The sequence below is a fragment of the Haemorhous mexicanus genome, chromosome 3, assembly GCF_027477595.1.
Source record: "Haemorhous mexicanus isolate bHaeMex1 chromosome 3, bHaeMex1.pri, whole genome shotgun sequence".
Taxonomy (NCBI): Eukaryota; Metazoa; Chordata; class Aves; order Passeriformes; family Fringillidae; genus Haemorhous; species Haemorhous mexicanus.
Window position 1 is genome coordinate 62,519,212 of NC_082343.1, and position 144,179 is coordinate 62,663,390.

Consider the following 144,179-nt stretch of genomic DNA (forward strand, 5'->3'; position numbering starts at 1 on the left):
CACTGTTGAATTTCACCCATTCTGTGAAAATCAGAGGACTATGAAAATCACCACCTGCCGTGCTGCATACAGAATGACACAGACTTTATTTGGACTCCCAGATGTTCCATTACCCTACTTAAGAAATTCTCTACGTCCTTCTTCTCTTAGGACGTGTTTGTCCTGCAATAAAAATTCAGGAAAAGCACACACCAAAACATGTATTACATTTCGTGTTGTTTAAAGAAAAGCAACATAGATTTTTAATTTAAAGAAACTGCCAGGCTATTTACTCTTCCAAAACTGTAGATCAGAGAAGCAATGCTTGTCATAAGGTGGCAGATTTCTCCAGAAACAAATGGCCTATAATCAATGTGAGAAGAAATACGAGTGTAATGAAGCTCTGGGAGGTACCTCTAACTGGGATTCTGAGCAGAACTGTCCAAGTCTTGCTGAGGAAAGAGGAAAAATGAAGCAGTTCCTTTGAAGTCTTCCTGATTTTTCTAATCTAGGGAAAGTTCACTGCAGGCATTTCCAGCGGTTTTAGCAACATTGGAAACCTTAATGAAAACAAGATTGTTGCAGGGGCAGTTGGTTTTAGTAATGTGTCAATTACATTTGCTCAGGCCAATGGTATTAAAGACTGGCAGCCATACAAGTACTGGCAATGACAGACAGCAGCTGGGATGGTGCAAACTTAGGAAGCCTCTGAAAGCAGCAGAGACCAAGTGTCTTCTGTTGCACCCATAAGTTCAGTCTTTTACAGTAGTGATTACTGTTTTTAGACATGCATGGGAAGCTGCTGTATTATTTTCTTGAGAAACTGGCACATATTCTATCATTCTTCGTGCTTAGTGACATTAGAGCATCTGAGGAATGAACTGGAAAAGATCAGAGTTTTAGAGTCTGTTCTGCATATAGAAAGCATCTAGAGGTAAAACCCTAACCCAATAGTGCTGTGGTAATTGTAGCATCTGCTGTATCAAATTAAAAAATGCAGCGACTGGTTTTCCTGAAAAAGAAAAATGATACTCCATCTCCTCTTTGAAAGAGTCAAAAGGCTTTTTTTAATGCTGTTTTTAATGTGGAGCAAGAGATACTAAAAATAATTCATCAGCTTTATTTAAATTATGCAGTGTAATACATAAAACATGCAGATTACAACATCAAGCAATATAGCTGGAACAAACTAAAACTGCTTGTGCATATGCATTATAATTCCTTCTTTAATTACTGGTCCCTAACCTCTTTCAGTGAGTGCAGAATGTACATGTGGAATTAAGCATAGATACCTAATAGTGCCTGCTCACTATTCATTGCCAACTCATTGCTTCTCTCTACTTACATTAATTTCCTTTAAGAGCTCTCCTATGAGCTGCATGGTTGCTTTTGCTTCTGAGGCACTAAGATTTAAGAAAAAAATATTAATTGGTGTCAAATAGGACTTGATTTCTTGACATTGCTCATTATGAAACATGTAGAATGTATATCTTAATATCTGTTGACTTAATTTGCACTAGCAGGCTAAATGAAACCCCAGCATCTTAAGATTGCCATTGTGAAAACACATCCCTCAACCTCTTCACAAAAAAATCAGATTAAAGCTATGTGTTACATGGCATCACACAGAGATTTTTGAGAAAGAAAACTTGGTGTCTTATAATTTTTTCAGAATTCTGTAAAGAACAGTCAGCAACCTCAGACATGATCCTGTTCCCTGCCTTCTAATTTTTCTAGAAATTTCCAGGGATTACATATAAAATGCCTCATTTTACTACACAGCTCTGCTCCAAAGTAGAAAAATCTATTCTGTGTAATACAAAAAAAGGCACGGCCTGGTACACATGAAGGCTAGGCAAGAAATTTGTCGTTAACTTTAGGTTATAATGCACGAAAGGGATGAACTTGTACACACATCATCTATTATGTGCTGGATTATGTGCAGTATGACTGCACACAATGTAAATAATTTTCTGTATAATGCACAAAAGGGATGAACTTGTACACACAACATCTATTATGTGCTGGATTATGTGCAGTATGACTGCACACAATGTAAATAATTTTCTGTTTCCATAGCACTCCCAGGGCCTGCAGTCTGTGCAGCACAGCGGTTGCCATGAGTTTTTCATATCCAGGCCTTTTAGCACTCAGAATGCATACACATATCCAAACACCTCAGGCAAGCGAAAGTCAACCCTCGTTAGAAAATGCAGGTTGTAAGGAAGCCTCTCCCTTAACCTCCAGCTCAACAGCAAGGCCAGCTGCGTAGTCAGTCCAGGTTGCTCAGGACTGCATCTGCTTGGGAGTGGAAATCCCTGAGGAACCCACTCCCATGGCCCAGCTGTCCGTAGCACGAGTAACTTTTTCCTTACACCCTTCCTGACGCTCTCATTTCACCTCACTCCCGTTGTCCCTCAGCAGGACACTGAAGCCCCTGGCTGCCTCTTCTCGACCAGGTCCCCACAAGTGCTGATGCTATCCGCAGGCCGGGCCAGTTCCGACCCTCCATCTCCCCGCACGGGAGGGTCGCTCCGGCCCCGCCACCGCGGGGATCCCGCGGGCTCTCGGTGGCGTGTCCGTTTCACCCACGAGCGGGGGCCCGGCTGGAGGCGGCACCTGCCAAGGGCTGCGGAGAGCCGGGAGGGGTCACCGCCTCCGCTCCGCGCCCGCGCAGCCCGCGGTGCCGCAGGAGCTCATTCCACTTGGAGACACCGCGGGACAGCGGCACCGCATCGCGCGCACGGCCGGCGTCCTGCCCGGACTCGCCCGGGGCCATGGCCCGCCAGTGGCGCTGCCGGACCGTGTCTCTCCGGTGCGATGCCCACGCTGCGACGACGCTCCCGAAGCCGGTCCCGGCCCCAAGCTAGAACCGCACCGCCGACGGGCAGCGGCTGCTGGAAATGGCCCAGGAAGAGCGGGCGGGGGCGAAGCGCTGCCCGCGGAGATGGACGACTGCGCCAGCCAATGGCGACGCGGAGAGTATGGGGGGCGTGGTCAGTGCCGCCAGACCGGGAAGGGACTGGGGCGGGGCGCGGGGGCGGGCGGGGTGCGGATTGGCCGGGAGGCGGGGCCGGCGGGGTTTTCTCCCGGGCTGGGCTGACGGCCGCGGCCGGGAACTTCGGGAGCGTGCGGGCGCCAGCGGCTGTTCGAGCAGCAGGTACCAGCGGGAGTGGTCCCGAGGGAGCGCGACTTACGCTGGCAGTGGAGAGTGGGGGAGCGCGGGGAGGAGGGGGTCGGGCAACCGTAGCGCTGCGGGCGCTGCGCTGGCGGTGCGCTGGGGGCCGCTTTGCCGCGTATCCGTCGCCGTTTTCACTAGTCCGCTCCGCTTGGCGCGGGATGCGGAGGCTGCGGGCGGGGCCGGCCCGGCTGATCGGGTAGAGCTGCCCCCTCCCTTCTTCCTTCCCTCCTTCTGTGCCGGCCCCGAGCGGCGGCGGGGCGGCCGGATGGGGGCTGTCAGCGCCGCGTCCGGCAGGGGGCGGCAGCGGCCCCGAGGACGCGCGTCCGGGGGCGGCGGGGGCGAGCGGCTCCGAGCCGCAGCCCCTCCGCCCCGGGCGGCAGCGGAGCGGCTGGCGGGGCTGGCTCCTCCTTCCCTCCTTTTCCCGCAGCCTTGGGCACTGGTCCCGGCGACGCGAGCCGTGCGGGGCCGCTCCTCGCCGCTCGGTTCCAAGCCTCCCTGGCGGGGCTGCCGGCGCGGACAGTGCCGCGGCCGCCGCCTCCGGCCGCAGCTCGGGGCACCCCGGCCGGCGCTGTGCGGGCTCCCGCGGTCGCTGCCGTGACCGCATCCACCGCGCTCTTGGCTCGCCCGCCTCTGCTCTGGGGCCAGAAGAAAAGGGGTGTTTTTTCCCGGAAAAATCTCTCCCGATGGCTGTTGGTGCCTTTCCCGCACCCGTCGCGTGAATGCTGCTTGAAGAGAAGCGGTTGGTTTCCTAATTTCCTTCCTCCCGGAGCACCACTCCTCCTGATAACTTCATCTGTTTGCATCTTGGGCTGTTCCTTTCTTTCGTCTCTAAGTTAGCAACTGCAGAAAAATGAGCTAAATAGGCCCCCGCACTGAGGCTGTTTGCCAAGAATCAGATAGGGGGTGAAATCGAGGAAGACTTCACATCACTAATTTCCCTCCTCTTCAGAATTAGGGTAAAAATAATACATAGTTTGTGTCTACTGTTTTAAAATAAGGCCCCCTTTCAAGATGTGAGGACCTAGCCTCTGAGCATTATGCATGGAGATACTTAAAAAAAAATTGTTATTTATAAATTTAGGTCTAAAGTTCTTTTCCTATTATTGTTCTTTTGTAAGGCTTTGATTACAGTACTCTGAAATATGAATACACTCAAAAGAGCTATTAAGACTGTGGTAACATTTTTTTAGCGTGCAGCGTTCTTCCTTAGGTAAAGATCCCACTGAGTTGAACTTAATCCCTTTTCATGGTAATAGTGTTGTCCCCACATGTGTGTGGCTAGAAGGATTGCTGATTGACATGAAGGGAGTTGCTTTGAGGGTTTGTCAGCTTAATGATTATGATTTCCACCTTCCAAAAAAAAATCACTGCCAGAGAGAAAGTAATAGCCAGCTCAAGTAAACTTAAGGTGCTTTGATACCAGTAATAACTGGCAAGCAGTTGATTTGGTGTTTATTTTACTTCTTGTAAAGCTCTCCAAGCCCAGTTTTTATTTAAAGTTATATATTCTATATTTGCTTTAAAGCACATGTATTAATTTTCTTAGCTTTATAGCCTTCTTTTCTGTCTGCTGTCATGGGTGCTTCCAGAGCACTAGTGAAATACAACAAGCATGGTTCTCCAGAACTTAGCCTTCAGCAAATTCTCATCAACTTGTGTGTATCCAGTCCTACAGAGGCTGAAATGAGAAAATGCTTCTTTGAGAGACTATCTGAAAGAAAAGCTGTGTCCTTTAGCATCATGTTTTGAACAGCAGAAAAACGGAGTCCCTAAGCTACAGCGCCAACCAGTTACAGAACAGAAGCAGTTTGGTGGTGCCCTGGGTTACGCAGCAGTGGCCCTGGAAGGCCATTCAGCAGAACCACTCTGCTTCAGCTGCTGCTCTCCTCCCTTCCAAGTTTCCATTTCTGCTGGCCATGCTGCTTTCTGTCTGCTGTTGACCTCTTGGTGGGAAGTTGAGCTGCTTTCTTTTGCCTAAATTGCAACATCCTGCTGAGTTTCATTACCTTTGGGCTTAGAAAATGACCTTCCCTTCAGTGTTTTCTGAAGTTATTGATCTCAAAAATTTCCATCAACAGTTTGTACCTGTGGCAGATGAGCTTGCATTGTAAAATATAATTTAAATGGCCTAGACAAGGCTTTCAAAAATGTGTATTCTCTCTGCACATTTGTTGATAGTGGAGAAGAGGGGGAGTTCAAACTTTTTAACATCCAGGGCTGTGTGGAATAAACTTCCAGGCTTCATTTATGTGGAAATAGACCCTTTGTTCCACTTCTACTTGGATAATTTTCCAGTAACTGCAGTCAATTCGTAAATTTTTTTTAGATTCAAGGGCCAACACAGGTAACATTCTGAAGCTAGTTTGGTTTCCTGATGTCTTACTGGGGATTCAGTGGCAGCACTGAAGAGCTCTCACTTAGAGAAGGTAACCTGAAGAATAACTATATTGCTTCTAGTCGCCAATATGATCTAAATCAGTTTGTGAGTATGGATATAGGCAGAACATTCATTTTTCATGGGACCAGGTCCCAAGACGTGCCTTTAAAGATGAAGAATGTGGGTCATAGGTGGAGAATGGAAAAGTGTTCTGGGAAGTACAGACATGTCAAGAAGGCATTGTGGGCTGTGATAAATAATTTGGACATATGTTCAATAATTTGGACATATGTTCTCTTTAAGCTGATGTTGAAAAAAATCAAACTAAGTTTATATGACAAAGTAAGTTTATATGACAAAGTAAAAAAAATCTGTAGTTGGTGTTTGTGGGGTTCATTTTTGAACTGGCATTTCCTTTTGGCATTAATCTGGGAAATGTGTTTTAGTACTAAAGATTGATTTATTTTAGGATTAAAAAGGCAGGGAGCAAAAGAACATGATGGTGGGTATACCTGTTACATGGATGACAGCTATGAAAGCATTCACTGGTAGAAAAAGGATGTGAATGGTTTACATTTTTAATGGTTGTGTCTGTAATGTATAGCTCTATTCTAATTTTTGAAAGAGGAAGTTTTCTTCATTTTAGTTTACTGTAAATTTCAGTAGGTTAAAAGTCATTTTACTGAAGATTGTAGTGTGTAACATATTAGCCACTAGATATTTCTAAAGCAAGGTTGAATGCTGTCCTGGGGAGGATGTACTAAGTCAAACTAGTTTCATTCTGGAACTGGTCTTAAGTAGGGTGGAGTGAGAAAAGGGAGGGTGGGCTGTGTTTCTCATTGCAAGCAAAATTAACCCAAGAAAAGCAGAGTTGGAAAACTGTTCATTGTGTACTCACACAATGGGTGGACACAAGGAGGAGGAGGGGAGCAAGAAAAGGGGATGTGGAAGCATCTGATTTTTGTAGTCTTGACTAGACAAGATGTCAAACTGCATTGTAAGGGGTTATTTCTGGCCTTCTATTTTGGAAGCAGACTACTTTAAACTTTAAGGGTGTTAGACTTTAAAATAAACTGCCACACTTCTATTTTGTTAAGAGAGGAAAATCAAAGTGCAAGTTAAATGATTGGGTGTGGGGCTTCTTTCTCTTCCTCTTTGTCAGGGTGTTCACATTTTCAAAATATTTATAATTTCAGCACTGTTCAATTTCGCTTATCTGGTTTTCTAATTTATTTGGTGGGTTAATTTTTTGATGTAATGTGGCTCTGAATTATTCCCTTACAGGCAAGCAAGATATTGTGCTGCTATCCAGTTGTCATAGTTGATTTCACTCTGCAAATCTTCAAGATTCCTACTGGAGTGAAAGGTAATTTGTGATTTATTTTTTTTGGATCAGAAGATTCATTGTATGAATTTACTAAATAGGCAACATATTGTGCTCTGTTTCAACTTCTCATTTACTTTAGTTATTGATGTGATAAATTTATATGGCTTGAGTTGTCAGTTTTGTGATATTATATAGAAAAGAACATCTAGATGATACAGTAAATATTTTGACTTCTGCTTAGGAACTTTGTGATGTGCACTCTTCTGTGAAGGTAATTTTACTGGTAACTTATTTCCTCCATAGACTTCACCTTGTGAGAACTTTGTAGAGATTTACAGATGAAGTGAAGGCCATATCAACAGAATATTGGTTAATTGCTGTTGGATAATCCGAAAACATTTGTTTGGCTAGTGAAATGAGGAAATGATGTTCAATGTATAGTATGAGATTGTAGACTTGTGTGTACTGCAGGTGGGAGAGCTCAGCAAGAATGCAGGTTTATTTATTTTAATAGACTTGGGGGAAAGGTTTTTTTGCTGTAGTGTCTGATGTCTTAGAGGTACTACACAAACACTGCGTTACAACAACTCTGAGTTGGTGTTGTAAAAGAGAATGTCAGATGCCAACCCTTTGCTGTGCACATCACAGCTGCCTTTGATGGCATAATGTTTCGTGACTGCAGTAAAGTATGGGATGCTTTCAAGGCCTGACTTCAGTGAAGTTGGCCTCTTTTGTAAAAACAGATTGTCTCTCGATTCTCAGATGCAGGTAGTAGTATTTTGCTTATGTGTTTCTTTGATTGGATTTTTTTTCTAAAGGAGATAAGGTACTACTGTTCATCTCTTTAGTGCTTTTATTAATAGTAGCATAGCTCATCAGAGAGTTCTTGTAAAGAATTGCAGGAAGAGCCTCTCTTTTAAAACTGCTGACTTGTCAGTGTCTAGAGGGTTAACTGGGTGTTTTACTTGATATTGTATCTACCATGGGGCTCATATTTGTCTGTATCTTGGTTTTCCCTCCCTGTATTCTTTCTGAGGCATGTGATAAAGCCTGTCTTTTAGCTTACCTTACTCTTACTAAGTCATGCAGCCTGTGTGCTCTGTAAGGTCACTGTTAGAAGAACTTGCCATTGAGTAGTAAAATAGGGTTAGCTAAGGACATTTTAAAGAGAACCGTGGATTGCCATGGTCCTCTAGGCTTGAATCTTCCCTTTTGCTTCTAACATTGTCTGTGTGGTTTTCTGTTTGCTAAGCAGTAGCTCTGGAAAACTGTTTCATAAGAAAAGATGCTCACTAACCAGAAAATAAAAATAGAGTTAAAAAAAACCAACCCACAGACTCTGAAAGATCAGTTTCATCTTAAATTGCTTGCACTGATGACAAAGCAGAGTTTAACCAAATATTTATTGTTGAAATTACTCTCTAATTAGTAGTGTTGTACAGCTAAATGTAACACCACATTTTACTGTAATTTGCTGCTATCCCCTTACTGTGGGTAGAGAAGTATAGACTATAACTGTGGTATTCTTTATAGTGGCCTGGATAAGAATTTGACTACAACATTTTAAGAACACAGAATGTTATTAGGAGTATGAAGAGCTTCAGTATGTATTTAAAATGCATGATGTGCTTTTACCGCAATGGAAAATTAGAACAGCTTTTTCTAATTTGAAATACTCAGTTATCCTCTATATGGGATTTAAAATATATATTCTTAATTCAAGTTTTTGAATTCATATTAGGCAGACCTTTGAATTCTAACTGATTCAGCATGTATCCTCCTACTTCTGAAAATCAAACCAAAATGAATATCTGGTGATAAAAATGTGCTTGGGTTTCACATTCGTTGAAACATTTATTGCTTCCAGTTACTCACTTATATTCTGACATATTTTAATTGACGAATCCCTGCTTTCATATGTCCTGCAAGCTTCTTTGAACGTTTCAGTTTTGGGTCTGAAACTTTCAATTTCCAAACACAGTATTTTGTACTTTGTAGGTATTATTTGTAAACAATCGATTTGCTGTTTCCTTAGTTGAAAGAAACTGGTTTATCCCATTTGGCTTCTCCTTTTTAAGTTGTACTTAAAAGCTGTGTTTAAATAATACTATAACTGCTGCTGTTTTATCATCAAGCAATTAAAGAAGTATGCCCTCTATATCATTGATCTTCTCTTAGAAGACTGAATCTTTTTTCCTTGTATGACTTTTTTGGTACTTTTCTGGTAGGGTATTTCATTATTTGACCACGAGTCTGAATTAAACCCAGTGTCTGGGAGGGAACAAGGTGGAGGGACGGTGAACAGAGTGGGGAACCTGCAACTAGAACCAAAGAATGCTGTAGCATTAGATTAATTTTTAAGTCTGTGTTTTGTCTTATGGCTGCCTTGTCTCCTCTGTAGACAGCATTTGTCAAAGATTATCCTAATTAGAGGTTAGAGGCAGCTTGAAACAAAGCTGGGATTGCTACATACCAGTGTTACTGTTCCTTCTTTACAAACCCCAATTGTGATTTTAGTATTAAACCTGTTTTGGACCTCTAATTATCTCATTACTTAAGCTGTTGTATTTGGCCTCACTTTCCCAGTGTGCTTTCTTGACTCTGTGTGTGCTTGAGAATATATTACAGGGAGCAATTAATGCTTAATGAAATTTGTGCAGTTACAGATTTTTTCATTCCCCACCCTTCCCTGCTACCCTTGTATTTGCTTATACCAAAACCATTGTATTTCCAAGCACGTTGAATTTTTTTTCATTCTGAAAGGTAAGTTTCTGAAGGCTGAAATTTCATAGTTTCCAGATTTTTTACTGTGTTGAATTGGTGAAACATGCAGCATATTAGAATATTATAGGTTTTTGTCACTTCTGGATTTAGTCCCGGTGACATTTCAGAAAGTAAGGATGCTATTTAAGTGTCATGGCATAAATGCAGAATAATGACTTAGTGTTGAGGCTGAATGGTTGAGGGTTTTTGGAGGAAAAGTTTACACTGTCACCAGCACATTGTTCTTGTACTGTAGAAGAAATTAAACTATGTAAAAGTGAAGTTAGGAATACTGCAACCCTGTGTTGTAGGTGAGAAGATTCTTGGAGGAAAGGTGCCTTTTCCATAGACATGCTCTGTAAAATGAGCTCTGTTGTGAGAGTTCTATGTTTAAAAACTTAATCCAAAGCAAAAATAAAATTATGCTACAGAACACAGTAATAAATGACAGTGTTCTGACTTGGAGAGAGTGACGGGGTCATGTGGTCAATCTAGTTTTTAAAAACACACACACTAACATTGCTGCCCCCTTCATATTCCCTCATATGCCTGCTGGTTTTAGCAAATTTAGTAAAAGGTACATGACCATACATTCTACTTTCATCCTTAGACCATTACAAGGTCAGCAACCCAAACAGAATATTTGCAGTCTTAACTAAAGACCAGGTATTTATTGTGAGACTGTTACCACTGAAGGAGGAGTTTGTTCCATATCAGGGCTAAAATTGTACAATGACTAGAAGCTGCTGTAGTTCTTGTTTCTCATGTATTCTGGACTTCTGTTCTTTTTGTTTCAAAAAGCATAATGAAGCTCTATAAAAACACCCACACATTAGCTGCAGTATATTTTGCCTGAGCTGATTTGTATGAAAAAATCTAAGAAATCCAACTCTGTATCTTGAGGAATCATGAGATTTTATATACTGGGCTATAAATTAAGAGTTTTATTTACTGCTTGCAATTGGATTTTTAAAGGCTAGCATGAGAAAGGCAAAATATGTTCCCAGTATATTGGGAGCAAGTTTGCTTCAACCATTTTTTCACCTTGATAAAAGTGCAGCTTCTTTGCATTTTTCAGATCTTCTGCTCAGTTTCCCTGGTTTTTGATTCTAAAAAAACCCACATTTTCTTTAATTGTATTCCAAGGCAACACCTAGTATGAAACTGGTTGGCTTACAGTACAATTACTCAGTGGTGGTACATTGTGCCTTGGATAAAGGGCAAGACATGTGCTATGCATAGCATGTTAACACTTTGGAATGGGACCAGATGAAAACAGTTTTTATTGGGTGAACTGTTAGTCACTGACATGAGCCCTGATCTTTCTGTCTTGAAACATCTTGTCTCCATAAACTGTTGAATGATGTGGGAAGATTAATTTGCCTGGTGGAGTCACTTGCAAAAAAAGAGAGGCAAAAAGGCTGGAGTGTTGTGGGCCACATGTTAAGTCTATCGAAGTCACAATCAGCCTGCTTCATTCTTTTACTGCTGAGTGACCTTTGCTTGCTCATAAAAAATACTAATTTAGAAAAAAGTCTGTGGATCCTTCCTGTTCAGGAGCTCACAAGGATCTTTTTCACAATGATCTTTTCTGTTTTACTCATATTTAAAACAAGTCAGATTTTCTTTAATGATTTTGGTTAGATGTTTTAAAACTTGAAGTAGTTGCGCTACAGCGATTTTTCTGCAAGGGTTATTTTTAAAATTCTGAGAGGGTTTTCATGTTGAATTATTCCCAAGGTTAACAGCAGTACATGACTCTTGCTAGAAGGCTCAGTATGTAAGCAGTTAAAGTAACAGCTCAAGACAAAACAAATGATTTTATGTTCTGTGACTATTTTTAGATTTTTGGTTATATCAAGAAGGTGAAAGCATAAGTGCTTATTTTGGGAAAAATGTGGTTTTTCTCTGCTAGTTCATTTTGGGTGTTTGGTAATTTTTTTTTTTTTTTTTTACCAGCCTGTCTAATGCTTTGTTTCAGGTAACTCAGGCAATATGTTTGTGTGTGTGCCCTGGTGAACTGCTCATGAAGGTAGCAACCTAAATTAAAGGAAAATAAAGTTAATATTATCAGAGATCTTATTTATTGTAACATTATTAATTGATTAATTAAAATTAATTAAAAGTGGTTTCTGCAGCTTGTCAAATCTTGCTTGTTCCTTCATCATACTCCAGTTTTTCAGTAAAAAATGGAATAAAGATGATCCCTCTGTTTTTGAGAAACAAAGTTGGTTTGTGTGGTTTTTTTATATGGGTATGGAATTTTTGATTTCTTTCAGAGAAGAGCAGCTTCTGCTGACTGGTTTCAGGTTATGCCTCCCACCAGTTTGTTGTAACCAGTCACTTAGCTCCAGTTATCGGCAATATATGTGATTGTGGGCAGATTCTGGTATAGCAGTGAGGCATCCTAAAGAAGGTCTAGGAAGGAAATTCCCCAATTTAGTGGTCCCATTAGAAAACTCCAAACCATGTGCTGCTCACTTACTTCCCTGCCCGCCCCCTTCTCCCCTTTGGTTGGATAGAGAGGAGAATTGGAAGCACAAAAGTTAGAGATTGTGGGTTGAAATAAGAGCAATTTGCTGGAAATAGCAATGAAATAAGAAAAGGAGCAGTAAGAGGAAGAATATTAATAACAGTGTACGAGGGAGGTGAACGAGTCACATGTGAGTGCTCCCAGTGCAGGGCCTGGTGAACGCCTGACTGCACTATCACACTACACGATGCAGAAGGGACTCCTTCCCCTGTGGCCAGAAAATGATGTGAGGTGATATAGAATAATCTTTGACTCCTGGCCTTAGCCAGGCCCCCTCTTGGATACTGTAAAAATTAACCCTGTCCTTGCTTAAGCCAGGACATTATCCTCCCCATAGTCTATACCATTCATGTCATGCACAAATCCTACACCTACTAGCTATATATGTACGTATATATGCACACATAAGCGAAGGTATAATTTCAGTAGTCAATACCTCTCCCTCCAAGGTGTCCATTGAGTTAATTTGGCCCATGACTTTGGGCTCTGTCATCCTAGATGTCTTCCTGGGCAGGAGTGCTGCCAGGTGGTTGGGAGCTAAATCAGGAGCCTCATGTATCTGGAGCAGACCATATTCATTGCCTGTGGTAGTTATGGCATACAGTGGCAGTGCCATTCAGCAGCCAGTATTATAAAAGTCAGAATTACAGACTGTTCTCACCCAAAAATAGAATCCCTTTGAGGTATGCATTGTGTTTCCCCATCCCTGTGCATTACCCAGCAACTACTTGAGCAAAAACAGTCACACAGATGGGTTTGCCTTTGCTTTAGGCAGGACCTATCCAAACTGATATTCCTCAAATGCACCGCGGAGACTTCATCCCCTTCTATGGTAGGTGGGGGTTTTGATTGGGCAGGACCAGCTTGATTGCTGGAGCCTCTGGAGTTAACTAAACCAAGCAGCCTTTGCTAGTGTAGATTCCAGTGTTGGAAGGCCCCATCATCCACTGCTTTCAATGTGCTTTCTAACAGTCAATTGTTCTGTTCAGTTTCCCCAGAGGCTGGCACATGATTGGGAATAGGGTGCATCACTCAGTCCTGTGCTCCCTGGCCAGGTGTCTGTGAGACCAGCTCTGAAATGAGTCCTGTTGTCCGACTTATATTGCTCAGGGGTGCCATGGTGCCACAGGGTGAGGCCCAAGATGGTGTTCTGGGCAGTAGCATCAGGCACAGGGTATGTATCCAACCTTCCAGGGCTTGTTTCCACCATTGTAAGCATGTAGCACTTGCCTTGGTGTGTCTGCAGCAGTGTGATGTAGTCCATATGCAGGGCCTCCCCATATTTGTGTTTCAGCCACAGTCCACCACACCATAGAGGCCTCACCTGCTTGGCCTGCTTGATTGCAGCCCATGTTTCACAGTTATGGATAACTTGGGACATAGTGTCCATGGTTAAGTCCACTCCTCAGTCACAAACCCGTCTGTGTGTTGCGTTGCTTCCCTGGTGGGCCCACTGAGCCAGAAATTACTCACCTTTATGTTGCCAGTCCATACCCACCTAAAGCACTTTAATCTTGGCAGCTTCATCTACCTGTCTGCTGTTGTAGTGTTCTTTGGTAGCCCAGCTCTTGGGTACGTGTGAATCTACAGGACATAGTTTTATGGCCAGCTTCTTCACCTAGGCACTGATGTCTTGCCATGTTCCAGCAGCCCGGGTGGGTTTCCCTCTGTGCTGCCAGCTGACCTTTTTCCATCATTTGCTGCCATCTGTGAGTCAGTGTGGAGGTAGAGCACTGGCCAGTTCTCTTTCAGCAATATCTAAAGCCTGCTGGTTGGCTTTCAGCTCTGCTCTCTGGCTTGATCCGCCTTGTCTCTCAATAGCTTCTACAGCTTGTTGTGTAGGATTTCATATGGCAGCTTTCTATCTTCAGTGTGTGGCAGGAACTGTCAATAAAGAGTGTATTGCTTTTCATTTTCTGGTGGCTGGTTGTATGATAGGGCCTCTTCAACATGGAGTACCTTCTCCTTTGATTATGGTAGTTGAAATTTTTACCTTCTTGCCAGTTCTTGCTGACTTCCAAGATCCCCTGGGTGATTGGGGTTTCCTATTTGAGCTTGCTGTGTGATCAGCACAAGCTACCTCGTCCATGTAGTGTCAGTGATGTGATGTGGGGCTGGGACTTTCCCTTTGAACATCCAGCCCAGTATTGGCAGTTGGGGTGCCAGGAGAAGCTGTGCTTCATGCCAGTCACTTCTGAGACAGCTTGAGCTCCTTCATAAGCTGCTGGTATCTCAGCTGGGGTGTAACATGCTGGGGATCCCTCGCCTCCCTGACTGCAGAAATCACAGGCTTATCTTTGAGTCTCCCTGGGTGCTTTTTGCCAGACACTTAAGGAAGGACCTTCCTGGCTGCAGTCAAAAGTACATTTTTCACATCTTGTCCTTTCCTGGCTACTGCATGAACAATCTCCTGTTTAATTTGTTCAAAAGCTTGTTGTTGGACAGGACCCCACTTGAAATAATTCTTTTTCTGAGTCACTTAGTTGAGAGGATTTACAATCTGACTATAATCTGGAATACGCATCCTCCAAAACCCACAGTGCCTAGGAAACCTTGTGTTTCCTTCTTGCTTCTTGGTGGGGACATGGCTACTATTTTGTTGACCACATCCACTGGAATCTGACAATGTCCATCTTGCTGTTTTACTCTTAAAAAATACTTTCTCGGATGCTTCAGGTATAATACTATTTTAGGTAAAGTATTAGTTCAAATACCTAACTAGTACTTGAAAAGCTGTGTGGAAATTCTCTTAGTGAGTTTTTTGGGTGTTGCAAAGGCTCAAGTAACTCTCTTTCGTGACAGAACAGTTAGCTTGATTTTAATCCAGAAACAAAGTTTGAAAGTTTTGCAGTGTATGTGTCTTTAATAAAGCTAAAGAGAAACAAAAAGCATAGAATAGTAAATTTGTCATTTGTCAAAGCAAAGCTTCATGAATTTCAAATATTCTTATTAGAACAGCAAGATTCTGCTATAATGAGAATTCCACCTGTACCATTTTCCTAGTTGCTTGCTATTACTAGGGTATTAGCACTTTTTTATACAAGACAATTCTGCCATTAGATTTTTTGCAAGCCTAAAGTTACAATTATTTCCATTTTTTTCCAAAGTCAAATTACAGATTTTTTTCTTTAACACATATTTGCAGAGCATTCTTAGCCTGAAATCATATGTAAATTTTGATAGCATAGAGGGAAAATGTACCACTGTGTAGGAGTGAATTGGAATTGGGGATACTTGGGATGTTTCTGACTATGATTCATTATTTCTTTGTCTGGTTTGGAGAGCTTTGAGTGTGGTTTTTGTACCTTTGATCATGTCTATCTTATATGTGCAAACATTTGAACAGCAAATTCGGTCACTATCTAGATAGTAATTCTTTTTTCTTCAATACTAATTATGAGCTAATTGAAGTAGTGATGTCAGTAGGCAGCTCTGTGTCCATGGATCATACTTTTGAACTATTTGCTCCTATTGTGGGACCTTTAAAAAGAAGAATGCACCTCAGAGGCTGAGTATCTCTAGTCTGTATGGAGGTTGTGTTAAGCAACAGAAGTTGGGTTTTTATTTTCAGCAGTAGATGTACTGTTGCATGGTTTTTTCCCCTCTCCTCCAGTTTATGCTCTAAAGGTCCGGTTCGTGGTATTTTCTCCCCTTCATCCTTTCAGCTCCAAACAAGCCCTTTGTAACCTCTTCTCCCCACTTGATTTTCTTCTGTTCTTTTTTTGTTTCCCCTTGACTTAAAGTAAACACTGCTGTTGTTTACAAAGTTCTGTGCTGCTGAAGAATTGAAGATGGCTTTCACTCTGCTAGTCATCACTGAAGAAACATTTGTAGTGAGTTGAGAGTGGTCTGATGGTTACATGCTGTGAAGTTATGCAAAACTTTTTGTCTCTGATGTGAGCAGTAAAATGTTACTTGATCCACAGCTGTATTTTTAAAATGCAACACTATTTTAGTATGGAAGGCTTCTTGTTGCTTTATGTGAAAGTGATCACATTCAGCGCTCTAGCTGGAGTTGAAGCAGTCACCTCAGAATACTGTCATTAAAAATAGGCAACATAACTATTGCTACAATGAGATAATCTAATACAGGCCTTACATCAACATGAGTGTAACATAAAGACTCTTATGTAGAATCAAGCTAAGTTTAATATGCTCCCATATTCAGCCAGCTCTTCTGACCTTTTCTTCTGAAAACAGCTGTTGCTTCTTTCACCCCCCTAGACTAAAGGAGATGCCTGGTAGGCTATTAAGGTGTATCTTACTTTGCATGAAAAACCTCTCAGTTTTCTGACCTGTCTTTGTACTTGAAAAGCACTGCCATAGGCTACACTTACTTATCAATAGTACACATCATTTCACATGACAGAACTGTCTTTGCTGGTACCCTGAAGGCTGGTAATTCTGCAAAGGGCTTGAATAGTCTGCAAGAGTTTTACCAGAAATTCAGTGCTTTTCAGCCAAGAGAGTGTACTACTGTATTCAGTTTTGAAATTTTTTTCCATTGATTTGTTTGTAGTTACTGTTTGGAATTATTTTTACACTTTGTTGTATTGCTGCTCTTCTTCAAAACACACTTGCCAATTTTAGCATGGAAGTTTTGAAGAACTGAAAAGAAAGATCAAACTCTCCAAACTCTTAGCTTGCTGTTACCCAGAGAGAAGTGGTAACAAAGGAAAAGTCACTGCGTGTAGAGTGCATAGTTACAGGGATCCTGGGCTTTGACTTCTACTAACTTTCCATTTCTGATTGCTGAAGGGAGCTTAACTTTTGTTGTGAGAACTAGGAGAAAAGGAGGAATCTAAAGTAGCCTTTTTTTTTTCCCTTGGGTCACTTACATTTTTTCTTCTGCAGCCTTTTGTACCCTGGTAGGATAAGCTGTACTATTTTGCCTAATGGGTTAATGCCTGTAGTCTTTTTCTCTCAGAGCTGGTGGTGCTTTGTGGTTGTTTTTCCAGCTTCCTAGTGCAAGTGGTGATACTTAAAGGTCTGACTCCGAGCTAGTTACTGAATAGCATAAAGTAGAGAAAGTGAGAAGTAATCGGACTTGAAGTCTGAAGTAAAGCAGCATTGCTGCAGGTTTGTGCTTGCAAGATGTTTGAGGCAGCCTAGCAATGTGTGATCAGTAAAATATTGATTTGTTTCCTGTAAATGGTTTTTATTTCCTCTCAATATTGGGACATTTTGATTTAAACATTTACCTTGGTCTGTGAAGCTAAAATATTTCTAAAACATCTTCACTGATTGTTCATGTTGACTTAATACTCCTGTTTTCTTATACAGTATTTAATTAGAGGAATTAATCTCTTCTGATTATGACACTGTCATTGCCTACAGTAATACCATATTTTTTAACTGACCTCTCAGTTAAATAACTTCTCACATCGTAATGGTTAGTTATAGTGATTTTCTAGAATCATTACTAGCAGTTCACACAAGGGAGCATGCTGAAATAAAGCAGTAGATAACCATCTGGAAAATAACTTTTTGAGAGAAATGTAATGTGATGAAAATTATGATTCCTACATCTGCATTAAGAGATTTCTGAATGTTTTATAATTATTTTCTTTTTGGTGGTCTTGTGACTTTATTATCTATGTTTGCTCTGTAGCTTACATAAGCTCAGGAGACCAGAGTGTCGTTAAGTGAGGAATCTCCTGACCTTTCAGAAGAGTTTGAGATGCCATTGAGAGTTCTAAATCAGATCTGGTAAATTCTTGTAGTGAGATGTCACAGACCCCTGATTTATTTCCTCTTCCCCATAGAGTCTAAAAAATATTGTGACTTGATTTTTATTTTTATTTTCTACCATGTTAAGAAAATTAAGCAGCTTAAGTTCTACAAAGCCAGCAAGTGAACTTGTCTGACGTATTTTGTGTTAGATACTTCTAACATAGCCTACTGAACTTGGTATGATCTTCAAAAGAATATATATGGAATTTGGCATAGCCAGTTCCCCGGGTGACACCATAGTGCTTTATATATTGTTTATATCTGAAGGTGTTTCTGTCTAAGCCATCATTGCATTTTGAAAGTGTCCCTTAGTACACAGATTGGAAGTAGAGGGACTACCCAGCTGTTAGTAAAGGTTATCATTTAATTAAGGACATAATACTTCTGTTCCCATGCACAACTGATGTGTTCTTTGCTTCCAGGCTTAAGAGGTGACTATGCCCAGTAAACTGCCACAAATCCTCTGTGACAGGACTACAGAAATGATGTTATGAGTTATTTGTAATCTGAGGAATTGTTGCAGCCCAAATTTCAGGGTGACTCTCTTAAGTTTTGTGTTAGGGTACATTCATAACCAGTGTAAGCAGACTCAGTTTGAATACTTGCAAAACCAGCATGAATATTTGACCAAAATTGTCAAACTAGCAATTCAGGAGACAGAGTTGTGTTTTTTCAATCTACATCATCCTCTTTGCATTATTAGTTCATACACCTGCAGCAGGCACAGCTTTGCAGCTCTATCTCTGCTTTTATGGTCAGCTAACTATTGACATGTTTGGGTTGGAGATTCTTTGGGTTAAAAGCACAAATTAGTTTACTTTCTGAACATGTAATGGTGGTGGATAGGGAGGAGATGGAAGAAACCCAGAACGCAAACTCATAAGTTCTGCAAGATGAATAAACTGGATTTAGAGATCCCATCTATCTAATATCCACTGAAATTGTCTTACTTTGCTAGATTTTATTCTCCTAGCTTATTTCAAAAGATTTTTAATAATGATAATACTGTGGTAAAAGCAAGAGACGGGCAGTAGAATTTTTAGATAATAACAACTTTTTCATGTATTTGAAATATTATTCCACTCATGTTCTTTCTCATTTTTCCTCTTTTCATGCTCTTATGCTCCACTATACAATATTCAGTAATAGTTAGAAGTAGTAATATGGGAATAATGGCTTTAAATTTAAAGAGGATAGGCATAGCTTAGATGTTAGGAAGAAGTTTTTACTGTGAGTATGATGGGGCACTGGAACTGGTGGCTGTTGTCCAAGGATTTTATGCATGTCCCATCCCTAGAAGTGTTCAGGGCCAGGTTTGATGGGGCCCTGAATGACCTGGTCTAGTGGGAGGTATCCTCGCCCATGGCAGGGGTTTGAAACTACCTTTTAGGTCCCTTCCAACCCAAATAATTCTGTGAATACTGGAATACTAGCCTCTCAAAGCTAGTGATAACAAATATGTTGTTGACCTTCTTGTAATCCTCCTCAGCATTCATTTCAGGTTTACCTGAAAGCATCTTATCTTCCAATATTTGAAACTGAGTTGCAGTGGAAGAACTTATGAGGCATGATCTTCCATGACTTTTTCATGCTCTCCTTTATAACAAAATATCAGCTTTTTTCCCCTGCCACTTATAAGTGTTTGTTCTGTCAGTACCTCTTTTCTTTGTTTTCTTATATTATTCCCTGAGTATACTTGATGCTGAAACATCCAAATTATCACTAGGTATGTATTTATTTTGTATGGCTGGTAGGTTCTGACAGTAAAGCTAGTAAGGCCAATAAAATAAGTTTACTTATGGGTTTATACTAGACACTCTTCACTAATTGGGATTTCTTTCCTTCCAAACTGGCTTTACATGTCCTGTATAAATTAAGTATTATTGAGACCTCTGGACCATTGCTAAATTTAGTTCAAATTGACCATTGAACTTAAACATTACTAAAGAAGAATGACAAACAGATGAACAGGCAGTATGATTGCATATTGCTTATTTCTGTAGGAAACCAGGCCAACAACTGTAATGTTTCAAACAGCATTCTTGCTGGAGTTCAATATAATCTTTTCCAACCTGTTCCTAACACATGGTGATGGTTGATATTTCTTGTTCTCAGTTTGATTAGGTTAATAGCTGGTTTTCTGATATCTTTGGCCCTTTTGCCTGTTTTTTTACTTTTAAGAGTGCTTAATACTTCTGGTAAAAGTGAGTGTTTGTAGACTGCCTTTTGCTGTCAGGCAAAGTTTTGCTGCTATATAAGCTCTGTTGTTCATTGGATCATATAATTGTTCGGGTTGGAAAAGACCTTTCAGATTATTAAATCCAACTGTTAGGTTAACACTGCCAAATCCACCACTGAACCATGTCCCCAAGCACCACATCTCCAAGTCTTTTAAATACTTCCAGAGATGGTGACAACCACGTCCCTGGGCAGCCTGTTTCAGTGCCTGGCCATCCTTTCAGCGAAGAGATTATCCTTTCTATCCAATCTAAACCTCCCCTGGTGGAACCTATTTTCTTTGTTGTTACTTAAAGATGAGGCAAACACTCATCTTGCTTGCAACCGCTGTTCCAAAAACCACATCAACTGTTTTCCTATATCCTCTCTAAGATTTTATGTTCACACTGCTGAATATAATTTAGCAACTGAAGTCTCTGACAGCTTGTTATGAGTGAAAGGTCTTATTTCCTCTTTTTTTGCAAATAGGAAAAGATGCTAACTAGCAGAAGGATGTTGCAAGTTAGGGAAAATACAGTTGTGATTGTTACCTTAGCAACACTTAAGTAATTTGTTGGGTATCTTTCAGTACTTGGAAACTCAACTCAGACCTAAATGACAACTGTTTCTTCTTTGAAATCCTTATTATGAAAGTAAGAGTTTTCTTAAGTGTATTAAGATTATTTTTGACACAGTGTTTTAATGCTGTATCAGTATTATCAGTATCTCCTTCACATTGTTTTTGCAACAGATCTATTGAATGTATTGTTAGCTACCTCTAGGTTTTCCTTAATGAGGAGTCTTTCGAAATTCTAGCCTTGGTTTCTGTAGTATTTTACAAGTATCATTCATAGTAGTATACTAAATAAATTATTGAACATTGCCATGCTACAGTAATGAAGTAAGCTTGAGAGTCCCTGTGCCATTGTGTGTTATTTGATACCCTGATACACAGATTTGCTTTTCTACTGCTTTGGTCTTTGTAAGCAACAGAAGCTATCCCTCAACTTACATATGTCCAGCTTTCTAATTAAACTTTCTGACTGAAAAGTTTGTAGCAAATTTCCCTACTCCTCATTTTAACCAAGGGCATGCCATGATTCAAGTGTAAAACCCCTAATCCTTCACAGGTATTCCCTTGCTGTTTCTGCCCAGGAGAGGGGCTACTAGTACAACACGCTATGGAGTGAGCCCAGCAACAACTGGGAACCATGTCCACCAACAAATCCAGTCCTTCCACGTGCTTTGAAGTGTTTCATGGGGCTAACATGAGGCAGAGACTCTCTTAGATTCCAAAACTTGTCCTGGTGATTGTCATCTGAGTTACTAAGAAAATACAGAATATGCTCGATCAAATGAACCTGAGTATTCCAGTCAGAGAATTAACTGAGCTTCTTGTAAATGTGAAAGGCGGGCTGTTTCTTTTTCTCTGGCCTTAAGCATGTGGGAAAGAAGATCATTTCTAAGCAAAGGGAAAAGGAAATTGTCTCATATTTATTAAATCCTTTTCCTATCAGGAAGTATGCATCAGGATTATATGCTTGGCAAGCTAGAGTACATATTTTGGCACATTTTTCTCTTTGTAACTTTAACAGCCTGCCAGCATTGCAGGCAGCACTAGCAGCAGTCTGTGTCCCAGACAGTTTTGATTATAAATCCCAGTCTCTGCAGCGGGGCAGAAAGCTCTATGGGATGGGTTCTTGGCTCCTTTTCTTTCCCAAGTGCACTGGGGAAAGAGAGGATGGGGGATAGATGGAGAAGGCAAGATGATGGTCGTGCTTCTGCTAACTCCCTCTGCATCCTAGTGAAGTATCCCATGAATAAATATCCTGTGTAAATTTGAGGAGAGCCCAGACTTGTTGTGATGGAACCGATGGTCTGCAATCTAATTGTATCTGAAAGATCTCTAATAAACCATTGTTTGAGTGCACCAACCCCCAGAATTACAAATGGCATTGCCCACACAGGCATTCCAGAAATTGTGGACACAGTCTTTTCTTGGTTATCAAATGAAATGTTAAAGGGTAAATATCTTTTAAAGTTCTGTTGGGACCAAACATAATGTTGTGAACTTTAGTCCTCTGTCACTGCTCAGACCTGTATTGCTAATTGTGCCATTTGAGGTGGCAGTGGCTTCCCCATTTACACAAGAACGAGGGAAAACTAGCTGAGCATCGTGTGTTTGCTGTGAAGATTTTCTGTGAGAATGATGGCCATGCTGCTGAAATAATGTACATTTTTAAAATAAATAAAACTGAATTGTGAAGGGAGGCAAATGCGGAAGAGTAGATGTCCTTGTATGGGAAAGATTCTGAGGAAGAGGCTGGACGTCCAACTACCCTTTGGTTTTCAAGAAGAATTCAGTACCTTTAGTGCTTGTTTCTTTCAGCTACTCAAAGTGATTACATAAGCATGCTTAATAAGGTAGCTAAAGTGTTACGTTAATGCAGTTTGAGTGTTACGTCAACTTCTTGTTCTTCCAAGTCATTTGAATAGAATTCAGTTCTGAAATTTTATGGGAACATTCCATCTACAAATCCATTTTAGCATCATTATCTGGAATGAGTATGGAGAGTAGCAAATCATGGAATTTCATATGTCTTTCCAACTTATGTCTTCAAGCAACTTTTATTGCATTTAAAACTTGTTTTAAAATGTGTAAAACTTACATATTAAAATCTAGGATATTCCCTTTAATATTGAAGTTAATGTTTTTTGTGGATGGGAGAGAAATGTATAAGGAATATTTTGACTAACTTTTGGATTGTAAACTGATTTCATGAAGCAATTAAGTTACATATTTGGGTTTTGGTTAAGATGGGCTTTTTTCTGGAAATATTTTTTTTAAAGCCAGCCAGTTTCTTCTAACACTAAAGAGATTTAAAGTTAGTATCTTAATAAAAAATGGAAGCTTATCTACTGACATTCTTTTTAACCTCATGTAAGCTATATATTGGGGTCTGTTTTTATGGCATGTAAATTTCCTGTCTAGCTATTTGGTTGTGTGAAATGCGTGACACAAATTGTTGGTGCTCCTAGCTTAGTTTTATTATATCTCTTGGTCTGTGGTTTGATCTCAAATGTAGCTTTTTAAGTCTGGAACAAGGAAAGCTGAAGTTACAAAGAGTGAAAAGTCTTGTTACCTTGCATATAGAAGCTACTCTTTGTAATGCAAAGGACTTAGTTTAACAAAACAAATTATTTCTTTTTCCTCAAGGGCAAACTGAAGTGCTGCCAATAGAAGGACTCTTGAAATAACTTCAGTCTTCCACAGGTTCCTTGTATCTGCCACGTGTGAAGTGTTTTGTATCTTTTTCTAATCAAGGTATTGAAGGAGACTTTGTCATGAAGATAAGGGAGGGTTGGTTTGTTTTTTTTTAAATCTAGTATGGAATCTGAAATTGATTTCATAACATCACAAACATGTCAAAGCTATTTCCTGAAGATATTTTACAAGACTAGATTTCTCTGCACAGAGATTCAGGAAGTGGATTCCCAAAGGCAGTACCACAACCTGTTGAGATTGGTCTTTACCTCTAGGTATCTACCTTGAGTCAAGAATTCTGATCTCATTTCTGAGGACTTGGTATTTCACCAGAGATTGTAACCATAGGCAAGGAAAGAAAATTACTTAAATTTAGTTGTATCATGTAGATCATTCAATGAGTTGATGTTAATTAGCAGAAAAGTGTTATTGTGATTTCCCAGACTGTCTCCACTGTGTGTGTAGCATGAAAACAAACAGAAAGGTTTGTTTGATTACTTGTTGTAAGTCCTTTGGCAGCAGCTCTTCATTCAGGAAGCTTCTGCCACTGTACCCAGTTCTGTATTCTGTCTTTTCCTTACCACATTAACAGACTGCTGCTTCAACTTTCTTCACACATCCTACAGAAAGACTGTCTCTTGTTTATTTCCGTTTGCTGTTTAGGTTCTTCTCCTTAAACAACATACCTGAAATCGTTCATTCTAGATATTAGCTGGGGAGTCACATATTAAACCAAAATTGTGTTGAGCAGTTGTAGCCTTACTAGGTGGTACCTAGTAGAAGAAGAGGGAATATCCTTCTTCCAGGTAGGGAATTGCTGTTCATTCAGTTAGTTAAAAATTAGCTTGGTTAGGAATGGGCACACTTGATGTACACTGCAATGAAAAATTTAATGAAAGAGCATTTTAGGCAATTTTTTTTTTGGGAGGGGGGCACCAATTGAGGCTAGATTTAACCGGATGGATACCATAGTTTAAAAAAGGTAGAATCCTTTTTACCAATTCAATCATGCACTTGTTTAGTATTCCTGAATGCAAGTAACAATACTTACTGCTATGATAATGCACAGAAATAACTCTTTGAGATTATTACTGAAAATACTTTATGCCTATGACATTATTCTGGCTAAGCTGCAAAGCTCTTAATGACTGACAGATTGTGGAGAATAGTGGAGTACAATTTTTAAACACTTAAAGAATGAGCCTATGGCTGAGAAGTACTGGCAAGTTGTAGATACTGCAGATACCAAGAAGAGTGTTGAAGGGAAATGCAGATGTTATTACAGTAGTTTTTATAATATATGTGTATGCCCTGAGTCTCTGTAAAATGCAGGTAGCTGATGGCAGCAGTTCAGTTAAGTATAGCTGTAAGCAGAGGGACAGCTGTAAAGGGATGAAGAATTTATAGTATAGCTTTGTAGAGTAATTGCAAGCTTAATGCAGAAGAATGTCTCCTGAGGCGCTTCAGGAGGTTCAAGTGAAATAATTCAGAGTGAATTTAGCAGTAGCTGGAAACAAACTAACTTCTTGTTTTGTTTCAGTAGTAGTAGTAGCAGCCTGCTTTCCTCCTTCTCACCCCCCCCAAATAATGGAGTTTTACTGAAATGCTTCGTTTAAACCCCTGTGCGGGCTCACAGGAATGATCATACAAAAGTTTGCCAAACAGCTGGGGTTTTATAACCAAAAGTTAGTGTTGAGGGCAAAGTCCTAGTTTTGATGTTATTGGAAGGAGGAGGTAGAAACAAAATTTGCCTTTGTTTTACGCTTTGCTTAACAGTTTTTGTCACTGAATTATCTATAGGTGGGGCTGATAAGGGCAGCAAAACCTCAGTCTAAAACTAAAGGCTAAGATTCTCTGGGTGGAGGCTGTGTTTTGTCTGCTTTGGCACAAAGGCTGCAGGAATGGCTGAGGGTGCTAATGCTGAGTGTGGTCTGCAGCCCACTCTGCCTCTGCATCCTGCTCTGTCCTGTCCCTGGATTTATGATGGTGAGGGAGGGTAAGACAACCGTGTGTTGTTGCAATAGCTATCTGTTGCAAAAGGCAGAGGAAAGCTAGAGCAAAGCTTAATTCCTGCAGTATCCATAGCTCTGTTTCTTTTCTGGTTGAAGGTGGTCAGGTTCCTGGGAAGCTGTCAAAGGTTGGTAATTTGGATAGAGAGAAGTCAGGAGCACAATAACAGTAGTGAGGGTGGGGTTATCACTTAACTATGGAAGAAAGGATGGAAGGTGGTACTGGTGCTGCAGCAAAAATGAATTTAACTGGAAAAAGCTAGTTTTCTTAGCACTCCTGGGAGTACTAATTTGTGCTGCCTTGTCCCCAGACTTTCAAAGGAATGGTGTTACTCAGACATGTGACTGATGCCTCTTAACAAAATAGACAAAAACTAAATATCAGCTATGCTTAAAAGTATCTTTGTGATTTACTTTTGAAAATGCATTCATAATAAGTGATATACATTTCTCTGATAGCTTTTCTTAAAATAAGCTTCCTTTTTATTCTTTGGCTTATCAGGATGTTAGGATAAAGGGTTGAAGGAACCTTGAAAAGCTTTAGTTTTTCAATAATGTGTACCACACTTAAAGCTAAGGTAATTTGAGAAATGTGGTGCTTGACCTATGATACTGCTCTAGTTTGCTGTTAGAATTGGAGGAACTAGCCAAACCAGTAAATCCACTGTGTAGAAAACAGTATTCTGGAAAAAAAAACCTTCAACAAATCCTTTATAAATCAAATAAATATGTTACCTACCGTGAAAGTCTTCAGTTTCTCAAAAAAGGGTCAGTGCAGAGTCTTATACTGGAATTTATTCCAGTCTTATAGTGGAATAAAGATGGTTGTGTCATGGCAATAGAAAACTTTTTACTACTAAAGATTTCACTTCTCAGATTTGCTTCTTTCTAATATTTCTGGAGGTATGAAATGTTTACCTTTAAGACTGTTTCCTACTTATAGTGCAATCATTTAAAAATCATAAATATTTATCGTACCTGATATATTACTTGGATGCCAGTCTCGGAGTTGCCCTGATAATGAGTTCTGAGACAATCAAATGTATCTCCTATAACTTCTAATGCATGTAGTGCCATAGAAAGATACTTCTCAGTTTCTGCAATACACTATGCTCAAACTGGAACTGGTTATATATTTATGTTGTATTCCAAAGGCAGCCATGTGTTAGAGATATTGACAAGTCAGTTATTGCAAAGTAACATGCTGTGTGTCCCCGGATGAAATAAGTTTTCCTTGAAAAGTTTATTTCTGTGGAATAACTCTCTCATTGTTGTGTGTAGTCAGATGCGAACCATTGCATTATGTCAGTCTATGCAAATTTTGGAAAGGAGATTAGGAGAGTCTCTCTTGGGTACGGATTTAGTCACTTCATTTCTTTCCTTATAGCAAGTATCCTTTCTATTATATTGAAATTTTCAGAAATAGCCATCATTTTAAATGGACATTGACATGGGTGTGGTTTAACAGTCAGTAGGAAACTAAATTGTTTGTAGTTGTTTAGTGCCATCCTAAAGCAGCGCTGCTGTTTAGTAAACTTCATTGCTCCATGGTTTCACGCCAAGATTTTTGTTTACTGAGAATTCAGGAGTTGCAGACTCTTTCTAGAGAGGGCAAGCATTGTCAGTAATTCATAAGTGGGACTGCTGAGTGCAGTGTGTCCACATGGATTCACTGTTACCTCCAGATGATCCTGTGATGTCCCTAGGGCTACTGGTGATTTAGGTGACCCTGTCTGCCATTGTGATAGCCTGATACTGATAATTAATTTGGAAGGGGACTCTCTTCTAGGCTGCCAGAAGATACATTACCTGTAGTTGTGGACTGTCCGGGACCACACTGTTGCTCAAGGGTAAAAGTTAGTTCGCTTCTCTAAGTCTTATTTATATAAATACATTTGACTTATGCTAAAGTCCATAGAGAATATTTGAAAAACACATTACAGTTCAGACCTAATTCTGAAACTGAAGACTTCTATGAAAGTGACAACTGACAGTTTCTGGGAGTTTATAGATAGCCTGTATTAAATATCTGTATAAGGGTATATATAGTGAGGGACATTGCAGTCAGTGCTTTCTCATAGGAAACAGCTTGTAGTTGGGGAGGTAGCAGAGGCACAAAGTTTAACAGTTAACAAACTAATCATCAAACCACCTTTTTTTTGAAGAGAAGCCTGATAGCCTAATTTTGTGGATGAGATTGCTGGAGTGGACTTTTGTCTTGCTTTGTTTTGTACAGAATTTATATCTATTAATTGAAAAGTGGCAGAATTACATTTTCAGTGTGGTGTGTGAGTCCCAAATGTGAACATTGCTGAGTTAGATGTTCTAACTGTGGCAGGCTTGGTGTATTTGCTTATAGAGGCACTGGTGTGTCTGACCTAATTGGGTCATAAATTCCAGCTTTTGTTCTCAGCCTTTTTTTGAGGGCTCATCAGACTTTAATACTGATTGCTGCATGAAAAATTGGTTCTCACCGAGTACTCTGGAAAAGTCAACAATGGTAACCTTTGGAGCTTGAAAAGATCTTGAAAGGTATTGGCTCGAGTTAGTTACATCATTTTTTTGGGTAATTGCAGTGCTGCTCTATTGCTTTACTATTTTACCTACAAGTTGAATGGTATAGTGATTTGTAGTTTAGTGAAAGTAACCAGAAGTATTGCAATACTAATATTTTTGTGCTTATAAAGAAATAGCTCAAAATTTGTAATTTTCATTTAACTGGAAAAAGTCATATTTCATGATACAAAATATTTCCAGAAGCTAAATTAAATTTTAAAATTTTAATTAAAATTTTAATTAAATTTAATTGGGGAATAGGCATGATGCTCTTCATACCAGTTTTTATGTGTATATATACTTTCTTAAACAACTCTAATATACTGTGGGTTTCTTATGGAAGTCACTTACTAACTTCAATTGTAAAAGCAGTTGCATTCAAAGCACATTTGCTTCTGGCAGCCAAAAACTCACTTAAAGACAAGGAATACTTTAGTAACTGCCTAATACATTGGCTCTGTTAATTAGCTGGAGTACCTTGTATTACATGATTGAGTGTCCGTTGGAGAATTAAATATACTCTGACTCATAGCAAATCTTGCTGTAATAGAAGAGAAATTATCTATGATTTGTCTGGAAATCTTTTCTGTCAGAGAAAGAAATACCTAATCTCTGTATGTTGTGAGAATTGCAATGCTGGCTTGGTCAGGTGAATTGCAAAACACAATGTAATGCAAATCAGAGCATTCCAAATTGTCAGCATATGCAGTACTTCCACAATTTTTCTCCAGATAAATGTGTGAGGCTTTGGCAGGCTGTACAGTGATGTCTGCCATGTCTCCCACATAGGTTGCCCTGTAGCATCCTACTGCTGCCAAAAGGATGGGTGGGTGAGGCTTCTGCACCTTGCCAAGGAACTTAATGGCTGATTGCTTGAAGCAATACTTCTTTAGTTGAGTCTCTTTGTAAACTTAGTTGTAGATCTTTTCTAGGTTTATCTGCATGTCCTGACTGAAAATGTTAACACTGGAAATCTGGGCTTTTTTAACCACAACATTTTTAATTATATCCTGCTTTTAAAATTAAAGAGATGAGAGAACTGTAAGGCTGGATATTGTGCAAGTGTTCTGCACATGGCACACAAAAAGGCAGGATTCAATGAGTTTCTCTGATTAAAACTTTTTTTTCCATGTTTAGTTTCAGCAATTACCAGTTGAAATTTCTTAAAAGGCTGTAGCATTTATGATAATCTGAATAATTTTCTGAACAATCTTTATTATAACAGAAATTTAAATGATGTCACATCTAGGAGGATATTTCCTGAGGAATCCTGGGCAGGATGGCAGATGAGACTATAGTATACAGAATTAGAGAATGGCTGGGGTTGAAAGGGACCCCTGGTGATTGCATAGTCCTACTCCCCTGCTAAAGCAGGTTCACCTACAGCAGGTTGTACAGGATCATGGACAGACAGGTTTTGAATATCTCCAGATCAGGAGAATTCACAGCCTTTCTGGGTAGCCTGTTGCAGTGCTCTGTCACCCTCACAGTAAAGTTTTTCCTCATACTCGGCTGGAACTTCTGTGTTTGAGTTTGTGTTCCTTGTTGTATTATTGGAAACAACTGAAGAGTCTGACCCCATCTTCTTGACACCTGTCCTTAAGATATTTGTGCACATTGATAAGATCATTTAGGTTGTCTCTAGGCCAAACAGTCGCAGCTCTGAGAGAGATGCTTCTGTCCCCTGATCACCTTTGTGGTCCTCACTTTAACTCTCTCCAGTGGCTCCTTGTCTTCTTTGAACTGGGAAGCTCAGAACTGGACACAGAACTCCAGGTGCAGCCTCATTAAGGATGAGTAGAGGGGCAGGATCACTTCCCTCCACCTGCTGGCAATGCTCTTTCTAATACATCCCAGGATAGCATTGGCCTTGTTTGCCACAAGGGCACACTGCTGGTTCATGGACAGCTTGCTGTCCACCTGAATACCCAGGTCCTTGTCGGCAGACCTGCTGCAGGTCAGCTCTTAACTTTTAATGGTGCACAGGGTTATTCCTTTCTGGTCTTTGTTGAACTTCATTGGGCTCCCCTCTGCCCAGCTCTCAAGCCTGTCCAGGTCTTGCTGAGTGGCTTGTATACATTTGTGTGCAAGCATTAAAAAAATGTGTGTACTCACACCTAACTCCTCCATTCTGTTGTAACTGCTAATGCGTAGTGACAATTCTTGGATTAGCAATGTCTGGATCTCTTAGAGCTCATAGATGTTACTTTCATGACTTCATTAACCTGGCACTGTGGGCAGGGCTTGTTAAATGCTTGCAGGTGTATTGGTCTCACTGCTATTTGGCAATTCCTGATTGTCCTACAGCCTGGTAGTTCCCAAGCCTTTTAGCATTTCTTCTGCAGCTTTCAATGGCAGCTGTGCTTTTGGTCACTCAGCACAAGGAGCTGCTTCTGTCAGATGTCCTGTGAGCTACTGTGATGGGATTAAAATGACATTTTCTTCCATAAGCACCTGATTTGGATGAGATATTATTAGTGTAATTTATTAATAAAATTTAAAGTTTTAATTAGCCGGCTGTGTGAGCATGTTTTGAGGTGAATACTAGCCCTACTGCTTGAAGACTTTCTTTTGTTTCTCCTGTGAGACTGGGATGATGAAAGACTGTGAGACTTCTAGACTTAGCCTGTGGATAATCAGAGGTAAGCAATTTGTTTGTTCACAAACTTTCCAGCAGCTCTGTAATGGATCTCTCGTGGCTGATGCATGTGACTATGTTGCTTGTAAATTGACCATGCTTGAGTGCACTGATGATAAAATAAATGAGTGGATTATTTTTCTCAATAGGCTGTTATGACTGACAGTGATTAAATTATGAGAGAGTGCAGAACACATTCCTTGAGTGGCTAAAAAGAGAATTGTCTGTTCAAAGCAGCAGAGAAAGGACATTGGGTTTCTGTGTTCCTATTCTGAAAAACTAAAGTGGTGCATAAAGGAGATGCTGAGTGCTGTCATAGCAATGTAAATTGACAAAGTCATACTTTCAGTTTTGATAAGTGTTAGGAGGTTTGAATTGTTAGATACTAAAGACTTGGAATAGGTCTCCTGCATCATCAAGAATTGAAAATAACACCTTTTTCAAGACTTTGCAAGTACCATTTGGCTTGTTAATCCTGTTGACTTTTAGGGAAACTGGCCCCAAATTCTCTTTTGTTTATTGTATGAAAAAAGCCCAAACCACATAACTTGTATTTAATATAGTTAGTCCAGAAATTTATAACCATTCATTTTTAGTTAATTTTTCTCAATTTAATTGTTTACAATTTCTTTCCACTGTACTGTTACTATATAGTTCAGATTTCCTCATCCAGTGGTAAAGGAACTCTGAAAGCTATTGTAGCTTTTGCATTGCAACAAACAAATGAGCATAATATGTGTGCTTACAACATGCTTTCCTTGCTCTTACATAATATCAGTTTTATTCATAAGTAATGTGATACAGCATATTCGGTAAGTCAAGCATATTTAGAGACTTCATTAAGAATTGCTACTAATCACCTTAAACTTCTTGAGCTCTTTTGATCTGTGCTGCCCAGCATCTTGCCTTTCTTATGTTCCTGAGAAGTGGGAATTGTGTGGCTCTCCAGCAGAGTGCTTGGAGCAGAGAGGCTGCCAGCCTTGTGTAGGGCTGTGTTGGAGTCGGTGTCGTACCATACTGAGGTATCATGAATGGAGGAAGGGATTACAGTAAGGAGAGGAACACTCACCTAGCTCTTTTCTCCTAAAATATTTAATGTTATTGATAGGTCTGATGGTTTAAAAATCTAGTTTAGATATTAATGTTAGGAAAAATTCAAATTGTATTGCACATTGCCAGTTAAGGTGGATTAATCTGTGTGGTCCCTCTGCACTGTGCAGAGAACTAAGCCAGCTAGATTGTTGATTCATTTAGCTGTAGCTATTTCATCTGCAAAAACCACCAAAAAATCTTAAGGGTAGTGAGCAGTCAAGAAAATACAAGCTTAAAATAAAGGGTTGCTAGTGTTCAGTCTTAAATTTATCGAGTAGTTATACACCTCCAATACAAAGGGAGTAATTTGTTTGAAGTGTTTTGGCAAGATGGAACTACCATACATGGTTGTGGACAAAGTTGTTCATTTTGGTTTTATGTGATTCAGCTGCAGTGTTTGTATGAAAAGTTTCCTTGGAGGACTCCTGATCCTGAAGTAGCAAAATACATTAGATATTCATGTGGCACTTGAATGAAGGGCCTGGACTGGGAAATCAGTTTGCGGTTGTTTTGAAATTCAATTCTGTTTATTGAGACACTTTAAGAATGGAAAGTTTGATTCTATAATAATTTAGCCATTATTTTTTCTTTAAAGTTTCATTCACCATGAGTACATACATGATTTCAAGCATGAGAAGAAATCCATGTGTTTAGGGGAAAATTATAGTGCTGTTCAAGTTATTAAACTTACCTAAGATATGAATAGAATAATGAATATTAGTGAATATTATTGTTCTGGTAAATTTTGGGTTACAGCAATATGGATATTTGCTAATATATCCTCTGGGGATCAGAACTTCTTGTATCTTTTTTGGCACTGGTGATATCTAGGTTAAAGCTAGGGAGGGTGTGTTATTTATGTGGAAGACATGCTTCTTAGTCATACTGGAAATAAATCTGTTGGCTCACCAAAACCACCTTTGAGTCAAGATTTCAGTCAAAATTCTCTTACTTCTGCCGAGAATTACTTTCTTTGTCTGCTTGCTGATTACATATTTTTAGTTTCACAAAGGTAAGGAACGGAGTTTAATAAGGGAAATTAAATTTGACAGACTTTCTTTCCAATGGCTTTGTTTACACTCTTTTTTGTATGTTTTCAGAGTGTGTTTATCCTTACGTCAGAAATGGGACTGCAGCTACTCTTAATGTAGTTAAGGATGAGGTACAAAAAATGCTGCAGCTTGGGGTACCAGCCCCAAAATGTAATGGGTATGTGCCAAACCAATACTCTGAGTATTACAGTGACTCCTTTTGAACTGCTGTTAATTGCTGAAGTAGTTTGGGTGGATACAGGCACATCCTTGCTGCTTTGAGATACTGGAGAAAAGCAGCTATAAGAACGTACATTTTCTAGAGATTTGTGATTTTAAAAAGGGAAATGTTGGATAAGAAGTCCATGGTTTTCAGCAGTACCATATTTTGTGATACAGTTAGATCAGCAGAAGAAGTATGGCAAGTACTGATGCTCTTTAGCAGTTACCAATCTAACAACAAGTTTATGTACTGAGGGATGTGACAAGAATAGAGCATCTTCTGTCCTAAGCTGTATGTAGTTTTGTTTGGAAATTAAATGCTGCCTGTTAAGAATTGCTGTGAACATAGATATTTGGATACCAAACTTAAATTCAAAAGAGGGATAGCCCAAGCATCAGTTGGGTACATTTGTACTATTATAGTAACACATTGCAAGCTTCTATCACGCCTGGAAGAATTTATGATGCATCTTCTTACTCTTCAAAATATAGTGACAGACTGTTAGTGCCATGGCAGAGCTGTAAAGGATCCCTGGAATTTCCTGATAGGTGTACCAAGAGATTAGGGAGTAGGATTTGGGAAAAGACCTTGCTGCTTTGTACACTGTAAGTGACCTTATGGGTTGACCACGTGTGCAATTGAGTATCATGACAGCAATGCCAAATGTACCATTACATTACTGCTGAAAAAGACAATCCATTTTAACAACTATGGAACAAAAAGAAATAGAGGCTTTTTGAGAAAAGTCCTGAAAATACCTATGTGCAGGCATATGCACTTAGTTTGACAGAACAGTAAGTACTGCCAACCAATTGAAATCAGACGTTGTATTCTTTAAGATAGTTTTGCCATTGAATCAGTAAAACCTTGTGTTTAGAAATCCTCAGAAATAATACCCTTCTGCAGACTGTGCTGACCTTTTGACATAAAAGGTTTTTCAACCCCTTATTGATGGATTTGGTCAATGAATACAGACTACAGGGCAACTGATACAAGAGTAGGATATGTAACACAGTGGGATACCTGTTCTAGTTGTTTAAGCAATACAACTTCTCTATTTCTGTACGTGGTCAGTTCTAGCTCTATTTAGAACGTGCCTTAAAGTTAGCATCTAACTTGGGGGCTTTTGTTGCTTTGCCATATACAGAACTTAGAATTCCTTGTTATTCTTTTTAGAAAAAAAAACTCTCTTTATTTTTGAAAGATTAAACTGAATACTTTAGAAGGGCTTCACTGATGTCTCACATAAAAACTTGGAACTCTTTAGAAAGTGGCTTTATGGAGTATTGCAGTCACTTCATTAATGAACTTGAAGGTTTTAACATTTTCAAACTAGCTGTCAGATCTGTTTGACCATCTGTAATTAAAGCAGCCTGAAAGAATTTTTAAAACACAGGAATACAAATTTCTATACAAAACAGCCTATTTTTTTTCTCTAAAAATCTTTAATAAATGTTAGCTTTTTTTAATGAACTTAGTTTATAAATGTTAAAAACCTCTCTTGGATCATTCTCAAAGTGCTCAGAGCTAGAAGAAGAAAAACTTGCTGTAACAGAGCTTGTTAAAATTTGTTTGCATTCCTTTTATTCTTGCTGTGTTTCCTGTAGGGATTAAACACTAAGTAGAAGAAATATTGCACAGCTTCCAAGAAACTTCAGTATTCTTTCTTTTTCGGCAGGACCGTAATGCTAGGAATTAATGAAAAGACAAATGGCATCTTTCCCTCTTACAGTTTTTCTTTTGATAATTGATTTTTGTTCCTGCTGGGTTTATTTTCATTTACTTGAGGATGTATTTATTTTCATATACCAAAGGATTACTATGGATTAGTTAGAGCCAATTCTCAAAGTAGTGTCATGGTCAAAATTGAGAGAAGAAAAAGACTGTTCTGTTTCTACCACCTCTGCAGGAGGTCTGCAAGCAGTAAAACCCGCTCCAAGTTGAGTAATGAAGAATATATTTTTTTGCTAAAACTTTATATTTATTCTTTGAACTGGAAAATTTACTCCTCAAATAACCACAGTCCTCCTTTAGAGCGAAGATGAGGGCTATTCTTTGTCTGCCGCGCAGATTGCAGCTCTCCGTGTATTTTAACATGTGCCGAGATTAACGTAGGCTGTGCAGCACAGCATGCACCTAAACCCTGGCTCAGATTGAGCAGTCACAAAATGGATTGCTGACTTAGGCTATTCATCCCAGCCATGACAGTTTAAAGGAGGTCGCTGACAACGTCAACAGAGCATGCAATCCTTTTCTTCTACACGGGCTTTGCCCTGTGGTTTTTGTCAGGCAGAATCAGAGCTATTTAGGTCTGCCACTTTCATCTCCATTACTCAGGGGCTGTTCTGGAAGAGATTCCATATGAAGGGAAGTTTGGTGTTCGTTTTTGATACCTGTAATCCCTTCAGCTAGGGAACACGAAGGTCTTAATAGGCTATAGATCAAGAACATAAATCAATCCATGCTTTTCAAAACAAGATACTTTGGGAGATGTGAGCAGAAAAATCTGGTGATTTGTAATGTTCTCAGATGTTATTACCACTTTGTTTAAAGAGTATTTCTGTCACTTCCCCAGTTATTTGGGATGGTGAAAATGCTCACTGGAATGTATCTTGTGTTGCTCAGAAGAAGAAAAACTGAATCTCTTCAGCTTCCCAGGACATCTTTGTGATATGTTGGCTGAACTGGTTTCCAGTTGCTTCAGGAAGAAAGAAAATCCCAATACTAGATTGTAGTATAGTTCTCATTAAAAAATTAGCTGCAGAAAGCATTCTTTATTTCTGAAGCTGTTTCATTCATATTATGTATTTGCCTGTGGCTTAATTTGTCATTATTTGAATGGCTTTTAAGTACTACATTTGACATGTTTTTTGTTTTGATCAGTTGGCAAATAAGGAGATTCACATAATTTTTGAACAACTTATTTTGCTTGTTCTTCTGTGGATAAGATTTGAAAGAAAAATCCAGCTTGCATATTAAATTGTTTATATTATTTTTGTTCAGGTGAGGTCCTAAACTGCCTGGATGTAAGCCAGGCTCTTGACACAGTTTGGCACTCTGGCTTTCTAGCAATGGAATGGTGATGGAATTAAGAGTGGAAGACATAGTACTTAATTGATAATCAGGAAGGTACTATAAAAAGCAAGTAAGATTAAGTGAAGGTACTAGAGGGGAGGGAGAAGAAAAGAGGATGAAAGAGATGCTTATATGTGAAACTAATATGAAGTAAGAAGGGTTTCAGCATGTCACTAATGGTGAAACCCACACATCATATCTGAAAACAGCCTTGTTTCTATGTCTTGGGAGTTTTAGGGGATCCGTTTCCAATTACAGGATTATGTGCTCCAACATGGTTCTTTCTTTACTGCTTTTGTCTAAATGTCCCTTGATCATATGACTGTAAATAAATTTAAAAGGCCTAAATATTCATTTTACAGTTGAGTAACACAAGCTGGTAATACATTTTCAGAATAAGAATTACATAAATAACTTGAAACCTTTTTGGATAGTTTAGCATATTTTCCATTTTATGTGGAGTATTGTACGATATTTTGTATATTTCACATAATCTTTGTGGGACAAAAAAAATTTTTTTTCTTTAAAAATTTAAAACTCTTACTTGGAAGTCACACCAAGTATGCTGTATTACTTATCTGTATGTCTTGAATGAAACTGAAGGCATTTCTTTTTCTGTTTCCCTTTTCCAGCAAGTTTAATATTTTAAATTATTATCTCAAGTGTTACAGTATACTCTGTAGACATGTGCAGTGTAAAATTCATTCTCCTTTGTTAAAGAAGACAATGAAACACTGTTTTAATTGGCATGAGAAATGCTGCAGTTACTCTGTGCGGAAAGAAGACTGCATATTCATTTTGCTTCAAGTATTGAATTGTTTCTGAGCAAATGTGGTCATGGTGATTAATGAAGTTGCCGGGAATCACGTGATGACAGCAGTACCTCATAGGAGGAATCAGCCAACACAGAATTCTTCACCTGATGAGCATTTGGTTCATTTTGTACATAAATGGGGTGAAATTTATTTCTGTTGAATTGGAATGTATAGTTAATATTTTCTGTTTCCTCCAGACTTGAACTGGACTTCAGATTTTCAGTGATGTCCTACAACATGAATTAGCTTGGAATATTCAACATGAAAATGTATCTCTTGATGTGCACAAACTTTTAGCTTGTGTGGTAGCTTTCAGTAGAAATTGAGCTGGGAATACTTCTGTTCTTGTTTCTAATTTTAAAAGTAAAGAAGCTCATTTCATAACTTTTTGTAGCTTTCATAACTCCTACGTAAACCGTTCTGACACTCTGTACATGTAATGCAATTTTGGAGTATGTTTAGATGACCTCATGGTGTGTAAACAGGTCAAAAAGACTTGTCTCCCCTTTTTCTCTTCTATGTGAAGTTAGGAAGATTGCTATTGTCTAAAGAAAACTAAGCTTCTCCTGTGGACTATCACCCTTATATTTTAGGAGAGAAGTGACCTCTGAGTTTCTGCTGAAAATAAGTTAAAGGCTATGGCTTTGTCCTTAAATGGAACAATTAGAAGTACTTGATGTCAGTGTTTGAGAACAGAGGCCTTGAGAACTATTTTTGTTTTAGTTTTGCTACTGTCCTAGTGAGCATGCCTCAAGTATCACTTTCTCCTCCTAGAGCTCAAGTTTGTCTAGCTCTAAATTTTTTTTGCTAAAATCAGAAATATTTGTTTAGATGGGTCAATTTTATAAGTGCTGCAAAGCACTTAGCTCATCTTCAGATTGATATTTTACACAGGTATTTGGTCGTGGAGCTCTTCAACAGAAAGTAAATCAGATATAATTAGTGATCTGTTTTTAAACCAGAACAAAGCTTACTCTGTAGGAACTGGTGAGCGAAAGATGTAGTTGAATTTTTGAGGTAGCGTGCCTCTAATCTTGATGTTAAATGGAACTTACAGACGTTTAGATAAGCCAGAAAAACAGAAGTGAACTAATCAGAATTCTGTCATTTTATGGAGATACAGTAACACAGTTTTTCCAGGAAGTACGACTTTTCACTTAGTTCAGTAGGCAAAAGCAAGCATTTCCTGCTTAAAAATAAACACATGAAATACTTGCAAGTGCAAAGGAAGGAGTATTCTTGTTTAAAGCTTCCAGCAGAGGAGCAAGTCTTGAGACTTGTCACAAAATTGATGTAAAAGAGTGAAGAAGCTACTCTGGAAGAGCCTTAGAAGTGAGGTGTATGTAGATGCTGGAGCTCCTATGGCCTCGCACTTGAAGGACCCACACTTGGAGATCTTGTGGGCTGACCAGTAGCATCTGTGATATAACATAGCCTGTACTGGAATTATGGTGTCTTCCCACCCTTCCCCCTCTGTGGCCTCACTGCAGCTTTTTGGCTATTAGACAAATCATGACCTCCTTTCCTGTTTTGTCTTCAGCGTCTGTTTCCTGTTTTTTGCTTCCCTCCCTCACCCCACTTTTTTTTTTTTTTTTTACTCCTGACTTTCTGTCCAGTGATGGTGGTGTCTACTTTGTTTCATTGCTAGCTTGCTTTTTCCAAGTTCTGTCTTTATAAAAGAAAGAGAGCAAGAAAGAGTTGAAAGCTATAGCATCAGTCCTTCCCTTCTAGTCAGTTTTTCTATCCAGTTTTTAGTGAATTTATTGAATGTTAACTTGCATGGTATTCATAGTCTCTTCCAAAACTCAAGTCTGTCACATGGATGCATTTCTCCCAGCCAGACAGACACATTTTCTAAGTCCTAGAAACTTTCACACAGTTTTGTTGAAGTTCTTATGTTTTGGCAGAATTCTGAGAGTAGCATGCCTCAGACTTCATCCAGACCCGAGCTCCAGTTCTTCATCTCTGACATCTCACTTGGAGAAATAATTAGGTACTCCTGATTTGTGAAAGAACATGATGTCATTTTAAAGAGTCACAGGACTGTGACTCTTGTCCTTTCAGCTGACACATGCTCTCTATTGCTTCCCCACACAGGAGTATGGTCTTGCAAAAAAACCCAGTTGTTAACCAGTATACCATGGTCAAAAAAAATCTTGAATTAAATTTTGTCTTCACACTTCACCAATTTTGATTTTCTCATTGCTTCATATTTCAAAGTACTTCAGATTTTAAAAATCTAGATGGGACAAGGGACATCAATGACTGTGAGCTCAAACATGATTTTGGATTTAACATCAAATGCATGAGAAGCATACCCATAATACCCGTAAAGAACAGCTGGGTAAATATGCTTTCAGGCATTTCTTCATCAGCACGTGAAATTATGAGGCCAAAAGGAAGCAAGAAACCCCTCAGCCAATGCAGACTGGGAGTGTCACTCAAAGGCTTTTCATTGCAGAGTTCATAGTATTGTGCTGTATGTGTTTGTGATAATAAAATTGTAAGATGATAAATTACTGTCATCTTAAAGCTGTGTTTGCTTAGGACTCTTTCAAAGCTTTGAAACTTTTCATCATGAGAATGAGAGCTGAAAGTACAGCCCAAGAAGGCAGAATAAAGCCTCTGCTTGGCCTGGAAGCTTACTGTGACAGCACACCACCCCCATTTGTATGTGGTCATTAAAGGGCTTTTCTGCAATGGGGGAGGCTGCTTTGGTAAACTGCAGTTTGTGATGCGTATTCTTATATTTATATGGGAATGTAATTAAATTTGTGGTTTGGCAGGACAGCATTCCTTTTTCCTTGTCTACAGGACAGTTCTAAATACTCCTCCCCACCTTGTGCTTGTGGTTCACAAATGAATTATTCTTTTAAATCTTTCTTATCTATTGTCATTCCCTAACTCTCCAAAGAAAAGTTTGTTTAAATAGTTACTCCCTTGGGACTTTCATGCATATCCTGTTATCTGTTTTATATTACAGTCTTTCATGCTGAGAATGTCCTTCCAAAAAGCACAAAACAGCTAAAGCACTTAGATGACTAATAAACATGTTAAGTGCTGAAGTCTAGGCACAAAACCAGCATTATTAGCATTGGGTTTTGCCTTTTTTTTCCATTAAACTTGTTTCTGACCTCTTGATTCAGACATGAACTAGGCTCCTTTCACTTTGTCTCACCTAGGGATGTTGCAGTGGTTGCAGTGTTGTAAGTTGAGAAGCCACTGCCATGAAATGTAGGAAACTTTCAGAAAGTTGCTCGTGTTTTCACTCTTCTGATCAAATACCAGCATTCAGAAGAGCCCACGGGAGTGATGAAGTTTTGGCTGCCAGTTTTATTTGCTCAGCTAAGAGGCATCTCCACTGCTTTTTTGTTGCTTAGGATTGGCAGAACTAACTCCCACAGGAGCAATAGATGCATACTTTTTAGAAGAGCAGTGTTATCTCTGGTTTCAGTACTTCTTATATATTCAGTAAACATAAGTATGTAGGAAATAGTTCGCAGTGTTGGCTTTACATATATTATTTGATGTGCATTATAGTTATTTTGGGTGGGTGGGAAACACTCAGCAAATTGGTTCTGCTTTTTCAAGGGACTGCTTCTGTTCCAGCAGCACATGAAAGACTCAGTTAGCTTGTGCTAGCTGCAAACATGAAAACTAAAATACCGAAACACGACCTCTCAGGTGGCTAACCTCTGAGGTTTGGGGACTGTGGGAGAGCAGTCAGGGAATATTGGATGGATTTTATTCATTGCAGCAGGAGGTGAGAATTATCCTGTTTTTAACTATTGTACTTTTAATTTGTGGTAGCTGTTTTTGGTTTGGTTTGGGATTCTTTTTCGTAAATTGTGTTATACAATTAATAACCTGGTGCTTACTTGCCTGTGCATTGACAGGTTCTTCAACAGATGATTCACATACTGGTAACAACTTACCCAGCAAAGATACAGCTGCAACTTTCCAGCAGAAGTCCAAATATACTTAAGCATATATCTTGAGACATTGTACTTACTTGGAATTTGGACTAAGCTTCTTTAAGATTAATTGCCAGGGGTGTCATATAATCAAGTACTTGAAACTGAATTTATTATTGGTGGAAAGTGTGGCAGTATCAATTTCTGTATTACAACTTGAATCCTGATTCAGGAACAGACACTAAAAAAAGAATTGTGGCAGGAGATGAGTCTCCTGACATCTGCATAAAAAACTTTATAATTTTATTGTCACTTTTTCCAACTCTGTTTCCCTCAGTAATGGCAAACATCTACCAGTATTGTTCAAGTGGCTTGACTAAGAGAACTATGCCCTCTGTGGTGCTTATATTTGACAATAGCAAAAATGAAATGCCCTTTAAAGTGGAACTACAGAGCTGATGTTGCTGCCAAAGTAGTAACTTTTGTGGTTATGTTTAGACCCTAATGCTTTGTAAATATTTGTTGATTGAACTCTGGTCTTGCACATGCCAGAGCAAACTGTCTTACTGCATTTGTCAGTTGTGTTTTGGCTATGGTTCCTGAGTTGGATGAGCTGAAATAAAAAGCTAGCAGGCATTTTGAATGTGATCTCAGTAGCATCCACATCTGTATGACATTCAGCTTCAATGTGCTTGTAAAAAAAAATTTAATGGTTGCATCTGCTTATGAAAATTACTTTTAAACGTGTGTGTGCTGGTCTCTCTCTCTACTGAAAGCACAGACTAGTTGCTTCTCTTTTTTCCCTGACATTGAATCCTGGTATTGCAGAGATTTCTCTTTTTGCATGCTGTTGTGCACTTCCTGAACATGTGAGAGGCTAATAATTCTCTATATGACTTCCACTGAAGAGGAAATGGATACTTGTCAAAACAATGATTTGCATCTGGAATTCCTCCATTCAGGAACTTCATTACACTGGGGCCTTCCAGTTTGCAGTACAAAAAATTCTCAGGTACTCGTACATTATTTTTCACCAGTTGGCAAGTGTTTTGATGAACTATGTTATTGTAAGTGCCTTGTAAGCATACTGCCTGCAAGAGTGAGCATAATGTTGTCAGTATAAAAAGAAGCTGGTTTTAATCTTGCCAATACATTGCAAATAGAAAGAGTGATAGTTGGAAATGGAATTTTTTATTGTGGCATCTAAAAATCAATCACCTCCAAATCAGAATTATGCTGGTCATTTACAGAACCCAAATGGGGTGTTCATTGTCCACCCCCCACAGCTTCTTTATTAAGAATTGGAAAAAAGTAAATGTTTGCCTGTGCTTCAGTGAAATTGTGTGACCATTTGGCAAGGTGGGATAGAGTGGAGGGATAGGAAGGGAGATAGGAGGGACAGCATTGCTCAGAGCAAACGAACGCTCACTGCTGGTTTTAATCTCTAAAACTGTGGTTATCATGAGGGTTTAATGTGAACAGCCAAAACCCACTGAGAACTTGCAGAGTTGATTTTAGAAACAGGGCAGGGATTTTTCTCGAAATCTGTGTTGTTCTTAGTTTGTTGGACAGATAACAGGAAAACAGAGCTGTCTCTTGACCCATGTTCATTTTCTGTCTGCTGGAATGAATTTGGAACTAAATCCCATTTTTCCACTTGAGCATGTCCTTCTCTAGCAGTGTCAGGGCCTGGGTGGGGTCACTTGTTCAATACAGCTTTTCAAAAGGACTGTTGGATTCTCATCAGATTGCAGCACTTTTTTCAGTGCTGGGGAAGAGCACAAAGCTATCTTGATAAACAGATTGTATTTGTGCATAGGTACTCTGGCCAGGACAAATTTCTTGATTTAAATTAATTTGCTGTTTGAGACCCTTTCTTTGCCTTGATATAGCAGTGTATTTGTGGATTGAAAATACAGAAGGAACAGATTTCTATTATCTCTGGGTATGGCAGAGATAGCACAAAGAGAGCTGCAGGGTGTATGTTTGCTTATATGTGACCTCAATTTCCAATCTGGGCATTGCCACTTGGCTACTTATAGTATTTATGTTCTGATTTTCTTGAAGGCCTTGGGGTTGAGTTTTTCATGTTCTATAGGTGCTGTTACAAACATGATGCAGTTTTCACTGAATTTCTTTAGGTTTGGAAAACAGCACTTTGTAACATTATTTTCTTTGTTTTATTACACATTTTTAGACTGCTGCACAGTGTCAGAAGATAAATTTTAACAAAAATAGCTTTTAAAGAATTCTCATGGGTTTTCATGTCTTGTAGTGTTATTTTTCCTTTCTGGAGTTTTCCTTCAACTGACTTACCCATTAAAACTAAACCTTAAAATTGTATATGGATTTCAGTAACCAAGTTATTCACCAGGCAAAATGGAGATGGTCCGTGGCAGGTTTTCTATGGAAAGTCGAGACACTTGGGTGATAAGTATGTGTTGTGCTGCTTTAACAGGAAAAAGGATTTTGAGAAATGGTAATGTTCCAGGACGTAATTTGAGTTTACAGAGAGTAGAGGTGACTTCCTCAGAGTTGCTTTACAGAAATTTGTCAGCATAATAGTTTTATTGTGAAAATATTCTATCTAAACTACAGATACTCACTTTGCAATTTTAGACAGAAGTAGTTTTGTCTGTCACATTCCATTTACTGTCTATATCCTTGATTTTTTTCTTTGCCTTCACAGCAATCTTCAGAATTACACTAGCATTTGTCTTACGTCGTTGTTTCAGAGCTACCTTATAAATTCTCATCATCCTATGTAGGAGCTTGCCAGTCTTTTTATGATGTGTTTTCTGTGTTCTGTGCATTGCAAGGAATGGTTACACAACTACAATAATTTTCTCACAGTATAAAAATGAGTTCTAGAAACTTCAATATTTAAATAAGGACAAGAATGTGTTTGGGAGGGAAATATTACATATTTGCAAGTTATCAAGTGTATGATGGCATGGATATAAACATGAAGGCTCATAAAATACCTGTTCAGTAGTGATAATTTTCATTATCTAGATAAAAGGTTGCTTATGAATGTAGTTTCTGTTAGCTTAGGGGCTGCTAGCCACTGTGACATGCCTGTAATTCCCTGGAAACTAGATTTGATGGGCATAGGATTCTTTGGGAGGACACCACTGTGTGCCATTTCTACTCTTGGAGATAAGCATAGACATTATGTGAATATGTGAATGTATTTAGACACACGTGTTCATGTACACGTGTAACTAATTTTTATTGTCATGGAGTCATGGTTCTCTGTCTGGCTCTGAAGTTATAATTTTTAAAATATGTTATGCTAATGCTTCTGTGAAAACATTCCATCACTTGTCATACTCTGGGAATTACGCTTGAAATTGAAGTATTGTTGCTGTTTAAAGTTTGGCCTTTGAAATGTGCTGCTGACTTTCAGAACTATTATGGCACCATCTGCTGACCAATCCACAGACTGGCAGTGTCAGTTTGCTCACCTGGTTACCTCCTTGAGAATGAGCTCCCAGTTTAGGAGGAAGCCAAAGCAGAATCATGAGGAGAAAGGGCAATTTTTATAAGGACTTACATTTGGGAAAAACTTTTCCTAGGAGACATTATTACAAAGGCAAATGTCTGAATCAATACAGATTTAGTTGTCTACTCACCTGAATTATTGCTTAAACTTCCTCCATGAACTGTGAAGCTTTAAAAGAAGGAATTTGGGGTTTTTTTGGCTATATATGGCACAGGATTGTTTTTGGTAGTCTGTTTTTCAGTGTGTTACCTTCTGAGCCTGCAATGAGGAGCCATGACAGCAAGAGAGACCTGTCCAGGGCCCAGCTCTGGTGGTCTGTCACAGCCTGGGGAGCCAATGGACTGTGACAGGCTTCTGCCCTGGGGCTACTGCAGGGACTCACAAAAAAAGCTGAGTCTGCAGTCTGTCTCTTCAGCCTCTGCAGTTACCCTTGATTTTTGTGCACAGTGATCATCAGGGAAGGAGCAGACTGGAGCAGGGCTTGTCATGTTCAGTGTGTGCAAATAGCTAGGTTTGGGTTCAATTGCAAGATCTCATCATTGATTAATCATTTAAAAATAGGGGATTGGATTTTATGTGTATAAAGGTATTGGATTATGTATATACTTTATATGGTCTTTGACTTTTGTATGATCTATTTTGTTTTAGGATAAATGTGCTTAAAAATTAATGTAATCCAAATTATTAGATTCAGCTTTCAAAGTATGTTTGTAGGTATAAACACTTCTGTGTACTTATACATACAGAGAAGGATGCAAGTCCTTATGGGAGAACTGGGGTGGTTTTGGGTTGACATTTGACTGCAGAACAATATTTAATTGGGAACTCTATGATGTGAATGTTGTAAATTGATCTAAGCCAACTTTAGAGATGTTTTTGCTTTCTTAAGGATCTTAAAATTGAAAACTTCATTCTTTAGTAAAATTTATTCCTTGGTGTTCAGAGCACTCCATGTCTTTTCAATTGTAGCAATACATTTAAATAGTGACTAAAAAGAGAAATTTTATTTATTTTTTGCTTTGTCTGATAAGAGAATGTGTGCAGGTTATATTGACACCTTTAGCAAAATGATGCTAAACAGAATCATGGTATACCATGAGTTTTGTTGTTTATACAGCAATGATAAAATACAAGTTTTAAAATTAGCAAAAATCTAGAATAAAGTTATTTAGTTACTACTTTCAGCCAATTTTGAAATATAAATTATTGTACTCTACAGAAAAGAATTGATTTATGTTTTTGAAAAAATACAGTTGTAGTACCAAGTTCCTCAGATATTACCTACTGTTTAAACCAGATTCTTCTACACTCTAAAATATGAATAACTGTTCCAGCTAGGATTTTACTTCTTTATAGCTTTTATATCAACAAATCTTACATATTGAAAGCAGCAAGCATGAATGATGTGTCCTAACCAACTGTGAAATGCAGATCAGGCTTCTGCTGAGCTTCAGATCAATAATATGACAAGAAATAAACAACTTTATTTGGGAGCATTTTTGCTTTGTTTTAGGCAGTTGAAATACACATGGCCTTGTTTCAGGTTTTCTTGTATATTTTTTCAGATATTAGAAATTTTCTTTGATATATTTTTGGATTTTTTTATGTGTAGCCCATGTGAGACAAATATTTGGAATATTTATGAAGGTAGTGATTTAAAAAATAAATTATTAATACTATGGTGATCCAGAAAATTACCTGACTTGCACAGACATTGGATTTTAGTGCACTGAGCTGTAATTTATTTCTGTAGAAGTAGGTTGATTTTTTTTTCCTTTTGTTTCTATGACATGATGGTTTCTCTGTGAATCCTTACAGACTGATGGAGATAAAACTATCAAAGTGATTTTTATTTCTTTAGTTTGCTGTGAATTTCAGTGACAAACTGAAAAAGGAAGAAACAAGTTTAGGGCTGTGTTTTCTACTTTTATGTACTCAGAAAATAAGTTAAATGAGATCCAGAAATGTATGGTAAAAGGATCTGGATTTGTTCCTCTGTGCTGATAAATAAGAAATACAGAAGCAGTGAATTAAAGCATGCATTATCAAAAAAAACTTGATTTTATTGCAGTTGGTTTTAGTATTGTCTGTGATCTTTGAGCTACACTACTTTTTCCTTTCACTCTCTTTTTTCCTTTTTTTTTAAAACTTCATATTATATTTGATATGTCTTCTATTTCTAGTTTATCTATGGTGCCAGGAATCCTTTTGGTCAGAAAACTAATTTATGCTAGAAGCTGGAAGAAAAGTATCAACCAGCTGACCAGTCTATACACCTGAGAGGAAAGAGTGTAAGGAAAGAATGTAACATGCTTTTCTGCTTTCAGTTGTGAGCTTGGGCCAGCACTAAGTTTCTTCTCAGTGCAATAAAAAGAGAGAGGAAGGGATGAATGGAGAGGAGTGAGAATATCTGTTGTCTTCAGTTGCTTCCTGGTCAGCACCCTTGCTTGGGGAAGTTGATAGAGTTATAAATGGGGCAGATTGTTTGCTTCCTGTAAAAGTAGGATCAGTTTTAACAAACTTACCTTCTCTTCAGAAAGTGCAAAGTGTTTTGCAGTATTGTTTGCCATCCCACCCCCATCTTCATCCTTGCAGTTTAGGTAGTCATTCAGTTGGCATGAGCCAAGTTTTCAGGTGGATTATAAAAGATACAGCTGACAAGTTGTCACTTGTGGTTTAATGTGTATAGGTTTAATGTCAATTGCAAAATCTACCAAGATTATTCTTTTCCCTGTTCAGACATTGGTAGTCCTTTATTTGAGCATCACCCTAAGGTTCCTTCTCTTTAGTCTACTCTTGCTGCAGGATTGTTATTCTCCTTTCTTAATCCCAAATGAAACACAGATTTAATGTTACCTTAATATAAAAAAGATGAGATAAGGAGAACCCTGTCAACCCTATCCTGCTGCAGTTGTCTCAGAGCTTACAAAAGATTATAGGGGTAAAAATATTTAGTGTGCTCATGCTACGTAGTAAGAATAAATGAGAGTTTCCTTGAAGACAGGAAAGCAAGAAAACATGCAGCTGAAGTTGAGAGTTTCAAATTTGCAATCTGATTTGATTTATTTCTAGCCTGTATCACTTCTGAGACAAATGCTGTCTGTTGCTGGTTTCCATTTGCTTTCTGGTGCACTGTTGGCTGTTACACCACAGCTGTGTGAGATCATGTGAGCTTTTCCCTATCAGGGCAGGAGGGAATCAGGAAAAAGCCACTTTCAGAAAACCTGGATTCTTGATTGCTTGACTGTAGCATCAGTCAAGGTAGCATCAGAGGCTTTACAAACTGGAATAATACAGAACTCCAGTGTTTTGTCCCTCCCTATTTCTGTTTTTTCTGTGAACTACAAAACTGGAGGATCTGACAGAGCATTGAGATAGGGAATGTGAGACCCAGTTTTGTGTTTCTCAAGGGATAATTCTGATACTAACACGCAACCCTGGAAAAAAGAAATGTATCAAGCTAGTGTGGTACAGAAGGTAGGTGTTTGGGAAGACTATAGCTTACACTCTTGGTCAGTGCCCTTGTGTAGGTAACTCTTCCACCTCGTCACAGTTAATTCAGAGTCTACTGGAAATATACAGGCTCAGCAGAGAGGTGTGCTTCCTTTTGTCAGGTTCTCCTGTCTATTCCTCTTCTCTCCCTCTCCCCTCCCTGCCCTGAAAAGCACTAACATTACAAGCTTATAGGAAATTAACCTCATTAAAGAAATCCCTCCTGCTGTGGGCATCAAATAAAAGCATTAAGTGAACATGGACCGACCTCTTCAGTCAGAGGCTGTAACAAGTTTCCCTTGCTTCTGCAATATAAAGCCAAGTTCTCCTTATAACTTTGATTATGAAAACCTGGACCTTTGAAGACGCAAAACCTTTTTGTTTTCCATTGAGCAAGTTTGTACCACCCACTGCTATTCTGTCTAAACTTAATCAGTTGTGTGACTTGATATTCTCAGTTTCTTTTATTGTTAGAGTAATATCATAGGGATGTGTTTCTAGGGTAACTGATTTTGCTTAGCTCTAAGGAATTTTCTGGAGATGTCTCCTTTTTGGCTGTATAATCAAATTGTGATATTAATTTTGAGAGTGGTAGATAATGATTTTTTTATTAGTTTGCTCATGTATTTCATGCATTTCTGCATATTTTGAAAAGTAAAACAAAAAAGTGCATGAAATATAGTGGCTTCCCTATAACTTCTTTAAGATTTGTATATCAAGTATTATAAAGTTGTTTTAGCTACTTTCTGAGAAAAAAATTCGTTCTTTCGTAGAGGTGTATGGAAAAAAAAATCAACCCCATCTCTGTTACTTACGAAACCTCCCTTATGAATTCATTAAGCAGTGTGGATTTTTTCTCAGGGAAAGTTGAGTTTGGTTTTCTAGATATTGTCCATTTTTCATTTTGATAATAAAGTTTTACATTATTATGTTAATAAGATACCTACCATTTGGAAACAACGGGAGCATTTCTGTGAAAGATGCAAAGGTGATAGCAAAATGTAATTTGATTTGTAGCAGCTTGAAAACTAGCATACTAATATGTGGCTTTAAATAGCAAATTCTTTAATCTCAACAGTCAAACGAAAACCTGCCTTTCAGAGGCCTGTTACCTCTGAGATAAATAGTACTTACATAATGTGTAATACTCTATCAGAAGCTTTAATAGTAGTATTGAAACTTGAAGGGTTTTATAAGAAGTGGTAGAAGTTATTACATAGTAATGTAGTGTAATGTACATAACCGTAATATTTAAGCTTGGAATGTATTCAGAAGTCTCTAGTGTAGCAGTAAAGATACTAACTTTTCATTTAATTCCCCATTGGGGAATGCTTTGATTTTAGATAGTGAAGTGGTAAGTGATGAACCAAAAACCCCCACACACCATTGTAGCTCCTCTGGTCTCAAGATGCTTGATGTGAATTTGTAGATAGTTCAAGGCTCCTACTTCTAGGCTTCTTAGTAAGATAACTGTCAAGATGGTGTTTCCTTTGGCTCAGTATTGCTCATCTCTTTGGCCAGAATGGCTTCTCTTGTATACTTAGGTCACTATTAGCTTCCTTTTTTTTTTTCTTTCATATTAGGGATTGGTTTATCTTAACTATTTCTGACTGCCTATGGATGTGCTTTGGAAACCTGGAGGCAAAGTGTTGCTGCTGCCTTGTGATCTAAACTAGTTCTCAGTTGGCTTCAAATGCAGTTTAAAGAGCTGTGCAAGTTAATTGTATCAAGCCTGAGTTCAATAACCTTCTTGACTCTTTTTGGGCACGGGTGGGAGCAGTGGAGTTCAGCAAGAGTCTTGAACCTAAGAGCCCCCTGCCTCTAATGCTGCACATTGAAAATAATCATAATGGAGAGGATTCCCATGTTACAAAGATATAAATGGGATTGCAACTAACTTGCTAAACTTTAGGCCAGAAAAACAGACCATCAATTTAAAATTAATTGTTTTCAGAAGATTGTAAGTAAATACCCATGATGAATAATGAAATCTAACCATTATAAACTTTTGTTGGACCCTTGTAAGCTTATTTTTGTTGGCTCACTTCAATAAATTGGAAAAAAGTAGTTATACTACATTTTAGAGCAATGTAGCATAGTACAGTGCCACACAGATAACAACATTTGTTTATTCTAGTTAATTGTTTTTTTCAACAAATACCAATAATGTTAAGTTGAAAGGTTGTTATTGCATATCCTGTTGTTAGTATTGTGATTTATTTTTAATTTCACTGAAGGAAGAATAAACAAAAGTGATGAGAATATAAGAGTTACATACGATTTTGATATGATTTTGATGATTTTTGATGATGTTGATTGGTTTGAAGTTCTTATTAAGAAACCAATCTTACCTTAATTAAAAATGTATGCTCCCCAGCACTATTAGTAATTTCAACAATATCACTAACTTACAATTTCACAATTTTTTATACTCACTGTCATGCTCACCTTCCTTTTGTACCTATTCTTTGGTAACCTTGCTCTTTTCATTTCTTCCAAGAATTTATTTTAAGTTCATAAATGTCACTGAATAGTAGGGGGGTTGTACCTACCAGTTTTACTAGAGAAGGTGGTTGCTCTTCTGGAAATTCATTTTCTGGGTCTGCTAAGGAGCTCAGTAAAAAGAAAACTGAAGTTACTTCTGAAATAATCTTGGCCAATAAATTAGGAATACCTTAAAATAAAACAAATGCATTTCAGTGAGCACACTTGAAATTTTATCAAGGAGAAGGAAACCATAGATCTTTTAACTGCATAACACTATGTTTTAGCTTACTGGTCTTACTTGTGAACTCAAAATGTGAAAAAAAGTATTTCTTTACTCCTACTAAGTTTAATAATCTACAAGAGTTTATGAATTGCTACAAATTACTGCAACTAATTAGTCACTAAAAGCAGTGATGCTGCATATCAAAACTATTTTTATTGTTGCTTCTTTTAGTGTCAGTTGTGATAATGACAACTGAAGTTGGTTCAGAGACCGAAGTAAAGAAGGATTCTGAGCAGCTGGGACCAGACAAAGCCAAGGACAAGCCTGAAGAAACATCAGAGACTCCAGGAGATCAAAAGTCCAGGGAAACATCTTCTGGAGAAGCTCAAGATTCTTCTGTCCCTGCACCAACCAGCCAAAGTAGTCCAAGCAGCCAGAAAAAGGAAAAATCTTTGCCTGAAAGCAAGGGTATTTCTCGTTTCCTTCCCCCTTGGCTTAAGAAACAAAAGTCATACACCTTGGCAGAGCCCAAAGATGAGCCCAAGAAGAGGGCCACAGGGGAAGAGCAAGTAGTTGAAGAAAGTGAAAGCCAGGCACCCGAGGGGGTGGCTCAGCCAAGAAAGAGCTTGGAAGAAGCAACTGAAAACCGGCAGAATGCTAAAGCAGGTGACAAAGAAAAACACTCTGTTAGCAGTGCTGAAATACAGGTATGTGTGGGAGGGCTCAGAGGTACTTTGGAGTAATTTTAATGAAACCTGATTAATGAATTATGTAATTCATGTAAAGCTTTGTTAAGATCACACTGGGGAAAAAGTGACAGCTATTCCAGTTGCTAGGTTCCAGTCCTGCTTTTTGAGAAGCTGCATGTCACTTCTTAACATTCATATTCTAGGGTGGCAAAGGCACATAGAGAATGTTTTAAATGAGTAGGGGCTGGGACAGTTGACACTGGTCAGCCTGAGGAAGTGAAGGAGGAAGGGGAATCTTATCAGTATGCATTAATACCTGAATAGAAGGAATGCAGAATAGCCAGACCCTTCTCAGTGGTATGCAGTTAGATGATCAAAGGCAAAGGACCCAAATTAAACCCATGAAATTACATCTCAAATGGCAAGAAAATGTTTTTTACTCTGATGGTGACAGGACCTTTCCTTGGCAAGGGATGTGGCCAGGTGGTGGTGGTGTAGATTATAGGCCTCCTAGAGTGGTGAAGGGGTAAGTCAGACATTGAAACAGATCAACCAGAGATACTGTGGAGTCTTCCCCTATGAAAATACCCAAAACCCAACTGGATATAGTCCTGGGCAAATTGCCCTCTGTGGCTCTAGGGGCATTGGATTAGATCTCAAGAGATCCCTTCCAACCTCAACCATTCTGTGATTCTCTATCACTTGGCTTTCATAAGCACTGGGGTTTAGTTTAGTATAATTCCTGGAGCTTCTTAATAAATTTGTTTCTTTTTGGAAGAAAGCCAATAACTCATATAAAAAAAAAAAAATCTCATTTCAAGGAAAGGGGAAAAAAGGCACCTCCTCTGGTTTGAGAGCAAGAATTTCTGGTCCCTAAAAGAAGACCTTAATGCTTATGCTTTTTTTTTTGTGTTTCCAGTATATGCATCACTTTAATGAATGGTTACTGACTTATTTGTTAGTAGCTTATAAAGGGAATGAACAAGTTTAAAATATCCTCCTTCCTGAGTTTGTTTACTGTATTTTATATAGCCTTCCAAAGAAGATGGCAAAGAAACAGAAGTAGAGGAAGTTGCAGAGAAAAATGAAGAAAAACAAGAAGAAAAAGAAAAAAGGGAGACAAAAGAAGTGCAGACAGCTGAAATTAAGATAGATACCATTCCTCAGAAGTCTCCAAAGAAAATCAAAACTGTGCAGTGTAAGGTGATGCTTCTGGATGGCACGGAATACAGCTGTGACCTAGAGGTAAGGCATCAAGTCCTTATTTTTCTGCAGGGAAAAGAAAACTTGCTTTCATTGTCCCAAGTGTTTAATGCTGTCACTAGGAGTAAGTTAACATTTCAGTCCAAAATTCCATCTTTAAAACCATATCAGTTTATTCTTAAAAATGCCCTCTGCAGTACACTAGCTGATTATTTCACAGCTCAAACTTGATTATTTTTCTAAAATATTAAGGTTTTCCTGAAGGTAGTGGGACATGTGCTAATAAAGTTTTCTTGAGTTCATTAATTTTTTTTAAAGCTATCTCAGCTGGAGATACATTTAAACTTTTTAAACTTTAAAGTTTAAAAGAAATTTTCTTCAGAAAGAAAAATTCCATTACAGCTATAAAACACGTATTTATATTCAAAGTTCTGTTCTAGTTCCACATTTTCACAAAAATTGATTGCAGGGTAGTAACCCTGGAGTAGTTGTTGGTTTGAGATTTTTTCCACATAAATCAGGATGTTTAAATCTGAATGGCATCTCTGTTTTAATTAAAGGCTATGTGAGTTTTATCTTCCTGGGCTTTTTCCCCATCCTAAAATGAGACTTAAATGAAGTGGTGGCTTACCACAGATCTAAGAATATACCATTTTGTATTTATACCTGCAGTATTTTAAGTCTGTTACGATCCAGTTAAGTCATTTGGCAAGGAATAAGTTTTCCCATTATTTGCAGTAAGAGTTTCCTGTAAGAACAATAGTAAAAGTCATTTAAGAGGGGAAAAAAGTCGTGAAGAAACAATTTGTTTTATATGGTTATTTGAATTATTTATAGGACATGAGCAGTGATGACTGCAATTTTATGGATGAATTCATGTTCTTAAATGCATGTAGAATTTTTTATGCTTTACTACCATATCAAAATACTTAAAGTCTCAGAAAGCTACATCAACTGATAACTGAAATTTCAGTTTGCACTTTCTACAAAGATCCTAGTAGATTTCTGTTACTCTTTTTTAGTCTTCCGTCAATATTTAGTGTTTGGGTAAATGTTGGTTTATTTCTGCTTTTGCAAAGTTACTGAAATGATACAAGAGTTAAAAAGCAAAGAAACAAAATTTTTGCAGTCAAATCCCAGGTTATCTTGGTTGACTTTCAAGTAAATCAGGTTTTTGTTTGAGGCAATTGTCATGATTTTCACATTCCTGATGCCTCCTCCAGTTTACTATGGACTGTAGACCAGCTTCTTTATATTTAAAATATATATACTTGCTAATGGCAAAGTAAAACTGAAAAATACCTTGTTTTCATTACTGTCATTTAACAACTTTTGGTAGAATCCTGTCTTTTTCTAATACTCATTCTAAACCTTCATGATAGTCAGTAATAAAATCTGAGCTAATACACTATTGGGGATTTTTCTGTTTGACTTGCAATCCTATTCCTTTCTTCTTTTAGAAGTGCACCAGTTTGTAGTCACATAAACTAAAAGGAGTGTAAAAGAAAACAAAATATGAAAACAAAACCTCATTAATTGAGTCTCTGGTAAATTTTGCCAATTGTTTGTTCCTACTGTATGTGTCTTTATATAAGGCAATAGCTGGGAACAGGCATAAGAGGAAAGAACGCCATGATGCTGTAGCTTCAGTGTCAGCACACAGATCAAGGCTGATCAGGATTCGCATCAGTAACTAAATACTGGGCATTCTGTGGCCACTTAGTAGATATAATATTATACAATTAATTAGTAACAGTGATGAATCATGATATGAGGCCTTAATACTTGAGTTCAGCTATTGCATACCTTCGATTCACTAAAATCTAAATAGAAAATCTTGAATTAATGGTAATGCTTTGTTTCTAAAAAAATAAGTGTTCATGCATTATTCTTATAACATAAGCTGTTTCAGTCAGAAAAACTTTACTCTTCCAGCTTGAGTATGTTCTAATCAGTATATGGTTAATGGCAAAAGCTTGGAGATATGATTTGGAAACTAATGGAAAAAGGGAGGGTTATGGTTACATGTGAGAGCATTTGAGTTGGAGAGACAAGTCCCATGGGACCTTATAGAATACATCCACCAGTACTCAGTGAGCTGGCTGATGTTCCTTCAAGGCCAAACTTGACCAGATTGGAGATGTCCCAGCAGTTAGGGGAACTTCCTGCGATTTTTTTTTTTGGAGAAGGAAGAAAATGTCATTCCTATTTTCAAGAAACTTTTTTTTAATGACACCTTAGGTTCTTAAAATTCAGTTTTGTGTATGGCCCTTTCAGCAATATAGTTAGATCTCACTTATTTTTGCTTGTAGGAAAAAGCAGTTCCATAAAATCTGACCTCTTCATCATGGTTGCCAAGTACCTGTTTTTCTCTAGTTTTTCGGTGGGTTTTTTTTTTCTTTTAAGTAAGATAAATCCCTAAGTAATTGGGAACTCTTAGGCTTGTTCTGCACTTGTACAATTACAAGCCTGCACTTTAAGACTTCATACTCTCTGGAAGGGCAGATGAGTTCAGGTATAATATCCCCAGCATTTCCTATTAACAGCTTCTAAAAGAGCAGCTCTCTTGTTACTGCTCATTGAATTCCATAGCTGCCAGTTGTTTAGTCTGACACCTCTCTTCATTTCCTTCTGTTTTCCCTTATTTTAGAAAGCACTCTTAGTATAGATTGAGATGCTAGATGAAGAGTTCTGACAGGTTTTTTTATTTTATTTCCATTTTGTTTTCTGTCCATCCTGTTCATAACTTTTCCTGAGAGAACAGAATATCCATTGACAATAGTCTGTGTGCTTTGGAAGAAATGCTGTTTCACTAGACCAGAAACTGCTCTCTAAACTCCTGTCCACGTGACAGTTAGATTTCTATCCTGCTTATATTCCCCTTTGCTTTGTGAGCTTAATTTAGTTTCAGACGTTTTTGTGGTTATGTTTCTTCAGCTCCAGTGAATTAAAACATTTCAACATACTTAATTTTTTATAACACAATTTTGAATTTTGGATAGGGAAAGACAGAAACATTGTTTCATAGAGTGCTTTGTACAAAACACAGTTTTTACACATACACAACCACCCCCTCCCCCACTTTTCATGCCACTCCAACACTGAAGATGCTTTTGTTTCTTATTTTGCAAAGTAACATTTGGTACATATTAAATTAGAATAATTTCTCAAAGATGACTGAAAAAAATTTTTTTTCAAGCTTAAAAAAATTGATATTTCAATTCAGGAAAGTATTGGTGAGCTTTTACAGAATATGTATAACAGTTGTATTAGAAAAGAGGCTACAGTTTTTGCTTAAGGTTGATGTTTAATGACAGTTCATCTGGAATTAGTTTTTTAAAAAATGTATCATCTCTGAGACTTAGACTAGGCAGCAAAAGCTCTGTAGAAGTTGTTCTGAACCAGGCTCTCCATGCTTCACTAAACATTTCTAGAAATTTAATATTTACCAAGTGACAAGTGGATATCCTAACTTGCTGTAACTTGAGTTCAGCTATATTCTTAAACATTTAAGTTCTGTAGTGTGGAGCTAAGTTAGGCAAAGGGATTAATTTAAGTGAATTGGTGAAGTCCTGTAATTGTAATGTGGCTGAAACAAATCTGTGTCTGTTGACATACTTGTTTTCTGTCCTGGCTACTGAAGATTTGTTTTTGTAATAATAATCTTTATATTCTTAAGGATCCTCTTGTCTTGGTATGGCAAGATCCCCTGTAAGTAAGAGGATAATGCTACATTATTGTCAGCTGAAAAGGACACAGGTGGAAGTAGGTTTTGGATAAAGAAATCGTATATCATGTCACCTTTTTTTTTTTTTTTTGTACTCTGGAATTTTCAGATGGGAGTTTTTGGAGCAAATATATCTAAGAAATGGAATATATATGTACTATTTAAGAAAAAAATCCAGTTAAAAACTTAATTACAGTACTGAAATTTTGCATGTATGTGCATTTTTTTCTAACTGGAACTAGATCAGTTTCTTTGGGATGGATTAGGTGCATCTGCAAAATTAGCATAGATTATGTTGATTAAAAAGCGATTTATTACAATTTAAAGTCTAGTTAATATGAAACTTCTGCCTAATGAGGTATTTTCTTGGAATCTGTATTGAGTTAAAGCACAGTTTGGAAAAAAGAAGTATATGTGACATACAAGCTGCTTTGAGAAATATATGAGAGTGAACAAAAACTGGTTTGTGTGACAAAGTATTCTGAAAGTGAATTCCTGTGGTGAGTGGTACAGAATAGAAATGGGTGGGAGGTGATCACTTGGAAAGAATATAGCTTTAAGATGTTGAGAGAGTATACGTTTATATGAAATTGTGGGGAAAAAAGAAAAGTGCACTCCTGGTGAATTAGCATGTTTTTAATGGGATATTAAAACATCTTTGCAAATGACTGTAGTTTGATGCTGTTCTTCCATAGTTCAGAATTTGTCATTAAATGTTGCTGTAGGAGTACAGGTGCATTTGAACCTTCCTTGTTTCTTTGCCACTGGGGTTTTATGTATTGATAATTACTTTCAGTTCTTTTTTGCAGCCACCTAGTGTTATTTGACAGTGGAGTTATTTCTTCTGGCTTGTTTTTGCGTGTCTTTCACATTGCCCCAGGCATGCCTGACATGGTTGATCTTTAGATTTCAGTATAAAGCAAATCTCAGATATTTGTCTTTTTGATGTTACTTTGTAAATTAATTTATCACCTCTGAGAGTCATCGACTCTTTCCCTGAGAATTCTTTATTTTGCCTTAGTAGATCTTTGAGTGACGTGAACTTGACAGTTTGAACTTAAAGTCAGTAATTCTTTATCTGGAACTATTTGAACAGATACTTCAGTTTCTTTTGTGATTATTTCTTTTTACTTCTCACCTGTCTTTGTACTTTCATTACTTTTGAAGATGCAGATTTGAAGGACCTGGTTTGTAATCTTTCTGGAGTATAGCTTCTCCAAATATCCTTGTCTGAATGCCAGTGTAGATACAACACCCAGGGTACTCCACTGTTGCCTAGAGAAGTCCATGACATGAGAGCTAAACCTTGTGCTAGGTGAAACCTGTTCTTCAGTTCTTTGTAGTTTGAAATTCTCACTGTAGTGTTTTGTGGTTTTTGATCTTTCCCAGAAATGAGCTGCATTCAGTTCAATGCAGAGATGCTGATTGTAATCTTGCATAGTTGATAAAATGTGGTCTGCATCTTGGCTGCTTGCTCTGGGGAATTAAAATTTGAGTGGGAATAGTGTTACAAACATTTATACCAGCCACTCTCCGAACTTGCTTTATATTGTTATTTTGGAACCTGTAAAGTTATATAAGGTAGCAAAATATCCTCCATTACAATGTTATATTAAATTCCTTTAACTTTAGTATTTTAGTTCCTGAAGTCCATAGGTTCCATATTAATGAAATAGATTGATTTTCTGTGTTCTGTTGCTTTAAAAGAATCTTCTGAAATAAATCACAAAATAATATTGCATGCAAGTACTTCACTAAATAACAGGAGTTATATATACACATTATGTGCATTCATAGAGCATGAGCAATTAATTTAATCATTTTATGCTTAAAACTATTGTAACTCTTAAAGATAACACTTGCTTAGCCTCAGAATCTTCAGAGTGATATGTGAATACCTGGAGAGATGGAAAGAGGAGGAAGCTATTGTTGAATAGTTCTGGGGGAGCATGACTTAAGCCAACTTTCACAGGTTGTGAATTGCTAAAAAACTTTCAGTTACCTTTCATTACTTTAAAGAGAGTTAAAGGAATAACAACCTGTAAGTTTATCACAGGCAGTTCTCAAGATACTGAGGATGAAAGCTAATGAGGGGTATTTGCCAAAGACTGTGACTGAACATTTGTGCTTGCTTGAAATGACAGAACCATATTAAAGGATAAAATAACCTTGGTTCATGATTCAGTAGTGTAATATTTGAGATGTAATGGCAGTTGAGTTTTAAAAGCTTGAATGTGTAGACTATTGGAATATTTAAGACTTAATTTTTAGGAGCAATTTTAATTTTTTTAACACAGTGCAAATGATGTAATTTTTACCTACTCCTTTCCTGATAATTGATCTCTGTGGGAGGTATAAATTACTCATATGTTACTGTGAACTACACGTATCTCTTGCTTTTGAGGAGGAAATAAACTTGCTTTTTCCCCTCATTCTGTGGTTTTGTAGAGAGTTGTGAAGAAATTCTGTCACTGAATTTGGGCTCTGCAGTAAAGACTAGTTTAGATTTTCTGTTTGAAATATAAACTGTGTTTTAGTAGAGAATAACACAGTTCAAAGAAACAAAAAGAGGTGCTAAGTGCATAATGATTGCTAGTTAGAAGCAAATGAAGATCCTGTTGGGTTTGTTTATTGCATTCAGTCAGTGGTCTAATTAAATATTTATGACAAAAGGCATTTAAAGGATGCCAGCACTGACCATATTTTATGCACGTATGAACAAGTGAAATATATCAGAGTTGACACAGACTCTATGGTTACTTACAGTTTGCTAATACAAAGTAAAAATATGTTTGCTCAATGTACAATTAAGATCAGTCTTTAACCCTGAATTAAGAAAACTGAATGAAGCTGATATGGAACAGATGTTTAACTGTAGTTGAGTTTTGATTTGCAAATCTTTTTTCTGACTGCTCAGATGTCTAGTCTAGGTTTATTCAAGCACTAAGTGGTCTGTTTAAAGTATGACATCTTTTGTTTGGAAAAAGGAAAATAGGGATGATGTTAAATTTGGCACATTCTTAAAATATTTCTCTAGATTCAACAGACACCACTGAAAGTAATGTTTATGAGTGAAGTCATCTCAGTCCCTGGGGATTTTTTTGCCTTCCTTTGCACCATTGAGCACGGCTCCTTGCCAGGGGCTCCTTCAGGCCATTCTGCCTATGTTCTCTCCTGCTGCTTTTGTGCCTCCAAGGCACCACTCATGCCCTTCCTCTCTGCCTTTCTTTGCCACTCCAAGTTTGTAGCAGGAGTGAACTCCTCTATTCCCTTGGTTTGGTTTTCCCCAGGGTTCTTGTTTGTACAAGGCACTGTGGTTTGCTGTAGCATCAGGAACTGGCACCTTTCAGCTCTCCCTGCATGAAATACAAGTGCAGGCCAGGCATGAGAGCACTTTTCATGCATCACTGGCCAAGAAGCACAGCAAAGCAATTTTTTGCAGCCAAAAAAATGTGCTTGTCATTGATATGCATCATACTTTTGAAAACAACCCAGGCTGTTGCACATCTCCTCTTCTCTTACGTGTGACCAGTCCTTATTCTTCAAGTTTCGGGAAACAGGGACTGCCTGGTTCATATTCTGTGGCCTTGCCTTTGCCAGACTGCAAGGGATGTTTTGATTGTTTTTTAAACAAAACTGAGGAATGCTTTAGCCTGGGCCTGGCTACAGAATTGCATTGTGTTAATGCCTGTGAGCACTTAAAGCGATTCAGAAAAATAAAATGAAATTCAATCTTTTTTCCTCCTGTAAATATGTGTGTTTGAAAATGTTTTCAGAGCTGGAAAACTCCTGGCATTTCAGGCAAATACCAGTGTCACAGTTAGTCAGCTTCTGGATACTGCTCCTGTGCTTGCCTGCAGACACTTGTGGTTAGCCACTTTGGACATGGACCCTTGCTGTCATGGGGTGCTGTTGTTCTCAAATGTAATAAAATGTTCTATTACATTTCTCCAAGGGAAATGGCTCAATCATTTCTAAAAATGAGTACAAGAAGAAAAAAAAAATTCTCTGGGGAAATAATAGGTATTGCACACTCCAAAAAGTCACTCAGTTTGGAAGCATGTCCTTCATTCTTCTAAGGGTTTGATCTCTGAAGAGATCTGTGGAATTCTGTCATTCTGTGGAAACACAGATTAACTGAATGAACACAGGAGACTTAAAAACTGTACTTGCTTTTGTTGTTTGTTTTTTTTTTTTCCCCAGATTTCTTCAAATGGTTAAATTAGTTTGAGATAATCCACATCTCTCAGACCCATCAGATGGTACATGCCTCTTTCCCACACAGAGACATTCAATGCCTAGGCTGGGACATGATTGCTCATTCAATCCTTTCTGCTAGTGCAGGGCTGGGAAGAAACGCTGAGATTTCCCTGCCTGTACTGCAACAGAAACGAGAAGGAAGGAATAAGAATAGGATGGATTGTTTCAGGTGGAAAGGACCTCCAATGGTCCTCGAGTTCAGCTGTCTGATGACCAACCCTTTAAGGGTAAGGAAGCACCCATGCCAAAAGGGCCGACCTAAAGATCATGTCCAAATGACTTTTAAACACTGACATGCCTAGGGCATCAGTCACCTCCCAGGAAGCTATTACACTGGTGATCACTCCTGTGGTAAAGAAATGCTTCCTAATGAAACATCTAAACCTTCCATGCTGCAGGTTTGAACTGTTCCCACGTGTCCTATCACTGATCCCAGGGAGAAGAGCTCAGCTCCTGCTTCTTCACCTCCCTCAGGAAGCTGTAGGGAGCAATGAGGCCACCCCTCAGCCTCCTTTTCTCTAACATAGACAAGCCCAAAGTCCTAAGCCAGTCCTCATAGGACATTCCTTCCAGCCCTTTCCCCAGCTTTTTTGTTGCCTTCTGGACACATTCAGGGACCTTCACATCCTTCTTAATTTGTGGGCCCCAGAACTGCTCACAGTACTCGAGGTGTGGCTGCACCAAAGCTGAGTGCAGCAGGATAATCACCTCTTTTGTCTGAATGGTTGAACACAGGGTTAGGTGCATCCCGGGAAGGGGTTTGCCCTCCTGGCTGCCTGGGCTCACACTGAGCTGCTGCTGACCAGCACTCCCAGATCCATTTCTGCAGGGCTGGTCTGCAGCCACTCCTCTCCCAGTTGATACTTGTACCCAGCATTACTCTGTCCCAGGTACAGAATCTGGCATTTGCTGAATTTCATGCCCCTGACTGCCCAATGCTCTGATCTATCCACATTCCGCTGCAGGGTTTCTCATCCCTTAAGGGAGTGAGTAGCACCTCCCACTTGAGTATCACCAGCAAACTTCCTAACGGTGCATTCAACTCCTGCATCCCTATCATAGATAAATGTATTGAACAGAACTGGTTGCTGTGAATGTTTGTATTGCATCAGTAGTTGGCAGCTCTTATATAGCCAAACAGATCCATGATATCCTAATTCCCAGTTGCATAGAAATTTCCATTGTGTATGTCAGCTGCAATTGCTTTGCTCTGGTTTGCTCTTTCTTTGAGAAGGACATAAAGGACAGAAAAATACTACCTCTGGTTTTACGAGGTGGTTGCATTATGAGGTGGCATCTGCAGAGTCTAAATACAGGCTTGAAATTGGTACTAGAATAACCTTGGTTACATGTGTTCTTTCCATGCTCTCACTAAAAAGAAAGCATAACATGGCAGCAATACAGAATACTGCTGATCTGAGTACTCTTGTGTTTTAAACTGCTGACTCTGTGAGCATCTCCTCACTTTCTCATTCTCTTGGTATAGCTAGGTTGAATGTGCTCCCTTTTTGTGGAAGCAAGTATGGACTTACACTTCTACTATATTTCTGCATTATAATTTGGAACAGGAATATTTGTTGTGCTATAAACACATATGTGTGTGTATGTGGATGCATAACTATATAAGTATGCATAGGTATAATAAGAATAGTGATTATAATTTACACATTGGTTGTTACTATCAGTTGACATCTCAAACACGTGGTAGAAAATTAAATGCAATCCATTTTATAAAGTCACAAACTGTGCAAACCATGATGCTGCTTCTTATGAGTGCCCTGCTCTATTAAAATATTTCTAGCTTCTGAACTGACTGGATCACAACAGTTATCTTCAGTTCATGTTTAGAGACATTTTACTAGGAACATGAGATTTCCCAGAAAAGTTATGTTATCCTATAATTGAAACTGTGTAGTTAGTAATGCACAAATAGCTTAGTAATCCCCAAATAGCTTACAAAGAAATTGCACTTGAAAAGTTTGGTTTTGCAAATTCAATATTCTTTTAGAACACGCACACACATATATATGAAATAACTCAGAGTCTTTCAATTCTGCAAGTAGGATCTTATAATGAAAACCATTGCTGGTACTGAGAGACTTCTTATGCTTTTGAATCCATAACAGAGCTCTATAAATGCTAGTTGCTGATGGTATAATGTCTTTTCATTTTGCTGCTGTCTAGAATGTAGACTCACACACTTGGGCTTTGTGACATGGTAGTGTTTTTCATTATGTGGAAGAACCATGAACTGACAAAAAGATGTTTAAAGATACACTACTGTATCTTTAAACTGCTTAGTGTATCCAAATTCTTTGTTTATTATGAATTTCTAAAAGGAAGCTGTGCAATATTTTGCAGTTGTACTTGCAATATATTTCCTGTAGATTTGCCTGCTTTATGTTTCTAGATGTCAAAGACTTGATATTAACAGTGGGTTTTAGTATTTAAACTTTATAAAAAAGCATCTGATTCTAGATGTGGTCTTGATATGATAGCATATATTATTTTGCACTAATCTATAGATTTCCTTTACTGAAATTTGTGTAACTGAAACTTGCATTTGCAAGATATGATCACTGACCTGCACATCAACTTTGGAAAAAAAGTGGTATCTATTACATGCATCTAAGATTCTTTGAACTCTCTCTTGCTTATATTTTTTCTGCTTTCAATTTACCACTTTTCTGTGTTGGTGATTTTTCTTACTAAGCTGAAGGTGAAGCTGTCAAGAAAATTGAGTGGTTACTTCCGATGCCTAGAGGAAGTAGTCAGCTTTCTTAAGATTTTTTGAAAGTACCAAACAGACTTAAAATTCCCTGCTCCCCATTTCAGGAGTCACTCTGACTCCTGAAATGGGGAGCAGGGAATTTTCTTGATTTAGCCTTGCTACTTGAGCTACTAAATATGGTAGTTTTATAATTTTGCTTCTGTGAAAGCTTTCTGATCTTCCTGAGTAGATTGGCTGCTGGACAATGCAATTTGGAATAAAGCTCTGGATTCTTGGGGAATAAATCAACAATGCCTTCACTCTTTGCTCAGTGCATACCTTCATTTCTCCTCTCCCTCTGCTCTTGGCCTTTGCCGAGCTGCGGGAGTGCCGGAATGGGACCCGTGGAGTGCTCCGCCACTGTCTGCAGGGACAATGGCCACAGTGTCACCCAGGCCTACACAGGGGCTGCCAATGGCGTTTCTATGGAATGGCATCTACTGAAATCTGTAGGATAAGCAAATGCAAAAATTCCTATAAGCTGGCAGACCTTTGAAAAGGCCATGTTGTGGCCTCTATGATAAATGCCACAAATAGCAGAGCTGTCATGAAGGAGTTGGTTCAAACTGGAGGCTGCATGCCAGTCATGGTCAGATTTGAACTGTGGAAAGAACTTCTCATCTTCCCACCCCTGAGCATGTGGTGTGAACCATCTGCTCTAAATCCTTGTCTTCTGTCAGCAGGAGACAAAGATTTTCCTTAAAACCTGGTGCACAGAAGTAGAGCCTGGACCTGTTTTCATTACTGGCACTACAGACTTATGGAATGTTTACATTCCCAGTTTCAGGTACAAGAATCACAGAATGATAGAATGGTTTGGGTTGGGAGGTACCTTGAAGAACTTCTAGTTTTTAAACCCCTGCTTAGGTTGGGACAGCTTCCACCCGACCAGGTTGCTCAGAGCCCCATTCAGCCTGGCCTTGAACACTTCCAGGGATGGGACACCCACAGCTTCACTGAGCAACCTCTTCCAGTGCCTCACCACTCTCACAGTAAAGGATTTCTTCCTAATACCTAATCTGCACCTACTCTCCTTAAAGCCATTACCCCTTGTCCTGTCACTACATGTCCTTTCCTTCCCTACTCTCTTAAGCCCCCTTTGGATACTGGAAGGCTGCTGGAAAGGGTCACAAGAAGAACAGGTCAAACTTCAGGACTGACTGCCATTTGCTTCAGCTCTAGTAATACTGAGCTCACCAAGTGAGCTTGAAAGTTGCCATTTTAAAATGCTTTTAAAGAACATGGTGAAATGATGATCAGTCTTCAATTACTATATATGTAAAGCAGCAGACTATGATACGTAAACTAACCTCAAATAAAAACTTCAGGTTTTTTTCCTTTGTTACTGACTTCCAAAAATAATATTTTTAGGAAAAATAAACTTCTTGAAGATTTCTTGTTATTCATCTAATGAATGTTTTGGGTACCGAGATTCCAGAAATACACGGATAGAAAGCAGCCGTCTTATTTTCTGCCCCTCAAAACAAACCACTGCAGTATATAGACAGCTAGACCTGTTGCATTATGTTCAGCTTCTGCTTGCATGCTGCTTCTGCTGGTCTGAGCATCAGCTCTTAGTGGTCTGCTTGTTCTTTTTGTCTTTTGAAGATTACACACTTTATTTTTCAGTACATTCATATAATGGGATCCCTAAGTCACTGAGATGTATACCAAAATGATAAAACTGCTAAAGTTTACATTGCAGAAATGATATTAATTTTTAGAAGATAATACAGAAAAAGTTGGCTCAGATAAAGAAGCCTTCTGCTATTTAAAAAATAAAGATCCAGAAAAACCAAGACTATTTAGTGACACTTAAAAGTGCAAAATATTTAAATTTTTCAGGTGCTGAATTTTCCTTGTGTACTTATGTTGTTGTTGTTGTTTTGGGTTTTTTGATGTATTGAAAAAACATTGAAATTTCTCTGGTTTTTTTTTTTCAACTATATGTATAGATTTGAAATATGGTGAACAGTCTTTGGAAGAAAGCTTATAGTTTTATAATTTGCTGTATGTATATTGTAATTAAGAACCTTACTGATTTACTTATCTTAATTTTCTGGTTTTTCTTATTTTTCCTTATTTTTTTCCTTCTTTTCCTACCCTCCCACCTCTCAGAAAAGAGCAAGAGGACAAGTGCTGTTTGATAAAGTATGTGAACACCTCAATTTACTGGAAAAGGACTATTTTGGGCTGTTGTTTTATGAGAATTCAGAGCAGAAGGTAAGCCTGTATGAGGGTTTTGTTTGTTCTTCATCACTGCCACTCACTTAATAGTTCAGTGGGGTATATTCTATTAAATGTTTACCATTTCAAACACTTGAGTAGATGTTGCTGCCTTTTCTCATAGATGTGTAAGAATGCTTTGTTTGTGAACATGAAAGGAATCTAGCCCATAAGCCTGTTACAACTAGGCCTTTCAGTTCCTTTATTTTAATTTTAAGTTAAAAGAAAATTTTTGGCCTTTGTAAAGCAGCTGAAGCTGGTCCATCACTGGTATTGGATGCTAATTATACAAATGAATGGCATTCGAGAGGACTGCATTTGAAAGGATTTCTTAAATACCATTTGATAACTTCCATCTTCTTTTGCACTTGCTTTTTTGTTGGATGGTTGAGAATGTCTAGATTGCTCAGCTGAGGAAAATCTTAAATCAGTCAGTGGCGAGTGCTCCATTAATTACCAACACCCAATTTATCTTTTTAACACCTTAACATTGCAGGTTTGGGCTGGGCTGCCTGTTGCTTCCTCCATAAACTAAAGATTTATGTGTTGTCATCTTTTTCTCCAGAAAAAATCAGATGAATAATTACAACGTTAAGCTGGAAAAATTGTATTTCTTTTTGATCTGTATTTGTAGTAAAAGCATCATTACATCATACTGCATCTAAAAGTTTTTGCTTTTTTTCTGTCATCTTCCTCTTACCAGTATTTTAAAAAAAATTTAGTGTAATTTCCTGATCTGAATAGATCTGAATTTCTGGCAACTTCCATTCTGATAAAGCAGTTTTCTAGAGTTAGTTGCTTTGGTGCAAAGCTCTCTGTGCAGTATTGAGCAAAATACTAAATTCCTCTATATTAAAAATCCCCATATACAAAATGAGCTTGTTATAGTATTACTTAGATATTTAATTTTTGTTCTTGATTTCCAAACCATTTCCAGACATAAGAATTTCTTTGGTGAAATGATGAAGAACATCTCTGTTGATCTTCTAACTAATATCACAATCTTACCTGCTATTTTCACTTGTTGCTTTATTTGTGATTCTCACTATTGAAAAACTCTACTGTATATGCACAACAAAATAACATAAAACAGCAGTCTGATCTCTGGCAAGAGAGAAGAGTTCTAATACTAGACCTGGGATCCTTGACCTGTACCAGAAAATAGCCCATTGAGTAGATCACAGGAGATGAAATAAGGAGCTTCAGGTTTTTTGAAAGTTGAGAAAAATAGTCTGAATTGGTGTAGGGTCATGTCTTTTTTTTTTTTTTTCCTCCTCTTTTTTTTTTTTTTTTTCCGTTCCTCTAGTTAGACTAAGACTTTCTTGGTATTCTTCAGTCATTGGAATAGAGAAACTGAAATCCACTCTTTAAAAAGACCCCATCTGTTTTTTCATATGTCTTTCTCCTTGGAGATACTAAAAACTTGGCTGGATATGAACCTGGGCAACCTAATTCAAAACTGGCCTAATTCAAAACTGGCTCTTGAATCTCAGCTGGACCAGTTATGTCCAGAGGTCTCTTTCAGTGTGAATGAGTCCTTGAATTCCTTATCCATTTACTGTGAAGGTGGTACTGTAGCAACACTCATACATAGTTACATAAATTAAGAGATAAATTGAGAAATATCTGATAATGGGGTCCTTATTTAAAAGTAGAATAGATCACTTCTCACCTGAGTTATGGGCAGCAGCAGGCTTTTATTTAAAAACTTCTGGAAAAATCGGGTTCTTTTTGTTATGAAGACTAAACAACCTGAATTGCTGGATTTTGTCTTCTTCATACAAATACATTCCTAGTGTTATTTAAGAAACTTAAAAAAACCCTCTTTCCTAGCAAATTTATGTTTCACATCTCCTACTTTCTCAGAAATTTTGCTGGGTTTAGGGCCCTCTTTTTTGTTCACCTCTGTATTGAGTTAGTTTTGGTACCAGATCTTTTTTTTTTTTTCTAATTGCTGCCTTTTTAGATTAAAATGCCACAAATCCCTGACCTTCCAGGCCAGTCAGTATAAATGCTGAATGATGTGTTTTTCCCATTCTTGTGCGCTCATCACAGCCACCCATTTATGAGCCAGCTGTTGAATGCAAGGGCAGCTGTGGCATGTGGCAAGTGAATGAATTCAATGAATCTTGAATTAGAGCTGCTCCCCAACGCACCATCGGGGTACCATTGGAGGAGGAGTCCCATTAACTCTTCTCCATGGGTGTTCTGTGCAGCTGGGAGAGAGGTTATGGCTTCCAATCAGACTGAGTTTTGTTAGCTTTAATACACATTTTGAAACTATTTAGGACAAATTAATAATTAATGATTTCTTTCATTTTTTTGCAAACGTTAAATTTATTAGCCTGAAGTTTAGTTAGAGATTTCATTGCATTGCACCCTCAGAAGTCCATGAATGCTCCATTCACACTGTAATTGGTCTGCAGAAGTGTTAGAAAGCTTCTGCTCTTATGTTTTGGGTGCCAGCTGGAAATGCTGCTTTTCTGGATTTGTACAAAATACTTTTGTACTGGTAGAGAACATTTTGTTCTTTGACAATACATTACTTTGTCTCATCTATAACCTTACCATTCACATTAAATTAAACAAATAGATTTCTGCCTACTGGAGCAAAGTAGTGTGCATTCACTTCGTCTTTTGTTTTGAAAGACAGACCTGTCTTCTCTTCATTAAGAGCTCTAATTTAGGGTAGATTCTTTTGTGGTGTTTGTTTTTATCCATGACAGAAGACACAGATGCGGAAAAAACCCCACCCCTGTAATTGTGCCTATAAATGGAATATAAGCATCTGAGTTTATTTGACAGAGCAGTAATGAAAGTTGGTGGCTACGTGTGCTTCCAATAAGCTTATTTCAGGCTTGGAAAAGTCAGAAAATGAACTGTATAACTTGTGTAAAGAAGAGATTATTCTTATCATCTTGCAGCATAGTCTGTATTGTATGTTCTTTTCTCCTGCTTTGTAGTGATAAAAGATGAAGCACTGAAAGTATTATGTACTCAGAAATCCTATTTTTTCTTGTAGTTATTCCATGCTGTATTCTTTATTTATTTAGTTGATGCTATGTCTAAAATGTAAGGATTTAAGGTACTTCTAGTTATTGTAGTTGAAAGAACATGGTTGTGGGTAATTTCAGAATGGAATTCTTGCCAAAACTGAAAACCCAGGATGATAGCTGTAGCTGAAGTGCATCTCAGTTAAAATTATTTGAAGACTTACGTTGTCTTCCAGGGCCTTTCCATGTCAATGTTCTTATAACAGAAAGAAATTTTTCTGACTTAAGCATTATAAATGGTATCCAGGATTTTGGAGAAGTGCTTTCTAACTCTTCCTTTGTAAAAATGTTATGGACTTTGCCTTCTCTGGAAAAATTATCATAGCTATGGAAAAGTAGAGATCACAGACAAAGCAAGAAATGTGAAATTATTGTCTTTTTTTAAAACATTAAAATTGTAATAAATTATAAATATGGGGTTTTGGTTTTAATTTGTAAATAGTATTCATCTAATATACACGTGATGCACTGGTGATGAAATCTACTTGCACCAAGCTCATTTACAATAGAGAACTTGGTGTGTTAGTCCATATTCATAGGAGAGACATTCTCTGTCAGCAGGGGTCATCTATGTTAAAGACTTGCACTACTACAGAAACAGAGTTCCACATCCTCCTAATTTACACAGATCTGTGAAATTAGACTAGCATTTTTGTCTTCATGAAAGAAGATAGACTTCAGGTGCAAAAGCCCCTAATAGAGACTGGGGGATATGCTATTGGGAAAGAGTGTTGCATCTGGAATTTGTTTGCTACCATAGGCTGAAAAAGGTGGGTCACATTATACCCAGGATGCTCTGCTTTGCTAAGTTAGCTGAGAAACACTGATAGAAATAAGCCTTTGGCATCATTTGTGCTAGCACTGAGGTATTCCCTCCGACTTTAAAACTGCAAGTACCTGCAGTGGCCTGTGAAAAAGCAGATATTTTCCTTGGCCTCACAAGGCAGTATCTAACTCTTCCCTGTGTTTCACATCTGTCTTTGAAACATTGCAAGACCTGCTGCCAGGCTGGCCTTAGGCATATTTCTTCCATGAATGTGCTTGTGTGTGTGTGTGTGACCATGGGAAGTAAAGGTTCAAACTCAATGAAGGAAAGTCTTAGTAATTGCAGTTAAAAGGTTTATGTTCCTAGTCCCTTAACCTGTTTTTTTTAACATGGGTAAAAACAGTAAACAGGATTGTCTGAGTTAGCAATGAGTATGTGTTACAGATTCCTTAGTCTCACTTCCAAAAGTTAATTTTTGGATGATCTGTCACAAAACTGTCTCTTTGCACATATCAGTAGTAACTGAAATGTAAGAGCTAATTACTATGTTGCACAGATTATATCAAAGTATTTTTGGTATTGAGGATATTAAATGCTGGCTGTGGTTTGCTTGTTCATTTTTTTTTTCAGAACTGGCTAGATTCTTCGAAGGAAATTAAGAGACAAATTCGAAGTAAGTACTTCTGTATTCAGACATTATGCTTCTCTTTTTTTCCTCACAAAAATATTCTTCATAAATTTAGTAGCCTGGATGTTGATTGCTCACAGCTTTAAAATAATTTCTATCTGATAGTGATGTGTTCACCTTAAAACAGGAAGCAAATCTTGTATTTCCATCCCCTGTCCAAGTAGAGGAGAGAGAATCACTCAGAATTATTCTGTAGAAGCTAATGATTATACTATATTATATGTTATTATTATATCTCTATATTATAATGATTAATCGTTATATTGGAAACTAATCAAATATATTATTGCCCCAAAATCTTCTCTTGTTGTGTGAGTAATAGTTGATATTTTTGCATCCTGAAACCATAGTTGTTTTTCAGCTTTGCACTGATAGCTGGTTATTGGATGGAGAATGCGATCATGCAGAGATGGTCAGGATTGGTGTCATAGGACTTTCTTACTTTAAATAATCACCAGAAGAATATGAACCTACAAAAAGAGAATTATTATGTTTTACAGAAAATTAATATTCTTCAATACTGATCAGTCCACCATTGACTTTTTTGATAATGTCCATCATTTTCAGAATGGAGATGGCATAGAAAGCATAATCTTAGAATGTCTCACTACAGTACTTTTCAGACAGAATCTGCTTGAAATGCCTTTCTACTTCCTATACTTAGTACATGATGAGTAATTTATTTTACTCTGTTTGCATAAAGCTCTGTCAAAGCTCTTCACTAGCTGGGGAGTGTATGGAGAGTTAATCTAGGTGATACTCTGCCTGAATCTACATATCACAAAATAAGTGGCCACTAAAACATGCTGGACAGCCCCTGCTCTTACTGAACATTTTGGCATTGCCTTAGTCATTTGTGGCCAAACTAGGATTTTTGTTGTTGTTATTTTTAATGGAAACCTTTTGGTAATACCTGAGAGGAAAGTGGGGAGAAGAGGCTGATGATAATATTACAAGCCTAGACTTGCAAGACGAGAATTTAAGCTAAGAAACTGACTGTACTCAGAATTAAGAACAGCAGTGTGTTATTTATAATGACAAACAGATGGTTTCTTTACTGCTGTTAACTCCACGTTTTAAGGCAATACTAATTTTTTCCAGAAGTCATAGTGGTGTTAATTCCTTTTTCTTCACATCTTTGCCCATTGATGAAATCCCTTAATAGGAAGGTGTGGTATATATTCTCATTATGGATATGAAAATTATAGAAACTGGTTTTTTTATGTAAGCAAACTAGACCTATTAAAATGGTGAATGTACTAATATGCAAGTAGCACCCACACCTTTAATTAAGGAAAAGTTATTGGTATTGGAACTTCTGCAGGTGTTCAGTGAAAATCTATTAGTTGTCCAAATATGCAGGCTAAAGGCTGTTTGGTTTGGTTTTAATAAATAGCAAAAGATGGATCATGTTGCTACTTTTTGTATCAACTTTGCTGATACAGAAGTCGATATATTTTTGTATTCTGTAGCACTTTGCATGCTATCTAGCCTACAAGTTAGTGTCACAAATTTGAAGTGTAAGAACTGACCTGAAAATTTTTTGGATGCACTAGACAAAGTTCTTTTTAATACTGTATCATGTGCACTACAGAAATATATGTTAAGGGAGTTTGATTTTCCTTACAGCATGAAGAACAACATTTTATACTGGAGAGCAAGTCCATTGAATGTTATTGAATGAGGAATCATGATGGGATTTTTTTTCCTCTGGTCTGTAGTATTTCAGAGTTGATAGGCATACTAAAATAAACAGCGAAGTAAGAACATGATTTTAAGGATTTTAAAATGATGCTTGCTTACACCTATATGCAAGTAATTAGTATAGTGTTAGTTGTGTTCCTCAGCATTAGTCTATTAAAGTTTCCAGATATTGGAATCTTACTGCAGGCACATTTAATCCTCCAGCTACATGAGTATGTAATGAGACTTTTTTCATTTTAGGCTTAATTCTAAATATATTTGTCTTCAATCAAGAATAGAAATCCTGTGTACAAAAATACCCATTAAATTTAAGATACCTGTAAAACCTATTAGTGCATTTGAAAGTTGGAAATGACCATTGACCGAATGAACTCTTGAACCTGAGATCAGCTCAGTTGGACAGAGCATGGTGCTAAAAAACAAAAAACAAGTCAAGGTTGTGGATTCAATCCCCTCTATGGGCCATTCACTTAAGAGCTGGGCTTGCTGAACGTTGTGGTTCCCTTCCAACTTTGAATATTTGGTGATTTATTTTTCTCATGTATAGCACAAACTGAAGCCCTAGCATGCTAGATAAGTGTATTTGGACAAATACATTGATTGGAGCACATAAAGGTGACACTTTCAGAAATGTAGTTCAGCACATCGGTTTGCAACATAATATTTACAACAATCTCTGTCTCTCTTAAATGTGAGCAACACCAAAACTCTGCACATTGGGGATGTATGTACCACCTGTGAGTGGGAAAGATGAAATAAGAATCCTGTAATCTCCCCCAGGTCGTGTTCTGCAGGCTGTCTCTTGCTGTGTCACAGTCCTCAGCCCCTCTGTGAGATCTCTTACTTGTACAGGTTGGCCTTTGGCTGGGCAATTATGTTGGATCTCAGCAGTTACTGATGTTACTTCAGCTAATGAACACGATCCACAAATTACTGTCTCTGTTCTCAGGGCTACAAAGGTGACAAAAATCTTGTTTGCTTTCAGCCAGCCTGATCTCTTCAGGAAAATGAATTCTTGACTTTTTTTAACTCATGTACTTGGCTATCCACTGGCATGTGTTAAAACCTCTAATTACTTCTTTCAGGGACAGGTAGGTAATTACATTTCTGTCACTATCTTTTTGAAAATTGGTACATCTCAAGTGGATTCAGGCTTTTGCAAAACTGAGAATCACAGCTAGATTATTGTGATGGTACAGGCAATAGCAAATGACCTTGAAATGGTCAAATCTCACATTACACAGAGGGTGTGTTGGGTCACCCTTATACAAAATGCAATTTGAGAAATTATCTCTTTAAACCAAAGGTAATATTATGTCAATTTAAAGTTTTTCTAGCCTGCAGCATGGTTAGTATTTTTACTGCAAAAAATACTCCCACATCACATATTTTATGATCTATATCTTGTAAGAGATGGAGAGGGTTCAGATGTTCTGAGGACAGAATAAGCTGGAGAACTAAGAGAAGTTTTAATTAATTAGGAAAGAGCTTGCATTTTAGGTGCACAACTCTGGCTGTCTGACTTTAGTGCTAACAAATATATGGGTATGCTCAGGCATCAAAATATGGCGGTCACTTTATACAGGTTCACTTTATTTTACATCCTTCTATTTTATATATATTTAGCTATATATCTGTAAGAGTTGTAGCTAATTTTCATCCAAGCTGATTACACTAGAGTGTGGATTGTTATTGTTGAAGAGAACTAAGTACCTGTGCCAAGGGAAGGGTTTTCTTGCAAAAGCTGACATACAAGAGATCATGAGTAAAAGCCAGAAAAAGCCTTTGCTGGGAAAAAAACCCTCACTGATTTTTCCCAGTTGAAATGGGATGAATCATGTTAATTGTATGCTGCTATCTGGTTGGTTGTTTTGCATTCTTTTCTCTAAGAATGGGCCTAAAGTTGCCACAGAAACATTTTTGATGTAACAAGCTGGCTAGAAAAATTTTTGACATTTCTGTAGCCCATACTACTGAAAATGCAAACAGAGAGCCTTATCGGGGACAGAATGCTAAATACAATTTTAAATCAGCTTTGGGGTTGATTTTTTTTGTCTTGGCTACCAATTCTATAAGGAACCAGCAACAGTGTGCATTATTATGTGACAACTATGATTATATGCCTGGTTTGTGCATCTATAAAAAGTCTGCTTTAGTGTGAAGTAGAAATATAGACTGTGCACATTGTAATAAACTTGCTACTCTATATTTAGGGGATAAATGTGCTTTCAGTAATCAGGTAAAATACATGGTCACCAGCTGTCCAGAAAATATTTAGTAGAAAATCAACCTCAATATTTTTTCAATAAATTAGCAATTTAATCAGTGTAAGTAGAGATATGGTTTTTTTTCTTTTTTTTTTACGAAGCCTACACACTCAGAGGATTTTTACAGAGAATATAGTTTTTTCAGTTTTTTTTTTTTTCTTCACACCACACCTAAGTCTCCTGGCTACAGTGCTTTCTGAAAGTTAGCTGTAGAAAGGCTGACCAGAAAGAGCAATAGTTAAACAGGAATTCGTATGTGAGTAGTTTAACTGCAATTTTAGACCAGGAAAAACGTGAAGACTGGTTTAGTACCGGTGTGGAAGAACATATCCTTCATCCTTTCTCCAGCTCTATTAACATGACAGCTCTCCTTGAATGCTTTTTGTGTAGATATTTTGGCCCTATTGCTCATACTCATCACTTTGATTTACCCAATATCAGCATCTTTCCATTAAATTTTGCTGATTCCCTGGGAGATGATGGAAGTAGGTTAATCTATGCCATCTTTAACTGTGTTTCTTATGCTGAATGTGTTCATTACTGTTGGACTTTTTTTTCCCCGAGGTATTTTTGTCTTAATTCTGTTTTGCACTGCATTGCAGTAGGCGATGCAGTGATAAATGAGACTTCATTTAAGGGTCCTGCCTTATTTTGTACACAAAATTGTACAAAATCTTGATAACTGGGAATGTTAGAATACACTAAAACCCAGAGCTCTCGAAGAGAAATAGTGGCCTAGCAGCCAGGTGTAGAATGAGGTTCACACTTAAACAAAAATTGAAGTGCTTTACTGAACAGCCATGTCTGAAAAACCAAAATAATTTTTTAAATGTTGGAAGACATTAGAAATTCTGACATACTTACTTACCTTTAATATGTATGGAATTTCATAACAGTTTTATTTTTAAGAAAGTAGCGGTAAATAACATTAGTGCTTTTTTCTAGCATTGTGTTGAAAGTGGCATTTCAGTTTTTTTTTGTTGCTGTAGAAAGACACATTTTTCAAAGCATGATTTGTCTGTGTAATACAGATTTCTAAAATAATTTACTGTCCAAAATGCTAACATTCTGAAAATGTGTTTTAATTATTGATGTGTGACTTAGCTTTCAAATCTTAAAACATTTTTTAAAAACAGAGCTATGACTAAAGGTAGCATTTTATGCTTTTATTATTATTTTAATAATAAATTATTATTCTCGTTTTTTTCTAGCAAATTATTAATCTAGTTTTAGGCATGCTTTTGCTTAAAAAAAAAAGCATGTGCATTATATAACATGCATTATATAATGCATGTGCTAACAATTCTAACATATCAGAATTTAAATATCACTGTTATTGTAGTTGCTTAATGTGTTGCTTATGAGAAAAATATTTTAAAGTAGAAATGGCTAATATTTTTGTCTTCCACGCATTCTCAATGAATAATATACAACAACACAGAGCTCATTTTGATATCATGTTCACAGTTACTCTACAGTCTCTCAAAGTAAGTTTAGACAGGAGGAGACTGTTAGCCTTGGAGGAGTTGGAAATAATCACAAATTCAATGCAAGTACCTTTGAACACATAATATCTTAGAAGTATTAATAATTATGGTCTTTCAAATTAAAAATATCTTCTGATATTTGTGTAACTTACTGTAAAACATCATTTAAAAATAATTTTTAACATGCTAATCTTTCATTATATCCTTGGTTCTCTACCTGCAAATGAAAATAATCTATGCCTCTTAATAATGTACAGTAAAAAACAGAAAAAAACCTCCCTCACGATTTTAGCGATTAGGATTTATTCTACTTTCTTACATTTTCCAATAAAGCTTTTTCTTTGCTTACCTGGACTTAATTGAGATTAACAATCAGATATTTCCCATGTTTAGGTCTACCTTGGATATTCACCTTTAATGTGAAGTTTTATCCCCCTGATCCGTCACAGTTGACTGAAGACATCACTAGGTATGCACAGGTCCTAATTTTAAACTTTAAATTACTGTTAGTCTAATTTAAAAGCCACAGAGAATTTCTTCTTCAGTTTCTGGCTACTGTACACTACAGATATTCTTGCATCCATCAACTGCTTTTTGGAACAAGGTTGAAAAGGTAAAATGAAAACTTCTGGAAAAAACCTGAGCAAGAAGAATTGTTAGGTGGGGATATGATTTGGGCAGCAGGTAAGGTGTGAGTGATAGTATGTGAAAGAAGGCAGTGGTTTATTGTCACACTGCTGCTTTATGATGAAACAAATGAGGGCACAGGGGCCTTGAGCAAAGCTCAATGGATACAAGATACTTCAGTAATAATCTAGACTAGGTGGATGAAAATGTGAATTTACCCATGTGCTTTAAATAAAGCCATAAAACATAATAAAACCTGAAAATAATTATCTTCCAAACTTCTTAGATAGAAAATACTTGGAATGTGGTGGATACTAAGCACCTAAAAGTAGCATTGCAAGGCTGATAACTGGGGTCAGAGTGCAGGGAACTGATTCATTTTTCTCACAAGCTACAGGAAACCTAAATACTTTGGTTTGGAGTTAGCTGATTTTGCTGAGGCAGGATATATGTTACTACTACGTGTTCTGTTGGATCACCCTTCTGCACAAAATAAAACAGCTATACAAGTGTGCTGCTAATATAATGCTACAGACAGGGATTTGTAGCATCATAAAAGATGTTTAGTGCAGAGTGTATTTACAAGAATCTGTGTGTGTTTTCTTTGAAAATTTTCAGTGAGTTGGTCAGGTTTTCTATTGGGTGTTTAACTCATAAAAACATTTTTTGGTTATATCTTCAATCTAAGTTTCACTAGTAAGACTTTTTTTAAAAACATACATTAAAAAAAAAGGTCTCTGCTAAGGTGGGCATGTCTGCTGATGTTTAACTTGTTAAATTTGGTGGAAGGCTGTATACAGTACCTGAAAGATTGAATTGTTTGAATTCTTCTTGAATTGTTTTAAGAACGGTAATTATGGTTTCAGTACTAAACTGGATTTCTTGTCTGTATTACATGACATGATTAGCTTGTGAACTGCAAGAGATATAAAAGTTGGAGTTTAAAAGCCAAAGGGAAATGTCAAAGAAATGCATAGCTTATATTTTTAAGCCAAAGTTACCTACAGGCTACAATGTGAACTAAACGAGTTCCTAAGTCAGCTTTTCTTTAAAACTAGATAGCTTTTTATTCGTTTATATTTGAAATCAGAATTTTTCCTGCTTTTCACATTTTTAATGAAAGTAATATTGACCCTTAAAAATCAAGTGAAATTTACTGTGTGGTAATAATGCTCAAATAATATAATGTCATTATTTGCATTAATGCATTTGCTTACTTTCAAATATGTGTACCCAGTTACATGCATCTTGATGAGTTCTGCCATATTTCTCATTATCTACCGTAGGTAACCCTTCCTTTGTTCTTCTTTCTCTTTGGTTGTTTTTTTCTCCTTTGTCCTGCAGGTATTTCTTGTGCCTACAGCTTCGCCAGGATATTGTATCTGGCCGACTGCCATGTTCTTTTGTGACTCACGCCCTCCTTGGTTCATATACCCTGCAGGCTGAGCTGGGTGATCATGACCCAGAGGAGCACAGCAGTGATTATATCAGTGAATTCCAGTTTGCACCCAATCAGACTCAAGAAATGGAAGAGAAAGTGGCTGAGCTGCACAAAACACACAGGTATGTCAGATACAGTGGGGTTAAAAGAAGTCATCATGCTTTGTCACATTTATGTCAGCTCTCCTAAGAGTATGTGTAAATCTGCTGAGGTAAACTTACTGGTGCTTTGGAAATCGTTTCTTATGTAACTAAAAGCTTTTTCTTTGGTGTGTTTAGAAAGCTGAGTTTGAAAATAGTAGTTGCACTAAGGTCTTGGTAGAGAACTTTTGGAAAAAAGTATTTTTATATGAATTAGTTTAAGCAGCATACATCTGTTTGAATGAGTGAGGGTGGAAATCTGTACTCAAGTAAAATAATATGCTGTGAAGGAACACTTTTCCTGTAGGGCAAAAATGCTCTTGATACCTTATAAACTGTGGTTTTTCTATCAGTCTGAATTCCAGGATTCCACTCAGTTTTGACACTCGCTTTTTTTGCCAATAAACTCAAGGCTTGTTCAATGGTTTTAGGGGCTTGACTCCAGCACAGGCGGATTCCCAGTTCCTAGAAAATGCTAAGAGACTCTCCATGTATGGAGTGGATTTACATCATGCCAAGGTATTGGGGATTGGGTTTGTTTGGTTTTGTTTTAGGGAAGACATGCTAAGTATTAAAGAAAATATTGTATATATAGATTATTTTTTGAAAAGTCATATGCTTAATTTTTGGCTGTAAACCTTTATCTCTTGATTATAATAATTACTCAATTTACAACTTTAACATCAGTAGAATTTATATATAAGTTTATTTAGTGCATAGTGCATATATTCATGTGCAGCTTGTCTATGCACTAAATAAATATTTATTATTTATCTATTAAATAAATAATAATAAATAATTCTTTTTATTTATAATCATTCCTAAGTGCAGATAAATACATTTCACTCCTAAGAGTGTCATAATAGTTCACTCCTAAGAGCAGATAAATACATTTAAAATATCATATTTTCTATGCCAAGGAGATGTAAGGCCAATAAAGTAAAGCCTAAAGGAACTTGTAATTGTTTTCATAGTACCATGAGAGTTAAAAAAATACTGGGGGAGGTCGTGGGGGAGGATTTTGGTGCTTTTTCCACTTCCAGGGGTAGGTCAAATCACATTTTCATTTCAAGTGGGAATTTTTTTTTTTCTTTTGTTAAAACCTCCGAAGACAAATAAGTAACCTCCTCCCTCTCCCTCTCATAAATCCAGAATCTCAAATAATTAGGAAATTTAAGGTATTGTAAGCATATCAGTCTTGCATTTAAAAAAGAAAACCAAGACTTTTAAGTACTGGAAAAACACGGTTAAATTTTGTTTTGTTAGTTATGCCAGTGAAGCAACTCCATGATGACTGTGTTGGCATTTGATGTAGCTGATCAGTTGTTGGGGAGGACATGAGATTCTGCTGTATTGTGTAGTGTATCAGTAAGTGATTAGTTTTGTAGCCTGTAAAACTTGCATCAAATGCTGCCAGTGAAAGAGAATGCTCAGAAACCTGTCCATTATCTCCTCTATGTTTGCTGGAATAGTATGTGACTGTAAAAGATCACCTTGATCACCAACTTGTTCAGACTTCCACTGACTGCTTTAAGTGGGACAGGCCTGGTTTTCATTTTTCTTCTTTTAGTATTTGTTGAAATTATTGCTAGCACACATACTGGCCATACCTTTCCTGCTTTTAAGTTGTTAACTTAGTCCCTATTACCAGAATATTGAAGAATTTCCCAGAACTGTAGCATATGAATGCCAAAACCATTACTTAGAATCCAAAGCCTTTCCTATAAAATGAATATACTTGGCTATTTCTGATTTAAGAATCTCATTGTCAGAGTCAGGTTTGAATATGAAACATGTCCCAGTTACAATATTCCCTCAAGGCATGTCAGCAATAATTACTTGTTTGGAATGTCATTGAAGTGATTTTTATGATGTTGTCTCATACCTGGTAGGATTCTGAAGGTGTGGATATCATGCTGGGTGTATGTGCTAATGGCCTGCTGATTTACAAAGACAGACTCCGGATCAACCGCTTCGCTTGGCCAAAAATTCTGAAGATTTCCTACAAGAGAAGTAATTTCTACATCAAAGTCAGGCCAGCAGAAGTAAGTAGCACCTTTCGGTCTTGTTTCTTTTGTGAGATCATTTCTGTCCAGCAATAAGAAAACATCCTCATTTTTTCTACAGCTGTCCTTATAAGCTTATAATATATTCAAACAGAACTTATGAGTGTTTTTTCCTCTTCAGATTCTAATGATTGTATTAAATAACTGTCTTGATTAGTAAAGGCAAACCAAGAAGAAGATCTATTTCATTTAAGTATATTTCTTTTTAAAAGGCTGGAAATTCTGATATTTAAAAAAAAAATTTAAAAAAAAATCTTATGAAGTCTTATGGCAGGAGTATTACAGCTTGATACAGTAATGGAACGATCTGAACTCTACTTCTTCATTAATAGCCAGTTTAAGGAATGGATTAATTTATTTGTGGATTCTTTCCAGCTGGAACAGTTTGAGAGCACTATTGGGTTCAAACTGCCAAACCATCGGGCTGCTAAAAGGTTATGGAAGGTTTGTGTGGAGCACCATACTTTCTTCAGGTAAATGATAATTCTCTTCTTCCCCCACTTTGCAATGTATACTCATATCTTTCTTTTAAAGGATGGAGGAAAGTAAAGATTTCCCCCTTCTTTGCCCCTTGCAGTACCACCTCTTAGATAGAAGATACCCTGACAATAATTGACCCCAAATTACCAATTCCTAGAGTCTCAAGTACAATTAACTGCCTTATCAAAACTTTCAGAGTGCTGAGAGGATGGAACTAAACAAATGGTCATGGAGCACTGGAGGTATGCAAGAGCTGTCTAGCCTTAATCCTGTGCCATGTGCTCTGGAATGACCCTGCTTGAGCAGGGAGGTTGGACCAGGCGACCCACAGTGGTCCCTTCCAACCTGATACTTTCTGTGATATGTGGTAAGATTTCCTGAGAGACTGACTTTTCAGAATGACGATCTAAAAAGCCCTTATACATCATCACAGAAGCTCTTGGGGCTTGACAGTAATCTTCATTCAATTAATTTCTACATTCTGCTGAGTGTAAATGCTTCTAGTGGAACTTTTCCTTATTTATGAACTAGGTTGAGTACACAGTCATTCTTCAAAAAACAAAAGCACTTTAAACTATTTGTTTATGTAATAATCCATAATATCCTCTGCATTTTTTTCTCCAGCAACTGAGGAACACAGAATTCTGAATTGGTCATTGAAACTATGATCTCTTTGTAAATGAGCGCCTTAACAAGAGGCCAAGACTTGTTCTTCTGTCTACTTCCTTCACTGAAAAGAATTTTGACATTGTTTGATTTTTATTACACACATTCCATGAGGGTGTACATATGCCCCCTACAGCCTAGGAGTCACAGATTTAGGTTGAATCTCCTATGAATTGGATAGGCATTGAATCTGAGTTTTTTCTTCAAAGCACAGTACCTAGGGTGTGTAATGGTAAGCTTTCTCCTTCAGTAGCCTGTTTGTTTTAAAAAAATTAAAAAGTTGTGTTTTAAAGTAGATGCAATCCTGTTGCTGAATATACTTGCTAGACAGAATTTCAGAGAACTTGGGGATCAGGAGGCCTAAGCAGATGATTACTGAAACTGTCTCATTGGATTGTTTCAGTATTCAGATTTTCATTGATTGTAGCATGTTCTTGAATGCAAAGGTAGAACTTATGCTGAAATTGCCAAATCTCAGCATAAATCAGTCCAAATGCTTAATTTAGAAGCATTTATTTTTTAAATCCTGATCAGAGATTTTTTTTTTCATGTTGATAGAATTAATTGATTAACACAGTCCAGCATTCTATTCTTGAAAATTTGGAGTCTGCTTTGGCTGGTTGTGTCTATTATACAAACAGCATGCAGTTCTGTCCACAGTGAAAAATTTATTAATGCTCTTCAAATAACTCATGCAGTGATTTGCTTTGTTGGTAAGATGTTTTTCCTAGTTTTATAGTAATAAAATAGACCTGAATAAGGAAAAAGCAAATCTTATGAAAGTCAAAAATCCTAAACTGACAACTACCATTTGCATGTCTGAAAGCTTTCTGAAAGCTTTCAGGAGCATTAATAGCTATGAAATAACCTTACTACAGAAATACTGATATAATAAAAATAATTGGATTTTATTCCAAATCAGAAGTGGCTTTTCCTAACCAGGAATGACATTATAACAAGAATTATGTAACAAATACTTGAACCATTCTGTAAATCTATATATTCCACTGATGTCATCAGGGAGAAAATCCTCAGAACCTCTCATCCTGATTTAAAAACAGTAAAATAAAGCCAGCTCTATCTCCCTTCAAAGATAAAAAGCAGAAAGCAATTGCTACAGTCCAAGAGACTGCAGCTCATCCAAAGCATGTGTAAAGCTTGTGTATGATGCCACAGTCAATTGTATACAGTTTAGATATTTATAGCTTCCAAATCTCTTAGCATGCCCTATATAACATGGTAAGATTCCTTGTGTTGTCTTATGTAATGTTCCAGTTTATCTCAAATAATCACATTGAGATCTGTTTTCTTCTAATGTATAGGAAATTCACTAGTATATGAAGTTATTTTTAAAAATTGTAATGACCTGTATTGAAAATGACTACTAAAGGGCATTGTATTCACTTGTTATCAGCTCAGACTTAGAGGGTTCCAGTAGCATTTTCAAAGAGCAGCAATCTCCATAAAAAATGCAGTCAAACCATATATCTACATAAAAATTTTGAGGTAAGCTTAGTTGGCAGCTCTGGATCTTAACCAGTGTCTACAGAAATGTGCTTTTATTTCTGCTTCATGATATTTTATTTGATATTTTTATGGTTTTTTCAGCGTCTCCTCTGAATGTCTTAAAGTGGTAAAAGCACAGTTTTCAGTTATTTATGTAATTAAACCTGTAATACAAAAATCCATTCAAATGCCCTTAATCAGGAAGTAATTAGTTCTCTTGTTTTTTCCACATTAAGAGATTAAAAGTTTATCTCAGCAGGGTGGAAGATAAAAATGACAGTTAATGCTGCAACCTTGCCAAGAATGCAAAATCAAGAACTGAAGGAACCTTGGAAAAACCCTTTTAGCCTTCTTCCTCTTAGTACATAATGCACTCCCTCTTGGAAATAATGGGGAGAAGAACTAGACTTGAATTGTTTTCTTTATAAATGTTGGAACAAATTAAGATTTAGGTGCATGCATATGCATCTTAGGCATGGGGAATTGTATGCTTCTGGCTAGTGCCCCAGTAAACATCCCCTCTTAGGGAAAAGGGGGAAAGGTGTTTTTAAGATTTAGGTTTACTTCTCATTTACTACTCTGATTTGGTTGATAAGAAATTAAATTAATTTATTCCCAAGTCTAGTCTGTTTTGATCATGAGGGTAAGAAGTGAATGATGTCTCCCTGTCCTTATCTCACCCATAAGCTGCTTGTTACATTTGTCTCTCTCTTTCGTCCAGCTGAGAAAGGAGAGTGTCTTTGGTGGGGCCCTGTTATCAGCCAGGGTCATCTCTCTGTTCTGTTTGCTAGGTATCTGAAAATTCTTCAGTTTTGCTGAAACACATTTAGAATGATTGTTGTAGTCTTCAGAACCCAGTACTGGATACTGCCTTAACATATATTGGATCGGATTCCACTGACACAGATATTTCTGTGCGAGTGCTCAGGAGAACCAAGTCAGCAAATTTGATCTCTTGCTTGCCCATCTGTGCCATTCTTAGTACAAATGGCATGAGAATTGCTGGTTCTGCTTGAAAGAAGTTGATGTTCAGTGAGCTGCTCATTCTTTGCAAATTCTCAAATCAAGAAGCTTTGTCTGCAATAATCTGATAGTTTTATGCAGAGAGAGTAGGCCATGATGGGTGAGCATGTATTTGCAGCATTACATTGGTCCAAGAAAAAACTTCAAAGGCCTTTCCAGAGAAGCAGGGACTGGGAAGAGTTCTTGCAGTGATGACTGTTTGCCTTATCAGCAATGATGGCAGTGGACCTTCAGTGTTGCAGATGATGGTGAGATTTCAAAAACAAAGTACAAGCGATAAGGTTAGATGAGTATAAACTTGAAGTCCTCATACTGAAGGAAATTCAGGGATGTAGAAAAGACTTGTCTTCAAACTCACGTGATGGTGGTACAGAATCACAGAATCAGCCAGGTTGGAAAAGACCTTGGAAATCATCAAGTGCAACCTATGACCTAATATGACCTTATCAACTAAACCGTGCCACATCCAGTCTTTTTATAAACACCTCCAGGGACAGTGACTCCACCAGCTCCCTGGTAGCCCATTCTGGACTTTTGACAATGGCTCTAGCACTTAGGGTACAAACACACGTATCCAGCATTAACAGTACATGTAACCCTCTTTCTCAGCCTTTTCACAATATGCTTCTTTGCCCCACTCCTTATGTCCAGCGAACATCAGCCTATATGATTTTTCCAATGACACTGTACAGAAACTAGAGTCTGAATGTAAACTGTTAAATTTGTTGCTGTTGGGTAACAACTCTCCAGTCTTCTCAATCTTTTTTCACTTGATACTCCCTTTTATACAGCTTTGAGATACTATTCCCTAACTTTGAGGAAGAGCAGCTGCTGTATTGGTACCTCACAATATAGGAAAGGCGGTGGAAGTGGAATGTATAGCTTTTACTATAAGCAGCAATCTAAGGAGAGATCTGAGAGGTATTCTACATGACCTATAATGGCTTCAGCTTTCTACAAAAAATTAAAATTTAACCGAGATTGCATTAAAAGATAGGAGTCCCAGATGCTTAGTCATACTGCGGAAAAGTGTGATGGTTATCAGCATTACTCCAACTGCAAACAATAAATAGCATGCATTGTATGAAAGGTCTTTGAAGAGCTTACAGTAGAATCCTTTCTCGGAGAGCAAAAATTATACACTGTGAACTGAAGCTGAAGTATAATAGGTAGCTTCAAATTGCCTCCTTAAAATAAAGCCTTTTAAACTGACTTTCCTCATATTTCCCTTTCAGACTTCTGTCACCAGAGCAGCCTCCAAAAGCGAAGTTCCTGACCCTGGGTTCCAAGTTCCGCTACAGCGGCCGTACGCAGGCGCAGACACGACAGGCCAGCAACCTCATAGACAGACCAGCTCCGTACTTCGAACGCACTTCCAGCAAACGTGTTTCCAGGAGCCTTGATGGAGGTATGAAACTGGAGTTATTTTTTCAATGTTTGTTGTGATTACATTATGTGTTGTCACCCTGACCTGACCAACATTAGGAAATGTTAGCATTATGGATGGACAAAAGGTCATTTGACAGATTTATGAATTTCAATTTCAAAAGCCACTTTAGGTAGTTGACAGTGTTAGGTGACCTAAACATTAAGTTCAGTCACTGCCTAAATGGTGTGGCACTGCTGTGGATATATGGAGTTCACTATGTTGGGTATGTAGCATCTGTATACACTACTCATACCTTTTCGAAGGCATAGGCACACGCTACAAGCTCTTCATAAAATTGTTTGGTCTGTGGCATCTTTTGCGATCTGGGTTGGCCTGAGCATCTCTAAACAGAAAAGGCTGAACGAGTTTGACCATCTCTGAGCAGGGGTTTGGACTAGCTGACCTCTGGATGTTCCTTCCAACCTAAGTTACTCTGACTTAGCAAAACTTCCTTGTGGAACCTGAGTGATGTATACCCAAGAAGTGCTCTATTTGCCACCCATGAAGGGATCAGAATATTAGGTTGCAGAACTTATAGAGGCTCCCCAAAAGCCTTGTATCCCAAATGCCACATTTCCCATTAACTGAGCTTGGCTCAGCATCTTAAAGGAGTCTCTGGTGTGATGCTTAGACTTTTCAAAAGAGGATATCCCTCAAGGTACTCCAAGAAACACCTCTCCCTCTCAACTTTCTGCACCTCAGCTTTGTAAAGACAAGGCATTACAGAACATTACTAAATGAATTAAGTTTTTATCCAAGTTATATTTGTTAAAACTCCTTCATTTAATGAATTCTCTTCTTTTTCCTTACTACTATTTTGATTAAGCCAGTCGTCATTATTTAAAAAGAGAGCCATCCATGCTATGCTGAGTCAAATAAGAGGAAGATAATTTAAGGCCTTTCACTCTCTTTGTGCTTTGACTACATTCAAGTATGCATGCTTAGTATTTCCCCCTTCCAATTTTGCAAGCATATAGGGAGGAAAGTTCTTACTTTCACTGAGCTGTTTGTGCAGTTTTGCTAAGGTTCCAGTGAAAAATACTGTGACAATTAAATGCATAGTTATTTCTAGATTGCATTAAAGCAGTCCTCTCAAATAGCAAATTTCCACAAAATACTCTTTCATATTTCTCTCTCTTTTTTAATGGTGATTCATACACCCAAAAGAACAATACCTTCAATTTATCTTCCAAGACTAATCAAGAAGTTGATAAATACTTGTCTGATACCATGAGGGTCTTTTCCATATATAATAAGTGCAAGTTTTATGACAGGCTGCATTGCTGTTCATATCAGTGCATTGGGAACCGCAGACTTCTTGTAAAGCCAAGAAGCTGAAAAATACCTAATCACTCACAGTGTATCAATACTAGCCTGTATTGATCATTGATGATATAATCATAAAGTGCTTTTCCTAAGAAGATTTAAAACCAAAATGTTTCAGCTTATCCAAATTAGCCGAAATTATTTTGTTCTATAATAGCTCCCATGGGTATTTCAGACCAAAGTCTTTTAAGAGACTTCTCTGCTACTGGAGGGCAGGCTGCTGGAGATAAAATCATTGATCTTGAAGCTGCTGGTCAGGCCAAGTTAAAAGATGGTGGCAGAGAAGAAGATGAAAGTCCACTCAAAACTCCACAATTAGAATTGACTCAGGATGGAAAGGTATGTCTGACTTTCACACCAAAATTATTTATTCATGTGAATGTGTGCATCCATGTGAGGTTATTTTGTATCTATCAGTTCTGAGTATCATACAAAACACTATATTGAAATATTAAAGGAAAATTGTCAAGTGCTTTCTGTGTGTTTAACTTAATGTAAGCGTATGTAAGCAAAAGAGAATACAAACTTTTAAATGGCACTGACCTAGCGTTTCTTTTATTGCTGTAAATCTAATTTAAATGTTCAATAAGCTTGCATGAGTTCTTGAAAAAATGTCTTAAAGGGTAAATCATGTTTTATTCATTTCCTTAGTTTGTTTAGACTTGAATAAAAATGTTAATATACCATGGTTGTGTACACTCTACAAAGTTGGGTATATTTTGATTGAGTTTAATTACCATAGGTAACAATTTATTTTAGTAACCATTGCTGAATTATTTCATCCTTTAAAAACTTCTACGTTGAGGTATAGATTTCTGTGAAAAGTTAAGTACTGTGATCTGTTCCTTTGCAAATGTTTGCTTGTCTTGTTTGTTTGAGCTACTGGGGGAATAGGTCAAATAATTTAATTTATATTTTGTATGATTTGATGTAAAAGTTTCCTCCCAAAGTGCCAGGTAAAATCTGATGCTCTTTCTCTCTTGGAGATCATTTCTATTTCAGCAACTCTCAAGAACTTAATTAATATTTAAAGAGTAATTTTGTCCTCAAACATTTTTGCAAGTTAGCTACCCATTTTAGTCTTGGTGAGACTGCTGAGTTTCTCTGTTCAGTTCATATGTTCCCACTGCATCCAAATGTAGGAAGAGAACAAATACTACAGCTGCTTTTTTTTTTTTTTTGTTTGCTGGCAAGTTGAAATAATTTTGAAATAGATGAGAAAAAAGGCACACACAGTTTCTTTATGGGAGAAAAATGGTAAAATGAATGACTATGCTTTGCCTTTGGGCTTGCTAAAATGGTGATTCTCCCTTGTTTTCAAAATGGTGTATCTTTCAGTATTTTAACCAGAACAGTGGTGGAGAGGAAGGCAGTATTTCGGGAGGTTGTTCCAGGAAGCTGTTCAGTACGGTTTTGTTACACATGCTTATTCTGTGAACAGCTTTTCCTCTTTCCCCTAGTGCAGATGCTTCTTTTCCTTTCTGGTTCTCTTTAAGTCTTAGAGAAAACAGTTATAAACCCAAGTGCCAGCTTGTCTTTCGTGTACTGCACTGTCCTCTGACCTTTCTGCCAAAGCTCTGAATGTCTGTCTGCTTCCATCTGTTTTAAGTGACTGTTGCAGTTCAAAAGTGCACAGTTCTTTACAGCCTGAGAACAAAACATTTGTAATGGGTTCCTTTCATAATCCACAGAAGTAAACAAGTTGGCTGCTTGTAAAACACAGTGGGATTTTTATTTTTATTTCTATTGCATTAGTAAAGCTATCCCTTCTTCTAAGTAAAAGTTTTCACTAACTAATAATTTCTCTTTTTTCCCCTCTTCATGTGCCTTCAAACTTGCATTTTTGTTGTGCTTTCATTTTCCACTGTGCACAGAATTTTTTTCTTCCGCTCACTCACGTACACCCATCACCACTGCCCATCCATTCTGTGTCACCCCATCTCACAAACTTGTCACCTGTCCCCGAGATCGACATGCTTTCAGATATTTCAGAGGAAGATCCCTTTGAAGAGCCCCTCCTTACCATTCCAGACATTTCAGAGTGCAATTCCATGGAACAAACATCAGATCATAATAAAACCAGAACAGCTTCACCAATTAATACCTTTGAATCTATGAGACCCCTAGCTAGTCGAGGCTCCCCTGCTGTTGAGGGAAGAATCCCTGCAAATGACTACAAAAGCACTCAGCTGTGCGTCTCCTTCAGCTTCTTCAGATGCCTTTCTTTTAGTTTCCGTTCGCTGCTTGATGAGGATGGCTATATTACTTTTCCTAGCCTTCCTGATGTTTGCATTTCTTTCCTCCCACCTGGCCTTCAGCACTATATTCCTATTACCTCTCCTTCCTTCATCCCCTCTTTTCTCCTTGTCTTTGTCCTGCTTCTGTCTGCTTTCCAGTCTATTCCTTTTTCACTCACATTTTCCCTTCCTCTCGCTCTGTCCCTCTGCTACCTGGAGCCTAAGGTGACTTCCTTTAGTAGCTCTAATGGCAATGACCTGAATGACAAAGCAGAGGAAGAGGAGGTGTGTAATTTTGCTGCTTAAATGTTGACACTTGCACATTGCATTTATGCTTGTTCTCAAGAGGCTTGCTCAGTTTTGCACACTTCCTAGTGTCTGTGTACATGCCTGTACATACATATATAAATACACAAATGCCCATGTGTATAGCTGTATCTTTTTAGCATTTCTCTTTTGTGAAAAATTGCCATTGTGGGATTTTTAGTCAATAGATAGCTCATGGTTTTTCTGCCTAATTTCCTACAGCATGCATAATCTCATTGAATTCCACAGATACTGAGCTGCAGGTGGACTTGCATTGTAGTTCAAAATGTTAATGAGCACATAAAACTGAATACTGAAAGTGCTCTGTGTAACAATAGATATGTTATTTGATACTATTTGCAAGTTCTGTTTGCACTGTCCATTGGTTTTAAAATGCCCGTCTCCTGCATGCATTGACTGGAATGCACATCTCTGAAGTTCTGTTTAGATCTGAAAAATGAAATTCCTGAAAGCTGAATGCAGAAAACTGTGAATAGTTTAAAATCAGTGTTTTGATTTCAGATGTTTCAGCTCTACAAGGGTGTGTGCAAAGCTGAGTCTGTCCAAGGCACTTTTTCTTTTTTTACATGCTTTGATTAATCTCTAGCAGCAGTTGAGACCGATTTCTTTCATTAGCTGGGATTGAGGTTATGTCAGACCATATCACTGAAATCTGAGCATTCTTTGGATTACACTGCTAAAGTGTACAGAAGCCTCAGTCACACCAGAGCATGTTGCTCTGATCATCTGGTGTGGCTGACAAACTGCCTCCTTTCCTTATGTCCGCTGCACACGTTACAGCAATACCACTAGAAAAAGGTCTTCTATTTTTATCCTCAAAGAAAAGATTACACCAATTATTATAGAATCAAAATGGAGGTGGATCTGTTTAATGTTACATTTAACAAAGTTTGCCAAACCAATGTGCATATTAAAGACTTGTAAATATGACACAATGCCATTATAATACCAGTCTAAGTATAAAATAATGAAAAACATGACTTAAAGATCTCCATTTTTCCGTAGCCTAATCCAATCAAGAGTTTTTAGTGTAGTTACAGAAAATACAACCCCAGATAAGTCAGAAATTAATAAAAATGTTAGACATACCACATCATTCACACAGAATCCAAAATGCAACAGTATGAGCAGTAAATCCATCTTCAGATTTATGGATTTGCCCAGTGTTGACTTGTAAATGCATCTTTTCCTAAGATTACCAGTTGATATTTGTACTTGTGGAAAGATAACTGGGAAAATGGTTTACTTTTTAAAGAATGCTGTTCCTTAAGGCATTCAGAATACTTGGAGATGAGATATGAAGATTAGCTACAGAAAATGGCCAACAGAATGAATTGCAGTGTGAGAAGCAATATATTCACTTAATAAGGGGTGTGTGTGTGTGTGTGCAAATAATTCATCCCAAGACAACAACATTCCTAAAATTTAAGACAGTTCATAAATACAGTGTTTAAGTGTTTGACTTGAACGCTAAACTGTTTTCCCAAAAGAACTCCTGGATTAGATTCCATTTCCCATCAGAAATTTAAATCACTTACCAATTTTGCATATCATTCTTGTTTGTTACTCATTCTTAAATTTCCACCTGGGAAACAATAAAAAGTGCAGCAAGAAAGGGACACAGTGTGAAACGTCCATTTTTCATGCCACTTATGCCAAAAATTACTTCAGCCATTCTACAACAATGTAGGTGCAAGAAGACCCAAGTCGCTTAATTTCAACATCTGGGGCCGAAAAAGTAAAGGTCTGTAAAATCCAGCACGCTTTGCAGCATTTACAAAGAGATGAAGCCTCTGTGTTAGTCTGTAAGCCAATGTTAACTCTTCCTTTTCTTGATAATTTGTCATGCGCTCGCACAGGTGGAATTCGAAGAGGAGGAAGCACAGCAGAAGGTGCTTGGTTGTTCTTTTGCAATTGAACCTGGCTGTGGCTGCCTGCCTTGTTAGCACCCTAAATTTGCTGTGGGTTTTGTCTGAATAGTGCCTTTTCACCTCACCATTTTATTTCCTTTATTTAACTGTCTGATTGTAAGGGTCCTTTTTTATTTATTTGCTGGTCCATTTTATGTTCTTTATGTTTTGTTTTATTTTTGTTTTCTTTTTGTTTATGTGGCTCAATTTCACAGATCAGTTCCTTGAGAGTAGACGGGGAAAATATTTATGTCAGACATAGCAATTTAATGTTGGAGGTTTGTATGTAATACAAAAAGTACTCTCCATTCTCACGGGCTGCCAGGCTGCATGGGATGGGAGGTCACCTGCAGGCTGTTACGGTCACACTGCATGAGGTGCATGGGGAAAACTGGCTTGGAAATGTTGCATGTTACCATTCTAGCTTCTGAGTTTAAACAAAAACCAAACAAATGCAAAATACCCACAACAAAACCTCAGCTAGAATACTGAATGTAAATTTGTGTATTTTTGCTAAATGTTTTCAAGGTGGCAACTGGGAATAATAGCCCTATTTAGATACAGCAGACACATGGGTGCAATTCATAATTCTAAATGGGTTTTTGTACATTGTACCTCAATGTTTGCATATTCAGATGAGTAGAGTTTTCAGCTTTTGCCAGTTTAATCAACCTTCCTCAAATACATTAGCTGAATAAATAGAGTTCGTAAGGGGCAAGCAGTAGAAGTATAGAAAACTAATTCTGGTTCTGACACTGGTTTTAGGAACATTGAAAAATTATGCAAGGATCAGATATTCAAAGGGAATGTTTTGATAACTTCGGAAATATTTGCTGGGGTTTTTCCTTTTCAAATGGAAGTAAATTTTGCTTCTTGAAGGTTGTTTTTTCATTGCAGATGAGCGACAGCAAAGAGCTTTGAACAGTATGTTAATGTGTAGTGCATTGTGACTGAAGTAGAGATTTTTTTATTATAAGAACTTTCGTATAGATTGCTGATCTCAATTATTTTATCCGTCACTGTTGTTATTATTAGTATCATTTAACTTGTGGTTAATAACTTCAGCTAGTAACTGAAGATATTTTAAAAAATCCTACTGCTGTCTTTATTTCATTCATCCAGATGGGGCTATAAATAATTCCCTTTGTCACAAAACCAGTTTTAAAAAAAATAATTTGTTTTGTTCAGTAATAAGAAGATGTGTGGATTGCAGTAACCCAACTAATGTTTTATGGCTTTTTGATCACTACTGAAACTTTGCTTGTGTATAACTTACTGAAGCACTGAAAGTGTGCATTGCATAACTGTGCTTTGATCAAGTCCAAGAAATGTGCCTTGTGTCAAGCCAAGACAGGTCTTAAAATACTGATGGGATTGTTACAAGCTTCAGTTGTATAATAGAATGCCTTTGGCATAAGATTTTACTTCACTCAGAAATTACAAACTTCAGGGGGACGTATTTTAAAGTCTCATTTGTTAGTCCAGGATGAAAAGTGGTCCTGTGACAATACAAACCTACAGAATTGCCAGAAGGGGAGAGGTTCAAATGTTCAAAATGTATGTAGGTTTATCCACAAGGTTAGGAAATAGATGTGCAGCACCAAACCCTTACTGGGGCTGAGCATGCAAGTGAAAAGAAATGAGAAACTATGGAGTTTGGGGTGTGGGTTTTTCATGATTTAATGTGAAGCGTCTTTGGATTGCAATCACTGACAATAAAAATCCTTACCTAAATGGTAGATTTTAGAACATTCTGCTAAAAAGTATTTTAAAAAATCTAGATTCTTTACCTACATAATTATTTCTGATTACATTATTTTGACAACACTACCTTAATAATTATAACTTCATTGATAATATTTCATTTCAATCTTCCATCTTTTAGTTCTTTACTAAAAGTGGATCTGAGGCTTAAACTGGAATATAACTATAGAATACTACTGAAAAGCTATTCTTGTGTGAGAGTGAGCATAAGCAACATGGGCTTTTCTTGAGACCTGGAATGCTGGAAGGAGAACAAATGTGAAAGCAGGGGGAAATCTGCTTCTCTCACCAAATCCCAGCCATTGTGTTTAGAAGACAATGAATTCATAAGAAAGCTAAGCATATATATTTTTGTCTGGTTACTAGAGCAGTTACATTTTGGCATAGCTCTTGAACTTTGCTTCTGCCCTGTAGCTGGTACAAAGTGAAAGAATACCTTGTAGTTATTTGATCTGCAGGTGTTGCAGGTTGTTGCATGTTTGGCCTCAATGGTCATGAGAAAATCCAGTTCCCACTGTGGTGTCCTCTTTGGCACTGGTCTGTGGAGGTGCAATTTAGTTCATTTTCTTGGCACTGGCATGCACAAAAACTATTCCTACTTGTCTGTCTACTGTCAGGTTCTTAAAAGTAGAATTGGCAGGTAACAGGTTTTAAGTCTTTAAATCTGATTCTTCCAGTAAGTTTAAGCCTGCATGGGAGGCACAATGATGTTGTCTCTCTAAAGCTAAGCAGGTGTTAGCTGCTTACATATTTGGCCTTGTAGTATTGTGTTCACAGATGTAAGTATTTTTCATGGAGCTTGCAATATCAAAAAAGATGCATTTTTGTGCTCTTTCAGTTAAACTATTCTTTCTTACAGTTACCTTCAGTTATGTTAACTGTGCAGTATCCTGAAACATTTGTGTCTGGTCTTACAAATTTTAGGTGAAAAAAACAGCTCCTGGAAATTATTGTTTAAAAGGACTAGTAGTGTCATGTTTTCGATGAAAGTAGCTCTTTGCCAAAACCATGTACAGCATTATTTTCCTTTGCTTTAAAATATGGAAGGAACAGTGCATGAGTAAGACCTTCACTACAAAAACAAAACCAGAAAATCGTGGTCCCTTATAGTCTTAAACGTTTTTATTTTGAGGGACTACAAAGGAGGTCACCATTTCAGACACAAGGCACTTTTCTTGGTTTGGCTGCTTCTATTTCTTTTTTTTTTATTTTTTTTCAGTTAAGTTTGCTTTTGTTGTCGTGTTTTGTCCTACTTTGTTTTATGTTGTGGGTTGCTAGGACCTGGATAAGACCCAGGACGACTTACTGAAACACCAGGCTAGCATTAGTGAGCTCAAGCGCAATTTCATGGAATCCACACCCGAACCACGCCCAAATGAGTGGGAAAAGCGGCGTATCACACCTCTGTCCCTACAGACACAAGGGGTATGTCACTGCACACACCTGTCTGCATGCCTTCCCATACAACCCTCCGTGTCATACAGCAAATGCAGTTTGTCCTTCAGGTTAACACTTTATATTTGTCTGATGTAATATTTGTTTATACTATAATATTTGTTTATACATTAACTTTTTTACCATTACTATTGGACCTGACTTTAAAGAGTGGGTGGAATTTTATTCTTCTACATGAACAACTGAATTAGAAGAAAACAGAAGCGATGGCAGCATTTTCCTGTATGTTAAGGATATTTTAAATTTCACGCTGATTTACACAGATTGATAGAAATAATCTTCAGTGATCATTTTCCTTCCTTTTCTGTATCTTTATCTCTTCATAGACAGCTTGTGCATAAATACACACACGGTCTGTGTTTTGTTTCAGAAGGACTTTATGTGATCAGTTAATTTACAGCGTTGACTTCAGGACACATTTAATGTAGTTGTTAAAATTTACCTATCTTAGTCTTTAAAAGACTGTAAAATGAATTTATCTACTTCTCTCTACCTCTCCTTTCTGACTGAACCTTGAAACAGCAGTATGGAAGACAGTTTTCTAAATATAAAACCCTTAATGCCTGTAGCAAGAAACCTAGCCAAACTTCTCATGCTATTGTGAAATTTTAGTTCTGTTGGGTTAATAACTGTTTCTTTCATACAGTAGATGAGTACATTGGTCTTTCAAAGAAATCAGTTTGTTGTGCCGTTGTCCTTGTCTATCACCATGGTTCCCACCTTTCCTTCCTTAAATGTATTGCTGTCCTATCCCCTTAAATTCTTCAGCTTTCATTTAGTCCACAGAAAGATGAACTTTCAATTAAGCAGGCCTGGTGCTACAAAATTATTTTTGATAATAGGACATTATTTCAGTAAGATCTGTAAGCGATCTGAACTGTGAGTATGTCCATACAGAGAACACAGCAACCAACTGTGCATCACTTCTTTGCTTTGTTAATTTGTGGTTACTGACAAGAAATTCCTCAAATTTCTGAGTAGTACCTTAATATTTCTATCTATAGTGGTATATGCACAGGCTCAAATGTTGGTCATATTTTCAAACATTCATGACACAGTGATTCATTTAATAACTATAAATAGATTTTTGGTTGAAACAGACATTAATGTAAAAGTGTAAGTTAATTTTCATTATGTGGTTGTGTGTATTTTCTGTGTTGATTTCTTTCTCTTGAAGTTGAGGCCCCTGCAAGTTACTTTATATCTGGTGGTTTGGTTTGGTTTTTTTGCTTATCTAGTATGTTCTGTCACTTCCAGATGATTTGGTTTTATGTTTATATATAGTGTATGTCTGTCTCATTGCTTGTTGATTTACACTGGCTTTATAAAATGAAAACCAAATAGAAAAAAGGAGACCACATTTTCCAAGTGAAAACACTGCCTGGGAAGGAGAAACAATGGATTACAATGCCATGGATTGCTGGAGCAAAACCAGAGGAAACCGATAAGGTGGCTGCCCTGAAACCTGCTGCTTTTCGCTGCATCTGCTGTGGGCTAGCTTGGTGGCTTGGGCACTTCTTTCTTTTTCTTTTTTTTTTTTTCCCCCTTGAAGGAAATAAATAACTTTTTAAAGCCAATACTGAAAGGAGAATGTTGAGTTGTAAACCAGGATCTCTGTGTGTATATGTGTATAGATACACATATATATGAACGCCAGCAATGTTTTACTTAAACATCAAGCAAACCATAAAGTTCTGAATGGCCACTGAAAAGAAACCCAGTGTTTCATTACTGTTCAATACTGGAAAATTACTGTATTTGATGTGTCTGGGATGACAGCAAAACATGTATTTTCATTGTATACGGAAATAATTGCTTGCAGTTGACACTTCACACAAGAACTTTTGCTTTGTATGTTCACTATGTAATGATTATTCAAATCAGTAATGCTGCGTAAGCAGCTTCATTTCAAAAGCAACTTGTTCTGAAAACGTCTGCACTTCTGTACCTCTCTTTTCATTAAGGAAAAGAGGAAGGCTTTGTCCCTGATTACATCTATGCAATGAAAAGCACTTAACCAGTGGGACCAGTAGCAGTGTGATAGTGATGATGAGTAGCAATTGTGATGTTGCTTTTTTACATCACTTTTGGTCTATTAGGTTAATGTGAAGCTGGCAGTCCTATTTCACTAACATATATAAATATGACATTTGGGGAACTGTGTTTCCATCCTGAGTTATTTGCTGATGGATGCCTGTTGCCTATCCTTTAGGATAGCTGAATAATAGATGAGAATTAAGCAGGGATACCACTGCTAATATTCTTCTTCTTCTTTTGCTTCAGCGAAAATGCTTACAAGTAATTGTCCGTGTCCTAGAAATGTTCTTTTGGGTACATCTCATTTGTGTCACTATACTTCTAGATCCACCATTCTCCTGCAAGTGCACAGCATCTGTGACTTAATTAAACAAAAACTGACACATTGATATGTATTGCAAATAGGAGAAATATTTCTATTTTATGGATACCCAGAATATTTTTTTTCTTTAATCCATCCCCACAGCTTGTAAACAGTATTTCATGTTAGACTGTATGACTGCTTACCAGAAGAATTTGCCAGGAATTTAAACACAGGCTGATACAAAATTAATGAATTCTATCTATAAATTTAATCCTTTTTATTAAATGCTTCAGAGAACAGGGGTTACATTATCAAAAAAAATTGTGTGACTGGGGTTTTCATTTTAAAAAACTGGAGAATCCAAAAAGTTGAATATATATATATATATATATATATATATATATATATATATATATATATATATAAAAGGGGGAGCAGGGATAGAGAGATATGCACACAGTCAGGCCACCTACCACAAAAAGATTTTGCTTTTCCCCTGCAGGTTTTTTGGTGTTTTTTTTTTTCTGCTTTGAGCGATCAGAAAACAAGGTACCAGAGTACAATCAAAAGAGGATCATGAACATTTTTGCTTTTTGATGTAATCTGTTAATAGATGAATGTTTCTTGGGTGGAGTAATCTAGGGAAAGAAAGCAGGGGTAAGGGACACATTCCCCTGTTGGATATTCAATGTTGCATGAAGGCAGATTTAAAAACTTACATTCATGTTAATTCTTCTTAGCCACCATTGAAATAAACTTTGAATTTTAGTGTAGGAAAACTAAAAGCCGAGTTAGGGGTTCTTTTTCTTTTCCCTTTTCTGTTCTTCTGCATGCCATACGCATTGTGGTGTCCCTACAGTAGCACGGTGTAACCTCTGTCAGGTCACGCTCCCCATCACTGCTCACACGGGGAGTCCCCAGGGCTGCAGTTGTGTGCATGGCACCTCGGCTTTCCTCTGGAGCCTGCTTCTGGCATGATTCTCTGCAGTGCCCTTCGGGAAGGCTGAAATGTGTCTCATGAAATGGTGTCAACGCGTGTGTTATGTCCGTGTTATGTATTTGTACGTCGTTGGCTTTTTATTTTAACCACTTTTACTTCTAACTTCTTACCTGAGCTTGTGGAATGAAATCTGGAATAAAGAATTGTAGCCTTTTCAGAGGCATGTACCCACGTGAACTTTCAAAGTCTGCTTAACCATACAGATTTATAGCCCTACAGAAAATAGACCAGATTATGAACATTTGCTTTAAAGCAATGTGTCACCTTTCATGTATGTTTGAAAAATACAAGTTTTCCCACTGAAATGGGAAAGGCTTTTTGAAAACAGATTTTTAATCAACATTAATTCGCTTAGGATATTTAAGTATATATATATATATATATATATATATATATATATATATATATATATATATATAAAATTTGTTATAAACAAGTAAGAAATATTTTAACATTTCAGCGCTGTGGGTATGTATTCTAATGAAATATGTCTGACAGCCTTAGAGCTCTGATCCAGCTGGGCTTTAGAAGGTGTCAGAAATGGATTCTAAAAGGGAAAAAAACCCCAGTAGTAAATACGGAGTTACCAGCTAAGTAGACTGCGCTGTTTGGGAAGTCCGTGTTAATGTCGGTGTGTAAATGTCGATGTGTTCCGTTCGCACGGTGTCTTGTGCGTGCCGGAGGCGCAGCCCCAGCGCACGGCTGTGCTGTCCCCGCTGTCCGTGTCCCTGCTCCTGCCCAGCCGCTGCCTTTGTCACGTCTCTCTCTTGCCAAACCTCTCCCTCTGTAGGTGGCTGCCGCTCCGTCCGCCGCTGTCTAATTCTTTCCTTTCCCTTCTCTGACCCGTCTAGAGCCTGGAAGAGGAGATAACCTCCATTTTGTTTAGTAAGGAGCGCTTCGGCGCCGGCACCAGCGGGCCCTTCGCCGCCGCCAGCCCGGGGCCAGCAGAGGGCGCTGCGGGGGAGCAGACGGGCGCCGCCGCGCCGGGGCCCCAGGTGCTGCTCGGGCGCGGGGCCGGATCCCGCCGGGACAGGGACAGGGACAGGTCCGGGCTGCTCCTGTGCGACCCGGCCTGCCTTAGAGCGGCGTGCCTGCCTCAGAGCATAACTCTGCATCTGCAGCACGCCAGAAGCAGGGAAGAATCAGTGCTTGGCTAAGCTTATGCTCCGTAGGTGATGCGCTAGGTAAACGGCAATAAAAGCTAGGATTAAGTCACAGATGGTGTGTTGGTTTTTGTATTCTTTTCATTTGGGCTCTTAATTTTGCTTCAGACTGTTTGCTAAATGTATGTTCAATTAAAAAAATCTGACACCCTAATACATCATTTACTGCGGGCTTTCAGCTAGCTGTAATTTTTTCGTTATGGAATAAATAAATACTAGTAAAGCTGACTTAATATCATCCTTTTGGCTCCAAACTGAATTCTTATAAGACTTTCTTTTGTATTCATGTCTTGCTGTTCTGACAACATAATACCCTAAGCAGTCTTCCTCTCATTTTCTATTAAGTTGCATAAAGTAACAGACCAAAGACAAATAACTAATAAAACCTTGCAATAATGCCCTTTTACTGTTTGTTAAATTATGGCAAACTGGTAGTAGAGCATTATTTTTTCTGTTTACTTTTGTTTAATATTATTTATTCCTAATTCCTGATTTAACTGAGAGAAATAACTGCCTCAGTAGCATCACTGGCTAGTACATTCATGCTTTTTTATTTTCAGGCTTTCATAATTCAATTCTTACACCAATAGTAATTTCCATAATTCTTACCTACTTTTGATTGAATATTTAGATGAAGTGTAAGGCAACTAGCATCTTGCAGTGAATATGTAGCATCTCTCTAGTATCATGTGTACGCATTCTTAAAAGCTTGCTTGGAGGATGTTGCACTGTTGAAAAGGGTAATGCATTGATTCTTGTCCTCTGATTGCTTTTTGTTTCACAGAGACATGCTTCCAGAGCAGAAGGGCCTTGTACTGGAGTCAGCGATGCTGATAAGGTTCTGCAGATTTTTTCCGTGACTAAATTTGGCTCTAACTCTTCCAATCCATCTCCATTCTTTCCTTCCTTCTTTTTTCAGTTAACCATCACAATCATCTTTTGTCTTCCATATGACATGAACCAGCTATTGGCTAATTTTATTTTCATCATTTTAATTTATTCATATACTCTTCTTTTGTTTATCCTCATCCATGTTTTTTGTGCAGAGTTCACATGAGACTCTGGACATAGTGGAGGAGAAGAAGCAGGCAGAGTTTGGGATAGAAGAAACACTAGTCGTAGACGAAACCAACAAAGGGAAAATGCAAGTTGCCACTGATGCTGGGGAGACATGTAAGGTGGAGCACGTGTCAAAAAAGGACTCTTCATCATTGCCATCAGATAGTAGCAGCAGCAGCAGTAGTAGTGAGAGTGAGGATGAAGAGGTGGGAGAATACCATCCACATCATAGGGCAATTGAGGAAGTCATCAGGGAAGAACAGGAAGAAGAGGAAGACATGAAAAGGAAAGAACATGAAGAAAATACGCAGCACGTGGAAGCCATACCCGAAGGCAGTAAACTAAATGTACCAGTTGAGCGCACACAAGTTACAGCTGAAGATTTGGTCCAGGAAAATACAGTTACTGTAGCTACAGAAGAGAAGAACTTGTCAGAGCAAATTAAGCAAGATGTAGGTGAAGAAAAAGAGGAGGAACAGCTGAAACTCAATGGAGATGTGTCTCATGTTGACATTGATGTTGCACCACAATTAATTTGTTGTTCTGAGGTAAATGGTAGAACAGTATGACAACTAGATTGAACAGAGGTATTTCTTGGGGTGAAAATATACCTGCCTTTCTTCTTCTCCTATTCCTCCACGTCTTCTGGCATCCAACAAGATTCAGATCATTTGGAAGGGGAAACCATTGATGAGCAGTGAAATTCTGTCTCCCTCAGTTATGGTTTCTGACTTTTTGCTAGAACTGAGTGAAAATCACCAGTAAAGGCAAACCTTCCGAAGACTGAGATCTCTTTTTTTTATCTCCTCCGTATTTTATATGCACATACATAATGTGTATTTATTATTTACGTGTTTCCAGTGTTTTAAGTCTTGTCTTGTCTATTTGTCAGCTGTTTTTGACAAGTCCATGACATATAATTGTGATTGGAAAACTATTGCAAATTGAAATTAGAAAGTACCTGTCAGAAATTTTTGTTCCTTTTTTTCCCCGTACTCGCTTCTTTTCTTGCCTTTTTTCCCCTCCTTCAATAAAACGTTATGGATTTGTAGGTTAGAATAGGTATGGCTAGAAATTGCAGAGGTGAGAGCACTGCACTGTTAAGTGGTGAGGCTCATAGCACAATGTTTCTGTGAAGTCTTCTAGTGCAGTAGATACTTAGGAAGCATGCATGAGTTCCTGTCACAACCAGTTGTTTTAAGCCAAACAAGGTCAAGTGGGCAAGTGATAAAGAAGCAGAAAGGGAAAAAATGAAAGTCAGGCATGTATGTCTTTATAAATTTGTCATGATCTTCTCCTGAGTTTTTCACCAGTTTGGTGAGTTTTTTTGTAGTCCTCTACCTGCTTGTCCTTGTAATGGTGGCTTTTGTTTTTTTTCTTCACTTTTTTGATTGAAACAACTCACATTCTTTCTTTTGTTGTCTTTTGCATACAGAGCTGTTCTGATTAATGATGTGAAAGAATTAGTTTATCAGACTTTTAAAATTTGCAAGTTCCCACACTTCCTAACAGCGTAGATAGTTTGGAGAAAGGGGAAAAAGGGCTGCTGTGTGTGCAAGCATGAAAGGGTGTTTGGGTTTTTTTCCTGGGATTTTACCCTGTGTGTATTCAAAATCAATATAAGATATAAGCTGGTGCGTCTAGAAAAATATCAAAAGGCTTTAGTTCTTAAATCTAATGAAAATCTGCTCCAATGACATAAGTACTGAGTTCACTAGCTTGCAGACCCCAGGTTAATTGCTTTGTTTGTGATATTGCAGAGAACACCACTAGTTTAAATTGTTGAAGTAGCATTTTAGAATCTTTGTCAAAAGAAGTCATTGACTTAGAGAAAAACTTCGACTGCTTAAAATCCAGTTTGCAAAAGCTTTTCTTTTCCAGAAGTAATACGTATTAAAAAGTTAAACTTTTATGGAATTTCTAGTCCTGATTTGCAGACTGAGGAGTGATAGGTATTTTCCCAGATTAGTTCTAATACAAAGTTTATCTGTCTGATCTAGCTGTCAATTTCTTTATGCAAACTAAGATTTTTATTTTTTCTTAGTGATGCTTTTACCCATTTTTTGTACATGTGTTGCAGCTTTGTTTTAGCAATTGCTCTTTGGTATTTACTGTTGGCTGAAACTCTGAACTTTGACAAGGTTATTAGAAGATTAGATGTTTTGGATATCCTAGAGGGCTGATGTATTAATCTTCATTTCATTTTGCTTATTTTTGCATGCTTTTGTATGGGAAGTCAGTCCCAAATACTTATCTTGTTACGCTTTTCTTGAGCTTTTTGGTTGTGTTTTCTTGGCCCACTTTACAAAACTTCTTCTGTCTTTTGAATTGATTGTTTATTTCTTGCATCACAGCCTCCAGTAGTGAAAACAGAGATGGTAACCATTTCAGATGCCACGCAGAGAACTGAAATCTCCACTAAAGAAATTCCAATTGTTCAAACAGAAACTAAAACTATCACATACGAATCTTCACAGGTATGGTGACGGGTTTGTTTGCAATCTTATTTTTATTACAGTTATGTAGATCAACGTAGATAATGTCCAAAAATGCTTTTCAAAGCATGTAGTTTTTTTTCCTAGCAGATAAGAATATACTTTGGCTACAAATTAGAAAAGTGAAATGTTACAAAACCATATTACTTAAGAAGTTCTAATTTTCTTTTGCTATATAAAGATTTAAAGTAGAGTTATACTTTTGCTGACTGCAAAAGTATAACTCTACTTTAAGATTTGGAAACTTGATTGAAATATCTCATTTCCCCTGAAAGGAACACATTAACTGTGAGCATGAATTCTCCATAGGAATGGGCCATAATAACAGCCTTGCCTGACTCTGTAAACTTGGCTGACTTCTATTTAGATTTCAGTTGTAGCTGAATTAAAGAATGTGTTTAGTAGGAAAACTAGCTTTTCCTCCTGTGAAAACGAAGGAGGAAATGTATACAAAGATACATTTTTTTCTTATAGCTTGATGGCAATGCTGTTGGTGAAACTGGCGTGCTGGTGAGTGCACAGACGATTACGTCAGAGTCCATTTCCACTACCACAACTACGCACATCACAAAGGTAAATTATATTTCATGTCTTTCTTAATTAATAAAAAAAGACACCAGACCCTCAAAATACAATTTTGCATGAAGTTTCTTGTATATCTGCTAATTCATGGAGGAGAACTAACTTGAAATGGAAGTGACTAGTTCCAGGCATGTGTGAGAATTAAATCTTTCTGTACAGGTTTTGAAGACAGAAGTCCTAATGAATAAACAGGAATATCTGGGAATAGGACATGGACAGGGGGAAAAATATGATCAGTGGTTTTTCAGTAGTTCATGTAGATCTTATTTCAGTATTGGACAAGTGAGCATGTAATTAAATTTTTACAGGTTCAGTCCTGTCCTCACCCACTGACATCCTACGGAATCTTTGCTAGTGTAACTAACTTGTCTGAGGTCCACAGGAGACCTGTTAATGACACCGTGATGAGCTGAAACAATGTTTCCCAGACTTTGTGTTCATCATCCTTGTGCTTCTAAATTTAGGGTATACTTAAAAACAGAATATTCCATCAGATTACTTTGCAAGGATGTTTGGATGCTGAATTATTTCCTCTGCATTCCATGCTTGGAAACGAAAGGAAAACTCAGCGTTAACAGGACATCATGTCTGTTTCATGGAAAACATGAAACATGGAATGTTTCGTGCCAGAGCGTGTTAGAACTACCGAAGCATGATGATGATTATTGTTATTGCTAATTTATGTAAATATTTGTCAAATTTTAGGCATGCCTAAATAGCACAGTTTTCAACTCCTATTTGAACTCTTAGCATCTTTTATTAAAAAAATTATAGAAAGCATTGTTTTGGGTGAAGAAAAATGGAAGAGGGAAACAAAGTGTGAATTCAGGATTCTCTCCCTGCCTCCAAGATACGGAAGTTTTACAACATGACAGAATTGAATAATAATTCACTGCTCACTGGATATATTTTCTAAAGATTGAAATATTCTGAAGATTGAAAGTCATATGCACAAAATGATAGTGGAAGAATAATGTTAGAAAGTGAGTCACATGAAATAAAGTAAGCTCAGAATTAAAAATACGTATGTTAAAAATACATTTGTTATAAAGAATAGTCAAAAGATCATTTTCAGATCTTTTGGGAATGTTAAAGGCACCACCATTTTAGGAAAAAATCTTTATTCAATTGATTGAATCGCAGTTTTGACTGGAACTGTACATTTTCTTGTCAAGTTCAGATGTCAAATAGTCTTGCTTCTTGGAAGGAACAATTAAAGAAAATGGTTTCAGTCTTGTCTTCTACTGAAAAATTACTGGAATTGCCATGATACAGCAGATCCTTACGTTTTTTGAATTGATGATAAAGAGTCAGTAACAAGATTGTTTGAATTTTCTCAGCTGACTTTTTATTTTACATTGCAAACTGTTCATTACTGATAAAGAGACCTTCCAAAATAGTTTTAATATTCTAATGGTGTTCCTAACAGAGTCATCTTGGCTCTTCACTGGTCAATATATCTTAAGTAGTAGTTTATTCTTTTCTCATACTCAGGCTGATTTGAATGGCAAATAATGTTATTTCTGTGAGAATGTTTTTATAAACTGAGGTGTTTTAGTCATATAATCACTTCTTCGGAATAATAAGTGAAGAAAAAAAAGCACAAAACTCAGCAGTGTGAAATATGTTGAAAATATCTGGTGAAGGTCCTTGAATGACAGAACTGCAAACCAGATCATCTTTGTATTTAATGGCATAGGATTATCACTTTGGAGAGGCCCATGATAGATGGGTTGAAATAAAAGACTCCTGGAATTTCCATGTTGCCAGATTTATATGGCAGAAGAAGCTGGAATTACAGTTTGCCAAACATGGGCTCTAGTAACAGGAGTTATCATCTATTGCTTGATTTTTATCAAGTTTAACAATTGCTAGAAGGTGACCAACTGCATAGCTGAAAAAGGAGAGGATGATCTGGCACTGAACACATTTATTACTAATTGCAACTCAGACACAGAAATCTCTTTGCTTCAGTGGAACAGAAGGCTGTGCTTTGTGGAAATACACAATAATTACAGGGATGTTTTTTGTTTGGTTTTTTTTTTTCTGACATCTGTAGATGGTGAAAGGTGGAGTATCAGAAACGAGAATTGAGAAGCGCATTGTCATTACTGGAGATGCAGATATTGACCACGATGAGGTGAGTATGCAAACTTAAGACTTAAAATGTGGGGCTTGTAGTCTGGTGAGATCTAGATGATGTTTCAGAAATCTGAAGTAAGAGAAAGGTAGAAAAATTGAATAAAACTATAGAGAAAGACCCTGAGACTGTTAATTGTGTCATAGTTATTAAGCAGTTGTGTTTTGCTATTAAGAAGCCTTTTTAAATATATGTGAAAGAAAAACAGCATTTGTAAATTTGCATCATAGATCATGTGAATGGGCTTTTGCTATTTTTAGAGGGATTACTCTATTTGGAAAAGACCCAGTTTATTTAGTGCAGCTTTTGTACTGGGAGGAAAAACATTACTGAAATAATCTTATTTTGATGCACTGATCTGGATAGATGGGAATCTCTACTGCATTCTTTCAGCAGCATCTGAATGCAGCGCTCATTTTGATTGAAAGCTTTCAAATACATTAAAACATCAACTGCTTGAATTTAAAAATGAGGTTTTGGCCAGTATTTGTAGAATTATGTGTAACAAAAGTAAGTGTTGATCTGCTGTAATTCTAAGTACTTTTTATCTCCATCAGTACTAAAGCAGTATTTTACAATATCTTAGTAACTAAGGTTAAGATGACTTCTACATGCCAAATTAATAAGGCTGAATTTGAGCACTACACAGGAAAATATTTGAGAAAAGTAAAGCATCTAGTCTTTGTAGTGATGATTACACAGGCTTTTTTTTCTTCTAAGAAACTATAGTAACAAAGGCAATCAACAATCATTGGTTAATACAAATGGAAAAGCCTGCCTTGTGATGAAAATATTTCTAACTTCGTGAAGGCTTCTCAAATCAGCATAACAGGGTCCAGTTTAACTTTTGAATTGTGGTATAGTAACAGTTTTTAAGGAATTGATTTTCACATTTTGATTTGTGTCCAGGAAGTGTCTTTTGGCAAGTTGAATCTCTTCTTGAAACTCATAATTAGATGACAGGACTGCTTAGCATCAGGCATGGATGGATCTTGTTTGCCTTGACACACATTCAGTGCACTTCAAATGTCTGAAAAGGTCACAAAACAGCTTTAATATACCAGAGAATTCTCAAAACCCTTCTCTAATTTGTGATAAGTGAATAATGAAGTAAAAAATGAAATTATAAAAAGAGGAAGTACAAAATTCAATTTTAATCACCAAAGTTTAAAACAGCAGTGAGCAGCTTTTAAGAGATTTAAGAAATATGTACCACATTTTCTTAAGTGAATATGAAGCTTCTTAAATGCCCAAACTACATGCTGGATGTTTTTTATTTTGTCTATTAGCTCCCTATATTACTAAAACAATTTTCAATAGGAAAGCAATATTTCAGTGTCGAGTTTCAGAATATGAATGTTTGTATTACTTGTAATTTACCAGATAGAGTCTTTGGGTTTTTTCATTGTTTATAGTTTGATTGCTAATAAACAGCAAACATCAGTATTGTACCAATGCACATTATGTGTCCTGTGCATACTCCCTTAATAGGATTTTAAATTCAGTGTCACATAGTAGAGTGCCTAATGCTGGTGTTTTCAATCTCTCTTCAGAGTTAATTTTATTTTCTCTCACTTAATACCTGTAGCTAGCTTAGGAAATAGTCACTTTTCTAAATTAAGATAAACCTTTTCGTTGCATTTTATTTTTCTTGCTCCTTCTAGTATTTTGGGGGAGGTTTAGTTGCATTTGGAACTGAGGTGGAAGGTGAACTGTTGCTTCTGAATACCTTCCCATGTCTTCTGGTTTTTTTCTTACGTTAGGTTCCAGCAATAATACAGCTCACTGAAATAAGATGTGCACTAAGATGTGGGCAAGAAAGAGAAGGCCCCAGGTGCTATTTCACCTGTGATGATTCAAAATGTGCTCTTATGTGGTTGACTATGAGGTAGAATAAAATATTACATTTCAGTTGGAAGGGACTTATGATGGTCATCTGATCCAACTGAGTATATTGGTACATCTCTTAAATGATAAAAATTATTAAAATGGGGAGAGATTATAAGCAACTGAATGATACTTGCATTTGCACTTCCCGGAATGAAGCTAGAGAAATTTCTCTTAAACTAGTACAAGGAGAAAAATGGGATTCTTGTGCTGAGAAATTTGTTACAATCTTATTCTAGAGTTTCAGTACCACACTTAGTGTACATTCCAAAGTATCTTTCTGTTTTGTTCAGGAAACTGAAGGGCACTCGTGTTTTTCTGTACTATCTTAAACTCTTGTTACAGTGTATTTATTAGATCCTTTGCAGAAGTTCAAAAAGTTCTGGGATAGAGATGCCCTTTTTTTTTACCTAAGATGAACTAGAAAGTTATCTTAAAACTTTATGGTTACTTGGTTACTTGTTACTTCCTGGAAATCTTGATAAATTTTTTACATGGTGGGGTTTGTTGGGTTTTTTTTCTTTCTTTTGGGTTTTGTGTTTTGGGAATTGGTTTGGTTTGGGAGTTGGTTGGTTTTTTTACCTTTGATCTCAGGTTCAGGAATTTACAGTTCTGAAAAATTATAACCAAATTTTCCAAAGGTACTCTCCCATTCTCTGGCCCCACATGAATGTCCTCTTGGTTTTGTGAAGCTCCATATTTCAAATACATTTGCAGGCCCTGGCACAGGCAATCAAAGAAGCCAAAGAGCAGCACCCTGACATGTCTGTGACGAGAGTGGTGGTGCACAAAGAAACTGAACTCGCTGAGGAAGATGAAGACTAAAATCAAAAATGCTCTCAAGCAAATACTTCAGGTAAGCTTATGTAGATAATTAACAAAGGAAAATGTGGCATCAGTTTGCTGTTGCATTCATGTCTTTTCAGCTGAGAAATGTGGGGCATCTTTAGGACAGGGATTCCCAGAAGGGTGAGTTAAAACAGGTGCTAATAGAAGACTATTAGTATAAGAATTTTAATCTTAGGTCTAATCTGACATCAATTTCAGTTGCAAATGTTCCTATACATGTCTCCCAGTTTTGTCACACTACTCTCACAGCATTTTCTACAATGTCTGGTCAAGTTGTTACAGTTTGTATTAAAGTGGGTTTGGGCTATTTCTGCAAAATATGAAGGATGTGTCACACTTTTCTGTTTACCTGCACAGTTATAGTTCTTGCCTAACATCTTGCTTGTTTAGTGGGAAGTCTGTGTAGTTTTCAGTAGTGAAAGGACACACTTTGACGTTTCAGTTTAGTCAGCTAATCCTTAATCCTAAACACACTGAAATTTTTGGCCTTTTATCATTTTCCCAGGCAAGAAGGTAAATGTATTGGAAGCTCAAGTTTTAAAGCCTTTTATCAGTTGAAAAAAACTGTTTGAAGTCCTGGTAGTTTATTAGGCTCTCCTTTCTAGGTTGAGAAAAAGAAAAAAACACAATATGGTTCTCCTTCATGTACTCAATAGAAAGAGCAGGATGAACACTGAATAAATCTGCTCTTGCACTCATTATAGACTAATGTCTTAGAGCTCTGTAACCATTTGGGGGTGTAAAGCTTCAGATTTCCTGTGCTTGTCACACTGTTGGTATGAGACTCGAGCTTCGGGTTTTTTCAAACTTGATGGTTTTGTAAACGGTAGATTCAGATTCAAGAAAAAGGTTTTGTTAATGGATAAATGCGTATATCAGTGAGAGAGATTTATAAAGAAATGTAAAAACCAGTGGTTTAAACCTTCATTAGGAGACCTCTGATTTTTTACTGATCAGCCTCTTTATCTAGATAGAAGAACAGTGGTGTTATTGGAACATCTCAAGGAAAATTGTCTTAGTACAGCTTTGAGCTTTTAATATGCACTTGATTGATCAATGTTGATGTAGGGGCAGATAAGGTAAAAGAAATACATTTTGTGTTTTAAAGAAATGAGAATAGGCATGATTCTCATTTCCCCGGTTCAGTATTTTATGCAATGGTGGTTGTGGCCCGTGGACAAGAGACTTCTATGTCCTGTGCAGGCAGGCATTCCCTTAGTATTCAACAAAATTCTTTACCTGAGGAAACTGGCCATTATAAATTTCAGCCTGCAGCTTTAGCAGACTTGAGCACAGCCATGAAGTGCCAGGAATATATGAAAAATGAGACACTGACTTGATTCCAAATTTGCTGTAAGCTACTAGAGGGGAGGGTGGTTTTCACATAATCCTGATAATCTGTCGTGTTAAAAAAAAAATCAAATTTATTGCTGTGCCTGAATTTCCTAAAAGCTGAAGATATAGCTGTTGAGTATCACTGCTGGGATCCAGAAGAGAAAAGATTCAAGTATCAGTTGAGAGGGTATGAAGTGCATCTATTGAATGCTGTTCTATGGAGCATGACTGTTATCAAGGAATTGGACTCGTCTTGAGCTAGTCTGATCACAGATGCATAATTTCAGCTGAAAGACATAGACTATAGCTTTAGTTTATTTAATCTACCTACAAGGGTCTCTTTTCTTACCAACTGAGTAGAAGTGAGAGTGCCTGTGTGTGGCTGAGGAAGTTGGAGAACTAAAATCCATTGCCAGATGTTGACCTGGATATGGTCAGTTAAGAGACTGCCCATGGTGGGGTGTTGGGGCAAGGGTTTTTCACATCTGCTGGCAGTATTGTTGGATCTCATCACTGTGCTCATAACCCTCCTGAGAGTTTGTCCTGAACTCTTGCTGTGTGCAGTACTGCATAGAGCAGCAATGTTGAGAGCCATAGAGAATACGAGGATGAGAGTAGGATGGCCTGACCTCGTACAGATTGTGCTAGAACTGCAATGTTTGTTTTGGTCATGTGTGTTCAGACGATATTTTCTGGCTGGTTTTTCTCTGAGCTTCTCAGCATGTAAATTCACATAATTTTTCAGGATTTAGAACACAGTAGAACTGAGTTTGGACTGCCTCCAGAAAATTTCTTCAGATTCGTCAGATTATTCTGTGTTTGAAAAAGAAATTAATATTTTTTGTTCAAAAAAAGTACAAACCAGGAGAAAACATGGATCACGTTCTGAAGTGCTAGATGAGCACTCACCTGGATACTCATGTTGTAGCATTAATACTTTTTAAAATTACTTTCACATTAGTTAATGCTAGAAACCAAAAATAACCCTGGAGGTGGGGTTGCTTGTGAGGGACAGTTGGGGAAAAACACCAAAAATAAGAAACACTGCACAAATGTCTGTTTTTTCATTGTACCTTTATTTCAGCATTTGGTTGGGTTTGTTTCATGGCTTTGTTGCTTAGTGACACTGCAAATGAGTATAACATGTATGCTCCAGTTTTGTTTTAAAAGCACATGGGAGGACAGGGAGCTATACTGAACTGTGAGATAGGGGGGGTGTTGATGAGTCCCCACATCACATAAATGTTCTGGAAGGCTTGGAAAAATGCACGTCAGTTTGGTGAGAGCTGTTTGCAGTAAGGAGAATGCCTGTGCTTTGGGTGATTTCACTGGTCCCTTGGTGCACAGCAACATTAAACATGCACACTCAAACCACCCCTTGCATATTTTCAACTTCCATTGCAGGATCTAAGGTAGAAAGATACACTGAGACAGCAGAACAGATGGTTTGGATTTGCAGGGTTTTACTATTCTATGCGCTACCATCACATTTTGAATTCGTTATTAATCAGTGGGAATTTAAAGGTCTTGGAAGCAGGGATTGCCTCTTCTCTTACATGTGTGTAGAATATGCCAGGTTCTTCATGCTACCTTAATCCCAAATCAGCACAATATATCCCACAGAAATAATTACATCTTTTTAGAGGGGACTGGGTCATGGGAGGAAAAAATTATTTTGCCAGGTTTGCACCACATTTCTACATTAGTGACCAGCTGCAAAGTTGATTCTGTTCCTTCATCAAATATTTAACTACTTTGTAAAAATTTTATTCAGGGAAAAAAGCATTCAAAGAATTCCTTCCATTGTCTGAGGGAGGTTTTTTTGCATTTTTGAGAAACATAGACATTTTGGAATGCTTGTTTGCAGAGGACTGGAGTGTGTCAGTTGTTCTTGTCTAAGTTTGTCAATTGCTTTACAGGTACCTGGTCTTCAATGCTTGTGAGAGAATAAAAGAGGACATTTTTCCATGCTACTTTTGTGTCAGACCTGGAGACTTGTTTGATTGATGATGCCTTTCTGTTAAACTTTAGGGAAAAATTTAGTCATCTAAGCAAAAGAAAGCCACCAGAAGTGCCTTGACTATCTGTCAAGACCCTTTTGCTCTCCTGTGCTAAGGCAATGGAGTCATGCAGTGAATCTTGCATACTTGTTTCTGAGGCCATGAAAGCTCTGATGACTACAGCAGTATTCTTGGTGTAGACTTGTTTTCTCCAATAAAAGGAAAAGATACTGCATTCTGAAGGATTACTGAATTGAACAAGTACCTTCCTTTTTTATTAATATTCTAGGCTGTGGAATAAAATTTTCAGTAAATTGTGCAAGGGGTTGCAATTAAAATAACATGAGAATTTTGGGAAGGGAAAAAATGCTCTAAAGCATGATGAGTACTTTGAAAAAGTGTAGGACTGTATGCCTAATGACTGAAGGGGGTTTTAGTCAATGCAACATTTTTAATGAAATAACCTTCCCTTCTTGTATAAAAAACCAAAGAACCCTGCATAGAGAAAGTTACTTTCTGACTCTGATGTGACACTGACATGGTATCTGTTCCAACTGCTTATGTAACCTTCCATATCATTTTTTTCTTCCAGAAATAAAAATGTCACTGACCACGAAGAACTGTAGTCATTCCAAGTCATCATGATTCCACTGAATCCACCAGGCCTAGCAACAATGTCCAGATGTTCACGACTTACATGCCAATACCAAACTCCATTTTAACATCTTTGGTCTATATTCCTTTACAGTTTTTTTTGTTTATTTTTATAACCACTTCTTAACAATATTAGAGTTTTGGTTTTTTTTAATGAAGTTCTAGAGGGTATGATCTTCTTTTGCACAAATGCTTGTATTTTTGAATCTGATTCTTAATTATATGAAAGTGAACAAAAGAAGCCTGGAAATCATTGTTCACTGGAGGAGGTGATAATTGTGCAGGAAGGAGGATCTTTACTAATTTAGATATAGTTTTTTTCAGATATTTCAAGTGAAATCTCTTACTGGAGTAATTTACAGAATTTTTTTCAGATTATTCAGGTAAATATATGATATCACATAATGAAGTTTTTTATAAAAATAAAACATTTGCTAAAATTTGAAAAAATATATTTCTTTGGATAAATTTTATACTGGTATCTCTGTAACTCTTTCTTTTCCAAGGTTCTCCTCTCTGTGGAGCAGAGATGGTGTGGCAGTCTGTAGAGGAGAAGGAGTTGCAGACAGATTTCTTCTGACTGAGCACTGTGTTCTTTTTGCACTTTGGTGCCAATGCTCAACTTTTTGCAGACTTTTTGCTGTCTGCAGCATTCCAGATAAGGAAAGAAGGAAGAACAAAATATCTTTCTCTTTTTCCAACAAGAGATGATCTAGGCAGCTTAAAACCGTAGTGCTTTTTTTTCTTACTGTGTCCCAATTTCAGTACTTCCATTATTTGGATACATGTGTAGAATGCTCGCTTGCTATTAAACCTCACTGTGTCTCCATGTTAGAACTGACATTTCTGTTACAGAGAAGGTATATGTTTCACATGCTTCCTCTAATGGTTAATGCAGGTTTTTAGGCTACTGAATAAAAGATGTAAGATGAACTCCACTCATAAAGTAGTACGAGAGTACCATCAGTTGAGACTGCCATGGCAAAAACCTGTTAATTATATTGGGGTTTATTTTTAATTTGTTCTTGCTGGGGGGTTGTTTGTTTGGGGTTTTATTTGCTGTTGACTCTGTGTATAGTTAAAATGCCAAATTAGATTTATAGTAGCTTAAAGTTGTATTAAGTGATATTTTGCTTTCTGTAATTCTGTTATAAAATAAAGTTGTTTATTCTCTGTATGACTTTTGGCACTCGGACATAAGCTTGGAGGATATTTGAAGTGAGCAGATTACTTCTGAGAACTGCAATTCTAGAGGTCACAGAACCTTAAAAAACAGGGATTAGTGCAAGTGGTCTGCAGGGCTGCCAGAAGGGTGGCGCAATTGCCTGGTGCTTAAGTACCAGTGGTTTTTTAAACATTTTCCAATAAACCCCTGATTTCTGTAGTTAAAAGAAGAAATCTTCAGCTTCCAAAACCGAGGAGATTTGAACTTTGCACTGGAAGTTGAAATGCTCCCCAGTCCACAAGACGTTCTACTGAGTTCATTGAGATAGGATCTACTGTGGTTTTCAGATAACAAAACAAACCATAAAACTTCTCACTACATTCTTCTTCACTTCTGAGCAGTGTATTTTTGGTGCTATTCTCAGTTTAGACGGCTGCCATCTGTCAGCACACTTGTGTAACAGAAGTTCTCGTTGGCTCTGGCTCTGCGTGGTTGGGATAACGTATGACAACAGTAACAGAGATGTTAATTTCTATATCTACGTAGTCATTCTCAACTGCATCCACATTACCTGGGGAATTAGCAGGCAACAGTCTTACCTGCTTTCCTTCAAAACCAGAGGTATTGTGCTTTTCAAAAAGGGGAAGAGAACCCCATCCAGCTTGATAACACTGCCACAATGCTGCGTGAGTAGGGAGGTTGTCAAAGAAGTGGCAAGTCTGGGATGTGCAAATGTAGGTTAAAAAGGACACACATGCATTTAGAAGGATGTCTCAGTGGATTTTTCCTACAAAAGTGTAAGAAGAAGCTATATAAAAATCTTTAAGGTATTTTTGAGATGGTGTAGTATTAGTTGCAGATCTCATTTGGTGGGTGGACAGCATGTTGCTTGAATTCATTGATTTTGGATTGGTCTGATTAGTTAGACAGTAGATCAATATTGGTTTAATTGCCCTTGTATTTAATCCTTAAAACTGCAAATATAATATTCTTGAAACAATATTATTTCCACTGAAATATGTCTTTCTTCAAATACTAATAGAACCATTTGTCAGTGAAAAATTAATAGTATTTTCAGGTCAGCATGGCTTGTGCATAGCTGTCACTTCCATTGATTAAATATGTACTAATCAAACAGCCATTGTCATGCAGAAAAACCTAAGCCCTAAGTGTGATCAGTCATAAAAATAGTCAAGGTTTACAGATTCAGGTTGTATGTAATTATTCAAATTATCTGGAATATTGTGCAATTCTGAAGTCTCATTGTTACCTTTTTATATATAATATACCTACAGCAAAAACTACAACATGCAAAAAAAGAAATTGTTCTCAAGGCACTTCACAAACCAGCTTTATAATACACGGGCAATTTCAAATACAATTACAGCAATTAATTCTGCTTTAATACTTTGAAAAGTGAGTCATGTGGGTCTTGCAAAAAAACACTTAATACATCTTCATTTTTAATAATGATAACCTCAGGGTTCATAATAAATGTTGGACTCATTCTACAGATTTTTTCTCAGATAAAGCTTTTTAAATGGCAGGTATGCAACTCCAATGAAAAACTTTAAACAAAAGGTTTATAGCTCAAAGCAATGAGGAACTATAGTACAACGTGTTTCTTAAAGTATTCTTCTATTTGACAGTCCAGCTGAATAACAACTTTTAATTGGGCCACAGAAGACATCAAACAGATGGAATAAAATACTGACTACACCTCTGGAAGATTTGAAACTTTTGATTTTCAGGCTGCTCAGTTGTTTGGGACTTTCATACTGCACTTGAAAAAAAGATAGAGCAGTAATATAAATACAAATTACAAGCATTGGAAATGCTGTGATAATTCCTGTAGTGCTAAAATATTCTGTTTGGTTTGAGACAAATCCTTCCAGAGATTTTGGAGGTAAGTCTATATGAATGTCTCTGCTGGGCCAGGCTAAGTGACTAGCTCTCCCAGATCTCTGTCTCTGAGGCTACTGCTACTTGCCTTGGGGTGTGTGTAACTATGATTACTATTTTAGAAAGTAGCACTTTCCCAAATATTCTTCCAGCCTCAAGTGGTTTTCGAATACTTGCTGGTGTATCAGTCTTTATCAGTATTTCTCTGCCTCTGGATTTTTAGCTAATTGCTTTTAAAAAATTTCCTCTGGCAGGCATTTAACCCTTCAGTGTGTCTTAAGGAAAAAAAGAACCAAAAGCACTTTTTGTGTCTTTCAAACCTGCCCCTGCTCTAGCATCCTTGAAAAGCATCACTGAAGACTTTGGAATAGGCACCCATCAATCACTCTCTTCAGTCATTCCCCAGCCAAAAGTGCTCTCTCAATTCTTTATCACTTTGTCATCTCTCTCGGTGCCTTTCCAACTTAAATGTTGAGACCTGAAATTCTGTTCTGGGAAGCGAAGGGGAAGCAGTCACAGGCAGGAAGGTTTTAAACGTGCTTACTGGTTGTAGGTGGAGTAGAGTCTAACTTCACATTATTGCTAGAGACTGGAGAGAGAGGACTCTTCAGAGACAGCAGTAATTGAAGATAAGTTATTTCCTTGCAATTACTCTCCATATATATTTAGATAATTTTGCTTGTACAATTTATCTACACAAAGATGTTGTTCTGTGGTGTTATTTAAATATGTATTTTCCCTTTTTGAAGGAGTTGTATGGAGTGTTTCATGCTGGAAGCATGAAAACATATTTCTTGACACTTTTCAGTAATGGAACTGAAAACAACAGGGCCTGAGAATTTTCATAGCCTGTTACTAAGTCGTGAATGTCAGATCCTCCTACATGTTAGCAGTGACAGTTCAATGAGCAGCTCTATCAAAGGCACAGAGTGTATGTATATAGTATTATTTTTGGTATCCATGCCACTATTTTACAATGAAGTGCTGTTTAAGAGTGTTACCACTTCTTGACATTTCAAATCTCCCCATTCTCAGGCACGCTGTGGAATTAACAAAATCAGTTTTCATTCTGTATTTTTTACATGTGATCCTGGCCAATCTTTTCTTGGGTAGTGAGAGAGTGAGTGTTTGGGATTCTGTGTGTTAGAATTCCATTAGCATCTGATCAATATCCCAGATCACTGCTTTAAGAAGGCAGCATCCTTCTTAAATGTAGAAAATAAACTCTTTGCAGCAGCTGTCTCAACTTCCTTGCAAAAGATTGTGTTTCCATTTCCAAACAATTGCCTCTTCACCTGTGCAATGTATTCTGTGTTTGCACAGATGTAAACCAGTGTGATGAATTATGTCTTTTTTAATTTGGGCAGTATTAAAATGGGGGAGAGGTTGTAAGGGTACTTGCTGTTTAAATTCTTTTTTTCTCTAAAGACTTTGATAAATTGCAGTGTTTTTTTAAACCTGTGGTCATGGCCCTATTAGTATTTCTAGAAAATGATTCCAAGGAGTTCTTAAAACTCTATGAGAACTGAAACTGTGCAAACCACACATAATCTCAGAAAAGGCATTATCCACTCTCACAGGATGAGTAATGACAAACAGCTTTAATGAAAGGTAATTGCAGACAGCAATCATTAGCAGACAGAGACAGTAAACACTGAGGACAGTAATGACAGTCACTTCTCATTCCTTGCCAGTTTGGGTTTAAACTTGAAAGTCAGAATCAGAGAAGCTAACAGCCAGTAGTACTTGCAAACTATTTGAGTTGCATTGTTGTGGGCCATCTGCCACAGGCAATCTGAGATGCACCTAAAACTGTGCATCTACAGCTACAGGGGAGCAGGGAGGAAGATTTTTTTTAAAAATGTGTGTCAATTGACATACAAAAAAATAACTCTATGCTTCTGCAGTTTATTTGCAAAAGTCATTTGTCCTTAAAGGAGAGTAATAGCTGTTTACAGAATACAGAATACTAACTAAATCTTTCCATGGTTTCAAAATTCAGCATTTTTGGTCAGCAGAGAGAAATCCTTTTGTTTCCTGCTACTGTTACATTTTGCTTCCAAATTCTGTGGAAATGATACTTTACAAAACCCACAATCTTTCCCGAAGTGTACAAGCTGATAAATGTCAGTTCCCCTTCAAAGCCCTTTTCAATTTCCCAGATGTGAGTGCTTGATATCAACTTGTTACTTATGCATCTCGATTTCATAAGGCTGCCTGCCTTGGATGTGCCAGCTCAGCTCTCTCAGGAGCTCATTATGTCCTTTCTCCTTGGCAGGCCAGGGAGGGGCTGGTGAGCAGGGCACTGTCCCTCCCCCCAGATCCTGGGGCACACAAAGGAACCAAGCAGTTCATTGCAGGAGGCCTCTGGTCTCTGCTGAGCTGCTCAAAGAGCTGCTTGCAAGAACTCTGGATGGCAGCAGCTGTTTCATCATCCAGTGCTGGATGGCATAGCACTGGCTTCTCCTCTCCAGTTTCGTTTTCATGTGTGGTATTTATTTGCAGCTGGTTATTGTTAAACCTGCAGTGCTGAGTATTGGGTTTAAGCTTGCTTCCTGAGACGTGAAGCTCCCTTAAATGCCCTTGAGTTCTTGTATCTGCTCTCTTTTTGTCTGGATCTCCTGGGTTTCCTCCACGGGCCACAGTGATTCATGAAGGCATTCCTAGAGTCTTGTGCCATGACAATTTCCTCCTCGACTGAAAAATAATTCAAACAACACAAAAATTCCATAAGAATATGCTGATTTCTTATGGTGAGTTTTTATCAAGAAAAAGAGCTGGCTTATATTAATAAGAACTAATTTTGCTAAGGTGAAGGTGTCTAAAGAGCACATTGTTATTAGTTGGCCCATGATCCTAGAGGAGAATCTACTGAGTGTGAGTCTGGGGCTGTTACTGTGCCCAGTGAAGGGCTAACATGGACTATTGACATCAGCAGAAATGCTCTGTTTTCATTTGCCTCCACAGCTTTCAATCAGAATAAAACCCTTAAACAACAGCAAAGAGCATAGTTAGTTTACACTGGCAATTCATCTTCTGCTTTATAGAACTGTGCTGTGAGAACCTTGATCTGGCCTGATCCTCCTGATGCTGCCTGTGGTACAGACAGAGCAGAAAAATTCTTGCTGCCCACATAACTGGACATCTTCAGAACACAACTGTGCTGTTGGAGTCTTGGAGATTATTTGAAGAAGGATGGAGAAACAGAGAAAATTTTTAAAAAAGGTAAAACCCCATAAAATACTTGTCATAGCTAATTGTTCAGAAGAAATGTGGGCTGTTTTTGTTAGATGATTTGGTTTTATTTAAAAGGTTTTTATATATTGATATATTTATGCAGAGCTTCTCTCTCGCTGCACAGAGAAAAATTAAATGCTTATTTAACAATGAAGCAAGGCAGCCTTGATTTTAGTAAAAAAAATTCTCTCCTTTTTTCTTTTTTTTTCTTTTATTTTCAGTAAAAGAGATCTAGGAAAATAGGCAGCTGAAATCTGCAGAATTTCTGTTGTTTTGTGGGAGAGATAGCATTTGAAGGAGTCTGTTCTCAGGCTTATCTGTTTCTTTCACCTGATGGTCTTAAGCTAAAGCTGGCTCCTCTTGCTTGTACAGGGAGAGCTGCTCAGGAAGTTTTGTGTGAGTTGGCTGGAGGCCAAAACAGTAGGTTGGTCTCTGACAGTCTCAGCTCAAGAAAAAGAAGATCTTGGAGACAGAGCTGGGAATGCAATGCTCGAAGTATTACACAGACAGGAATTCATCTCACATCCTCTTGAGAATCCCAGCCAGAACACCTGTGATCTGCAAACTAAAGTGTCTCCTTTCCCGAGGCATTGAAAAGCCAGATGATTCCCTTCAAGCATCCTTCTTGGTTTTGAAAGAGAGAAGCACGGCAGCAATATTCCTTTGGCAAATTAGTCTGCCAGCTACCTCATTCACCTCTCTCTTACACCCTTGATTACTAATCTCAGGAAATTTACAAAACCATTGCTTGCTTAAACTCATTACAAATCCAAGGCTAAATTTTCTGTGCTTCAAGAGAAGCAGAATTTAACATCTGGTGCTGTAGATTATTTACAGACCTGCAGAAAGTGTGTCTAAGGAGGATATCAGTGCTGTGGAAAAAGGCAGGACAGTCTGTTTCAGCAGTTGATCATGTATCACAAATGCAAATGTCTGGGCAGTTTTTTCAGATGGGTTCATCTGACTTAATGGAAATATTGTCTGAGCCCCAGCAAAATACCTGAACTGATGGGATCAGTAGCCCACCTGCTTTTCCTGGCTTGCTTCATCCTAGCTGGAATAGAAAAGTGAGAGCATCACCAGGTAACAGGGAGTTCAATAGCAGCTCAGTATTATTTCATAATAACTAATATATGACTTTATATGAGCACAGAGCTCTGTAATTTACTGATAATTTACAGAAAGGGAAAACCTTTTATCTGCTTTTATCTGAAGTCAAATGCAATAATGTCACTAGCTTTCATTTCAACCACTTTCAAGTAAGAAAACTATTGTCCTATTATTTAGCCTTCCTGTTTCCTCACAGGTACTGAATTGCACAATGTTTTGGCATTGCACTGTTTTTTGTTGTTTTGTTAGCGTGTGAAAAACCATCAGCACCTTGCTCTGAGAATAATCTATAACCCAAGGCAGGGCTGGGTTAGGCAAGTGGAGCAGGCTTCCCTTGCAGATTAATTCAGCATCTGAAAGCACATCTTGAACAGGAAATGTTCAAGTTTTAGCAGCCTGAAGGTAACTTGAGGTCTGTGCTCATATGCAAACATCTTTCCACTGTTAGAGCCTCGGATCTAAATGCCTGGAGAGTTCCACAAAATAGGAAGTTTGTTTATTTTACATTTCTGGCTGCATGTGACCTTTCTTATATTACATGGCCAAATTTTCATGATAGAGTAAAATCTGAGTGCACAAATGACAGTGCTTGGCTTGTGAGATTTCTAAGTGAGATTTCTTTCCTGGCCTTGCCCTGGTGGGTAAATTCTTCTCCTGCTGGGCTGGAGCACCCCAGGCCAGCTCGGTGCGAGGCCCCAGCTGATCTGCAGAGCCCTGTGGACAGGACTGGCCTGTCTGCCCCAGCCTGGTCTGCTGGAGCTCAAACCTCTAGGGGGAGAAACATCCTGAAACATTGTCCCAGGCAGGGTTCTCACCAAGCTGTACCAAGAAGCATCTGCAGTTTGCAGAGAAAACCTGGGCTGTCCTGTTAGCTCTCCTGACACCATATGGATAAAATGATCAGAAGACAGAGAATCTGAGGAACAAGCTTAGGCCAGTGTCAGCGAGAGCGCTTTCAAAGAGCTGCAGGAAAGAACAGCTGATGCCTCAGATTTGAATGTGCCCCAAGGCTGGCTTTGGCAGCTGGAACCCTAAAGCAAGAGCACGTGTGGATCTGCTGCTGCAGCTGAGACCCAAGTCTGGAGGGCAGGAAGATCATCCCAGCAAGACTGGATGGTCTGAGGTACAGGGTGTTCCTGTCTGGAAGAAACTCCCTGCCTGCTACAAGTGTAGCCCTGTTGGGCCAGGTGAGCAGCCTTGATTCTCAGTACAGATGTGTTACAATCACTGCACATTTGCATTGGGATCAGGGTTTGTTTTTGTTTTACTCAGAAGATGGATTTTTGAAGTGAGTTTAAGCTAATTTAAAACTCGAAAAGGCGACATGGCAAATGTACACTTAGGTACAAAGTAAGAGCAAATACATACTTTTGAAAGAACACAGACACATACTCAAAGCCCAGTTACTTATAGGGTATAACTGCTGCTACCTGCCTCATTGAAGACTTGCACAGTGTAACCACAGAAGAAAATAATCTGTACTTTAACTGCCTTTTTTTTTCATTCTGGTTGCCCCTTCTATAGTGTAAAACAGTAAAATTTCCTATAGTATAGTATATAAAACTAAGACATTTTAAATGAGGGTCAATTCAAGTTGTAAACAAATACCTGTAGTGTTTTTAAAACAGGAAATGGTTTAAAATACAGAACAGCTTTATAAAATTGTTTCTGATCATAGCTGTCTTCAGTTTAGTTAATGGTACAAGCCTAAGTGTCCTGTTGAATGAGGTTTGTCTCCCTCCCCAGTCTTTGTCCCCAAGTCCTGGCTCACCTTCTCTGAGTTTGATCCTGAAGTAGACAATTAGCAGCAGCAGGAGTAAAGTCACGGGCATAAAGATCCCAGCAAAGAGAACAGAAGCAGGCAGCTCCCTCACAAACACTGACAGGACGTAACCTACGCTCATTTTCCTCTCTGGAAACCGTGCCAAGCCAGATCCTTAAGGTCTCCAAGTCTGGACCATATTTATTCTGCTTTCCTCCTTTTTCCCCTGATGGACATTCTGCCCTTTGCTCAGGCCATTATCTCTTTTTGGACTTTGGTTTGTTTGTGTAGGTCTGTGATCCCAGCAGTACTGGAGTTCACTCACAAAGTTACTCAACAGCAAAGTTTAAAAGTGTGTGTTGAAGTAATGTAGGGCTTTGAAACCTTTGGATGTTGGGCTGGGCAGGGCTCAATATGTGAGGCTGCTGCTGCTTTTTGAGCAGTGTGGGTTCTGTCATCTGCTAACACTGTACAGGCCATTCTGAATAATAAGCACCTTCTTCCTAGATGTATTATTAATTTTACAGTAGATCTCAAATTCTCACTCAGTGTTATTGTACCCTGTTGTACATTCCACACAGGCACACGTGTGGCCTCAGCTCTGAAGTTTTCAGACCAAACCACTGCAGCAAGAAGCTGTGGTGATGTGGTGCCAACAGCATTCTTTCCAAAGGGCAGCTGCAGAACAGTGAAACTCAGGAAGGTTTCTTTCTTAGTGAAGTTGAAAATGTATGATTCTGGGGGCAGAGATGTGCCAGAGAATTCAAGAATCTTTTAAATGTTCAAGTAGTTCCGTTTTTCCCACCTGGTCACCAGCCTATGGCAAAACTGTGCCTTGATCTTCTTAATACATTTTTTTAAAGATGATTAGTCATTTTATAGTCCTCTACACCTTCAGATTTGCAACCATACCGTAAGCAGTTCTGTCCAAGCATCCAGAAAGACTGTACAATTTGCTTCACTTATTGGGTAGGTGGGTAGGCTGGAACCAAGGGGAAGTGCAGTAGATTTTTTGACTTTCAAGAGAAAGAGGTATTTCTGCGTTCCCCTATTGTTTTCAAGAGGCAAATAACCTCACCTAAAAACTATTTGAACTTTTTTGAACTGTAAGATATTTGAGATCCTGTCTTTTTAACAAGTGATGGGCACTATAATGTTTACAGATTAATTTCTTGTTTTGTTAATTACCTGCTGTTGTAGCTGATAAAAGAGCAAATGGTGTGTGTCTTATTTCTTGCTTATCCTTGTTCAGCTTCAGCTTTGTTTTATCTTATTCTGCCCTTTTCTACAAGATGTTTGACCTCATTTGATAAGTGCTTTATGAACTACTGATGGAAAGCGTGGATTAAAAGCCAGATGGTGAAGATATTAATATTATTATAGGCCCATCTGTTGGCAGATAATTCCTTCCTTCAATAGATACCTGTCAGCTGTGATCAATAAATTCCTTAGACTTTTTTTCTTTGTGCATGAAAAGTTAATTCCTTTTTTTTTTAGACTATTGTGATTGTTGTTGTTCAGGATTGCAAAACAGTTGCAGTATTTGATGAACATTTTTTAAATTCCTCCCTAACTGATGTTCTTATATAAAAATATCATGAGTAGTCAGAGAGCTCAGGCTTTGAGAGTGAAGTCTGTGACTGAATTCTGAGCACTGACATTACAAAATGGGCCCGGGGATACTTCTCTTTGATACACCTGGTATGGACCATAATGATGTTTATGGGCACGAAATACCTCCACACAGGGGCAAAATATTTGGATTTTTTAAATTGGGTTACTCTGTGTGCCTGTGATACAATTTCTTTCTGTCAAATGTGAGTCAGGTGAGGTGAAGTAAGTAGCTTGACTTGCTTGTCACACCTGCCTCTTGTGGTTTCAGGCGTCTGATGGATTCAAAGTGGTTAATTTTTGCTGAGGAGGAATAAGAAACTTCTCAACTCTCCACATTTGTACAATCTCCTTGTGAAATGGCAGCTGCCAGCTCTGATCTCAGCAGTGAGGAACAAAACTTGGCTCCTGGCTGCTCAGGGTGGCAGACATGTAATGCAAATTTCCATATTGAAGCAGGATATATGCAGTGGAAACGAGGTCAAACACATTTTTGCCATGAAGGCAGTTGATTTCCCACCTGGGCTGGCTGGGATGGTTTGTGTTAAGCCAAGGGAAGCTCTGCTGCTGGGCAGGCAGGGCTGTTTGCAGCAGCAATGCCTCACGTGTCATCTGCCACAGCCAGAGGAAAACTGGGGAATGTGGGCCAGGCATGGATTACTGACACAGGAACATATGGTTTCCTGGCTGATCTGTGGAGTTTGGGTGTGTTTGGGAAAATAGATGGATTCACAGGCTTTGTGAACTTGTCACTGACTGTTCACCCACTGGTAAAACAGAACTGATGGCTTGTTACCCCTACAGCACTGCAGGGTGGGCCTGACCAAAGTTTGCTTTATGGTTAACAGGGATTTCAGCCATTTCAAAGTTTTCCTTTTGGCTTGAATCAGAAACCTAATTTCCTGTGAGAAGGAATTTCAGGAACATTAATTTTATAGCCAATAAAATTCTTATTTCAGCTGTGTCATTTTGATTATTTGCAAGAAATGTGAACACGAATGAATTAATTCAATCTTCAAATGACTTTCTATTTTCCAAACTTGCCAACTAACACCAGAAATTATGAACATCACATCCACCTTGTTGGAAGGAATTACTTTTACTGCTTATCTCTGTGTGTGTGTGTGTGTGCGCGTTAAGGACACATATTCTCACACACATTCTTGTTGAATATTTTGTTTCAATCACAGTTTCCAAAGGAAAATGTTCTCTTAAAATTTCTAGATGGCTTTAGTAGGGAATATAAAAAGGCAAAGAAGTACCTATTGGTGCTGAGGGGAAAGAGGAAGATGTGCCTGTGAAGACTGAACTGCAATAAATGAAGAAAACCTGGTTATTGCAGGTGCTCAAGAGCCATGGCAGAAGCCAAGATGCTCAAGTTTTATACAGGGAAATTGCCAACGTGCACAGCAGATGATCTTGCAGAGCTGAGGTTGCTCTTTCTTAGAGAAGACACTGAAAAATTTGCTGTAAAACTGAAACATTTTGTCAATCTGTATTTCTGTCATTATGGTGGAAAGAGGAAGCAGGAGTTTGGTCCTGGCTCAGTAAGGACAGAGCCTTCCAGCGCACACAAGTGGGCCAAAACTCTTGCTCCTCCCCAAGCCAAGGCTGGAACTGGCCCCAGAGGACTGGATATTCCCAGAATTGTCCCTAGCCCAGGATGAGTGTTGGTAAGCTGGGTAAGGCTGTTGGTGAATTAGTAAGTTTACACTGCTCAGAAAACACATTTTGGATGAAAAAGGGCTTTAGTTCCTGGGGCTATCAAGGCACAAGGTTTCCTGAACTGTATATTAAGGTTATTAAATTTAAATGCTAAATGAACATTTAGACCTATCTTTATCCTGGATGTTCTGCTAGAACACCAAAACTGTCTGTTCTCCTTTCCAACATAAATGCAATAAAGGTTATTAGATCGGGTAGTTTGATATCTTTCTTATTACAGGCAGTTTCATTTCCTTCCATGTCCTTTGCAGAATCCAATAAATTGATTGAGGCTTGTTTTCCCAAAAAGCACTTAGCCTTTGTTTGAAAACATCAGGAGACAGAGAATCATCTGTCCCTTTCCATGACGTAAAACACCCACTTCATGTCTGGTTTAGAGCTTGTCATGGTTCTGCTTTCAGCCACTTGTTCTCCCTGCGCCTTCCTTGGGGCATCAGGGAGTTTTGGGAGACCTGTTATTTTCCCCTGTGAAAGTACTTATGCCTGGAAGTGTCCTGTCTCAATCTCTTTCCTGTTAAGCTACCCATTCTGGTACCTAAATTCCTTACAGCAGGAAATATGGGGGGGTTTTCCCATCCTTGAAATGTCCTTGCAGGTTTTCTGTGCTTTGTCTAATTTTTAAAGGTATCTTTTGAAATGTGGGCATCCTGACAGTTGCAATTTCATAACAGTTTCACCTGAGACAGGTAAATTCATGCCTCTATTCCCACTTGCTAATCAGTTTTTCACTCATTAGGTGGGCTTGTGAGGTCCTGATTGGTAGAGCATTTGGAGGCACTTGAATTACACACCGGCTTGCTGTCTCAGTCCTCTTCAGCATTGTGGTTGCCCAGTGCAAGTTTTAGAGAAATTTTTTGTTTGGAGATGTTATAATGGCTTGTGTCATGATAAACCCAGCAAAGGATCCAGATCACACAGGCTAACTGCTTGTTACTTCTCCTTACTGCTTAGCATCAAACCTTTGATTATCTGCGCCTTTTAGAAGTGCTGATTCTATACAAATTTCTACCTGAGGGGTTTTTCCCCCCTCTCCTACTTCGCTGATTTTCTACTTTCTTGCTTTTCTAGTACAAGTATTTGTGTCTGCATGGTGTGAACTGCTTCAAGTTATTGATCCAGCTGAAAAGCTGGATAAGCTGTTTCTGGGCTTTGAGGGAAAGTGGTAATGAGATTATTGTGAAACTGGATCCATTTTCTGGTTGAGTTTGGAGATGGTTTTGCTGCCAGATGTGTAACCACTGCCTCACCAGAAGCACTACAGCAGCTGCCCTGTGGATATGACTTTTAAGATCCCTGTAGCAATTCCTAATTCATTACTTGTGTGCTCTATTCATATAGAAAAGTGATTACTTTTTAATGAGCACATCTTGTGCTATTGATTCAAGTGCCTTAGGACTTCTAGGTGTATTGAAGCTGTGGTTGACTTTATCAAAGAGACTTGTAATCTCATTAACAAAGTAACATCTATTTTGCATAAAATATGCTAAGTAGCTTATTTATATTCTGATTTTCTATCTCTTTGAACAATCTTTGCATTCCTCATGGCTTGCATTTAGTTTTTCACCCATAACTAGTATGGGTAAAAAAACACTATTTGAGTGTTGGCACGAAAATAATGGGTTTCTAGGCTTCTCAATATTATGATTAAGATTTATTATGAAAAAATAGCTGAAATGGAAAAAATGCCAAAAGCTTCTTGGCCAACTTCCAGGCCTCTTTCAGGTTTCTTGATTTTCAAAGTTCAGTACAGGTTATTTAAATTTCAGCTTTGTAGTTAATCACCTGTAGAGGTGAATAGTAATCTACCTGTGCCCAAACATCTGGCAGTGGTACAAATGGATGAGCCTTTTCTTTGAGCACAAACCAAAATATTCATTGAGAGTAACACATTCTATACATTATTGCTTAAACCACCCTGATATGAGCTGCTGTCAGCATCTCTCTTGCTTCCAGTACAATTTTTAAAGAATAAAAAGTTCTCATTGTTCTTAATCCTCTGACCACAGCATTTTCCATAGAGTCCATGTTTTATATTCATGGCTTGTCATGCTTGTCCTTGACTTGAAATATGACTAGGCAGAGAGCCAGTAAACTTTTCTTTTGGAATTACTATTTGTATTTCTGATAAATACAAATTTTAAAGTGTGTCAGGTATTGTAAGTTAATTAATATTTACTCTCTTCATTGAACAATTTTGCTAAAAATTTTGGAAATGGGTTGATTTCTACTACCCACTATAGTGTGTGTCTGTTTGTGTGTGTGAAACTGCTTGAACAGTTTCTTGTTCAAGCTGCCCACTGTTCACCTGTATCCAATGAGCCTGGTTCCCAATGACCCTCTGTCACCAGCTGCTCCTCACCAGTACCAGCACAGGGACTATTTCACCTGTACCTGGCATAACCCACTCCTGCAGCATCTCTCCTGACAGCTGAATCCCTTTCTGTTGGAAGACCATGGATCTTTAGAAGCCATATGATGAATGCTCCCTGCGTGAGACTTCAAGGAGTGTATTTAATTGAAGGGTATCTTTTTCTTTTTAATTAAGCACTGCAAAACAAACTGAATCTCTTTCTGTCTCATCTCTCAGACAGCTCATGGCTGCCTGTCAGTGTGCTTTTCTCCTTGATTAGTAAAGATAAAATCAGTGTAACCTTTAGGCAGTGTAGATAAGTGTGTGAGTGAGCGATGAAATACGGTGCTGCTCTGATATGCTGGAAAGACAGAGCCAGGCTGATCTGGGAGTGGCTGTACAGTAGTAACACAGGGCTGTCTTTTTGTCTTACCCACATCCCATGGCCCCAGCTGTGATGGCAGTTTGCTGTGTCACTGTTTGCTCAGCGCCAGCTTGCTTTTCACACAGCAACAAACAAAGCAAGAAGATGTGCTTCTAGAAACTAGAAGAGGCTCAACTATCATTTGGTGTCCTGATGTGTAACTGATCCTGAAACCACTAGGTAAAGGTCTAGAGAAGTGATCACAGCAGTTGTAAAATCTAAGCTTTTTTAAGCTGGTTTGATTTCCAATGTGTTATGCTGTTTGTTATGTTTCAGTTGAATTATGCCATTTGTTGCCTCTTGGTTACCTAATACCTTGTGATATTACTTTTCAATGTGTCTGCTGCCCTAGTGTTGCTACTCCATCATACCTCAGGGGATTTTTGAGTCACCATGTAGCTGTGGAGTAATGCACTGTTTCTTTTCCCACTTCCCCACAGGAAAAGATGATGAATAGCAGGCTACAGTGGCAAGATTTACAGCTGTGCCCAGCCAGCTCAAGAGGCTGAATTGGAACTGCCCCAGATTCTGCTTCTTGGGCAGCCTGACCCCAGCCCCAGCTGATTTTTGGAGTTGTCCTGTGCAGGGCTAGTAGCTCAGGATATTCTATGGTTCCATGACCCAGCACGGGGCTGGGGCAGCTGCAATGTGGATAGTGAGGGAGGCTGCTCAGCACCACAGATGGGTTTTGAACCCTGTGAGCAAGCTATGGGGTGAGACTAATGCAGAAGCGTTTTATTTGGTGGCTAAACATGCACAGATGCGTGGCTGCATTGAATTTGAAGCACGTCTCTGAAAAGTATAAAAGTGGTGTCTTCCAGATCAGAGTGATTTCTAGGGCATGCTGGCTTATTTGTGCCTACTTGTGTGCCCTTAGTGACTTGAGCCACAGCACTTCAGCTACTTTGCAGGACACCTGAGGATTTTGCAGTATCTCTGTGTGACCTTATTAGACATACTTAAGAAACAGCCCGAGTTTCATAGAGTAGATAAAGCTGTAGACAGCTCAAGATCCATGTTAAAAGTGTCTGTGCCACTGTTTCCAGTGAGCCAAGTCGTTTCAGGTTGCTCATTACAGGTTTGGCAGACATTTTATGTGGGTTTTCCCTGAGAGATTCCCTCATAGGAAACTGAGCTGTGACCGCCTCCTGTAGCACAGGCTCCTTCTCTGGAGAAAAAGGGTTCCTCCATGGAGGGATCGAGCTGCTGGTTGGATAGGGGCAATCAAAAACTTACTGGGCTAAGGCCTGATGTAACCCTGGGTAAAAACACCTGACAGTGAAATGAGCAGAGCAGTGAGTTTGTCAGCAGAGCTGGGGAAGTGAGGGTGTGTGCAAAGCTGCCTGCTCTGTCACAGCATCTGGGAGGAAATGAAATCTCTGTGTGAGACAAATTTTCGGCTGCTGCCAGCAAAAGCTATGGTTAGTTTAACACATTTTGTCAGCTATCTAGTACTCAATTAATGTGACATGAAATGAAATGGCATGAGCACATATCATTCTCTGTTATGTATTTCTGGTGAGTGCTAATTGTCATTCCACTTTCCACACTGTACATTTACACAGTAATGAGTTGTAGCCATCTGCTGGCATGAAATGATCTTTTTTTTTTTCCTCCTCTCCCCAGAAAGGAGATAGACAGACCACCTTTCATGTTTTTCCTTATACTCTAACTTATCCAGAAAACCTTATGCTTGATATTGACATTGGCATCAACAAATGCTAATTTACACATGCAACCATGTAAAACCTAGGAAAGAGTTTTTAACACTGCCTTGTTTGATGATTTAAAATAATTATTGTGAATGTTCTATCTTGGGTAGTTTTATGTAGTGTTTTAAGAGAGCAACAAGTGTGTTTTTTTCCCTGAATGAGGAATGCACTCTAAGGTCTTTTACTTATAAGAATGATAAGGGAAAGATAATCCAGCCTCATCAGAAAACTGCCCCCTAGGCAGCAGCTTCTCCAGCATGAATGCTAAACCATGCAGAGCCATGGAAGCAGAATAAAGGAGCTTCAGACTGGTAAAATAGAAAGAAAGGGAAATGAAACAATAATTCCCGTTTGAAAAAGGTATGGCTGCTCTGAGCATCTGGTGTCCCAACTTGCTGACTTTTCTCATTGTATTGAGAATGCTGATAGACCCTGTAAGACATTACTGATATGATGGGCAGCATGTCTGTAAGAGAGAGCAAGACTCTTAAGATGATTTTTTACAGGTACCTCAAGACATTGATTGCATAGTTGACCCTGAAGTGAGAGAAAATGAAATCTCTTTTGCTTAAAATATCAATTTTACTAATTTCCCTTTTACACTGGAGTTCCCGATGTCTCTTATAAAACTCACTGTGTTTTTTACATCCTCAAACCCTGAAATAGCAAGACAGTTTTAATGGTACCTCTCCTACTTCATCCTTGATTTCTCTTAGAATTCCTCAAGGAATAATAGGGATACGTTAGTGTGCATTTTCACAGTTCAGTAACTTAGTCTACAGCCAATTCAAATTTCAGATACTTGCTTCCCCTTATTCTCCACCCAGGAATTCCAGCATGGGTGTCTCCCCAGTTTATTCCAAAGTGAATATTTACTAAAGGAATTAATTTAGCTTCCCTGCAGTGTCTTTGCCAGGGGTTGCCTTTGTACAATGCCTGATCCTTGTTCAAAAAATACATTTAGTACTTTGACTCCTTGAAAAAATAGAAGTCACAAATGTCAAGGAAATCAAATAAAACAGATGGGCAGGAAGAGCTGCAGATATGTTTAATGTATTAAACACACTGAGGACTCTACCTCACGGTGTGCTATCAAGAAAACTTTAGTTTGTATGGACTGAAAAGTGTATGAACACAGAGTAGCACTTTGACTACTCAGTGGGTAGTGCCCCCAAGCAGATTTTTACCTGCCCTGCCAACATGTGGTGGCTAATCACTCTTCTGGTGAGCTTGTGCCTGCCTGGGCACAAGCTGTGAACTCATAGCCTACTCTGCCTGGTGACATATTTTTGTGTTATGGTGGTGCATGCCTGGATCTGAAGGGTATGATTTATCAGTCTTGAATATCTGGGCAGTTTTATTGTTTACAAAAACAGGAACAACACAGCATCTGCAGAGCTGCAATCATCTGTAATTATTTTTGCAGCATGCTTCTTTTTTGGTAGGTTAAAAGGCTGGAGAGAAATCAGTGAAAATACACTTTTTAAAAGATTTTTAATTAATTTTCTTTTCCAATCACCCACACAATGTTTCTTCCATTCATGCTGTTTTTATCTTGGTGGCATTATCTGTTTTCACTTACAGTTAGTTGTGTGACAGCGACCTGCTGATTTTTCAATGGCTTCCAACAGCACTTATCTAGCACTCTTCTTCAATCAGTGGATTGCAGAAGTACAGTGCACTCAGGGGTACTCAGATAATGGGTTACAATCAAAATACGTTAGAGAGCTGCATTCTCCTGTCTTTCTGTAGTGCTTATTTGCACATTGGGCAGAGCCATGATACCCACATTTGAAGTTCTAATAGGGCTTTCTGTCTAAGAGTCCCCAGGCGTTGTGCAAAGCACTGATGGATTCACTCCCTTAGATGTGCTGGGACTTCAGCACCTCCTGGGGTTGCTGGAACTCACAATTCTAATTTTGCAGCAACAGAAGTTAGGATTTTTACCCCATCTTCACAAGTTTTTAGTAAGAAAGCAACTGCTTTATCTTCTAAGCATTTCCTGAGGTCACCTTGATGGAGGAGGCACAGGGCAGCTGTAGATGGCAGATTTCCCTGAGCTGGATGGAGGCAGACAATCATCTCATTTAATCAGTAGCAGAGTAACTTAGTGTATCTTTGTCATACCCAAAGAACTAAGAAACATCTCCCATATCACAAAATCAGTGGGATGGCACACTGACAGAAAAGAGCTGGGACTTTCTCTGGGCTCTGAAAGCAAGGGAAAGTAATAGCTGCAGGTTACTGGGGTTGATGATTTTAAATAATTATTGTGACTGTTCTGTCTTGGGGAGTTTTGTTCTTCCTCTGCCTGAGTGAGGAAGAACAGAAGCAGAAGGCAGTAGGCAAACTAGGGAGATGAATTAGGGGAAATTTTGGTGTCTTAAGCCTGAGAGAAACTGTGTTGATGGCACTGTTGGCTACCAAGAATTTGGAAAAGCAAAGCCCACTTATCTTTTGGAAAGGGTCATGTTTCTCAAAAATAAATAAACATTTCTATCCCTACTTCACTTCTCTAAATTATAATGTAGCTTGGAAGTGTTCACTACCAGCTGAAGTGTAAAGAGACAGAAAGAATGGCTCCAATAAGCTACTTGGTAAAAGAGGATAAGGAGCTCATATGCTGCTCCCGTTAACTCTGCTTGCTGGGAGTAAGAAAAGGGAATTTAAACCCTAGTAGCCAAAATTACAAGGAAAAGTGAAAGCAAGTCACTCAGTTTACTGCTCTAGCCATTATTTGGAGTTACTGGGAGAAGTAGTACCAAAAGTGTGGGGGAATTACTCTATTCCAGATATTAGCAATATTCCAGTATAACTTAGGGAAATTTACCTAAATGCCAAGTCTTCTGTGACTGTTGATTGTGTTTAACAAAACAAAGTTAGCATTGTCAGGCTAAAAAAAGACTTAATTGAAGTAATTTTCTGTACCATTATTAAAGTTCACAGAGTATTGAGAGACTTTCAGGCTACAAGAGTATCTCGGAGGAAAAAAATTACTCAGAAACATTGGGCTTATTTTGAAAACAATCTTAAAAGGTTGTATTGTTACCTTCTCACTGGCTTGTTGTGTCGGAGAATATGAATACTCTTCTCTCTTTATAAATTTACTGATGGTGCTGAAATAAAGATCAAAGACTCTTCCCCCTATTGCATTAACAATTTTATGGAGGCAACTGCTGAAGGGAGCCTGAGATGGACATTCAGTTTCTCTAGTAACCATTTGGAGATCTGCTCTTTTTACTTTTTACTGCTGAAATATTTTGTGCTGCCTAAGAATATTTCTTCTTTTAACTCCTTCACAAACACCCCAGATGGTCTTTGTCATTCACTGTCCCTCTGCTATGATCACATAGATAACAATCTCTGGACAGCTATAATTCTCTCTGTAGGTGTTTTCCAGCATCTGAAAGTAATACAAGAAATCAAAGAAATATCACTGGAAAAGTTTTCAGAAGCTGTCTAGACAATACCCCTCCTCTGAGGCAGGGTCAGGAGCATCTGTGTCTCTCGAACATGTCAAAACAACCTATCCTTGAGACCCCTTGAGGCTGAGGTTCCAGTAACCTCCTGAGGTGCTGCTTCCCTAGGGCATCATGTAATGAGTGGTGTGCTGAGACTTCTAGACTGCTGTCCAGCCTAAATGGCCCTCACTGCAAATTAAGTGATTAATTGTTCTACCTTTCAACAGCAGTCCACTCCTATCCCCGTTTTTTGACACCTTCTGTAACTTTGTCCTCTGGTTTATGTGTTCTTTCATTCCATTTATGGAAAAAGCCATTCTCCCCGTCCCCTGCCATTTTTTTGTTGTTATTTTCCTACCTTATTTTTGAAAGATTTATAGTTGTGTCTGTTCTTCTCTGAATTATACCCAACCTTTTGAGAATAACCCACTCCAACTCCAGCTGGAGGTCTCAAGTATTCTCCAGACTATAATGCTTTTTTCTGTCTGGCAATGTTTTTTTCTCATATAGGACTTACCCAGGACAGAACTGTTCATTTTCCCAACTGTGTCTCCTCTCTTTCAGGTTCTGAGCCACAAAAGCCACCAGGACTGGAACATATCTTGGCTATTTTCCACGGTGTATGTGTATCATTCAGTTTTACTTGTGGCACGGTCCTTTGTACTTTGAATTTTATAATTTTCAGACTATCACTTCAATTGCTCACATTCATTTAAAATCCTAATCTTTTCATCTTAGCATGACCTACATGCTAACTCATCACCCAAATCATTGATAAAGACATGAAATAGATTTGTCTTGGGACAGACTGTGTGACCTGACTTGAATGACCCTCTCATTTAAAGCAGATAGTCGAACATATAAACGTGCATTTACCTTACAGTCTTTATTTCAAGCTCTTTTCTGAGAACAGAAATGGGACTGCATCAAAGGTGTTCTAACATCAAGACACACTGCATCAATAGTCTCTTTCCCTACATGAGACCATGTTCTCTTTTTTCCAGAGAAAAAGATGAAAAGGTTTCTTACAGCTTGTTCCTGACAAATGCAGTGTTGTTGAGGAAGGACCTGCTTTTTGGGGTTGGAAACTCTGCAGTGACATCAGTCAAAATTGTAGAGCATCAGCTCTCTTGATAAAAAGATAGTGGGGTTTTTTCTTCACTCTTATCTTTAGACAGATGCAGTTTTGACATGCTCTTTCCATTTAATTTCTTGTCAAACACATATGCTAGCTGAACTACAACCATTTTGTGAATAAGTTAGCTAGCCCGTTGACATTAACGGGGAATTTTCTATTGCCATAATTGGCCAGAGGCCCAGCTGGCTACAGCTGAAAGCAGTTTCCATGCCAGCACAAACAATAATTGCACTCAGCAAATATTACGTCCTGGCAGCTGCAGCTGAACCCTGCAGCTCAACTCTACTTTAGCCTATACAGGTCCAGTTAATAGTTATTTTATCTTGTGGTAACTAAGGTGGTTTTAAAGCTATTTGGCCTTGATATTAAACTATATAAATAATACAAATGAGCTGAAAATACATATTTTATATTAGAGATATTCTAGCAATAAGAGCAAGTAAGCAAAGAATTAAAGTAACTTTACATGCTTTTCCTGTTCTCCATTAGCCCATGTGTATGCCAGTTTGTATGGCAGGATGCAACTTCAAAGCCCAGGCAGTTTTTAAATATAAAAAAATTCTCATACATTTTCCATTCACCTTTTCATTTTTGTTGTTTAGGGGTTGCTTTGTTTTCTTTTCTCTTCCCTTCTGCTGTCTTCTCATCCTCTTGTTTTTCAGTGGATTGACTGTGGTCTTTCCCAGTCTGGCACAGTGGCAGGAAAAGAAGTACCAGGAGCTGGAGGAATGGCTCAGCTGGCAGTAAGGGGGCAGGGTTTATCCTACAGCCAGTGGAGGGTGGAAGAGCCCAAATGCTCTTGTGCATGTTGGGGTGTGGACTGCTCTCAAGAAGCTGGTGATTTCATGGTGCAACTTCTTCTGGCCCTCTGGTGCAGGAGCTGGCTTTTGGCTTCTCAGGGGCTTTCGGGGCTTTCTCATCACTCATGGACATAGGTACCATCTGGTCAGGGTCTGTGTTTCCAGGGGATGTGAATGGACTGGAATTATCTGGTACAGGTCATTAGCACTGAAAGGTAATTGCACATCTATTCAACCTCTCTTTGGGGTGAAATATAAAGTCTGCAGTGTGTTTGGGTGCTTTGGAGGGCAACAGTGTCTATTTTCAAGATAGGCCTGAGGGGTGAAGCTCAGGTAGCTTGTGAACTTTTCTAGCCAAGGCTGAGTTCCAGAGCAAGCCTATATTCCTGCCAAAGAGCACACTGCTGCTTGGAGTGCCTCTTGTTTCTCCTTTTCCCATGGGTTGTGTTACTGCTATGCCTTCCTGCGTAATATTTACCCTTTGTCTGAGATCAGAGCTGTGAGGAGGGATATTGGTCTGCCAACAACACATTTGATGGCATAGCATGCTCTTAAGTGTTAGTATTTGCAAGAACATAGAGCATGCTCTAGTTTCTAGGCCTCCAGCTATCCCCATTGTCTCCCTTTATTCACCCTTCATCAGAAAACTGGAAGGTGTTTTTAGTAATTCACAAGGAATAATAAAAAAAAATAACCTGAAAGTATAATAATAGAATTATGTGGTGTAGCTTGCAAAGTTCAGTGAATTTCAAACTTGGAATGGAAATGTGCCTTCCCCTGCAAATAAATAAATAAATAAATAAAATTAGGTATTTCCATATAGGCAGATGGTCACCTTCTCCTAAAAGCCAAGTATGAGACAGTTGTGAGCTGAAACATTACCATGACATCCAACATCTGGTAAAGTAGTGAGCAGCAATGTAGTAATATTTTATTGTTTAATTTTCTTTATTGGGTTGTTTTCTATGCATGGCTTGGTTCTCTTCTCAGTTCTTAGTTTCATAGTGATCCCCTTCTCAATTCTTATTTTCATTTCTTCTTGAAATACGTGCTGTGGGAAATGGAGTGCTTTAGTTTTGCTCTCCAGTATTGTAAAGAAAACTGTTCTTATCCAAACATAGCAGAGCTTTACTTTTTAAAAACTTCATAGGTGGGTCACACTGCCTTTTTACACCAACACCAATAACACAGCTGCAATGTTAGTGAAAAACATTCTACTGCATTTCATTAATCTACTGCCCATCACAGACCACATATACATAGTTCTGGGAGCCTTCAATAGAGCTAAATAAAAAAGCAGCCTTGGGGACTGCAGGACCCAAGTACACAGCAAGAGGAAAAAACCCCAATGAGTAGACCACAGTAGTTAACATAATAATCAACAAACTGAGCTCAGAGACCATGGCTTGTGGCAGTTGTCCTACCAAGGAAAGTTTTAACTCAGTCCTTGAGGCTGCTTTAAGTTGCTACTCTCTGGTCACCTCCCAGACCTAGAAGTGCAGGAATTTGAAACTCAGTGGGTGTGTGATACAAACTGTCAGTGTGAGCCTCTCAGTCTCTTGGTGTTCAGAAAAAAAAGTCAGTCAGGTGGGTCAGAATATGGGAAGCCCTGGAAGAGAAAAGAAGTAGTCAAGACTGGATGCTCTGCAGCATACAGAAGCAGCAGCAGGGATAGATTGAGATTCCAAACTGATGGTCTAGAAAAGCAGATTTTGCAGGTGTGCTCTGCATGGACTGCAGCAGATGGGGAAGGGGGCATGTCTGTGCCTCTCTGAGCCAGGGAGGAGGAAGCTGCAGAAACAGAGGCATGGAAATGAAAGCCTCTCCCTCCAGGCCTGAACACACACTTAGAAATGCCTAGTTAGATTTTCATGGCTTAAAATGCAGACTTCAGCTCTCTCAGTAATCTTTCATGGATTAAACCACTGTCACCAGAGATGCAATTAACACCAAGATGAGTTCACAATGTTGGATTCACACTTTACTGTTAAATTATAAACAAATTGAGATTTCATAGTGGGATATTTTGGACTTTACCCTTAAGAGATTCACAAAGAAAATATCTCCTGAAAAATGTAAATTATGCACAATATCTACATTCTTCTGCAAAGCAAATTGAAAAGTTTATGCTAGCTTTCTGTGTTATAGACTTTGTTTTCCCCAGAAGATACAAATTTTCCTGAACGAAGTACTAGTAACAAGTGGGTTTGGGGGCTCCCCTAGAATGAGAGGAGCTAATTTCACATTGCACTTGTCCCATAAAAGTTCACCAACTGCTGTGCTGAAAGGCAGCAGGTATGGTAGGAAGGAAAAGAGCCCTCCCTCTGTCTGTTCATTGAAGCTGCACAATCTGGGGGGGAAAAAAAAAAAAAAAGCTTTGGGAATGAAAACCCAAGAATTAAAGAAAATTTGCTATTAAGTACAATTTCTGATTAAATTCCTGTTTTCATACTTTTATTTGGGTAATTTTTTCAGCTCCCACATGATGTGTATATTGCTTTCAGCCACCAGCAGAGCTTTTCATTGCCATGCAGTTGGCAGTAATTTATAGAACTCTGACAATGCGCTTTTTTTCTTTATCCCAGTGGCACCAACCTACTTTAATACCTCTACATTCCAAAATGCACTGCAGTTAATAGAGAATTTTATATTCATACACACAACTGGTAAAAAAAAACCAAAAACCTGCTTTTCCAGCTTTTATGCTCTTCTAAGGTCTTAGCTTTAAAACAACAACCTGTCTGAAAATCTGCATTGACCTAGTAATTCCAGTGATGCATTTTTGAATGCACACATATCCTGTCTCAGATTATTGACCTGGATAAAGGAAAAACCAGTGTGAGAAGCTGAAATTTAAGGCTTTACTTCATGGTATCCCTATGCCAAAATCTTGAATATATGTATTGGAACAGCAACTACTCCCATCATTGTCACATCAGTCAGCCTTAAAGGACATAATATCAGTCTGTCTTCCTATGACTCTCAGAACATGTGTCAAATCAAGAGGCAGTATGAAAGCTTAATTTTAAGCTCAGTTTAGCTTCAACCACTAGTTACTTTGCATTGGCTTCCAAAGCACTTAAAATGTTTGGAACAGAAACAAAAAAAAAAAAAAAAAAAAAGCAGTAAAATTTGGTAGGAATTCAACGAGAGGGAAATTCAGCACATGTCTCTTCTAATTGATACTCTCACAAGTCAGGCATTCAAACATATCTTTGGACTTTTCTAAACTTCTGGAAACCACCACTTTGAGACATGAGCTTGCATAGATGAAATTATAAGATGACATGAAAAGAGACTACACAATTTACCACCACTTTCCTGAGCATGTTTGATGTTTTCCTTTGAAAAAAATCAGTGCCCAAAACTCTCAAGAATATATTTCTAATTAAATATATAACTCTAAAGTCTCTGCTGAATGGCCTTATTAAGCATGGTTTGTCACTTAAAAAAAAAAAAAATTGTAAACAAACTTGTGAAGAAAATTAAGGAACTCCCCAAGGAAGGGAATGGTTTTGCAATTTTCCACACTGTTAATTAACTACGGTTTTAATATTACAACAATGTCTTGGGGAGGGTCCAACAGAGTTGGGGAATTCTCCATATTAAGCAGTTAACAGCTGTCCCATTCCAGCTGCATGAAGGACAGAGAGCAGCCACCAATATTTGAAGGAAAAGGAAGCCCTGCTATCTCCTTTTAAGTGCAATGGGCTGGGGGAGGGAGGCTACATGGCTGGCCAAAGGTCACATGGGTGGACTTCAGTGAGAGCCAGAAATAGAAGCAAGGTGGCTAGACCATCAAGTCTCAAGGCCATCTGTGCTCCCTTATAACCCTGATTGCAGCTAAGGAGGTTGTTTGTTACATGGAAAACCTAAGAAAGGTTGGTTTAGATAAGCATTCATTCCTCTGGGAGCTTATCTCAGCCTCAGTCAAACTCTCTGACTCCTCTGAGCCTGCAAAGGGAGTGTCTTGCAAGAACTTTTTGAAAAAAAAGTTTCTGTATTTTAAATCCTGTTGGATAGCAAGCTAAAGGGATGAAAATTAAAGACAATGTGAAGGGAATAAACTAAATTTCAAATCCCAATATGATTTGATCTGTCAGTATTTAGTGAAAGTCACTGTGGTTTCATTTTCTTTACTTCCCCCCTTGCACGGGAAAGAAATTGAGCATTTCCCCTGCCCTTCTTTGGTGGGCTGTTGCCCTCCTTGCCTTGTAAGGTACTGTTGTCCAAGGTGTCTTGGTGGGATGTGGGAGGAAAGGAAAGGTTCTTTCACCCAATAAAGTCTTAGCATAAGGCCAGCATGCCCTAGGGATCAGATCCTGCTGCAGGATGCAGCAACCAGAGACTGATTTGCTGAACTTGTTCTGTGCTGCTCCAGCACAAAGCTCAGGTCCTGCTCATTGGTGAGTTTAAACTTAACTTTCCTACCTTGTCTCGAAACACCCTCACCCCTCTTGTTAGGCATCAGAAATGCCTTAACAAGGTCTGAACATAGTTCTAAAGCAGACTGCTATGGAGGGACAAGACAAAAAGCCACTCATGAGAGAGATGCAGAGATGAGTTGGTGTGTTTGAGTGCAGCATCTGCTGAAAGAGGCTGTCTAATATGAGCCATTCATTTTCCATTGCTGTTGTTCATTTTCAGCTGAACTGCTCCTGGCAGGGCTTCCCTAAGGGATGTAGCATGACTGAACTGCATTCCTCCTCTCCCAGTCAAACTACAGGAAGAACTGGGTATCACTCTCTGATTTTTGGGTAACATTAGCTTAGTCCAGCTGACCAGTTCTTATAGATCTCTTCCTCCTCACCCACTCCTTACCATTTGCATCATATTTAGTGATAGCTAGTGGAAGGCTGTGAGTTTTCTTGGGTAGGGATGGGACTCTGAGGGATTTTTTGTCTGCAAATCTCTCTTAGGGGAAGTGTCTAGGTCAGGTATGGTTTCTATATGTGCAGAACAAGAACATTCCTCCACAAAGCCTTTGGGGATATTAAACTGAGATGTGCTCTAATGATTGCTTTTTCTTTACTATCCTTACTGAGCACTGGCCTCAAAAATAACCTTAAAATGCTTCCTTGCCTTTTCTGTCCTTTGAATGCCAAGATCTCTGCCTTTGATTATCTCTGAAATATCTTATTTACTTGACAGTTGTATTTCTGGGTACAGACTTATGGGATGTTAAATGTTCCTTCTCTGTGGTCAAGGCCCCATGGTGTACTGTAACACAAACACATTTAAATTAATAAAACCATAAATTCATGTCATGACACTGTATAATAAATACTGTTTGCAGGTTGTGAGAGACTGGACTGGTAATGGTTAATGGCTCAAGCCAATTGCCTATTTGTGAAGGCTCCAGGGTGCTTTGCTGAGGCCAGGTTTGCATTTTCATAAGACAGAGGGGGCTCTGCAATTGGGCTTTGAGGCTGATAAGAGGCAGATCCTGCAAGGTGGGATCTTTCTTTCTTTTTCTTCTTTCCTTTCCTTTCCTTTCCTTCCCTTCCCTTCCCTTCCCTTCCCTTCCCTTCCCTTCCCTTCCCTTCCCTTCCCTTCCCTTCCCTTCCCTTCCCTTCCCTTCCCTTCCCTTCCCTTCCCTTCCCTTCCCTTCCCTTCCCTTCCCTTCCCTTCCCTTCCCTTCCCTTCCCTTCCCTTCCCTTCCCTTCCCTTCCCTTCCCTTCCCTTCCCTTCCCTTCCCTTCCCTTCCCTTCCCTTCCCTTCCCTTCCCTTCCCTTCCCTTCCCTTCCCTTCCCTTCCCTTCCCTTCCCTTCCCTTCCCTTCCCTTCCCTTCCCTTCCCTTCCCTTCCCTTCCCTTCCCTTCCCTTCCCTTCCCTTCCCTTCCCTTCCCTTCCCTTCCCTTCCCTTCCCTTCCCTTCCCTTCCCTTCCCTTCCCTTCCCTTCCCTTCCCTTCCCTTCCCTTCCCTTCCCTTCCCTTCCCTTCCCTTCCCTTCCCTTCCCTTCCCTTCCCTTCCCTTCCCTTCCCTTCCCTTCCCTTCCCTTCCCTTCCCTTCCCTTCCCTTCCCTTCCCTTCCCTTCCCTTCCCTTCCCTTCCCTTCCCTTCCCTTCCCTTCCCTTCCCTTCCCTTCCCTTCCCTTCCCTTCCCTTCCCTTCCCTTCCCTTCCCTTCCCTTCCCTTCCCTTCCCTTCCCTTCCCTTCCCTTCCCTTCCCTTCCCTTCCCTTCCCTTCCCTTCCCTTCCCTTCCCTTCCCTTCCCTTCCCTTCCCTTCCCTTCCCTTCCCTTCCCTTCCCTTCCCTTCCCTTCCCTTCCTTCATTTTCTCTATACATTTTCTTAAGGGATATTTTTATGCTTTCATATTGCAATATTGCTATGCACAATAATAACCAAAATAGTTGCAAGCTTGCTTTCCATTGCAACCAAATTGTTCTAAAATAAGCCTTATACATATATATATATTTATATTTATTTATATTTTTTAAGATTTATTTTAAAAACCCACATATCATTTAGAGTAGTTTCACTCTAATCTGCCCCAAGGGCTCTGCAAACAAGAGCCTGAGTTACCCTCACCTTCTGGTGAATGTTTAAAGGGAAATACAACACTCTTTGGCAATGATGTAACTGCTGCAGAACTTCTGTCCCCTCTATCACCTTTCCATTTTATACATGTGAAAAAAAATCCATAGCATTTCTGTGTTTAAATAATATCCTTTGCCTCAGACAGGTGTTAGCAATTACACTATTAGCATATCTCATTCTTCTGATGTATCTCCTGAAGAGCAAGCAAGGTTATTCACAGACAATTAAGCAGTCTAGGACTAGAGTTTGACTTAAAAAAGAGATTTATTTTGCTTAATAAGTTGCTGTTAGACAGATGCTTCCTGAATCAGTGAATAATCCCTTTGATTTTTTTCATGACTGCAGTGAAAGCTGAAGCTCATCATCCCTTAATGAATTGTAGACCCACAGAGATCTGCTCTACTAAAAAGTCTGCAACTACAGTGTGAGCTTCCTAAGGGGAGCTCTGCCCACAGCTGTGTGTTATCCTAATCCAAGAGAGAGGCTCCTTCCTCTGGCCTCTGATCTAACAGTTGTCAGATGACACAGAAGGTTGGTCTTTGAAATCATGTCGTGGCACGAACTATGAATCACATGTCTTGTATGAACTATGAACTTATTTTTATTGCTGTTGAGGAGTTTATTATGTCTTTATCAGCAGCAATAATTGCTCATTAAATGTTGCTCCAGCTTCTAGTTATTTTTTTGGGATTTACATCAGTAACAGAAAGGTAGGCTAGCAAGAAGGCAGCAAAATTATGTGAAATTCCAACTTAACAAAAGGTTGAAATACTACCATAGAGGTTCCTTAACAAGTTACAACCTGGGAACGCAGCACAAAATTTCATATTTAGATCACAGTACTGAAGTATGTTTATGTTGTCTCTGAATGTGTTTTGGGTATCTATCAAAACTCAAAGTGGTCTTGAATGCCCTTACTTATCCTCCTATGTGTACTGAGAAATACAGCGCTGAAACAAGGAGGAGTTTTTGTGCAGGAAATATGATTACCAGCCATTAATTCCACTTTACTCACTATTGCCCAAGACCTTGCTTGCTTTGTGTACCCCTCTTTGTGCCCACGCCCACCCAATCTGCATCTTAATGTGCCAGTGTACAGGGAGAATGCGCTAAAGGGTCTGGAAAACCAGCCCTTGAGAGCAGAGGAAGTACTTTCAGCCTGAGAGGGAAGTGCCTGGAAGCTGGATGCAAAGAGAGCTCTGGTCCTCCACTGCCCATGCTCGACCCTGCTCTGAATCCCTGACTGTTACAGCAAAGTTTTCCTTTCACTCTGCCCTAACTCCATACTTGTACATCTCACAGGGAGATCCCTGAGATGATTCTCCCCTTGGCTGTTTCCAGGCTCAAGCTGAAAACCAAAAGCAAAAGTCAACATATCCAACACAGCTCCATGCAAATGAACCCTTGCCACATCAACAGCAGCGGTAGTCCTGGGGATTCTCACAAGTCCCCTTCCTTGGCTCTCTTCTTCTTGGTATCTCAATTGCCATGTGTAAGAGTGCATGGTATGTCTTCCAGGCATGTTGTTGGGCATGGTGACTTCAAGGGAATATGTGATTTGTCATCATTAAGTAGTATAGCAAATACTAAGGGGATTAAATGCTGTTATAATTTCCTTGCGATGATCACATTGCAAATTTTCTTTTAGTACTTCTGGGCAAACAGGTCATAATGTTTAAATAAATTTAGAAAGCTGCAATAATTGCTCTTATGCTTTAAATAACTTCTCAGAGCAACATTAGTACATTGACATCTTAGTTTTGAGTTCATTTGGGAAATTTATCATGTGATATGTAATCAAATAAAGTCCTGGAGTAATGCAAAACCTGCTCTTGGATCTGGGGGATGATAGTGCCAATATCTGGAAGAGAGCTCTTCCACAGAGGACCTCTCTGGCTGTATTCTTTATTACAAAAACTACTGTGAAGCAGACATGTGTCTGTAGTCTTCTGTGTTGATTCAACAAGGATGAAATGTGAGTTTGGATGTACAATCCCTAACGATGGTCCCTAAATTTGAGTCAAAGCTCAGTCCCATGAGGAGGCAGAGAATCTCCTGTAGCCATTAAAGAGTCTAAGAGATCTGCCCAGCCCCCTTACCTTATCCTTAGGGGAACAATGCCAGGTGGAGTCACAGCACAACTCTGTCTTAAACCATTTTTCTTCTTTTCAAGACTTGTTTTTAAGATATCAAAGTGCAACCACAGCAACTCGGCAAACCTAAGATGTCAACCTCCCAAACATGTTTTGAAAAATAAATTATTAAATTAGCATAAATCTCAGAGTGAAAAAAAAAAAGCTGCTCTGGGATTAAATACACACAGCTGCTTAGTCTGTTTGTAATCCAGTTTTCTCTGTGGTACCTGGCAGTCAGAGCATAAAAGGCATTCTTGAAATTAAATTTTTTTTCTAGGACTCTCATACACAAAAGCATCTGGATACTTGGAACTTTAAAAAAAAGGGAAAACAAACGTAACTCAGACATTGCAGTTCTTATTAAGAGATAAATGCTTTCCAGGGATGTATTTCTAGTTAATATAATCTTGAAAAATCTTCAGAAGACAATAGGTGTAGAGAACGGAAACAACTGATGTGGCACAACATCTCCTTGTAGTCCCCCCTTGCTTGAAGCAAGAGCAATAGTTTAAGTTACTGATTCCAACTAGTTTTCTTGGAAGACAGACTTCAATTTACATTTATGATTGCCTGAGGCTATTTTGAGGAATCCAAATAAAAGTATAGCCAGCCTTCAAAGCTGTCTCAGAAACGACACAGAAAATGTTAAGCATACTTGTGGCTTGCCCTTGTGTAGTTTGTTATTATCAAACTTACATTGCCTCTGATTTTGAAGTCTCAGGGGAACATTTACTCTGCAAACTGTGCCTCAAAATGTAAATGTGTTTTCTGAAATGCATTTTGTTATTGTTTCTGAGATACTTTTGATCTTTTTTTTATTTCTCCTTTGCAAAACCAAAAAATCTACAGAAAACAAGCACATTCATTGCCCTTACAGTGAGGAAAGAAAGAAACCAGCCAATCAAGAAACCTTTTTATGACTTTGGAGTTGAAGTAGTTGTCATAGTAGCTTTTGAGAAGTGACAAATTTTAGGAGGTCTTCAAGAGAGATGGATGGGTTTGAAAAAAAACCACGTCAGAGATAGGGCCAGCTGACAGGGACTGGGCGTGTGGGCCAGCCCAGCACACCAGCACTGCACCTCCTTTTCAGGAGCACACTGAGCACCAGTGGCCTGCACCCCTAAAGCCAGCAGCCCCTGCTTGGTCTTTGCCATGCTACCATGGCACCATCCTGTGAAGTGCCTGGAAAATCCAGCCAGGGAGACAGGAGACTGAGAGAGTCTGAGACTGGGAGCTTTGCCTTGCTGAAGTACTGAAGTTAAAATACTTCCTGAGCACTAAGAAGGCAGCAATACATATTGCTGACATAATTTATTTGAAGGCATTGGATTCTTAGGAGGCCTAGGAGGGGCTGGGCAGTGCTTTGCATTAGGATTGCCAGGGCTTCCCAGTGCTGTGAAAGTTCCAAAAAGACCAAAAAATTTTCAAGCTTTAACAAGAGATTGTGACAACCATGTCCTGGAACTACGAACGTGTGGCCTCATGTATTCTCATTTCCAGTCTGGTATAAAAAAGACAGAGAGAGCATCAGTGTCAAACCTTCCCCCCTTCTCCAGCAGTTTCAGTGAATATTTGATTTAGTTGTATGTACCCATTAACTCAGAGGAGCTAAAGGGGATGAACTTTGAACTTCCCTTATTTCTTTAAGGTACAAAGATAAGAAAAATCCCAATTAGCAGCATCTCTTGTTTGAGATTTTTTAGCCTGGAAAGATGCTTTTGTACAAATCAAGAAAGGCATTGAATTCTCTGTAATCCCATGAGATATCAGTTTGCAATTTATAGGCTATTGTAGAGCTCTCTGTATGTCATAGAAGCACAGTTAAGAAATCTGTGTCCTAATCATTCAGAGTTTCCTCACTTGGGCTGAATCAGCTCTCTGTGAGTCTGAACTGGAAAGAGGATTGCTGAGATCATCTGAGTTTAAAAAAAA

General features: G+C 38.3%; 2 protein-coding genes across 19 annotated transcripts; one reads left to right on the forward strand and one right to left on the reverse strand.

Moving 5' to 3' along the window:
- Positions 1–3,027: 3,027 nt before the first annotated feature.
- Positions 3,028–112,354, forward strand: EPB41L2 (erythrocyte membrane protein band 4.1 like 2). 18 transcript variants are annotated; one of them, XM_059842108.1, is made up of 25 exons: positions 3,028–3,139; positions 6,822–6,903; positions 50,667–51,142; positions 52,157–52,369; positions 65,203–65,307; positions 69,760–69,802; positions 75,669–75,744; positions 77,247–77,465; positions 77,915–78,002; positions 79,376–79,528; positions 79,925–80,022; positions 84,460–84,632; positions 86,137–86,318; positions 87,854–88,501; positions 90,403–90,435; positions 93,496–93,642; positions 95,017–95,121; positions 97,865–98,008; positions 98,961–99,014; positions 99,223–99,783; positions 101,590–101,712; positions 102,205–102,303; positions 104,372–104,452; positions 107,057–107,195; positions 111,116–112,354. In XM_059842108.1, exons 3-24 carry the CDS (start codon positions 50,681–50,683, stop codon positions 107,162–107,164), a joined length of 3,915 nt encoding a protein of 1,304 aa, XP_059698091.1. In that variant the 5' UTR covers positions 3,028–3,139; positions 6,822–6,903; positions 50,667–50,680; the 3' UTR covers positions 107,165–107,195; positions 111,116–112,354. The 18 variants fall into 18 exon arrangements, with proteins under 18 accessions (XP_059698091.1, XP_059698071.1, XP_059698074.1 ...); XM_059842088.1 differs by lacking the exons at positions 87,854–88,501; positions 90,403–90,435; positions 97,865–98,008 and adding an exon at positions 90,669–90,731; XM_059842091.1 differs by lacking the exons at positions 87,854–88,501; positions 90,403–90,435; positions 97,865–98,008 and adding an exon at positions 90,669–90,731 and having other exon boundaries at positions 86,155–86,318.
- Positions 112,355–115,834: 3,480 nt separating this feature from the next.
- Positions 115,835–120,558, reverse strand: SMLR1 (small leucine rich protein 1). The gene is made up of 2 exons (XM_059843377.1): positions 120,363–120,558; positions 115,835–116,941 (listed from the first exon to the last, which is right to left on the reverse strand). The coding sequence occupies exons 1-2, from the start codon at positions 120,493–120,495 to the stop codon at positions 116,787–116,789; spliced, it is 288 nt and encodes a 95-aa protein (XP_059699360.1). The 5' UTR covers positions 120,496–120,558; the 3' UTR covers positions 115,835–116,786.
- Between the last annotated feature and the right edge of the window lie 23,621 nt (positions 120,559–144,179).

What these genes read in the sequence shown, in the direction of transcription:
- EPB41L2 (XM_059842108.1), top strand. Translation starts at nt 50,681, where the DNA reads ATGACAACTGAAGTTGGTTCAGAGACCGAAGTAAAGAAGGATTCTGAG. An exon ending in TTAGCAGTGCTGAAATACAG is followed by an intron (nt 51,143 to 52,156) that starts GTATGTGTGGGA and finishes TATTTTATATAG; the next exon opens with CCTTCCAAAGAAGATGGCAA. An exon ending in TCACATACGAATCTTCACAG is followed by an intron (nt 101,713 to 102,204) that starts GTATGGTGACGG and finishes TTTTTCTTATAG; the next exon opens with CTTGATGGCAATGCTGTTGG.
- SMLR1 (XM_059843377.1), bottom strand. Translation starts at nt 120,495, where the DNA reads ATGAGCGTAGGTTACGTCCTGTCAGTGTTTGTGAGGGAGCTGCCTGCT. An exon ending in CAGGATCAAACTCAGAGAAG is followed by an intron (nt 116,942 to 120,362) that starts GTGAGCCAGGAC and finishes ATTATTTTTCAG; the next exon opens with TCGAGGAGGAAATTGTCATG.